General features: G+C 38.4%; 5 protein-coding genes and 1 non-coding gene across 8 annotated transcripts; 4 read left to right on the forward strand and 2 right to left on the reverse strand.

The window, feature by feature from the left end:
- Positions 1 to 461: 461 nt before the first annotated feature.
- On the reverse strand, positions 462 to 28,117 carry LOC134312240 (delta-type opioid receptor-like). The gene is made up of 3 exons (XM_062994021.1): positions 28,023 to 28,117; positions 5,211 to 5,563; positions 462 to 994 (listed from the first exon to the last, which is right to left on the reverse strand). Exons 1-3 carry the CDS (start codon positions 28,115 to 28,117, stop codon positions 462 to 464), a joined length of 981 nt encoding a protein of 326 aa, XP_062850091.1.
- Positions 28,118 to 74,017: 45,900 nt separating this feature from the next.
- Positions 74,018 to 79,437, forward strand: LOC134311475 (regulator of G-protein signaling 20). 2 transcript variants are annotated; one of them, XM_062993108.1, is made up of 5 exons: positions 74,018 to 74,101; positions 74,972 to 75,150; positions 76,025 to 76,105; positions 76,540 to 76,774; positions 78,941 to 79,437. In XM_062993108.1, exons 2-5 carry the CDS (start codon positions 74,975 to 74,977, stop codon positions 79,133 to 79,135), a joined length of 687 nt encoding a protein of 228 aa, XP_062849178.1. In that variant the 5' UTR covers positions 74,018 to 74,101; positions 74,972 to 74,974; the 3' UTR covers positions 79,136 to 79,437. The 2 variants fall into 2 exon arrangements, with proteins under 2 accessions (XP_062849178.1, XP_062849177.1); XM_062993107.1 differs by lacking the exon at positions 74,018 to 74,101 and having other exon boundaries at positions 74,947 to 75,150.
- Positions 79,438 to 89,988: 10,551 nt separating this feature from the next.
- Positions 89,989 to 99,847, reverse strand: lypla1 (lysophospholipase 1). Of its 2 annotated transcripts, XM_062993109.1 has the most exons (9): positions 99,566 to 99,847; positions 97,763 to 97,794; positions 97,593 to 97,658; positions 97,434 to 97,481; positions 96,320 to 96,390; positions 96,155 to 96,228; positions 95,911 to 96,012; positions 91,699 to 91,872; positions 89,989 to 90,620 (listed from the first exon to the last, which is right to left on the reverse strand). In XM_062993109.1, the coding sequence occupies exons 1-9, from the start codon at positions 99,632 to 99,634 to the stop codon at positions 90,567 to 90,569; spliced, it is 690 nt and encodes a 229-aa protein (XP_062849179.1). In that variant the 5' UTR covers positions 99,635 to 99,847; the 3' UTR covers positions 89,989 to 90,566. The 2 variants fall into 2 exon arrangements, with proteins under 2 accessions (XP_062849179.1, XP_062849180.1); XM_062993110.1 differs by lacking the exons at positions 97,763 to 97,794; positions 99,566 to 99,847 and having other exon boundaries at positions 97,434 to 97,476; positions 97,593 to 97,616.
- A 3,324-nt stretch (positions 99,848 to 103,171) lies between these two features.
- trnaa-ugc (transfer RNA alanine (anticodon UGC)) lies at positions 103,172 to 103,243 on the forward strand. The gene has a single exon. It is a non-coding gene; the product is annotated as a tRNA-Ala (tRNA).
- A 1,685-nt stretch (positions 103,244 to 104,928) lies between these two features.
- On the forward strand, positions 104,929 to 112,339 carry mrpl15 (mitochondrial ribosomal protein L15). Its single transcript, XM_062993111.1, has 5 exons — positions 104,929 to 105,089; positions 107,975 to 108,132; positions 108,258 to 108,423; positions 111,712 to 111,835; positions 111,931 to 112,339. The coding sequence occupies exons 1-5, from the start codon at positions 104,985 to 104,987 to the stop codon at positions 112,266 to 112,268; spliced, it is 891 nt and encodes a 296-aa protein (XP_062849181.1). The 5' UTR covers positions 104,929 to 104,984; the 3' UTR covers positions 112,269 to 112,339.
- A 19,421-nt stretch (positions 112,340 to 131,760) lies between these two features.
- On the forward strand, positions 131,761 to 133,805 carry sox32 (SRY-box transcription factor 32). The gene is made up of 2 exons (XM_062993533.1): positions 131,761 to 132,052; positions 133,204 to 133,805. The coding sequence occupies exons 1-2, from the start codon at positions 131,761 to 131,763 to the stop codon at positions 133,803 to 133,805; spliced, it is 894 nt and encodes a 297-aa protein (XP_062849603.1).
- The last annotated feature ends 10,374 nt before the right edge of the window (positions 133,806 to 144,179 follow it).

Here is a 144,179-nt window from a genome sequence, read left to right on the forward strand (position 1 = left end):
TGCAGCAAGTTCTTTTAAAGCTTCATGGATTGGGCGTCTATGAACATGCATAGTGCCAATCATCAGCTAAAGTATGATACAGATACAGAACAGAACTGTGTGCTTTAAACTTTGTGCCGACAGTGTGGGTGCTCTTGCCTGTTTCAGGATATCAAAGGCCCACACACAATTAAGTACATAAAAATGTTTTACAGAACTTAGCATGGAGGAAACTGACTGGAGTGAACAGAGCCTTAACTTCAATCCTCTTCAATGCTTTTGTAATGAAGCAGAAAGTGTTCGTTTCACACAAGTCAATGCAAAAATGCAAAATACTGTCACAGTGCTCTAATCTCAAAGTCACACATTCACATCAAATGTAGGTTGCATCATGATCAGAGTGTGGATGAGATTTGTGTCAGTCCCAGGGTGTTCGAGTCCTCCTTCCCCGTCTGTGTGATGAAGGACAGTTCCACGGCTAGTCATGCTGGCTTTGCTGTCCTTGGCGGGCTCTCTGCAGCCAGAGGAATCTGTCTAGATGAAACCCTCCCTAGCCTGCTCCCTCCCTTCCCTCTATCTGTCTTCTTTCTTGCTAGCAGACAGAATTCTTTGAAGTACCTCTTAAAATTTTCATCTAGAAATGCATAGAGAACAGGGTTGAGGCTGCTGTTTGTATAACCCAATGCAACACACAGAAAGTAGGCAGCCATTAATGGTGTGGTCTCAGGAATGGCCACGATGGCTTTTAGTAAAATAAAAATATGGATAGGGGTCCAGCAGATAATAAAAGCTGCAACAACCACTAGGACCAGACGGGTGATGCGGCGAAGGTTGCGGTCTTTCTCTCGAGAACCGGAGAGTAAGCGCACACTGCGAAGTCGAAGAAGCATGAGGGAGTAGCAGATGCTAATGATAAGGACAGGAGCGACAAAACCAAAAACGAACACGCAGATCTTCATCAAGGTGTCCCAGTACTCATAAGGATCAGGGAACTGCAGGGTGCACTCTGTAGTTACTGCAAGAGGAAGGGGGAAAAAGTGTTACATGAAAAAATGAATGGAGAAACAAAACTAGTACAGATGCTTTAAGACAGTTGTACTGCATTATATACAACCCCAAATCAGAAAAAGTTGGGACAGTAGGAAAAATGCAGATAAAATAAAAATGCAGTGTTCCTTATATTTACTTTGACTGTTTTTTGATTGCAGACAGTTTAAACTCAAGATATTTCATATTTTGTCTGCTCAACTTCATTTCATTTGGTAATATACCCCCATTCCTGCATTTCAGGCCTGCAACACATTCCAAAAAAAGTTGGGACGGGGCAATTTAGGGCTAGTAATGAGGTGAAAAAACTAAATAATGATGTGATTCCGAACAGGTGATGTCAACAGGTGATTGTAATCATGGTTTGGTACAAAAGCAGCATCCAGCAAAGGCTGAGTCTTTGATGAGCAAAGATGAACAGAAGATCTCCAGTTTGTCAACAAATGTGTGAGAAAATTATTGAAATGTTAAGATAAGATAAGACTTTTTTGATCCCCTTAGGGAAATTAACTTGTTACAGCAGTATGAAGACAGAAAGAAATACAACAAAGTTAAAATATTGCACACATATTGTGTAGTAATTTACTCTAAAAATATCTAAAAAAAATAATATACAGTGTATCACAAAAGTGAGTACACCCCTCACATTTCTGCAAATATTTCATTATATCTTTTCATGGGACAACACTATAGACATGAAACTTGGATATAACTTAGAGTAGTCAGTGTACAACTTGTATAGCAGTGTAGATTTACTGTCTTCTGAAAATAACTCAACACACAGCCATTAATGTCTAAATGGCTGGCAACATAAGTGAGTACACCCCACAGTGAACATGTCCAAATTGTGCCCAAAGTGTCAATATTTTGTGTGACCACCATTATTATCCAGCACTGCCTTAACCCTCCTGGGCATGGAATTCACCAGAGCTGCACAGGTTGCTACTGGAATCCTCTTCCACTCCTCCATAATGACATCACGGAGCTGGTGGATGTTAGACACCTTGAACTCCTCCACCTTCCACTTGAGGATGCGCCACAGGTGCTCAATTGGGTTTAGTCCATCACCTTTACCTTCAGCTTCCTCAGCAAGGCAGTTGTCATCTTGGAGGTTGTGTTTGGGGTCGTTATCCTGTTGGAAAACTTCCATGAGGCCCAGTTTTCGAAGGGAGGGGATCATGCTCTGTTTCAGAATGTCACAGTACATGTTGGAATTCATGTTTCCCTCAGTGAACTGCAGCTCCCCAGTGCCAGCAACACTCATGCAGCCCAAGACCATGATGCTACCACCACCATGCTTGACTGTAGGCAAGATACAGTTGTCTTGGTACTTCTCACCAGGGCGCCGCCACACATGCTGGACACCATCTGAGCCAAACAAGTTTATCTTGGTCTCGTCAGACCACAGGGCATTCCAGTAATCCATGTTGTTGGACTGCTTGTCTTCAGCAAACTGTTTGCGGGCTTTCTTGTGCGTCAGCTTCCTTCTGAGATGACGACCATGCAGACCGAGTTGATGCAGTGTGCGGCGTATGGTCTGAGCACTGACAGGCTGACCTCCCACGTGTTCAACCTCTTCAGCAATGCTGGCAGCACTCATGTGTCTATTTTTTAAAGCCAACCTCTGGATATGACACCGAACACGTGGACTCAACTTCTTTGGTCGACCCTGGCGAAGCCTGTTCCGAGTGGAACCTGTCCTGGAAAACCGCTGTATGACCTTGGCCACCATGCTGTAGCTCAGTTTCAGGGTGTTAGCAATCTTCTTATAGCCTCACCATCTTTGTGGAGAGCAACAATTCTATTTCTCACATCCTCAGAGAGTTCTTTGCCATGAGGTGCCATGTTGAATATCCAGTGGCCAGTATGAGAAAATTGTACCCAAAACACCAAATTTAACAGCCCTGCTCCCCATTTACACCTGGGACCTTGACACATGACACCAGGGAGGGACAACGACACATTTGGGCACAATTTGGACATGTTCACTGTGGGGTGTACTCACTTATGTTGCCAGCTATTTAGACATTAATGGCTGTGTGTTGAGTTATTTTCAGAAGACAGTAAATCTACACTGCTATACAAGCTGTACACTGACTACTCTAAGTTATATCCAAGTTTCATGTCTATAGTGTTGTCCCATGAAAAGATATAATGAAATATTTGCAGAAATGTGAGGGGTGTACTCACTTTTGTGATACACTGTATACATTCAGATATGCAAAATATATTAAGTATTGCACTTATTGTTAAATAAGTTACATATTGCACCTCTTATTCTGCCATGAACATGAACATGTAAGATTAGGTATGAGTGAGATATTACATATTATTACTGTTGTAAGCCCTGATGGCTGCTGGAATGAAGGACCTGCGGTAGCGCTCCTTCTTACACATGGGGTGGAGGAGTCTGGTACTGAAGAAGCTTGTTAGGTCCCCTACAGACTCATGTAGTGAATGTGTGGTGATGTCCAGGATGGATGACAGCTTGGCTATCATCCTCCTTTCTCCCACCTCCTCTACAGGTTCGAGAGGACATTTCAGGACAGAGCTCGCTTCTTTTGATCAGCTTGTTCAGTCTTTTTCTGTCTCTCTCCGAGATTGCACCACCCCAGCACACCACTCCATAGAAGATGGCTGAAGCTACCACAGTGTCATAAAAGGATCTTATCAGTGGTCGGCACACTCCAAAGGACCTCAGTCTCCTCAGTAGGTGGAGGCGACTTTGGCCCTTTCTATATAGGGCATCCGAGTTGCTAGACCAGTCCAGTTTGTTATTGAGGTGAACACCCAGGTATTTGTACTCCTTCACCATCTCAGTGTTCAAACCCTGAATGCTCACAGGTGTGGTGTGATGAAACTTTTTTCTGAAGTCGATCACCAATTCTTTAGTTTTACTGGTGTTAATATGAAGCACATTCAGTTCACACCAGGTAACAAAGTCCTTGATGATACTCCTGTATTCCGGTTTGTTCCCGTCAGATAAACATCCAACAATGGCTGTGTCGTCCGAGAACTTTTGCAGAAAACCTCAAAGAAAGATTAGAAGGGATTTGCATGTTTCTCCCTCTGCAGTGCATAATATCATTAAACCATTCAAGGAATCGGGAGGAATTTCAGTGCGTAAAGGCCAAGGGTGCAAGCTTAAGCTGAACGCCTGTGATCTTTGATCCCTCAGACGGCACTGCATCAAGAACCTCCACTCAACAATAGCTGATATAACCACATGGGTGAGGGATTACTTTGGCAAACCTTTGTTAAGCTCTACAATAGTTGAGTTACATGCACAAATACCACTTAAAACTTTACTGTGCAAAAAAGAAGCCTTGTGTTAACCATGTCCAGAAGCGGCGTCAACTTCTCTGGGCTCGGAGGCATCTAGGATGAACCATCACACACTGGGAATGTGTATTGTGGTCAGATGAATCAGCATTCCAGGTCTATTTTGGGAAAAAAAATGGACGCCGTGTGCTCTGGACCAAAGACGAAAAGGATCATCCAGACTGTTATCAGCAACAAGTCCAAAAGTATGGGGCTGTGTCGGTGCCCTTGGCAAAGGTCATTTAAACTTCTGTGATGGCAGCATTAATGCAGAAAAGTACAATGATATTTTAGAGCAACATATGCTGCCTTCAAGATGTCATCTTTTCCAGGGACGTCCATGCATTTTTCAAGACAATGTAAAACTACATGTTGCACACATTACAAAGGCATGGCTGTGGAAGAAGAGGGTACGGGTACTGGACTGGCCTGCCTGCAGTCCCAGAGAATGTGTGGAGAATTTTGAAATGAAAAATGCGATAACGACGACCCCGTACTGTTGCACATCTTAAGACCTCAGTGCCAAAACGTCTTTTAAGTGTGGTGAAAAGGAATGGCAACATTACAAAGTGATAAATGCTTTACTGTCCCAACTTTTTTTGGAATGTGTTGCCTGAAATGCAGAAATGGATGTTTATTAAAAAATGAAATGAAGTTGAGCAGATAAAACATGAAATATCTCAGGTTCATCCTGTCTGCAATCAAATAAAAGTCAAAGTAAATGTAAGAAACTCTGTGTTTTTTTATTATTTGCATTTTCCTTGCTGTCTCAACTCTTTTTGATTTGGGGATTCTGATTTTTCATGCTCTGCGAGATGTATTAAAATGCTTTGCATGCACCCTTCAACTGTAGCAAAACTCACCATTATTGGTCTGTGTTCCCCCTAAGACCATAGCAGGCACTCCAGCAGCAGAGGACAGCAGCCATATTCCAACATTGATGCCTTTAGCCACATACGGAGTACGGAAGTCCAGCGCTTTGACAGGATGACACACGGCCACGTACCGGTCCACACTCATCATGGTTAAAGTAAAAATGCTGATAAACATGTTGTAGTAGTCAATAGAGATAAAGACCTTGCATACGACTTCACCAAATGGCCAGGTGTTTAATAAGTAGTCTGCAGTCTGAAATGGCATTGTGGTGGTAACCAGAGCATCGGCCAGCGCGAGGTTGAAGATGTAGATGTTGGTTGCTGTCTTCATTTTAGTGTATCTGAAGAAGTGCATGGCAAAAATAAGAAATATGTGTTACGTTTCAGCTGTAAATGTATGCAATGTTTAAAAGAAAAATTAAAAAGAAACCTTTTGTCTGTTTAGGGTAGAACTGGGTTTTCAGTGACTAAATTTATTATTATAAATTTGTTTATTTAATCAGCAAAGGAAAAGAGATGGCAAATTGGGCACAAATGCTACCCCAGATTTATTAATATAACACAGTGCCCATTTGGCTGAGGGACGTTTCTTAAAATGTTTCCTATTTCATCATTCTATCAGCACTCAGTGGCGCAGCGGTAAATCACGTTAGTCCACTACCGCTGGGATCCAGGGTCTGAATTCCCGCCAGTGCTAACAGTTTTTTGTGACATCTACAAATGGTTACATCTTGGTTTGGGCTTTTCTGAGGCTCCGAGATTAATTGGCATCCAGGATGTGTAACTGCATTGCACCCAGTGATTCTGGGAAAACCCAGACCCACAATGACTTTAGATGAAATCTTAATGTGCAATACCATCACACAAAATCCACCATGTGTCCAAGAACCATGAAAATTGAAATACTGAAATAACATTTATTCAAAATGAATGATATTATCCCAACAAACAAAAAAACCTGATGCTGGCTTTCAGGATAGACCGAAAGATGCCACTTTTTCTGCTGATATTACTTAAAGTGACATGTATTTTTATTGATAACAAATTATTTCAAAGGGCTACAGGACACATAAATGATCAGATTTTAATAGTTTTTTTGTTTATTAGGATTTTAATGTCATGTTTTACACTTTGGTTACATTCATGACAGGAATGATTACTCATTACACAAGATTCATCAGGTCACAAGGTTATATCGAACACAGTCATGGATAATTTAGTATCTCTAATTCACCTCATTTGCGTGTCTTTGGACTGTGAGAGGAAACCGGAGCACCCGGAGTAAACCCACGCAGACACGGAGAGAACATGCAAACTCCACACAGAAAGGACCCGGAACGCCCCACCTGGGGATCAAACCCAGGACCTTCTTGCTGTGAGGCATTAGTGCTACCCACTTTGCCACCGTGCCACCCCAGATTTTAATTAAAATATTTATTGTTAAATGGCAATATATTGAGAATAGAAATGTAGTATAAGTTTAGTAAATTCAGTATCCACATGCACTGATTTATTTATTTATTTATTTAAGTTTAAATGTTACATACACTACATGCCATTGCGTTTACTCCACAAATAGTGTAAAATACCTGTTTTTACATTTCTGTGTTTAAGTAACCCCTAAAGCACTCTAAAGTGGAAATTATGCATCAGAGGTTTTGTTTTAATGTTCATCTGCTTCTGTTAAGAACGTTAATGATGTATTTACAGTTAAGCCGGAAAGTCTGCACACCCCTTTCACCTTCCTCACGTTTTATTATGTTACAGACTCATTCTATAATAGATTGAGTTCTTTTTTTTGCCTCAAACATCTACACACAATCACCAATAATTACGAAGTGAAAACATACCACAAAATATGCAATTTTATTTTACTGACAAAAATCATTTATTTCGGGGGTTACATATCTGTACAAACCCTTAGCCTAATACTTGGTTGATGCATCTCTGGCAGCAATTACAGCTTCAAGGCATCTTGCCATGTCACACTTGTTTCTGGACATTTTTGCCCATTCCTCTTGGCATATCCTTGCAAGCTCCGTCAGGTTGGATGGGGAGCCATTTTCATCTCCTTCCACAGCCATTTTCATCTCCTTCCACAGATGTTCGATTGGATTCAGGTCTGGGCTCTGGCTGGGCCACTCAAGGACATTCACAGACTTTCTCTGAAGCCACTCCTTTGTTCTCTTGGCTGTGTGCTTCGGGTCGTTGTCATGTTGGAAGGTAAACCTTCGCCCCAGTCTGAGGTCCAGAGCGCTCTGGAGCAGGTTTTCTTCAAGGATCTCGGTGTACTTAGCTGCATTCATTTTTCCCTCTATCAGGACTAGTCACCCCAGTCCCACTGCTGAAAAACATCCCCACATCATGATGCTGCCACCGCCATGCTTCACTGTAGCAATGGCATTAGCCAGGTGATGAGAGGTGCCAGGTTTCCTCCAGACGTGATGCTTGGTATTCAGGACAAAAAGTTCCATTTTGGTTTCATCAGACCAGAGAATCTTGTTTCTCATGGTTTGAGTCCTCTAGGTGCCTTTTGACAAACTCCAGACAGGCTGTCATGTGCCTTTTACTGAGGAGTGGCTTCCATTTGGCCACTCTACCATAAAGGCGTGATTTGTGGAGTGCTGCCTGGATGGTTGATCTTCCGATAGGTTTTCCCATCTCCACAAGGAAACGCTGGAACTCTGTCAGAGTGACCCTCGGGTCCTTCTCACCTCCCTGGCCACACCCCATCTTCCCCGATCGCTCAGTTTGGCCAGGCGGCCAGGTCTAGCAAGACTCCTGGTGGTTCCAAACTTCTTCCATTTATGAATGATGGTGGCCACTGTGACCTTTAGGACGTGTAAAGCTGCAGCAATTTTTCTGTACCCTTCTCCAGATCTATGACTTGACACAATCCTGTTTCTGAGGTCTGCAGATAATTCCTTTGACCCCGTGGCTTGAAGTTTGCTCTGATATGCACTGTCAACTGTGGGACCTTATATAGGTCATCAATTGAATTTACCACAGGTGGACTCAAATTAAATTGTAGAAACATCTCAAGCATCAGTGTTATCAGTGAAAACAAAATGCACCTCAGCTCACTTTTGGGTGTCATATCAAAGGGTGTGCAAACTTGTGTACATATGATATTTTACATTTTGATTTTTAATAACTAATTAATTAAGCACAAATGTCTAAAAACCTGCTTTCACTTTGTCATTGTGGGCTATTTTGTGTCGAATTCTGTGACAAGAAATGAACTCAATCTATTTTAGAATGAGTCTGTAATGTAATAAAACGTGGAGAGGGTGAAAGGGGTGTGCAGACTTTACGGCTTAACTGTAACCTCTATATGGTCTTTTTTACACCCAGCCCCCTTTACCATTCTTCTTTTTTTGGCTTTTTTCTCACATTAGATATTTTTCCTTTATAAAAACTAAGTGCGAAGCAATTAACATTTCCAAAGGAATAAAAATATCATAAAGCTAGGGGACAGAAGGAGGGATTGAAAATGAGAAATAGATACTGAGAGAAACAAATGCCATGATTAGATCATTAAGTGAAGTCAGAGTGACACAGTGACAGATGCATCTGCTCATGACTTTTCCCTTCCCACTTATCACTTGCAAATGACTTAAGATGATAATACAAATACAATGTGTATTGCTCGGTGGATTAAATTATTTGCCAGTAAGCAGACATCTGCATGAAGTACTTCCCATAAAAGAAAAACATCAACATTTTTAAAGGATAATGTGTAGGCAGGTTTTGATAAATGTTCTCTTAAAACCTAATAAAGCAATTTAAAGCAGCTACAAATCTCCATTACATTTTGTAAGATTCAATAAAACAAGAATCTGTGATTTGGTAATCCTCATGAACCTTCATTTAACTGACAAAAGTGTAAAAACATTTCCAATGTTTTAACTAATCAACTTTATTGTATTTTGTAAATATTAACTCATTTAGAATCTGATGCCTTCAACACAATAAAAAAAAAAGGTTGAGGCAAAATCATTTTACATCACATATCTTATTAATTACACTTTTTAATCATTTAAGAACTGAGGATACAAATTTCTCTAATAATTAATAATTACTCATTTTGCCCATTCATGCTTGATACAAGATGACAGGTAAAAAAAAAACAGGTAATTGTAATCATGATTTGATACAAAAGCAGCATTCACAAAAGACTCACAAAAACGAGTGTTTTAGAAGCAAAGATGGTCAGAGGATCTACAGTTTATCAACAAAAGTGTGAGAAAATTATTGAAATATCTGAAAACAATGTTTCTCAAAGAAAGGTTGGAATGAGTTTGCATATTTCCCCCTCTACAGTGCATAATATCATTAAACAATTCAAAGAATCATTTGACTGAATCGGTTCTGTTTTAATGTCCGGTTCACCGAATTCATTTTGTTGTGGAATCACTGTTACCTATTCGAATCTTTGTGAACTCAAAAGAATCGAATCAAAGAAAGCTTAGCGATGGTTCAGCAGAACTTTGATTTAACACAATATTTTAATTTACTTGCATATGATGTTACATGTCTTGCTGTAATGTCCACTTTAGTGTAAGTTAACCTAATTTAAGCTGCAAGAGTAAAACCAAAAAACAGACTGTATTTTAAACCTTCTGTGACTGGTCTCATTTAAACCTGTTTTATCAGAAAAGTAAAGTGTTATCATGCCAGTATTCAGAGGCAAGATTTAAAAATATTCCTGTTTGAAAATTGCTGAACTATAGCCCTTTATTTTAGCGTATTTGCTTGCTTCGTGTTTACTCAGTGTTTTATTGGTTTAAAAAAATATTTAAGGTCTAAAATTAAACACACAAGCCGTACTCGATGAACAGTCGAATTTTTGGATCCAGCCCTTGTACTGTAAAATGTTTTGAGTTGCAAAAGTACTATAGTTTTGTACATCACTGTACATTCTAAACTGCATTGAAAATGGTATTATGTTTGATTATGTTTAAATAGCAAAACTACCTGCCAGTTGTAAAGTTATTTAGCTTTTGACTTTTACCTACAAGAGTAATGTAATGCCAATCGTTTTTCACCCATTTTAGACAACGATGTGGACGGAGAGACTGTGGTCCGTGAACTTACAGAAGCCATGATTGCCTATCTTTTTGACAAGTCTTTCAAAAAACAATTAAAATTTAGAGACTTTGTGTGTCAGTACAAGGAGATAACTCTTAATTTGAAAGAAGTCACAACAGAAGAAGTACACCTGATTCAGAATGAATGGTAAGCATCTTTATTAATTGATACTATTTTTCAAAAATGTACTGTATTAACCATCTGTTTGCAGTGCCTTATTTTTTTACTTCCTTATCAAGTTAAATGTGATTAAACCAGCCTCTGTTCTTCCAGTTGGCACCAGTTGTTTTTAGTTTTGAGTTTAACAATCAACCTATATCTGTAGTTGGAGACAGTTATTTCTTTCTTATTTTGCAGAAAAGAGACAGTTTGCCAATGACTGCCTGCCATCATATCCATTTCACGTTTTCCAAAAGATGTCCACAGCCGCCTGGATGCCAAAGAGCATTGTGAAAAGGTTCCAAGAGATCGGAACGCTCTATGAAATGATTGCACAGTACACAATGTAAGTTACTTGTCCACTAGTCTTGAGACAGCTTTTCACTTGATTTAAAATATTACGTTCTAATCTTGTGAGATCTTGTTACACTCCTAGAAAGGGGTGTTTAATAAATGAGTAATCCACAGCATTTTTACTGGTAACTTGTGTTTTTGTTAAAGAAATCATTGTTGGAGAGGATGCTGCATCTGTTGAGGCCCACGTTAAGGTAATGCATGACCAGTATAGGAAGACACAACCTGATTTGTTGACCGTGAAGGACCGCATGAAGAAGACCTTTGCATGGTGGCATCGAGAAATAGCAGAACGAATGGCTATTAAAAACATCTTGACCAAATACCCCTTTTTAAGAACAATTTAAGTGGTAAGTGAAATAACATAACATAATTGTATGCTGTTGGTTGGCAAATGATGGATTGACATGCTAGATTTTATATTTTAGCATTTTGCTATATGATGCATCCCTTTGTCTAATGGGCTTTTCCGATTCTAGTTTTTTATTCTTAAGTTTGTCTATTGATACATGTTGTTGCAATATTCAAATGAAGCTTGTTATCAACAAAATATTTGTATATTTTCTGCTTTTATCTTAGTTGTGTGATGAGGTTGATTCAATCCATCCTTTGACGGTGAACATACTGTATGTCGGCGCTTCAGTGAAGGATTTACAGCTGTACTCCCTAATTTGTTGAACTAGTCAAGAGGACGTTACCGTTGAAAAAACTATACATGGAAGTGAGAGAGGAAGCCCTGACTGAGGACCTCCCAGGTTGTGTTTTTGACCCAAATCCTAGTTACTTCTGTGCTTTTGAATTTAAGTTGTTTATGTGGGATTGTTATTAAAGCCCATTTTTCTTCATAATGTAGGCATTGACTTTAGGGGTGGACTTGTTCTTTTACCATCCATCTTCAGGGAGAACATTGACCACCTCATTACTTTTAGAAACTGGTGCCACAAAAACTGACATATCCACACTGGTGCCACAAAAACTGACATATCCACACTTGATAGAAAGTCTGGATGGCCTTTTATTGCATGTTACCTGATCTAATTAGTTGTCATGCATTTTAATCCATGCCCACAATGCACACACTGACTTAATTTTTTAGTAGGCTGAATAGTCTCCATAAGTGGGTGCCATTAGCTTTCAGGTGATTTGGATGCAGTATTAAGACTCCATGTTAGCTGACTCCTATAAATGCATGTGTTTTGCAGTTTGTTGCTACAGGCATCACATTATGACTTTTTAGTAATATCAGAAATGTTCACTCAGAATAACAGTAGCTTAACTAGGCTGTGGAGATGACCACAGGCAGAAAAAATTGTTCTTTGCATTAGTGGTGCACTGTCTTTGTTTCTCTATAGGGTGAACCTACAACACCATATCCAACAATTCAGCTGAAAGACTAGGACTGGAAAACCACCATTTGTAGACGAAGTCAGAGTGTGGTGAAGGTTGATGGAGTTGAGGTTTGCTCTTGTGCTCCAATAGATGAGGCCTTTATCACAACTGTCTGTATGTATTTTGCCTTCAACATTGCATACCCTGCACACCTGAACAGCACAATGATGTTTCTCCAAAGGTGCATTCTAAATGTTAAGGAGGACGGAGAAAAGCCAATGCCAGTAACTGTGACTCGAGTGATCAACCTTCTGTACTGAACCAGCCATGTGTCCAATGCACCAGTGCACAAAATGTCCACATAGAACGTTTACCCTTGTGACTGTACAAAGTCCAGGAACGGAACTGGATCATCAAGCTCTTGATACATATTCAGTTGATGATAATATTTTTGTGTCAATGAAGTATTCGGTCTAAGCACATAGGAACACAGCATTGTCAATGTTTTTAGTAAAACCTTTTTTCATTCATATTAAAACTGTTGCCATAATATCAACTTTTGTATGTGATGCCATATGTGAAGCTGTTCTAGATGTCAGCTTTTTTTATTGCAGAAGAGGGTGCAGGTTTGGTGGTTGAAATGGGTTTTTTCTGTGTACACTTTAATTCTACCATGTTTGGATGAAATACACTTTTAAAATTGCAATAATGACATTTTACTATTTTACTTTTAATTTGTTCTGTATGCTGTTGACACATTTTAAGCAAATGGTTAAAATAACAGTGAAGGTGGGCAGGTCTTTGTTTTAAATCTCACTTTCATAAACAATCTGTTAATATGAATTTGTCTTTGTAATGGTCTCGAATTGTTTATTTGCCACTAAATAAACAGCCTTGACATGTTTCTGGTACATTGTAGTCACTATAAGGTCCAAAATGGCTTGTCGCTGGGGTGGTACCTCTAAAAGAACATGTTGGTACCTTTGGAAAAGGGTACACATTTGTACCATAGTTTAAAGGTACATTTTAGCCTCTTGGGGTACCTAATAGTACCTTGAGGGGTACCAAAAACATGGGTACAAAATAGGACCAGCATTGAAGGGTACTGTATTGTACTTAAAGAGGGTACAGCCCCAGCGACAAGCCTTTGTACTCTTTTAAGTACAAATTCAGACTTCATTTTCTTAGTGTGTACAGTAAATGTAGGAATCCATGCTACTCTTTCTTAATTCTATTACACATCGTCACATCAGAATTAAATTAAATTAAATGTAGATGCTAGCATCTGTATAACAGACTGTGAATTCACACATAAACAGACTGCACATAAAGTATAGAATTATACAAAATCTGATTATTTAAAATGTATAATTTTATAACTTTACTGACCACTGGTTGCTAAGTAACTGTATCAACACTTTCCACTTCAGCAAAAATGTAACCATCAGTTTAAAAACTGAATAAAGGACAATTTAACTATATATTTAACTATATAACTTTATAACATTTGACTTGCAAAGTGTACTTTGGTCAAATTCTAAAAAAGAATGAGACATTAGTAGGGTAAATTCCAAACCTGTCATTGCTCTTAATCCAACATTTCTGCAGCCAAAGACCTGATAGACACCCAATCAATAAAGCAAGTATAGCAATGCTCATCCTACAGCACAGACTATTTAACTGCACAATGAACAGAAGCAAACCAATAAACATTTTGTTCTATTTGATTTTATGTACCTTTCATTTGTTGCACTAACTGGATAAGGCATAAACATATATCCTGCATTAGTATATATACTAGTGTCATTTTCATTTTATTACTAAGTATTTTTATTGAAAAGTAAATTGCAAAGTAAATAAATTATTTATTTATTTATACTTATTAACCCACTACAGGTGCTAGGGTGGTGCAACAGTCTGTTGTGCTAGCCCACCACAGCTGAGATTCAATCTAATAAATGTTGCTATTTCTGTGTCTGGGAAGTGGGGAAGTAGAATTGAACCAGACCTGCCATGACCCTGACCAAGGTGGTTGTGAAATAAATGAAACCCCTCTATTTTGCTGAAGGGTCTAAAGCCTAATGCAAGGCAAATACAAATTAGATGGAGCCCTAATCTATCGCAGAGCACCACACACTCATTTACTTAACCATTTGCACCAAGGGGCAATTTAGAATAGCCAATGCACCCATGGACATTAGAGAAACATGTCAAACTTCTCAGTCCATAACTGGGGGAAAGTATTAAACCTGGCTAGGTCTCCTGACCCTAAACATGCCCAAAAGCTCAGTTTAATATAACATAAAGAAGTAGGAAATTGTGAAACTACATCCACACTTCCTTGGTAAGATTTCTTATTTAAACTTAGTCAACACAACAGAATGGCTACTGAGTGCCAACTGTTATCTTCAGATTTTAAATGAATTAAAAAATGTTTGCCTCTTACATGTTTAGACATTTTTCTTTCAAGTTATGTACCATTTGACAGCTTTGCCTTTATGAAGATAACACAAAATGGTAAGTGTATGCTTCATCAAAATAGAAGTGCATGATACGTGTTACCTGGTCATGATGTAAATCAAAACACTCAGTGTAAATGTTATATTTACAAAATAATGATACACCAGTTCCACATTATGTATAAATTAGGCTTTTCCTTGTTTAGGCAGTAAATTGTTTGACATGATCTTCTGGTATTTTTATTTTTTATTTATGTGACTACAGAAAGTTTACAGAAAGTTTTACAGTTTACAGAAAGTTTTACAGTTTACAGAAAGGCAATTTACAGACACATATGTCTGAGGGAGTAAAGGTCTGAAATCACATCAATGCCACTGCAACAATGACTCCTACATTGGCATGGTATTACTTTACATAGGAGATCACCGCTTGACAATTTCACACACATCAGTGTTTTCTGTCCAATTCAGACAGCATGAATGCTGTGCACAAGACAGGGGTTGATAATGCATTAGGGGTTAGACATTGTTACGTATAAAAAAAGAAACTGATTGAAAAATCAGCTGCTGAAAATAGACTGCTGCTAACAGTAGTAAGTTGCTATACTACTGTTGGCTGTTCCTTGTTTTCTTCAATAAAAAGGTGCTCACCATTAACATACACCTCATTCAATTATCACATCTCACATTGTTGTCACAGTATTCATCAGTTTTGCTAATTATCACATTTTTAGTCTCAACTGCACAGCCCTAGTTTTACAAATAAACTATGATGCATAATTTCATCTTTAACAATAATAGAAATGTATTGTTTTCATTTATTGTTAATTAACCTGGAAATAACTGGAAACAACTTTTGGGTTGCATAGTCAACTGCTAATATTTATCCAGATGTACGGCTGTTTTCTAATCAGTTCTTAATCCAATGAAAGATCCAAGCAACCACGACAGTTGTAAAATACAGTACAGTAGACCCTTGAGTTATGAATGGTTTACCATATGAACATTTTGGGTTACGAACAATCTTTTTCAACTTAATGGACGAACAAATTTTGGACTACGAACCGAAATTCGCGAAAAACATGATGTCACGAACAAGTTGGCTCCGACCGTCTCTCTCTCTCTCTCTCTCTCTCTCTCTCTCTATATATATATATATATATATATACAGTGTATCACAAAAGTGAGTACACCCCTCACATTTCTGCAGATATTTAAGTATATCTTTTCATGGGACAACACTGACAAAATGACACTTTGACACAATGAAAAGTAGTCTGTGTGCAGCTTATATAACAGTGTAAATTTATTCTTCCCTCAAAATAACTCAAAATACAGCCATTAATGTCTAAACCACCGGCAACAAAAGTGAGTACACCCCTAAGAGACTACACCCCTAAATGTCCAAATTGAGCACTGCTTGTCATTTTCCCTCCAAAATGTCATGTGATTTGTTAGTGTTACTAGGTCTCAGGTGTGCATAGGGAGCAGGTGTGTTCAATTTAGTAGTACAGCTCTCACACTCTCTCATACTGGTCACTGAAAGTTCCAACATGGCACCTCATGGCAAAGAACTCTCTGAGGATCTTAAAAGACGAATTGTTGCGCTACATGAAGATGGCCATGGCTACAAGAAGATTGCCAACACCCTGAAACTGAGCTGCAGCACAGTGGCCAAGATCATCCAGCGTTTAAAAAGAGCAGGGTCCACTCAGAACAGACCTCACGTTGGTCGTCCAAAGAAGCTGAGTGCACGTGCTCAGCGTCACATCCAACTGCTGTCTTTGAAAGATAGGCGCAGGAGTGCTGTCAGCATTGCTGCAGAGATTGAAAAGGTGGGGGGTCAGCCTGTCAGTGCTCAGACCATACGCCGCACACTACATCAAATTGGTCTGCATGGCTGTCACCCCAGAAGGAAGCCTCTTCTGAAGTCTCTACACAAGAAAGCCCGCAAACAGTTTGCTGAAGACATGTCAACAAAGGACATGGATTACTGGAACCATGTCCTATGGTCTGATGAGACCAAGATTAATTTGTTTGGTTCAGATGGTCTCAAGCATGTGTGGTGGCAATCAGGTGAGGAGTACAAAGATAAGTGTGTCATGCCTACAGTCAAGCATGGTGGTGGGAATGCCATGGTCTGGGGCTGCATGAGTGCAGCAGGTGTTGGGGAGTTACATTTCATTGAGGGACACATGAACTCCAATATGTACTGTGAAATACTGAAGCAGAGCATGATCCCCTCCCTCCGGAAACTGGGTCGCAGGGCAGTGTTCCAGCATGATAATGACCCCAAACACACCTCTAAGACGACCACTGCTTTATTGAAGAGGCTGAAGGTAAAGGTGATGGACTGGCCAAGCATGTCTCCAGACCTAAACCCAATAGAACATCTTTGGGGCATCCTCAAGCGGAAGGTGGAGGAGCGCAAAGTCTCGAATATCCGCCAGCTCCGTGATGTCGTCATGGAGGAGTGGAAAAGCATTCCAGTGGCAACCTGTGAAGCTCTGGTAAACTCCATTCCCAGGAGAGTTAAGGCAGTTCTGGGAAATAATGGTGGCCACACAAAATATTGACACTTCAGGAACTTTCACTAAGGGGTGTACTCACTTTTGTTGCCGGTGGTTTAGACATTAATGGCTGTATATTGAGTTATTTTGAGGGAAGAATAAATTTACACTGTTATATAAGCTGCACACAGACTACTTTTCATTGTGTCAAAGTGTCATTTTGTCAGTGTTGTCCCATGAAAAGATATACTTAAATTTCTGCAGAAATGTGAGGGGTGTACTCACTTTTGTGATACACTGTATATATATATATATATATATACAGTGAGCGAACATTTGGAGAGTGGACGATGTTTTTCCTATGTTTTTTTTTATATTTTGTACAATTCTATATTAAAATGTCCCCAGAGAAGGTGCAGAGAAAGTGCAGTTCTTTGTTGCTGTATATTACTCCTGCCAGTAGCTGTCACTGTGTATCAGACAGAGGGGACATTGATTAAGAGAGAAGAAGAAAGTTATTCTTTCATGAAATTACACCTACAAAATACAACGCTGTTGAAATAAAGAAAATAATAGAGAAATATGAGAGTTATTGTTGTTTCTGGTAGATACAATGTATTATGGTGTATGGTACAGCACACGTACTGTACTGAAATGTGGTGTATGTTTATGTACAGTACTACTACTGTGTATTGTTGTTTATTATTGTTTATTACAGGAATGTCTATTCTATAATTTAAGATTTAAAGGCAAATATACTTGTATTTATATCAAAACAGATCATTTAAGACATTAGATAGGTTAGGTAAGGGGGTTTGGGAGGTCTGGCACGGATTAATTCTATTTACATTATTTCTTATGGGAAAAATAGGTTTAACTAAAGAACATTTTGACTTAAGAACAGCCCTTCGGAACCAATTAAATTCGTACACTGTGTGTATAAATACAGGTAGAAATGTATGTATCTTTACACTGTCTATTGGACAACTTTTTAACAATTTTCTAGACTTAAGTGATCCAACAATTGCCTGCTTTCACTGTTCGGCAGTTATGTCTTTATGTAACGGCTTAAAAATGGCTCACTGGCAAGTTTGGAAATTAAAGTTGCTACCACAGAGCTCTCAGCAAATGAGCTAACAGAATTTAGTGATGTATTGCAGAACTCCACATGGATGCCTGCAATTGAGCATCCACTTTAAAAGATAGGATTAATTTTAAAGATGAACCGGCAGTAAATAAAGCCATTCATCCCATGTGATGAATCAGTAAATGGTTGGCAGATGGTTTGGGACTTTTATATTGACAAATGAGATAGGGTCTATAAATTGCTGCACAAAAAACCCACAGGGAACCCATAGGAAATCTGCAGACTATCTCACTTACTCTCTTTTTTTTTTTATCTGAGTTTTGATTTATCCCTGAATTGCCTCATAAATAGGAGTCTGGCTTCAGGCTTTTACAGCGGTGCTATTAAAAACTCCAATCTCAGCATTCTGAAAATTACTGAGCAGAACCACAGCTTTAAATCTTCTTAAACACCATAAACACATATACTCACATGCACCCACACACTTCCTCACATATACACCAAAAGCATTGGAATCTACACCAATCAGACACAACATTATGACCACTGACAGGTGAAGTGAATAACACTGATTATCTCTTCATCACGGCACGTGTTAGTGGGTGGGATATATTAGGCAGCAAGTGAACATTTTATCCTCAAAGTTGATGTGTTAGAAGTATAAAAAATAGGTAAGCGTAAGGATTTGAGCGAGTTTGACAAGGGCCAAATTGTGATGGCCCATATGGTCCAATCCAACAGACGAGCTACTGTAGCTCAAATTGCTAAAGAAGTTAATACTGGTTTTGATAGAAGTCAGATAATGTCAGACTCCATGCCTCCACGGGTCAGGGCTGTTTTGGCAGCAAAAGAGGGACCAACACAATATTAGAAAGGTGGTCATAATGTTATGCCTCATCGGTGTAAATCAAATAAACAAAATAGGCTTAGTCATTTTAGTCATCAACACAAACTATAACCATCCAAATTTTTAAGCTGCCTTATGTAATGTACATCGTGTGTAGGATGGCAGAGTGGCACAGTCCAGGGAGTCCATGGAGTTTAATCTTTACATCTGGTCACTCTCTGTGAGATCTTTGTCAGGTTCTGCTTAGTGTTAGTGTTGCTTCTTTTAAGTACTCTGGTTTTCTTTCACCTCCCAAAACATGGCTATGATAATTTGGTTCAGCTAAATAAGCCCAGGGTGAAAGTGAGTTGCCCTGTGATGGATAATTGCCCTGTCCTAGTTGTATTCCTGCCTTGTACCCTGACCAAAATAAAGTGGTAAAATTAAGAGTAAGACCAGGTTTGAGTCCTGTAGTGTGGCATAACCACATACATGCTCATTTAATGTATTATGTGTCATATGTCCTACAATGAATATGCTTGGACCAGTAAGCTTATAAGATTTGAAATATGTAAAATTGTCTCATTTCCAAATGATAATAGACCATCCAGATGTTTTAAAATCTACTTTTCACCCAAATTGATTAATGATACATTCCAGCTGGCTTCTAATATGAATTTTTAGCCAGCAGCCAACAATGTAATATTTACAGGTTAGGAAACTTCACATATTGATAAATGGTCAGTTATGTGTTTTGTAGTTATTCCTGCATATACATTATTTGGCCAAAGGTATAGACAGAAAGTTGCCCTCTCCTTGGTAATAAAAGTAATAAATGCTTCCTTTGTGACATGTGAAGCTGGTCACTGCCTGTGCATGGACTGAATCTTATGCAGTCTCAGAGGAAAGCTAAAGCACTTGGAGGGGACACTAACTGACCATTGCATATATTTGAGCTTTCAGCTACTCGTTAAAAATATAAAATAGTATGGCCATTCTTCCTTTCTTCCTTCCAAAGAGCAGGACCAGTTATGAAGATGGCACAGGATTTAAACTTGCAACCTCGTAATGATAAGACACTGTGATATTGCTCCACTTAATAAGTATTTTTATAAGTTTTTTTTTAATATAACATTGTTTGCTCAATGTTCACATTTCTGTATTTATTATTAAAATTGACAGGGCCCCTTAACCACCTTGTTTCTACACACACTGTCCATTTTATTAGCTCCACTTACCATATAGAAGCACTTTGTAGTTCTACAATTACTGACTGTAGTCCATCTATTTCTCTACATACTGTTTTAGCCTGCTTTCACCCTGTTCTTCAATGGTCAGAACCCCCACAGGACCACTACAGAGTAGGTATTATTTAGGTGGAGGATGATTCTCAACACTGCAATGACACTGACATGGTGGTGGTGTGTTAGTGTGTGTTGTGCTGGTATGAGTGGATCAGACACAGCAGCGCTGCTGGAGTTTTTAAATACCGTGTCCTCTTACTGTCCACTCTATTAGACACTCCTACCTAGTTGGTCCACCTTGTAGATGTAAAGTCAGAGACGATCTCTCATCTCTTGCTGCTGTTTGAGTTGGTCATCTTCTAGACCTTCATCAGTGCCACAGGACGCTGCCCACGGGGTGCTGTTGGCTGGATATTTTTGGTTGGTGGACTATTCTCAGTCCAGCAGGGACAGTGAGGTGTTTAAAAACTCCATCAGCACTGCTGTGTCTTATCCACTCATACCAGCACAACACACACTAACACCCTGCAGTGCCACCACCCAAATAATACCTGCTCTGTAGTGGTCCTGGGAGAGTTCTGACCATTGAAGAACAGCATGAAAGGGAGCTAACAAAGCATGCAGAGAAAGAGATGGACTACAGTCAGTAATTGTAGAACTACAAACACTTGTGGGTGTATGTATTTCGAGCTGCTGATAACAAAGATCACCTCAAAATTTTCCTATCATGTACCGTTTTATTGATTCATGATTGTTAAGCCTCAGGGCTGTCTTGTTATAGTGACAATGTCTATCCTTCAGTACCTGTTGGTATGCTGCACACATGAAGAAAACATACCAAAACATGGAACTGTTGTTAAAACACATCAAATACAGCTGAAACATCTAGAGATTTAGAGTGACACTGCTTCTTGGACTGGCCAATTTGTTAGAACTTAACCCCAGGGCAGTGGAAATGTGGCACATAAACCACTTGTGGACCCAAAAAAATATATTTTTGCCTCCACTTCACATAAAAATGAATGAAAATGTTCATGAAAGCAATAAACAAAAAGGGAAAAGGTTTTCGTTATTTGAGACAAGTGTTCCCAAGAATAACTGATGCCAACATTAGTGAAGGCATTTCTTCCTTTTTTTAATGTTTTATTTTGCCCCTTTTTCTCCCACTTTAGCACATCCAATTTCTACCCATCAATCATCCTCTCACAAATGCTGGTCCCTGCTCCTGATTTGGGGAGGACGAGGCTGCTCCACGCCCCCTCCGAAACATGTACAGCAATCGAACATCTTATCACCTACACTTGACGAGCGCAGTGCGGTACAGCGCTGTGTACGGAAAGCCACACCCTCTACCACACTCCTTCCCCATCTCCGTGCAGGCGCCACCAACCAGCCAGCAAAGGTCGTAATCGCACTAGTCTGAGAGAGAGTCCCCATCCGGCTTAATCCCGCACTTATCTGAACAACAGGCCAATCGCTGCTCATGTAGCCGCTCAGCCTCAGCCGGCAGGGCAGTGCCGAGATTCGATATGATGTATTCGAGATCTCAGCTCTGGTGAACAGCGTGTGTTTTTACCGCTGCGCCACCTGAGCGCCTGTGAAGGCATTTCTGTTGGTCCACAAATTGGACACATCATGAATGATCAGTTCAAAGTGCTGGTGGTAGGACCTGAGAAAATCAGTTGGAAATCATTCAAAGACTATCGAGCATCAAACTACACCAAATGGTTCTTCAAGCTAACAAAGTGATGAAGTGCAACATGTCATTGAATATCTATTACCTGCATTGACACTTGGATTTCTTCCCTGCTCATCTTAGTGCAGTAAGTGATAAACATGGCGAACGCTTTCACCAAGACATTGCCACAATGAAAAAATTTTACCAAGGCCACTAGAATCCGTCAATGCTGGCTGACTATTGCTGGACACTAATACGAGATGCACCAGATGTTGAGCAGAAATGAAAATCAGCAACAAAACACTTTTATCTCAGTTGAACTAACACGTGTAAGATTTGAATTTGTTATAATCAGTAAAATGTAATCTCGTGATACAGACAATCAGAAACTACATTTGTGTTCAGCTTGAATGGGTCTGTCAAGGAGACACAACTTTTGCAAAAAATTGCTATCCAGTGTTATCACAAAAGTATTCAGACCCTTTATTTAATACTTTGTCGAGTCAACTGTGGTAGCAGTCATAGTTGCAAGGCTTCTTGGATATGTCTCTACAAGCTTTGTACATCTACATTTCAAAAGTTTATCCTATTCCTCAAAGCCTTTCCTTTCAAGCTTCATTAGATTGCATGATGAGTGTCTGTCAACTGCCATCTCCAGGTCTCTCCACAGAAAATCAATATGGTTTGAGTTTTAGCTGGCCACTCAGGGACATTCAGAGATTTGCCCTGAAGCTATTCTAGTGTTGTTTTAGCTTAGTCTAAACCCAGTCTAAGTTTGAATGTGCACATAAGGAGCAGGTTTTTATCAGGGATGTTCCTGTATTTGGCTGCAGTCATCAATTATTTATATTTTAACAAGACATAGTGCTTGCTGTTCTGCTAAAATAGTTTAACAAAATTTATTTTTGTCTCATCATACTGGGTTACCAAAATTCTTTGTATGATATACACTGATCAGCCATAACATTAAAACCACCTCCTTGTTTCTACACTCACTGTCCATTTTATCAACTCCACTTACCATATAGAAGCACTTTGTAGTCCATCAATTTCTCTACATACTTTTGTGCTTGCTTTTACCCTGTTCTTCAGTGGTCAGAACCCCCACAGGACCACTACAGAGTAGGTATTATTTAGGTGGAGGATGATTCTCAACACTGCAATGACACTGACATGGTGGTGGTGTGTTAGTGTGTGTTGTGCTGGTATGAGTGGATCAGACACAGCAGCGCTGCTGGAGTTTTTAAATACCGTGTCCTCTTACTGTCCACTCTATTAGACACTCCTACCTAGTTGGTCCACCTTGTAGATGTAAAGTCAGAGACGATCTCTCATCTCTTGCTGCTGTTTGAGTTGGTCATCTTCTAGACCTTCATCAGTGCCACAGGACGCTGCCCACGGGGTGCTGTTGGCTGGATATTTTTGGTTGGTGGACTATTCTCAGTCCAGCAGGGACAGTGAGGTGTTTAAAAACTCCATCAGCACTGCTGTGTCTTATCCACTCATACCAGCACAACACACACTAACACCCTGCAGTGCCACCACCCAAATAATACCTGCTCTGTAGTGGTCCTGGGAGAGTTCTGACCATTGAAGAACAGCATGAAAGGGAGCTAACAAAGCATGCAGAGAAAGAGATGGACTACAGTCAGTAATTGTAGAACTACAAATACTTGTGGGTGTATGTATTTCGAGCTGCTGATAACAAAGATCACCTCAAAATTTTCCTATCATGTACCGTTTTATTGATTCATGATTGTTAAGCCTCAGGGCTGTCTTGTTATAGTGACAATGTCTATCCTTCAGTACCTGTTGGTATGCTGCACACATGAAGAAAACATACCAAAACATGGAACTGTTGTTAAAACACATCAAATACAGCTGAAACATCTAGAGATTTAGAGTGACACTGCTTCTTGGACTGGCCAATTTGTTAGAACTTAACCCCAGGGCAGTGGAAATGTGGCACATAAACCACTTGTGGACCCAAAAAAATATATTTTTGCCTCCACTTCACATAAAAATGAATGAAAATGTTCATGAAAGCAATAAACAAAAAGGGAAAAGGTTTTCGTTATTTGAGACAAGTGTTCCCAAGAATAACTGATGCCAACATTAGTGAAGGCATTTCTTCCTTTTTTTAATGTTTTATTTTGCCCCTTTTTCTCCCACTTTAGCACATCCAATTTCTACCCATCAATCATCCTCTCACAAATGCTGGTCCCTGCTCCTGATTTGGGGAGGACGAGGCTGCTCCACGCCCCCTCCGAAACATGTACAGCAATCGAACATCTTATCACCTACACTTGACGAGCGCAGTGCGGTACAGCGCTGTGTACGGAAAGCCACACCCTCTACCACACTCCTTCCCCATCTCCGTGCAGGCGCCACCAACCAGCCAGCAAAGGTCGTAATCGCACTAGTCTGAGAGAGAGTCCCCATCCGGCTTAATCCCGCACTTATCTGAACAACAGGCCAATCGCTGCTCATGTAGCCGCTCAGCCTCAGCCGGCAGGGCAGTGCCGAGATTCGATATGATGTATTCGAGATCTCAGCTCTGGTGAACAGCGTGTGTTTTTACCGCTGCGCCACCTGAGCGCCTGTGAAGGCATTTCTGTTGGTCCACAAATTGGACACATCATGAATGATCAGTTCAAAGTGCTGGTGGTAGGACCTGAGAAAATCAGTTGGAAATCATTCAAAGACTATCGAGCATCAAACTACACCAAATGGTTCTTCAAGCTAACAAAGTGATGAAGTGCAACATGTCATTGAATATCTATTACCTGCATTGACACTTGGATTTCTTCCCTGCTCATCTTAGTGCAGTAAGTGATAAACATGGCGAACGCTTTCACCAAGACATTGCCACAATGAAAAAATTTTACCAAGGCCACTAGAATCCGTCAATGCTGGCTGACTATTGCTGGACACTAATACGAGATGCACCAGATGTTGAGCAGAAATGAAAATCAGCAACAAAACACTTTTATCTCAGTTGAACTAACACGTGTAAGATTTGAATTTGTTATAATCAGTAAAATGTAATCTCGTGATACAGACAATCAGAAACTACATTTGTGTTCAGCTTGAATGGGTCTGTCAAGGAGACACAACTTTTGCAAAAAATTGCTATCCAGTGTTATCACAAAAGTATTCAGACCCTTTATTTAATACTTTGTCGAGTCAACTGTGGTAGCAGTCATAGTTGCAAGGCTTCTTGGATATGTCTCTACAAGCTTTGTACATCTACATTTCAAAAGTTTATCCTATTCCTCAAAGCCTTTCCTTTCAAGCTTCATTAGATTGCATGATGAGTGTCTGTCAACTGCCATCTCCAGGTCTCTCCACAGAAAATCAATATGGTTTGAGTTTTAGCTGGCCACTCAGGGACATTCAGAGATTTGCCCTGAAGCTATTCTAGTGTTGTTTTAGCTTAGTCTAAACCCAGTCTAAGTTTGAATGTGCACATAAGGAGCAGGTTTTTATCAGGGATGTTCCTGTATTTGGCTGCAGTCATCAATTATTTATATTTTAACAAGACATAGTGCTTGCTGTTCTGCTAAAATAGTTAAACAAAATTTATTTTTGTCTCATCATACTGGGTTACCAAAATTCTTTGTATGATATACACTGATCAGCCATAACATTAAAACCACCTCCTTGTTTCTACACTCACTGTCCATTTTATCAACTCCACTTACCATATAGAAGCACTTTGTAGTCCATCAATTTCTCTACATACTTTTGTGCTTGCTTTTACCCTGTTCTTCAGTGGTCAGAACCCCCACAGGACCACGACAGAGCAGGTATTATTTAGGTGGTGGATGATTCTCAGCACTGCAGTGACACTGACATGGTGGTGGTGTGTTAGTGTGTGTTGTGCTGGTATGAGTGGATCAGACACAGCAGCGCTGCTGGAGTTTTTAAATACCGTGTCCACTCACTGTCCCCACTACCTTGTAGATGTAAAGTCAGAGACGATCACTCATCTATTGCTGCTGTTTAAATTGGTCATCTTCTAGACCTTCATCAGTGGTCACAGGACGCTGCCCACAGGGCGCTGTTTGGTGGATATTTTAGGTTGGTGGACTATTCTCAGTCCAGCAGTGACAGTGAGGTGTTTAAAAACTCCAGCAGCACTGCTGTGTCTGATCCACTCATACCAGCACAACACACACTAACACACCACCACCATGTCAGTGTCACTGCAGTGCTAAGAATGATCCACCACCCAAATAATACCTACTCTGTAGTGGTCCTGTGAGAGTCCTGACCATTAAAGAACAGCATGAAAGGGGGCTAACAAAGCATTGTAGAACTACAAAGTTCTTTTATATGGTAAGTGGAGGTGGTTATAATGTTATGGCTGATCGGTGTATGTACAGTGTATCACGAAAGTGAGTACACCCCTCACATTTCTGCAAATATTTCATTATATCTTTTCATGGGACAACACTATAGACATGAAACTTGGATATAACTAAGAGTAGTCAGTGTACAGCTTGTATAGCAGTGTAGATTTACTGTCTTCTGAAAATAACTCAACACACAGCCATTAATGTCTAAATAGCTGGCAACATAAGTGAGTACACCCCACAGTGAACATGTCCAAATTGAGCCTAAAGTGTCAATATTTTGTGTGACCACCATTATTATCACTGCCTTAACCCTCCTGGGCATGGAATTCACCAGAGCTGCACAGGTTGCTACTGGAATCCTCTTCCACTCCTCCGTGATGACATCACGGAGCTGGTGGATGTTAGACACCTTAAACTCCTCCACCTTCCACTTGAGGATGCGCCACAGGTGCTCAATTGGGTTTAGTCCATCACCTTTACCTTCAGCTTCCTCAGCAAGGCAGTTGTCATCTTGGAGGTTGTGTTTGGGGTCGTTATCCTGTTGGAAAACTGCCATGAGGCCCAGTTTTCGAAGGGAGGGGATCATGCTCTGTTTCAGAATGTCACAGTACATGTTGGAATTCATGTTTCCCTCAATGAACTGCAGCTCCCCAGTGCCAGCAACACTCATGCAGCCCAAGACCATGATGCTACCACCACCATGCTTGACTGTAGGCAAGATACAGTTGTCTTGGTACTTCTCACCAGGGCGCCGCCACACATGCTGGACACCATCTGAGCCAAACAAGTTTATCTTGGTCTCGTCAGACCACAGGGCAGTCCAGTAATCCATGTTCTTGGACTGCTTGTCTTCAGCAAACTGTTTGCTGGCTTTCTTGTGCGTCAGCTTCCTTCTGGGATGACGACCATGCAGACCGAGTTGATGCAGTGTGCGGCGTATGGTCTGAGCACTGACAGGCTGACCTCCCACGTCTTCAACCTCTGCAGCAATGCTGGCAGCACTCATGTGTCTATTTTTTAAAGCCAACCTCTGGATATGACGCCGAACACGTGGACTCAACTTCTTTGGTCGACCCTGGCGAAGCCTGTTCCGAGTGGAACCTGTCCTGGAAAACCGCTGTATGACCTTGGCCACCATGCTGTAGCTCAGTTTCAGGGTGTTAGCAATCTTCTTATAGCCCAGGCCATCTTTGTGGAGAGCAACAATTCTATTTCTCACATCCTCAGAGAGTTCTTTGCCATGAGGTGCCATGTTGAATATCCAGTGGCCAGTATGAGAGAATTGTACCCAAAACACCAAATTTAACAGCCCTGCTCCCCATTTACACCTGGGACCTTGACACATGACACCAGGGAGGGACAACGACACATTTGGGCACAATTTGGACATGTTCACTGTGGGGTGTACTCACTTATGTTGCCAGCTATTTAGACATTAATGGCTGTGTGTTGAGTTATTTTCAGAAGACAGTAAATCTACACTGCTATACAAGCTGTACACTGACTATTCTAAGTTATATCCAAGTTTCATGTCTATAGTGTTGTCCCATGAAAAGATATAATGAAATATTTGCAGAAATGTGAGGGGTGTACTCACTTTTGTGATACACTGTATGTCTATGGTTAGTTGGTGCATAATGGGAAGAGATTTGAATGCTCCATGCAGTGGAATCACAGTGAACTCCAAAAATGAATGTCATACCTGATAATGACGTACATGACGAGGCAGTTCCCCATAAGTCCTACCACAAACACTATGGAATAAACAGCAGTGATGGCTGGGATGAGAGGAGACATGTGCTCAGGTGGAACAGTCAGACCATCTTCTTCACTGCTTAATGATATGTTCAGCTCACACTCATCCACACTGCTGTCCTCTCTCAGTATGTCCATCAATTCTGAGTCCATTTCTGCACACTGTTAGAAATGAGAGACAAAGTGATAAAAGAGTACTGAGGAAAAGAGGAGTATTCACCTTAGAACTCCTGATGCATTTTAATGCATTTACAAATTAATTAGTAGCTATTGGTTGTATTGTACAGTACATTTACATTTTCGTTATTAAGCAGACACTTTTATCTACAGCGACTTACAGAAGTGCTTCCACAGTTTTTATTAGAGTTAAAACTGATTCAGCTTTTAGCTACATACTATATTTTCTACAGAGACATTTCCACAGTTCTCAATTAAGCAAGCCAGAAATAGGCAGTGCGCCCAGTGATTTCCTTTGTGATTTACATTTATTATGTGCAATTTTAAAAAGTGAAAATAAATAAGCACAGACTTTTAGTTACCCGTAACATCTGCACAAAGTACAGACAGAGTTTGCACATGCAAATTAACACTCCTAATTTGGGTTTTTAGAAGATCAGAAAAGCATTTGCTGGTCCCAAGAGTTAAACTGACTAAATTTAATATTAAAAAGTATTCTTAAAAATAAATAGTACTACTACTACTACAACCAATACTAATAATAAAAACAAGATAAGATAAGGATAAGATATGACTTTATTGACCCCCTTGGGGAAATTAACACTCCTAATTTGGGTTTTTAGAAGATTAGAAAAGCATTTGCTGGTCCCAAGAGGTAAACTGACCACATTTAATATTAAAAAGTATTCTTAAAAATAAATAGTACTACTACTACTACTACTACAACCAATACTAAAAATAATAGCAAGATAAGATAAGGATAAGATATGACTTTATTGACCCCCTTGGGGAAATTAACTACAAAAGAAGCAGTACAAAAGAAGGGTGGTAAAAAACAAAAAGGAAAAGACAACTTAGTGGAAAACCTTGACATCAAACTGCAATATTGTTGATAACATTCCCACTGAGTGTCACAACATTTTTAATTAAGAGGACTATTGATCTGAAGGTTTAGGGTTTAAGCCCTCATCCTGCCAAACTGCTTTGTATATATATACTAGTGTAATATGTATGTATTTACATATCAGCAGCATTATTCTAATTCACCAGCTGTTCTAAATGCTGACCTAACAAGTTGTTTTGCACATTTTTACAGACTCTGCACACTTTCTAACCAACAGCACTTAGGTGCAACAACATATCAACCTAACGTTTATAAGGTAATGTCCAAGCTTCACTTTGACCTGTCAAATTATAATCATACAGCATCTCTCTCTCTCTCTCTCTCTCTCTCTCTCTCTAATCATTAACATTTAATTTAATTATAATCGTCAATTGAATGGAACATACAGAATACTGTGACTTGCATATATTTGTGAAAGTATTCGCATTAAGTTTTAAAGCAGAGCTTACCTGAGAGTTTGATAAAATCAAACAGAAAATGCAGGCACACAGAAAAATGCTCCTGATGCTCAGTATACTTTGTATTGAGCGGAGGAGAGAGAGAGAAGCGCTGAGCGCTGATACCTGTATCCTCCTCCTCTATTCGACGCGCTTTTTTTCTATGAGGGGTAAACAGATCCAAAAATCTGCTTATCACTTCAATGGTTTTTATGCATTCGATGTGTTCCCCCAGATGAGCGACGCTCACCCGGCCATCCACGTGATGTAAAAGAAAACGTAATTCATCAGACCAGGCCACCTTCTTCCATTGCTCCGTGGTCCAGTTGTGATGCTCACGTGCCCACTGTTGGCGCTTTCGGTGGTGGACAGGGGTCAGCATGGGCACCCTGACTGGTCTGCGTCTATGCAGCCCCATACGCAACAAACTGTGATGCACTGTGTATTCTGACACCTTTCTATCAGAACCAGCATTAACTTCTTCAGCAATTTGAGCTACAGTAGCTCGTCTGTTGGATCATAACACACGGGCCAGCGTTCACTCCCCACGTGCATCAATGAGCCTCGGCCGCCCATGACCCTGTCACCCACTGTTCCTTCCTTGGACCACTTTTGACAGATACTGACCACTGCAGACCGGAAACACCGCACAAGAGCTGCAGTTTTGGAGATGCTCTGACCCAGTCGTCTAGCCATCACAATTTGGCCCTTATCAAACTCACTTAAATCCTTACGCTTGTCCATTTTTCCTGCTTCTAACATCAACTTTGAGGATAAAATGTTCACTTGCTGCCTAATATATCCCACCCACTAACAGGTGCCGTGATGAAGAGATAATCAGTGTTATTCACTTCACCTGTCAGTGCTCATAATGTTATGCCTGGTTGGTGTAATATGTTGTGGATCTACATACAAACATGATTGGCTGTCTTGTGAGTGACTGAGACCCGGAAATGTCCTGGATATTTTACTGCAATGCACCCAGTCATTCTGGGGTAACAGGACCCACAGTGACCCTGACCAGAATAAAGCAGAAGTAAAACATGACAATGAATGAATGAATGTTGCAGTGAAGTCTGTCAAACCTTTTCAATATCTTTTAGATGACAGTGTCATTCAGACGCGTCTTTACAATATGGGCCGGTGCGTCTCTACATTTGTATTCATTCACATTTCATAACACATCTGTACATAAAGAGTCTTTAATCAATACCTGTACATATTGAACAAATGGTGCTAGTTTTATGTAAGTTTTATGTAAGTTAATGTGTATATTTTTTGTATTTAATGTGTATTGCAACTGTGAGGGACCATGCACCCAAGATTTTCACTCACCTTTCACACCTGTGTTAATGTGACGTGACAATAAAGTTATTTGATTTGATTTTGATTTGATTTGGCGTCTTCTACAACAGAAAAAAAAATTCTCCACACATTCTCTGTTGGGGACAGGTCAGGACTGCACACAGGCCAGTCCAGTACCCGTACCCTCTTCTTACTCAGCCATGCCTTTGTAATGTGTGCAGCATGTGGTTTTGCATTGTCTTGTTGAAAAATGCATGAACGTCCTTGGAAAAGATGACGTCTTGAAGGCAGCGAAGTGTAAATTACCTATGCCAAGGGCACTGACACAACCCCATGCCATGACAGACCCTGGCTTTTGGACTTTTGTCTGGATGGTCTTTTTTGTCTTTGGTCTGGAGCACACGGCGAACAAACATTTTTTTTTTAAATGTAATGGTCCATCCTAGATGCCTCCGAGCCTAGAGAAGTCGATGCTGCTTCTGGACATGGTTAACATAAGGCTTCTTTTTGACAGCATTTGAAGTTTTAAGCGGCATTTGTGCATGGCAAAGGTTTGCCAAAGTAATCCCTTGCCCATGTGGTTATATCAGCTATTGTTAAGTGGCGGTTCTTGATGCAGTGTCGTCTGAGGGATCGAAGATCACGGGCGTTCAGCTTAACCTTGCGCCTTTGCCCTTTACTCACTGAAATTCCTTTAATTATTCGTTTAATGATATTATGCACTGTAGAGGAAGAAATATGCAAATCCCTTCCAATCTTTCTTTGAGGTACATTGTTTTGCAATGAACTGCATGTTCTTCCTGTGCAGAAAATAGATTGTCATAGTCAGATTTTTGGACCGTTCCACCCCTCATAATATTCTTTCAGCGTGTGACTATCTCTATTGCACTGTTGTATTATTTAGACATGTGTTTACTCTGTCCCCTTCTTACCTCCCTCCTTTTTCTCCAAATCTAAAACTTAGAGATCATGAGAGTTAGTGCAAATACTAGCTTCAGGCACCATCTTTCCTTGCCCCTTTACATAACCAGGTGAGAAAGCAAAGAATGAAAGCACTGAAGCTCCACAGCATTATAACCACTGAACATACCTGTAGGCTAATGTTTACTTGTATGCTGCTTTTTATATGTTCTATTTGTTTAGATATTAGTTTGGTTTAATCATATATTGCTATACTACAGTATATCATATTTTATTTAAATTTTCTCACATTTCATATTGTAGTTAAATTTAATTTTTATATTGCAAACAATTAAGTGAAATATATTTTAGATAAGCAAAGGCTCATAATTGTTTCCAGCTAATTTTAATTAACAGGCAGTTAGTGTTTGCTGGTGAAAAACAAAAACAGCCTTGATTATTTTAATTACTTGTGACTCAAGGGTTTCTTATGCTGATTTTCATTTGCTTGTCGTGTGGTCTTAATACACACTACACTTACTGAATACTTAATAAGGAAAACTATACTACTGGACGACCATTTGCTCTCAAAGCATTTAAATTATTTTTAGATTTTGGTGCTGAAATGATTCTGTAACTGCTGCAGATCTTACAGCTGTACATTAATGCTTTGGATCTCCCATTCTATTACATCTGAAAGGTTCTCTACATTAGATTCAAATCTGGTGGCTGGGAGAGTCATTAAAGTACACAAAATTCACTGTCATGTACATGGAACCAGTTCAAGATGATTCGTAACATGGCACATTATCATGTTGGAAAGAGACATTATAAGAGATGCTACAATATTTTGGAGACTTTGGAATTTATACAGTTATTAATTGGCATTAGAGGGCCAAGAAAGATTTATGAGACTCATGAATGTTTTCTTTCTATGCAGTTTTGATCAGCCATAACATTAAAACCACCTCCTTGTTTCTACACTCACTGTCCATTTTGTCAGCCCCACTTACCATTTAGAAGCACTTTGTAGTTCTACAATTACTGACTGTACTGACTGACCATCTATTTCACAGCATGCTTTGTTAGCCCCCTTTTATGGTGTTCTTCAATGGTCAGGACCCCCACAGGGCCACCACATAGCAGGTATTATTTGGGTGGTGGATCATTCTCAGCACTGCAGTGACACTGACATGTTGGTGGTGTGTTAGTGTGTGTTGTGCTGGTATGTGTGGATCAGACACAGCAGCTATGCTGGAGTTTTTAAATACTGTGTCCACTCACTGTCCACTCTATTAGACACTCCTTCCTAGTTGGTTCACCCTGTAGATGTAAAGTCAGAGACGATCACTCATCTATTGCTGCTGTTTGAGTTGGTCATCTTCTAGACCTTCATCACTGGTCACAGGACGCTGCCCACGGGGCGCTGTTGGCTGGATATTTTTGGTTGGTGGACTATTCTCAGTCCAGCAGTGACAGTGAGGTGTTTAAAAACTCCATCAGTGCTGCTGTGTCTTATCCACTCATACCAGCACAACACACACTAACACACCACCACCATGTCAGTGTTACTGCAGTGCTGAGAATGATCGACTACCCAAATAATACCTCTGTATTGGTCCTGGGAGAGTCCTGATCATTGAAGAACAGCATGAAAGGGGGCTAACAAAGCATGCAGAGAAACAGATGGACTACTGTCAGTAATTGTAGAACAAAGTGCTTCTATATGGTAAGTGGAGCTGATAAAATGGACAGTGAGTATAGAAACAAGGAGGTGGTTTTAATGTTATGGCTGATTGGTATGTATATATATATATATATATATATATATATATATATATATATATATACATATATATATATATATATATATAAAATGAAACAATAATAAAATAAAAATATAAATCTATTTTCTGAATTTATAAAACATAAGTAATTTTCACATAAGATTTTCATTATAACACAAATTTATAAGTAATATAAAAACAACTTGACTACTGTTTTCATCATAAAACAGTAATAACAAATAAACCAAGGACCCCAATTTTATTATTTAAGTCTTTATACCAGTGGTTCCCGAACATTTTTTCTTTGGAGCCTTTGCACGTGTATTGGCTGTGGTTGGCCAGGTTGGAAACCATAACAATACTTTACCGTATAGGCTCAGTGAAATTCCACATTTAAAGTGGGATTTAAAATAAGGTTCTTCAGCATTTAAAGCATTTAAAGCCACCAAATGAATGAGGTTACATAAGGCAAATAGTGAAGCATACTCGAACAGACTTGAATGCTCAATAAATTACACAGTGGGTGTGTTCGAAAAGCTAGGGAGCTCTCTACATAGACAGCATTTTACGTCATCCTGTGTGCGCTCCCGAGAAGGAGGCTGGTCGAAATCCTAGATGCCTTAATATCCTCTCTTCTGAGGCATCTTAACATTTCAATGTTATTTTGGCTCAAGAACGAGTGAGCATCCGACGCTGCCTTAGTGATCAAGGCAATCCCAGAATTCATTGCGGGTCGGGAGCTCTTCTCTCACAGAAAAATAAACATGGCTGACAGGGCGAAGAAACGAATGGAGTTATTTTCAAACGTAAATAAAATATTACTGATTTTTAACTTGTATAAACTTGTACCGAGTGTTTTTATTTGCAAGTTCGGGCTTGTCAGGAAATTTAACCGTTATCGGTACATGAAGGGAGATGCTATATTGACATGTTAGCGTGCAGCGCTACCTCAGTTTATTGGTTTCAATGGCAAGCTGCTAAATGCTAAACGCGAAATGCGAAACCCGATGGAATCGCTATCTAAGTAGCGCGTTCGAATAACCTGCCTTATAAGTCATTGACTTATTAGAATCCTCTCTACTAAGGCAGCTGCCTATGTAGACAGTAAGACAGCAAGGCAGCTCCCTAGGTTTTCAAACACACCCAATGTCTGTAAAATGAGTTTGCAGTGAGAGTATCCTGTGGTTTGTATCCTGTAGTAGAAATTTCCCAAATGCATATTTAATCAAAATGCAAAATGAAACTAGCAAAGTAATGTGTGTTTGTGTGTTGCACATCATTCATGCTGCCTGGAGCATTATATTTTCAACATTTTTCTTAAATCTCTTTAATTAAATGTGTGGCAGTGTTCCTTGAGAATTCTCCCTAAAAAATGCAGTCTGTGTAACAAAGGAGAGGCTTTGCTGGTCTATGCAGTGGACACATTCCTGAACAGACACGACAGATTACCATCATATTAAGCACATCAGTCTCAAACATTGCAGGCTTCAGCCTCAGGTGGGTAAACAGGTTCCCGTCAGAATCACTTCGAAATAAAAAACAGAGATTGCAGTTTTTATGGTGCTTCAAGAAATTAGGACACCTCTGTTTTAAGTGTGAGAAGACCCATAAATGCAATAAATAGATGAGAACCAATATTTTACCTCTATTGGTGAATAAAAAAATGTGCTCTACATATCAGTGCAACTTCTTTCAGCTCTTTTAGATTTTGGTACAGTTGGTAACACTCTGAACCTTGTCTTATTCTAGCAGCTCAACCTCTGGTAACTTGTTTTACCTGTATACACCGATCAGCCATAACATTAAAACCACCTTCTTGTTTCTACACTCACTGTCCATTTTATTATCTCCACTTACCATACAGAAGCACTTTGTAGTTCTACAATTACTGACAGTAGTCCATCTGTTTCTCTGCATGCTTTGTTAGCCCCCTTTCATGCTATTCTTCAATGGTCAGGACTCTCCCAGGACCACTACAGAGTAGGTATTATTTGGGTGGTGGATCATTCTCAGCACTGCAGTGACAATGACATGGTGGTGGTGTGTTAGTGTGTGTTGTGCTGGTATGATTGATAAGACACAGCCATGCTGATGAAGTTTTTAAACACCTCACTGTCACTGCTGGACTGAGAATAGTCCACCAACCTAAAATATCCAGCCAACAGCACCCCGTAGGCAGCGTCTTGTGACCACTGATGAAGGTCTAGAAGATGACCAACTCAAACAGCAGCAATAGATGAGCGATCGTCTCTGACTGTACATCTACAAGGTGGACCAACTAGGTAGGAGTGTCTAATAGAGTGGACAGTGAGTGGACACGGTATTTAAAAACTCCAGCAGTGCTGCTGTGTCTGATCCACTCATACCAGCATAACACACACTAACACACCACCACCATGTCATTGTAACTGCAGTGCTGAGAATCATCCACCACCTAAATAATATGTGCTCTGTGGTGATCCTGTGGGGGTCCTGACCACTGAAGAACAGGGTGAAAGCAGGCTAAAAAAGATATGTAGAGAAACAGATGGACTGCATTCAGTAATTGTAAAACTACAAAGTGCTTCTATTGGCCGTGCCTGCAGCAGTCACGTTTCTGCTAGGGAGGGATGTCCGGACTATGTGAGAGGGGTCTTCAAACGCTGTGTAAGAACCCTGATTAGCAGATAAAGAGGCACCTGTGCAAAATGCATGGGTGAAAAAAGGACTGCACGGAGGAGGCGTGAGCAGCTATATACCCACCTCGACTGCAATCAAAGATCCCCCAGCAGTGGAAGACAAATCGATTACGCTAAATTGGGGGAAAATGGGAGAAAACGCATAAATAAAATTGAATTTTCCAATTTTCTCTTTTTTATGTCTATTATTTTTTCCTTTTTTTTTTTTCCTTCTTGAGGTGCTAGATCACAGGATGTCATAAACTTTATTAATTTATTTTATGTTTTTAGTTTTTTATGTCTCTGTGAAGCACTCTTTGTGATGCACTCTCTGTGAAGGTGCAAAACAAATAAACTTACCTTGTCTTTTGGAGAAAAAGGAGTGTTCCCATGCCCTAAATTAACTGCCAAAAACCTTTGCCTTTGGATGAACCTTTCCTATGGTTCCTGCTGAATTTGAACAGATCACTGGTCCCAATTTATCATTCCTTTACCAATTTAGACCTGAGGGGCCCTTACAATCTTATTTGTACAGGTGAAGGGCAGAATGGTAAACAGCAATCATTACTACCACAGCATGCTATCAATAACTGATTATGGTGTATGGTCTGGTCAGTGTCCCCTCTGTTGTTTTGTCTTTTATAAAGGAAGTACTACAAGAAAAGTTTAACAAATATTTATTGATGACATGCAGCAATTCAGTTTCCATGAACTTGTATCTCACATGCACCTGGTCCTGAAAAAAACTGGCTAGCTTTAGAAAAGAGTTTCAAAAATCCACTCTGAGTTACCTTGCTTACATATTAAGCCATAATTGTGGTGTGGCGATACACCTGGAGAAAGACAATGCCCCAATTAATGTCTCAAACCCAGAAAGGTCAAAGATCTCCAATGATTTCTTGCTTTTGCCAATTATTACAGAGGATTTTATTCTTTTTTCCCCTATTTTATTTATGCATTTTCTCCCAATCTTAGTGTAGTAAATTTGTCTTCCGCTGCTGCGACATCCCTGATTGCAGGAGAGGTGGGTATATTGCTGCTCATGCCTTTTCTGACCTGAGCGCAGCACTTAGCGAAACCCTTTTTCACCTATTCACTCTGCCCAGGCGCCTCTCTATCTGCCAATCATGGTCCTTACACAGCGTTTAAAGACCCCTAAAGCTAGATTGGGGGCAGATGATCCAGAATTGGGCATTGAGGCATTCTAGTCCCAAAGACATAGGACTCCAAGCAAGTGTAATCCGTGTGCTTTCTAGTTTCAAAAGCTTAGTTCTGCACAGCAAAATTATGATCAGGAATTCCAACCATAAAAGCAGCCCTAGAAGCATGGAGACACTGGCATGAGGGTCCCAAATATTATTTCCTAATCCTCACTGACTATCGCTTGAATATGTCAAGTCTGTCAAAGCCTCAATCTCGCTGGACACTGTAATTTACACAACTCCAGTTTACACTCCAGGTTTAAAGAACAGCGATGCAAATGTGCTCTCAGCAATTTAACAAGCCTCATCCTCTTGCTGAGTTTTCTGTGCTACTATGTGGTCACTATTTATTTATTAGGATTTTAACTTCATGTTTTACACACTTTGGTTACAGCCCTGGTAATTAATGGTTAAACAAGATTCATCAGTTCAAGTCTTAAATGTCACAATCATGACAATTTTGTATCTCCACTAAAAGTCTCAGTAAACAGCAACTTATTGATATACGAGCCATTTAAATAACATAAGTTGATATCATTTTGAGTAAAAACAAACCAAACAAACTAAGTTCTTTGGTCAAATGCTCATGTGTACTGTTAATCAAACCCCAGTTTCAGTAATTGCTGGAGCATCATTTTGCCTTGACAACCTCTAATAATTAATTTATGTGTCATAAAAAGCTTCTGACACATCTATTGTGGAATATTCACCCATTCTTTTTGTACAAAAGCTTTCAGCTCATTGAGGTTTAATGGCTTTCATGCTGCAACTGCTTTCTTTAAATCCTACCAAAGATTTTGTAAGGGACGTAAATGGAGTCAAAACACTGTGTCTTCTTTTAAAAACTCCAGCAGCGCTGCTGTGTCTGATTCACTCATACCAGCACAACACACACTAACACACCACCACCATGTGCATAACACACACTATCACACCACCACCACCTGACCATTGAAGAACAGCGTTAAAGGGTGCTAACAAAGCATGCAGAGAAACAGATGGACCTACAGTCAGTAATTGTAGAACTACAAAGTGCTTCTATATGGTAAGTGGAGCTGATAAAATGGACAGTGAGTGTAGAAACAAGGAGGTGGTTTTAATGTTATGGTTGATCGGTGTAATGTTTTTATCATGTTAAAACTTTTACATGGCCAAAAAACTGTTCAAACATATGTAAAGTTTTTTTATCATGCACTTGATATGTCCAGAGCTATATGTTTACAATACATGAAACCAGTTTCAGACCTAAATGTATCTAAAAGCTAAGAAATCAGTATCCACAAAATTAAACCCTATTTTCAAAAAAGTTGGGACATTTAGTAAAATGCAATAAAGAGAAAGAATCTGTGATTTGTTTATTCTACATAATCCTTATTTAACGTACAAAAATTGAAATAAACATTTTTACAGTGTTTTCACTGATAAACACTAACTTTTCACTGATTGTATTTTGTAAATATAAATATATTTAGAATTTAGACTAAATAATAGAAAGCTCAAATATTAAATGGTGACCATACTCGATTGAATGATTTATGAAGCTGCTGCTGAGGCTGAGAGTGCAGGCATAATTTATTTTAAAGAAGAATGCAGGTAACAGCAAGGCTTAGTACACAGAGCAAAGTTTGCCAACACTACAGCTCTCCACACTTTTCCACAAACATACCAAACCACACATGTGTATGCACAGAAGCCATGCTTTATTAATGGTCTTTGGAGAAGTGGCTCATAACTTTCAATTCTTGTTGCACTGTCAAACTTTCATGCTAGCCAAGAAGGACCACATACTAGAACGCGTGTAAAGTCATTTGGCTCTTTTTACTAACTAGTAAACGACTACTGTATAGAGCCATAACACAATAAGGGAATGTGCTATATTCCATTTATTCCTCTGCTGCCCAAGCCAGCACCTTGTCCAGGCAGTATGAGTTGCTGTTGTAGCAATTGTGTCTGTAGAGTGCCTGGCCAGACTAGTGACAAGGTGATTGGACATGTTTTACACTATTCATTGTCACTCACTGCTTTAATATGGTCAAATCCCATTTCTGTTGCAGGGCATAATATTGATCTAGAGCACCATGGACCGGTTTCATATAAGATATAATTTCACGGACCGGCAGGGATGGGAGGATTTAAAATAGAACTATAGAATGGAAAATCAGTGTAAATCTGCAATGAGATGCTGCTCCCACCTAGTGGTGATTGGGGACAATAACACCCAAAGAGTTTTAGAAATGTAATTGCTCTCGTAGCAATCTTTAATTATTTATTCTTTCTGTGCGGCCCGGTAATAAATGGACCGGTACCGGTCTGTGGCCGGGTGGTTGGGGACCACTGATCTAGAGGATTATGTAAAGTTTACCTTTGCATGATTTTGTAGATGGGAAAATACTGAAACCCCTTATCAGCAGCGTGAATAAAATTCAGATCCTCAGGATTGATATTACAGTGCATAACCACTCTACCATGCATTTTAATTGTGACAATAAAAATACGATATTAGATATAAGGATATTAGAATAAGTAAACATTTACAGCTGCAATCATTTGCCTCTGTCTGGTTTCTTAGCCACACCACAAATTTAGTAGATGATTGCAATTAGACAGTGATTACTTTTTTTTTCATTGTGGCACGAATACTGCACTGCTTGCACTTGCACACTGTGTTTTGTTTAAATCACCACAAAGTGAAATGCAAGTGATTGCATTTTTTGCTGATTTGTATTAAGTTCAGCATTTCATTTTGTTAAATGTAAACCTACATGTATGATTTCAGTATGAGGTCAGTGATGTTAAATCAATGCAACTGATCTGCTGCTTCTGAGCAGACTGGTACTGGCACGAATACTCCTGTATCTCCACCCAGAAGGCAGGGGTTTTACAATGTGACTGGGATGGGAGGAGTCACTTATGATGCTGTGTACACAGCACTTGTACTAAAGGTCTCATACAACGTCAGTAGGCGTAATGTGAATGTAAATGTCTCCAAAGCCACTAAGCTGTGTGCCAGTAATGCGCTAAGCTTCATAGTGCCTTGTCGTGCCTTCCTTTGAGCCAAGTGGAGCTCCAGTACCACACTGTCACACAGTTGGTCAGTACACTCTTGATGGTGCATTGGTAAACTATTCCTCAATATGTAAAGATGCTGCTGTGCCTTCCTAACCAAACAAAATGTATTAAAGGATCCTCAGAGATGTGGCTTCCAAAGAACCTGAAGGCGGAGAGACACATTTTACTTCAGCTCTGTTGATCTAGACTGGAGTGTGTGTGCAGCCTTTAATTTTCTGGCAGTCACCCATTAGCTTCTTGGTCTTTTTGGTGTTGAGGGAGAGAGTTTTAATGCAACACCATGCTGCTAGGTGCTGGATCTCATCCCTGTATGCCAATTCCTTACAATTCCTTATGGCCACATATGTGGCCAACTACTAAGGTGTCATCTGCAAACTTGAAGTAAACACAGAGAAAAGCATGGGACTCAATACACAGCCTTACACAGAGTGAGGCTGGAGGACATGTGACTGCTCCACCTCACAGACTGGGGTCTTTTAGTTAGTAAGTCCAAGACCCAAAACTACTTTAAACTAGTAGCTTTAGACTTCACTGGATGCACGTTTAACACAGCAATCTGATAAATCACTTGACATGTATGTTACTTATCTTCCAGAAATGTTATGTCTATATGTCATAAGACCTAATAATTTCATGGTGGTAGTGGTATTTATTGTCAACAGTCCAGTATTTCCTTTTCATTTTTTTTTTTATTCTGGTCAGAGTTGTGGGGTTCCAGTTGCCCTAGAAACACTGGTGAACAAAGAACTTGAAGGATGGGGAGACGTTCTACTTCAGCTCTGTTGATGTGGAGTATGTGTGCAGCATTCCGGATGGTATGATTTTAATGTGCAGGTAATTTAAATGCATTTTTGTTCCATTTCTTTAATTTGCTTTACAGTGGATTGAGAAAGCATTTAGACCCTTTGACTTTGTGTGCACATGACGGTGTTGGGAATTAGATTTTAATTGTGTAATGTGTTTTTAAAAATGTATTTCATTTTAGTTAATGTAGCATTTTGAAATGTATTTAGTTTCAGTTAATGCGTTTTTTTTTTTTTAATGCTGCATGCTGGTAATGTTCTCCTTTAATGCTGTTCTATTCTCAGCTTTTGTTTGCAGCACCTTTTGAAAAAAATGTATTTCATTTCAGTTAATGAAGCATTTTTTAAATATTTTTCATTTCAGTTAATGCAGCGTTTTTATGCTGCATTGTTTGTAATGTATTTGTGTTCTCTAATAATGCTGTTGTGTTCTGAGTTTTTGTTTTCTTTGTAAATGTTGTGACGTGACTCACTGGGCCACAGTAATAGTTGCCCTTTTACCATTCTGTCTAAATGCTCCAAAAGTCCTGTGCAGAAAAGGAAGAACTTTTTGGATGGACAGCTATCACTGTAATTAGGTATTTATGGCAGAGTGGCAAGCCACAAGAGTTTTCTTTCTTTTAGGGACAGGAAATCTGGTGTGAGTGCACACAAACTCAGACTCGGCTGGTAGTTCACATACAGCTATAAGTCTCTGAATGTCCTTGAGTGGTTGAGCCAAAACCCAGAATTAAACCCTATCAAACGTGTGTAGAGACCTGAAGATGGCAGTTGACGGATGCTTCATATCCAAGCTGACAAAGTTTGAGAGGATTTACCATGAATAATGAGATAAATTGCTTAGCTTGTAGAAATGTATCCAAGAAGACGTGTAGCTGGCTCAAAAAGGCTTTTAAAACTGACACACGCTCCCTCCGACACGTGTGCAGTAGCCGACTGCATTTTTTCACCTGCATGAGGCGAGTTCATATGTGGATCAGCTTTGTGTACGGAGAGCCACGCCCTGATGACATTATTCCTTCACTCTGTGCTGCGCCATCAACCAGCCAGCAGAGGTCGTAATTGTATCAGTTATGAGGTCCCTATCCGGCTCCCCACCCTGTATGAACAACAAGCCAATTATTGTTCATGTAGCCCTGAGCGGCCGAATATTTTTTAATATAAGATTTCAGTTTGTTTTTTTTAATTTCTTAAAAACGTGCTTTTACTTTGTCATTATTGGTAATTGTAGATGGAAAAAATGGCAATTATATCAACATGAAGTCCTTAAAATTCAGTGTGTGAATACTTTCTGAATCCACTGTATTATGGCACAATTACATTATTAAAAGATTATGTTAATTAAATCATGAACCTAAATGCAATGCCTATTTTTACAGTAAAATACTAATCAGGGTAACTGCATGGTAGTTTTTCTGGTGTCCGAATTTCCTTTTCTTGGTGTTCATGACAAGCATCAGAGCTTACTCACAGTGGGAAGTCACAATCATTACTCGTTGTTTCTAAATTTACTGTAGCAGATGGCAATCTGACATTTAAATTCATTTATAAACCTTCAAAACATGCAGAACAGCAGAGCTTCTTTGACTCATCATCTTTCTGTCACTGTGTGTGTAAACATTTTATGTTCTCTTACACATATGTATTAGACTTACTAAGGGTTATTGCCTGTACATACATCTAAAGCCATCCATAATGTAATGTTTCTCTCCATATTGTATGAAAAAGCTATAGGCCTCACTCTTAAAGAAATCAGTCTCTAAACAACATGTAGTGTTGTTTTGTTGGTTCTAGCCCTAAAACTGAAGATTTAGAAAGAACTATTTTAGATGTAAATGGAATCCTTTAGAACTGTGGTATCAGCACAAAGCAGTGGTTTTATTGTCTGAAGTAGGAGGTATACAATGACTCATGCAGCCCTAGCCAGACATACTGTCCTCCACTGAGACTGTTTTGTGCTGGCTATACCATTGTTTTCCCATGACACTTACCTTGAGCTTCACGCTCCATTTGGGTTCGTCACTTTGCCGCTAGCCTTGTTTTTTTGTCATGCCTCTGTGTTCAGTTCAGTCTGATTAAATCTGACCCAGTTTGCAGCTAATTTTTAAATAGATGGCTAATCAGACAAACTGTGAACTGGTTAAAATTGAATTGCTGTTTCACTGGGTTATAATAATGGAATCAGATAGGAGGCAGTGGGAGCAGGTTTTCAGCTATTAAAAGGCTGAAGCTTTGTTCAGTAACACTCTGCCATTGTTAGTGGTATTATGACCCAAAATGGCTAGTTTATTCATTTATGGTTTAAAAGCATCTTATCCTTAACAAAATTTATATTGCATTGTGATAACTAATTTCTGGCTGCTAGCATAAGTATAAAAATAACAAGATTATATAGAACATACAACCCTTAACAATATGCATTAAATAATATGAATATTTAAAAATTTAACAATGTAAGTACAAATACTTTGCCATGTATGATGATGTAAAAATAACTGTCAACTAAGTACAAAATAAATGTAATTGTCACAAATCAAGCCGCTATGCCCCTGGAGTTTATTTGCCATGCCCCTCTCTCCAGGAGCACATGGTTGAGGAGGCTTTTGTTTGTCTACGCCTCCTTATTTTGATTGGTGTCCTGCTCATTAATCCATGGATCATCCAGCAGAGGCTATTTTGACTTGTCATGATTATGGTTTGGTTTGTCTAGTCCATGCTTATGTTTGTTTGCTCCTGTTCATGCTCAGAAGCTTAGGATTTGTGTTTATCTTTAGCTAGTGTTTAGATTAGTGTTAGCATTTAGTATTAGCTTAGGTCATGTGTTGGTGTGTCTCGTCTTGTAAATCCGTGTAAACCTGTGTCTCTTCTTTGTGATTATTAAGTATCTTAAACTGTTCAGTCAAGTAAGCTGCACATCACCATGGACCCAGAGACTTCTATGCATAAAAGAAGCTCCTGTTTTGTCTGGTCTGTAATCAACAACAAACTTATCTTAGCTTAGCCATGAAAACCCAATCAGATAAACTTTTTGAGCTGAAGTTTTTTTATAAGTAATGTGAAACAAGTCAAAGGCAGATCATTTTAATGTTATACACACATTTAGCAGAGCTGCAGCGCTTGTTTGGCTGTAGAGAATACAAAGCTTTTGACTTGATTATGCACCCGTTAGCAATCGACAATTAGCAATAAACTTTTGTCCATATACTGTTGACAATGTAGCCGGTATAAAGATTTAGAGACCGAGACTGGTGTTTCTTGTTTTGGCCTTCATTTAAAGTCTATAGTTTTCCTCTTCTGCACAGTGCATTCAGTTCTTTGGTTACAGGTCAAACCCCTTACAGCAGGCATTTGTCATCTTAATAAGAATTGTCAGATAAAAAGACACACTCACACATTTTGCAGATTGCAGTGCATCCTAGAGTAAAACAGCCTGTTTCACTGATAAATAGGGGTCACCCTAGGTGTTAGCTGGTGGAGAACCTTTGCTTTGTTTACACCTTCTGAAGTACTCATACATACCAACTATAATATGTTTATAATAATATAATATTATAATTGTTAATAGTAATTAAGTGTCACTAATTAGCTTTTAACATAAGTCTAAATGTGATTGGTTAGTTCTGAACACAGCCACATCCCCGATTATAAAAGGATGTGCACACTTACGCAACCACATTATTTTCTTTAATTTCTTTAATATTTTCTTCAATGATTTCAGTTTGTTTTACATTTGAATTGCACAGATTACTGGTCACATTAAAGGTGAAAACAAATCTGAATTAATTTATCTTGGTCTCATTTTTTAACATCCCAAAGTGGTGGAGTTTGACCCATCAACCTTCTGCTTACTAGTCCAGTGCCTTAACCACTAGACTACAACTGCCTTACAACAAGGGTGTGTAGACTTTCTATATCCACTGTATGCCTGGGTTGTTATTGGCCCAAATCACTGGATCAGATATCAGAAGGAAAAAAACGTGTAATCCTATCCGATACTGTTGCTTAATGTAAATAACACTCAATGTAAATAAGGCCATTGTTTGTGTGTAAAGCAAATAACACACCAAGATACGTTCCAACAGAGTGCCGTTTATTGCCAGCTCAATTTGCAACTGCTGTAACCAGGTGCATCTTGATGACATCATTAACATGTGCCACTGATCTACAACTCATCTGCAACAGCCATTCAGAAATTAAAACACACTGATCTAAACACTGTTTTAACACAATAAAAATCGCTTTATAAATGATAAATCGTTCACCTGAGATAACGAAAACCTATCTTGTCCTGGCTTGGAGATCTCTCACATCCTCAACGATTAATCCGTTAGTGTTATGAAATAAAACAAACTACACCGTTTCCCATTTAGCCATGGATGTCCTCTTCAAAATCCAGCAGGGTTTAATAATCCAAAAAATGTGACAGAACTTTAATGGAAAATTTCAACTTCAATTTTCAACATCGCGTTTGATTGACATCCACATCTTCCAATTGTAGACACTTGGACGACACGCCGTAAAACGAGATGTGTCATGTGAACAACAACTCGAATGTAAGTGAAACCAAAAATGCTGCTAAATGTTCTGTGTGTAAACGTTGAAATAATAACGGCAGTTTTGCAGAAGTGTGATGTTGTAGGTTCTGTATTTATTCCTTTAGAATATTTGTTTCACAGTCTGAGCATTGTTATTTAGACAGCTAGTTTTATCATGGTGTATTGAGACATGTATTATTACTGCTTAGTTGTTTGAGAGGAGAAACGAGTATCGGCAGATACTCAATTTGCAGTATCGGTATTGGTATCGGACATAAAAAAGTGGTATAGAGCCATCCCTAGTTGTTATGTGTGCTCAGCAGACAGCAGTGACGAAGGACTAATAGGATGTATGGATCAAAAGGATAATTTCATTTCCTTACACAGAATGAGGCACTATTATCAGTCTCTTTGGTTTCTCATCTTCTTTTCTTTTTTCTTTGTGACATTTAATAAGGGATATCTCCAAAATAGCAATAATTATAGGAAATACCTTATATTCATTAACACATACCTAACAAAATGTGATTTATTTTAATTATTAGCTCCTCTTGAATGGTTTATTTAACAAATACAGATCAGCTATTCCGATTCAGTTTTATACATTTTTGGCATTTAGCAGATGCTTTTCTCCAAAGCAACTTACAGTACTATGACAGTATACAGTCTGAGCAATTAAGGGCCTTGCTCAAGGGCACAACAGTCAAGTCAAGTCAAGTCAACTTTATTTATATAGCGCTTTTTACAATATACATTGTCTCAAAGCAACTTTACAAAATCCAGGACCAACAGATACAAAAACCCCAATAGTGACAATCTTGCAGTGGTGGGGCTCAAACCAGCAACTTTTTGATTACTTGTCCAGTACCTTAACCACTAGGCTACAACTGGCCAGTAGTTGATGCAGATCCTGGTAAAGTAGACCAAGGTGAGGAAGCTCCCACCACCAGATCACCAGAGGTAAACCCACTACATCAATCAAAACCAGAGTACCAAGACAATATACCTTCATCATGGATTTATCGAATTTCCCATGAGCAAGAAAACTCACTTTTGTCATCCTTACTGAAAGTGTAAGAATAATTTTAGAATTTGTAATCCTCTTGAATGGTTTATTCAACAAATACAGATCAACTTATAATGAATTATAAAAATCATCACAGTAATCATCACAGTAAAACTGAAACTTGCTGCATATTTGCTGAAAAAAAATACTAAAGGGCACAACTTTTCTCTCTAGTGTCACCTAAGGATTCAAAATGTTCATTCTTTAGCAAATACATTGTCTTGACCTTATCACAGTGGTCCCAGAGCTTATCCTGGAAGCAGTGGCTGCAAGTCAGAAATATACCCTTGACAAGTTACCAATCCACTGTGGGCAAATCATACCCACTATTTAAATAATTAGAGGATAGCAAGGTTCTGTGAAGCTTAAAACTTTGATATTATATTGGCAGTCTGTAGTCCTAAGTTAACTACATAAAATCAAGATTATTAGGTCATATTTTGAGGTCAAGCTGCTATTTAAAATTCAGACAATTCCTGTTGCACACCCTTTGGCTATCATACTTACTCACTCACTCACTTTTTTAACCGCTTATCCAATTAGGGTCACGGGAGGGTGCTAAAGCCTATGCCAGCTTTTCAATGGGCGCAAGGCACACAGTAACACCCTGGATTCACATACACACACCCATTTACCTATAGGGCAATTCAGAGACTCCAATTAACCTGACTGCATGTTTTTGGACTGTGGGAGGAAACCAGAGCTACCCAAAAAAAAAACACGCAGACAAAATGCAAACTCCACACAGAAAGGACCCGGACCGCCCCGCCTGGGGATCAAACCCAGGACCTTCTTGCTGTGAGGTGCTACCCAACGAGCCACCGTGCCGCCCCAATCTGGCATTTAAATTCATGTGTAATGTAATGTTTCTTTCCTTATTGTATGAAACAGCTAAAGGCCTCACTCTTATAGAAATGATTCTCCAAACAACATTTAGTGTTGTTTTGTTGGTTTCTAAAAGTTCTAACTGTAAAACTGAAGTTTTAGAAATAACTATTTTAGATATAAATGGAATCCTTCAAAACTGTGGCCTGGCTGTAATACACTGCTCAAAAAAGGGCACAATTAAATTGGATCTCAATGAACGAAAGGTTCAAGTTGAAAATCTTTACTGATATAAATTGTGTAATTAGTTAAGAACAAAATGACATAACAACAGTCAATAGAAAGCAAAATCATCAACTCATGGAGGGCTGGACTCAAATTCATACAAAAAATGAAAGTAAATATTGAAATCATAGGCTCATCCAATTTCCGTGAATTTCATCACGGCACTTCATAATGTTACTCGGTAATGTGCCCCTACATGCCTGTATGCACTCCCAGCAACGTCTGGGCATGTCCTAGAGCAGGGGTCGGCAACCTAAGGCAACCTTGGCACGCGATACACGTTTGCCTGGCACGCTCACTGGTAACAGTAAAAAAGTGTATTTTATGTGCAGGGCTGAGAGTTATTAGTTGGATCCATCCCTACACTTTATGCCTCATTCCCTACCCCTTGATTAACCTTAACAAGCATAAATTAACTTTAACCAGCAAAAATTACTCCACCTTAACTCCATTCGCCACCTTCTCCTATGGCCAATTAAGGTGGAGTGATTTATGCTTGTTAAAGGTAATCAAGGTGTCGGAGTGAGTCGGCTTTCAATGCGAACTTTAGTATAATATGGCTGCTAAACGCGCAAAAGTGGATGTTCGTTCATTTCAACAAGACTGGACAGATTTGTATGGATTTATTCAACAAAAAGACCGGGCTGTATGTGCCATATGCTGTGAAAGCGTCATTTGTCGCACATCAAGTGTGTGCCGTCATTTTGAGACAAAGCACCAAAGCTCATTTAGGGATGATGCTGAAAAAAACGAATCAATGAAACGAGCAATTTCAAGGTACTATAAACAGACGAGTGTTCCTTAAAATTTAAGCCATGGTAAATGTTATGCCACACTTGCAAGTTACAAGATAGCTCAGTGCATTGCTAAACGTGGAAAGCCATTTACTGATGGAGAATACATTAAAGAAGCCTTTTGTGCAGCAAGTGATTTGTTTGACGGTTTGACGAAAAAAAAACACTATCATTGCTAGGATTAAAGACGTGCCTGTTTCAGCAAGAACAGTTGAGCGTCGTATCACAGATATGGCGGGTAATATCAGGGAGCAGCAGGTGACCGGACTGAAGGACTGCGCTGTGCTTAGCGTTGCGCTTGATGAAAGCATGGATATTAATGATTTGCCTCGTTTGGCAGTCGTGGCCAGATTCTGTGTCTCTGTTGCACTCTAAAAAATGATTCAGCACATTAGTAAATTAAACGTAATATAATAAGTCAGTTCAACATAAAAAAAATAAGTTTGTTACATTTGTTCAAAATTTTGAGTTTGAGCAACTTAAAAAGACATTATTTTAGACAAACTCAAAATTGTAACCTTTTTCAACGCATTATTTTGCTTTAGTACAACATCTCAGATATTTTAGTTGGCTCAACTCAAAATTGGTATGTTGTCTGAACGAAGCAAAGAAGAGAAGAGCATCAGAAGCTCTGAGTACGTTCTGTCACCGCGCATGCGCACTTCTCCGAGTTGAGTTGTAACTGACGACGACGACCCTGAGGACGACGCTGAGAACGCGCTGAAGTTTTGGATTTTGCCCTGACCTGCCCTGAGGTAGGTATTCAGCTATTCAACATAATACAAGTTATGTTTAAAACTTAACAAATGCATAAACTATAAATTGACTGAATAACGAGGGGAATTACTAGCATTTAGTTTCACGTATTTTCTCAACCAAAGATTTCAAATATTGTATGGCAGACGAGTGCGAGTTCTTTTCAAAAGTAAATAAATTCTCATTGATTTTTAATTTATATAAAGGTGTACGAGTGTAATCTATTTGCAGATTTGGGCTTGTTGGTGACAATTTAACCATTTTCGGTACACAGAGAGCAATGTTAGCTGACATGCTAGCGGGTTATGATGCCCATTGGTTTAAATGGCCTGGGGCTAACTGTGTTAGCTTAGTAAGCAAAACTTGTCTGTGGTACACTACACCACAATAAAGTCTGTTACACTTAATTATGATGCAGTATGATTGTAAATAAGTGGCTCATTTAATGTGATTTTCATGGCCGTGAATTAGGTAGGCCCTTATCCATGGTACATGGTGTATGTTCTTAAAACATTTCAGTCCATCCAGTGTGTGTTTGTAGTAGCAAATTTACCCTGATTTATTCATACTAGGATGATTTATTCACACAGTGAATTATGCACACATGACTCCCAAACTAACTATAGGCAGAATTAGAGTACATGGACAGTTAGATATAGTTGCAAACTTTTAAACATTAATATGCTTATTGTCAATTTATTGGAATTTTGCTAATTTCATACAGTTCAACATCTTTCTTTGTTGGGAGAACATAAAAAAATGAGTTGGTACAACTTGAATTTGTAGTCCTTAATTTTTACTTTATTTAGTTGTATTTATTACAAAACCTGAGTAGATTCAACTTAACCCCCCCCCCCCCCCCCCCCCCCCAACTCAAAATATTTAAGTTGACTCAACATAGTGATTTTAGTTATACTGTGATAATTTATTTAAGTATGTTTTAAGTGGCTTAGATAGGTTCCATTTACTTAATAGAACAGAAAGTTAATTCAACTCAAAAAGATCCATGCAAACTATTGCCTTAATTTTTTTTAAGTAATTTTAACACATCATTGTTTACAGTGTGGAGTACAAGAGGAGTTATGCTGTTTAAAACCCATGTACGGCACCACAAAAGGTGAGGACTTGGCTAAAACCTTTGTTGAATATTTTGAAAGAATTGCCGTTGATATTGGAAAAATCTTTGCAATCACCACTGATGGCGCCCCCGCAATGGTGGGAAAGCAAAAAGGATTCGTCAAAATAATTGAAGACAAAATTGGGCACCCTGTTCTTAAATTTCACTGCATAATACACCAGGAAAATCTGTGTGCAAAGATATCGAGTTCTGATCTTAACACAGTGATGGCAACGGTTGTGAAAATTTTGAATTTTCTGCGAGCTCGCTCTGCCTTAACTCACAGGCAGTTCCAAGTATTGCATGATGAAATGGATTGTGCATACAAAGACATCCCGCTTCACTCCAGTGTCCGGTGGCTGAGTAGTGGAAAAGTGCTTGAGAGTTTTGTGAACTGCATTGATGCAATCAAAGCATTTCTTGTTGACAAGGACCAGAATTACCCAGAGCTGGAAGATGTCCGATGGCTTGAGAAACTTATGTTTTTGACTGATATTACATCACACTTGAATGAACTCAATGTTTGCATGCAGGGAGCTGGACAAACAGTCATGGGGCTGTTTGAGACATGGAAGTCATTCACATCCAAGCTTAAAGTTTTTGCAGAAGATATACTGTAGAAAAGGGGACATTTCGCTATTTCAAACACTTGAGAGAGATCTCCACTCGAAATTCAGTCAGAACAGCCAACATTTCCATGTACATGAGAGAACTTGAGTTGGAATTTGCCAGGAGATTCCAAGATGTCCAGACACATGGACCAATGTTTTCCCTTCTCATTCATCCGGACAAACTTAGTGTGAAAGACATGGACTTGTCAATTTTCTAATGGATAGGCATTGATGATTTTGAAATGCAGCTGATTGACTTTCAGAGCTCATCTCTGTGGACAATGAAGTTCTGTGAACTGTGGACTTCACTTGAAACATCTAAAGAAAATGCACAGTCCCTGTTCATGTGTTGGACATCACTGCCAGAAAAATATGACTGTTTGAAGAAGGTTGCATTGGCGATGCTGTCAGTCTTTGGATCAACATATCTGTGTGAGCAGATCTTCTCACGCATGAATTCCATCCTCAACCCCTCACGAAGCAGGCTTACTGCAGACCACTCTGAGAACTGTGTTCAGCTCAGTCACCTCATTTACATTTACATTTAGCCGACGCTTTTGTCCAAAGCGACTTACAATAAATGGAGTACATCTCTAAAAACAGCATAAATAATATAAAAATAAGAAAAGAAAAAATAAATAAACGAAATGATTTGCTAGATTACCAGGCCAGAAAGGTGGCATAGACAAAGAGGAAGAAGAACTAGAGGAGGAAGAGTGGAGGAGAGGGAATGAAAATGAGGTTAGAGGTGTTAGTATGTTAGAGGTGTTAGGAGAGAAGGTGTTCCTTGAAGAGCTCGGTCTTCAGGAGTTTCTTTACCGTAGCGAGGGACGCCCCTGCTCTGGTAGTGGCTGGAAGCTTGTTCCACCATCGGGGGACTATGTATGAGAACAGCCTGGATTGCTTTGTGTGTACTTTCGGCAAAGCTAGACGGCGTTCTGTGGAGGAGCGCAGCGGACGGAGGGTAACGTAAGCCTTTAGCAGTGAGTTCATGTAAGTGGGTGCCTGTCCCGTTATCACCTTGTAGGCGATTGTAAGAGCTTTGAACTGGATGCGAGCAACAACCGGAAGCCAGTGGAGCTCAATGAGTAGTGGAGTAACATGTGCTCGTTTTGGTTGGTTGAATACCAAGCGAGCTGCTGCATTTTGTACCATCTGTAGTGGCTTTATGGTACAGGCCGGGAGGCCCGTTAGCAGCGCATTGCAGTAGTCAAGGCGGGAGATGACCACAGCTTGGACCAAGAGCTGGGTGGCATACTGCGTTAGGAACGGACGGATCTTTCTGATATTGTATAGTGCAAAGCGGCAGGACCGAGTCACTGAGGCAACATGGTTTGTACCTCATATACACCACAGATAGATCATCTTTGCAGAGAAAGTCAGGGACAAGGATCACACTGACATGTAAGTTTAATTAGCTGATTAATTGGTTTATGTCACATACACATCAACTGTTTGTGTTATATGACTGATGTATTCCATGGCACACTGAGTACTTCATTTTCAATTTTTTTTTTTTATTGGCACAGAGTACAAAAAAGGTTGCCGACCCCTGTCCTAGGGGATGTCCTCCCAGACCCGGATCAGTGTGTGTGTACAAATCAGTCTGTGGCACAACTTGCGGCGTCGGATGCATTGATACATAAAGTCCCAGAGGTTCTCGATTGGATTCAGGTCTGGGGAATGTGAGGGCCAGTCAATGGCATCGATGCCTTTATCGTCCAGGAACTGCCTACACACTCTGGCCACATGAGGATGGGCATTGTCCTGCACCAGGAGGAACCCAGGGCCCACTGCACTAGTGTAAGGTCTGACAATGGCTCTGTCACATGTGCTCAGTGTGAACCTGCTCTCATCTGTGAAGCAGACTGAGGCGCCAATGGTGGTCTGTGGCCACCACCTGCAAAACCGTTCCTGTTTTGGGAGTTGTCTTGCTGTTGCCTCTCTGGTTCACCTGTTGTCACTTTCATTTGCACTGAAGCAGGTGAACTTGATTCACAATCGCTTATGCTTCCTAACTGGGCAGATTGATATCCCTGAAGTATAACTGACTTTGTGTTATACTGTGATGATTAAGTGTTCCCTTAATTTGTTGAGCAGTGTATTTCGACTTTTATCATCAAATATATGGACTTTATTCTTGAAGTTCTCTCAAAAATTAGGACGACAGTTCAGCCTTAGAAATGCAAATAGCAAACAACAGTGAGAGTTATCATATAAACAAAAAGCAAATTTCTTTGCCATCTTTTTAATGGCTTTATTACACAAGGTCCGTGTAGACACTTCACACTTTGTTAAATTGTTTTTTATTACTGTTAAATAAACAGAACAGACAGCTAAATCAATTGTCTTTGCTTACCCTATATTTATTCATTAAAGTACAGCTTAACTGTTTGTAACTACACTATACTCAAACTTGTGTTACTCTTAAATATACCTGTGTATTAACAATTCTTTATTACACTTATGTTTCCACACTGGGTGGAACTTGTCATAAAGTTAGTGATAACAAAGCTTATCCATTTAGAGGGAAGATATGATTGATCAATTTTACTGTCATTTGAAATTGATCTTTCATTGAATTGCTATTGCTCGGCCCCCTGAGAATTTATAGCTGGCCCACCATTGTCAAGTTATGAGTAGATCACGTATTATAATAAAATTATATATATATAGCTGATAAAGAGCTGATAAAATGGACAGTGAGTGTAGAAACAAGCAGGTGGTTTTTAATGTTATGGCTGATCAGTGTATATACGTAAATACAGTGGTACCTTGTAACTCGACGTCCCCTAAACTCAAAATCTTTGAAACTCGATGCCCTTTGTAGAGAAATTTGTACCATTTTGTACGCTTCTCTTAAATTCGATGTGTTCAACCATTAAAAATAAAATCATTTAATTTCAAATTAACAATGAACAGCAGCTTTGTTCAGCACTCTGCTTGAGCAGTGCAGTAATGTGTCATGTATGGAACAGTATCAAGTCTGCCTGGCTATGAAAGAAAGCCCTTACCAGGTCTCTAAATCCCATAGAAAATCTTTGGTGGGAATAAAAGAAAGCAGTAGCAGCACAAAAGCCATCAAATCATTATGAGCTGAAAGCTTTTGCTTGAGAACAATGGGCGAAGATTCTACAAAAGTGGTGTCAACGTTAACCAGTAAATTTTGTCTATTAATGCCAGCGACTCCCATTATGCTTAATAATCTAACTGATACTTTTATACTAAACAAGGAGGATAAATACTTATACTTGATGCCTCCTTATGTATAAAAAAGGAAGCTTTTTTAAGGATTTGTTTTTTAACTGAACACTAGAATAAGCAAAGCAAGGGTCCTTATTATGTGGTAATAAGTGTTTATGGATGTGTTCAGAGGCAGTGTTTCCATTTGCAGAAGTTTAGTAAATAGCAATGGTACAAAAACAGAGCTAGATTCAAAAATAGAAAGAGCAAGAAGCGTAAGTAAATAGTGCTGCTTCCAATGTTTTGGGAAATTCTGCAAAACCCTATATCAGCACAAAGTTGTTACTGAACCTGAACAGATGATCAGAGGAGTCACAGGTGATTGTTGTAAATTGTGCCAGCAAACAAATATTACTAGGCATAAAGTAATCTAAGATGGCACCGTTTATCAGACTGGGAAACAACAGACAAAAACATACAGAACGCTGCAAATGACATGGAAACTAAAAACAGCTGCCTGTTCAGACCCATTTGGCTCAAATTGCAGCAGGCTGCTAGAAAGATTAGAATTTGCCAAAAGCAACATAAGACCATAAAATCATGAAGTTTGCAATGTTACGGAATGGTGATGGCAGATTGATGTTTTTCTGACACACATTATCCATAATACCTTCTAAAGAACATCTGAACAGCATGCAATGCCTGAACAATTTTAACTGACCAGGTCCATTTCTTCAAAACTAACATTTTTTATCACTCAAAGAGGCATTTCCAGCATAATTATGTACCATGCTATATATCACATTGTCATCAAATGATTCCAGGAACATGTCTGTACATCTTTATTGCTTCTGTGACCTGCTCAGTTCCCAGGTCAGAAGCCTATCAAGCATCTATGAGATGAGGTGGAAAAAAAGCTCTTACAGGAAAGACTGTAATTTGCTATCCAATTTTCAGCAACGGTGCAATGCAATAGTTCCGCATGGCATGACATTTCTGCCCAACACATCCTACATCTTCTAGAATCTATTTCCAGATGAATAAATGTCATTCTAAATGCTGAAGACACACAATATACATAACTGACTTGATCATTACTTATAATATATGAGCAAATATGTGGACAATTATTATAAAATAAATCAAATTAAATAAATTATATGCCTGTGACAGTTTGATAAAGGTAATGTCCAGTTCCCACATGACTGTACCTCTGTGTAAAAAGTGAGGTCTATAAAGACAAAGTGTGATGAGGAACTGTACAGAACCCTGACCTCAACCTTACTAAAGACTTTTGACATAAATGGGAGTCAGGCCTCATCAGTGCTTCCTGCTGAATGGCCACACATTTTTACAGACACACTCAAATGTTTTGTGGAAAGCCAGATGTGTGGAATATGTTATAGCTGCAAAGGCAGTTCAATACCTTTGCAGCTCAATAATAACATTAATAGTTTAGAAATTACATATCTAACTGCTTCATGGGCGGGTGTGCACATACGTTTGGCCATGGGATGTATATAAAAGACAGAACCGTATGGATAGACCTGGGATACGTCTTTTTTAACCATTTTAAAACTAAATTATTAAATCCTAAAGCAATTCTGATAATGTTACTAATCTGTTACTAAAAACTAACTAATTTAATTATGGAAGGATTTTTTACTATTTGTTTTCGTAGTACAATTAAAGTACAATATTTTATTTAAAAATAAAAAAAGATTTACTAAAGGTTTTAAACTCCTAATAAGGTAAAATTTTCGCCAGCCAAATAGCAGCATGTGAGAGGCTTGTGAATAACCTCTTGTAAGACAGTCAGATTTCCATATAACACAGTATGTCTTGCAGACGTTAAAGGTGGATGTATAGACAAAACTGTTAGTAATTGTTTAAAAGTCATTTACCTTTTCAAGAAAAATGTAATTTGTTATTAGTGCTTTCAAGTCTTATCTTCATAATTTTAATCCCATTTTTAAATTGATTATACTGTAGGAAATAAAACACCACACATTTAAAAAGTATTAACTCCATCACACCTAGGACAGTTTAAGTAGAAAATTCAATGTTCTCAATGTATCTAAAAGATACCCCACAGATAAAAGGAGAACATGTCAAACCCTCACAAACAGTGACCAGAAGCAGGTCCCAAAGACCCACGTGGCTTTGCATCATCCAAGAGAACAATTATTGCCACTATAACAATTATTGCCACTGTTATTCAAAATAATATTTCTTAATCGTTATGCTATTTATAGATCATAACGCATAATAAATGTTACATATACGTTATTGTTCACAAATTTTTGACTGCAGGACTGCTGGCTGGACATTATACTTGCCTGACTGTGCCTGATACATTTGCACCACACGCAAAGGAGTTATCTTATATATATATATATATATACACTGATCAGCCGTAACATTAAAACCACCTCCTTGTTTCTACACTCACTGTCCATTGTATCAGCTCCACTTACCATATAGGAGCACTTTGTAATTCTACAATTACTGGCTGTAGTCCATCTATTTTTCTACGTAATTTTTTAACCTGCTTTAACCTGTTTTTCAATGGTCAGGACCCCCACAGGACCACCACAGAGCAGGTTATATTTAGGTGGTGGATCATTCTCAGTACTGAGAATTGTACTAAAAATGTTTGATTAAATATAAAGTCCGGGCTAACAGTGTATAACTAAACAAATAAAATGTTAAAAAAATTACTTTTAAACACAAGCTGTAAAATGTAATGAACAAAAATGGAAATTTATTGTGAGGAAAAAGTTAGGACACCCCCACATTTATTACTACTTAAAATGTCTAAAATTAGAATCCGGTGCACCACATCAGCTGCAATGATTAGGCCATCGTTAGAGGACATTGGAGTTTTATTTAAACCTCAGACATTAGTTTGGTTTGCTCTTGATTGTTGAAGTAAGTGATATCACCAAAGGTTGTAAATGCATATGAGTCTGGGAAGGGATTTAAAAAGATCTTAAAACAATTAGAAATCAGCCATTCCACTGTCCGGAAAATCATTTACATGTGGTGAACATTTAAAACAACCGCCAACATGGTCAGGTCAGGCCGTCCTAGCATGTTCAGCCCAAGAGCAGATCGCAAGATGCATAAAGAAGTCTCCAATAATTCTACAATGTCATCACGGGACCTACAGCTAGCTCTTTCCACAGTTGATGTCAAGGTACGTGCATCTACCATCAGAAAGAGACTGCACAAGTTTGATTTTCATGGGAGGTGTGCAAGGAGGAAACCCTTGCTGTGAAAAAACATCAGGGCAAGACTAAAGTTTACCAGAGAACACCTAGACAAAGACCAGCACTTCTGGAACAATGTGCTTTGGACAGATGAATCCAAAGTTGAATTATTTGGGCACAATAACAGAAGACATGTTTGGCACAAACCAAACACAGCTTTGGGAACAAGAACCTCATACCAACTGTGAAGCATGGAGGTGGAAATGTCATGGTTTGGGGCTGCTTTGCAGCAGCACGGCCTGGCAAGCTCTCCATTATAGAATCCACAGTGAATTCTTCACTGTATCAGAGGGTGCTTGAGAAAAATGTAAGACCATCTGTCCAAAAACTGAAGCTGAAGCAGAGGTGGATCATGCAACATGCCAACAACCCAAAACATCCCAGTAAATCCACCAAGGAATGGCTCAAAAGAAAGAAATGGAGAGTTCTGGAATGGCCAAGTCAAAGCCCGGATCCTTATCCTATTGAGATGCTGTGGGGTGATTTGAAACGGGCTGTGCATGCAAGAAACCCATCAAACCTCACACAGCTGAAAAAATTCTGCATGGAGGAGTGTGGAAAACTTTCTTCCAGTCGATGTCAGAGACGGTAGATGGTTATAGGAAATGTCTAATTGAGGTTATTTCTGCCAAAGGGGGAAACACCAGCTATTAGGGCATAGGGTGTCCTAACTTTTTCCTCACAATAAATATATATATACAGTATATATATATATATATATATATATATATTGATTGGTGTGGTCTGTGGTATGACAATGTTGTTTTAGTTAAGGTGCTTTATACTATACAAGTAGACAAAGTCTGAGTCTGATTTTCTGAAAAAGAAAGGTTATACAACTATACATTTGAAATATGCTTGCATTTGAGGAAGAACAAGTAAGATAAAAACATTTTATATAAAATGCAATTTAAATGAATCAATAATGTGACCTAATTACTGCTCTGCTTCCTGTTCTTTTCTGACACCGTCATGACTGTAGGCTAAAGAGCTTGACACTCATACACATGTACTTATAATAACCACTTACACGCTTCTAACAGGATTCAATTATAAATGACGTCAATCAACTGTTAAATAACCAGTAGCAGTATTTTTTCTGCTGAAAAGGGCAGAAGCGTTTTTTTATTACATTTTAGCCTAGAAAATTAACAATAGCCCTTAAAAATTAAATGGCTCTTTACCTATAAACACTGCCATGTAGTATGTATAGTATGGGCACAGATCCGTTTATCCTGACTGATAAAAGCAATTGTACAAAATAGACACAGCAGCATCTTCAATGCTCAGCTTTACTAAGGTTCAGATGCATAAATGTTTGAGGGTGTTTGTATATTAAAGACTGAAGTCATGTATTGTCAGCAGAGACCATTGATGTTTAATTTGGTCTGATTATATGGTAGAATTTAATTAACAATAAAACAACAATAAAATTTGATATTTGCAATGATACAGTAGATGTGATTTTCAGTCTTTATGCAAATGTATCTGTAACTTACACGCATTAATAATATTTTGGAAAGTGAAAATTACAAACTTTAATTGAAAATGAAAATTACAGTATTTGGATACACAGATCAGCCATAACATTAAAACCACCTTCTTGTTTCTACACTCACTGTCCATTTTATCAGCTCCACTTACCATATAGAAGCACTTTGTAGTTCTACAATTACTGCCTGTAGTCCATCTATTTCTCTACATACCTTTTTAGCCTACTTTAACCCTGTTCTTCAATGGTCAGGACCCCCACAGGACCACCACAGAGCAGGTATTATTTAGGTGGTGGATCAATCTCAGCACTGCAGTGACAATGACGTGGTGGTAGTGTGTTAGTGTGTGTTGTGCTGGTATGAGCGGATCAGACACCGTGTCCACTCACTGTCCACTCAATCAGACACTCCTACCTAGTTGGTTCACCTTGTAGATGTAAAGTCAGAGACGATCGCTCATCTATTGCTGCTGTTTGAGTTGGTCATCTTCTAGACCTTCATCAGTGGTCACAGGATGCTGCCCACAGGGCGCTGTTGGCTGGATGTTTTTAGTTGGTGGACTATTCTCAGCCCAGCAGGGACAGTGAGGTGTTTAAAAACTACATCAGCATACCTACTCTGTAGTGGTCCTGGGAGAGTCGTGACCACTGAAGAACAGCATGAAAGGGGGCCAACAAATCATGCAGAGAAACAGATGGACTACAGTCAGTAATTGTAGAACTACAAAGTGATCCTATATGGTAAGTGGAGCTGATAACATGGACAGTGTGTGTAGAAACAAGGAGTTTTAATGTGGTTTTAATGTTATGGCTGATCAGTGTATATTCATTAAAATAAATGGCCTAGGCAGAATAGTCTATGCTTGTTAAGTGAAAAAAATCAGATAACTAACTTAGGTGACCTAAGTGACATACAGTATGTCTCTTATGCTGTAGTAAAAAAAACTTGTATGTGCCAGTTTGTCATTTCAGTGTTATACAGTAAAAACCCCATTTCTAATTTGTTAATCTTAAGCCTTTTTTAACTGACAAAGTAAAAATGTTCCAGTGTTCTCACTGGCGTACTTAATTGTACTTTGTAATTTGTACTTTGTAGAATTTTATGTCACTAAAAAGTTTATAGGCGTATATACCACTGTGTTCTATCACATTTCCTGTTAATTACACTTTTAATGGTTTGGAAATTGAGGACACTAATTGTAAGCGTTTTGCAAGTGGAATTTTGCTCATTCTTGCTTAATAAAAGACTTTAGATACACAGAATAGTCACCTATTGTCAGATTCTCCTCTTTATGTGCCATACATTTTAAATAAGACATAGACAGAGCTGGATAGCATAATAACTGTGGACAAAAGACATTGCCTTAATAAGAGCATGTGTCTGTCTAAAATCCCAATATACGCTTCTGCATCAATGGTTCAGTCACACATATGAAATCACCCATCCCTTGGGCACTAATGCAGCCCCATAAAATGACAGATGTCGGCTTTTACAGAATCTTCTAATTTTTTATTCAAAAATAGGGTTTGTAACTTGAAATTTGTAAATGCTATCCTTAACCAAGAATTTCTACAATACATTTATGCAGAATTACATTTTATCTAGCTACGTTTAAAACATTAAAAAACTAAAACTATTACTGAGACTGCATAAACAAAATATGATGTATTCATGGGTTTCAAAACATCTGCATAAAACTGCATGTACAAAGGTTTCTACCAACTAGGACTCACAACAGCTCTTAATCTCTATGGAAATGTTTTTGTTCTTTTTTAGAATTGTAGCAGTTAGCAATTAACAGAAATGACAACATATCAACAACAACTCTCTGCATGAGTACACTGAATCTCTAATACTGTTTCTCTGGAGAGCCGCATTTCTTCTGCCTGCAACCAGAAAACCTGGATCTGACTCCCTATTACTCTCTGCTTATCTGGCAAAAAGAGCACAAAGAAAAAAACACAATGGAGAAATCTGACAGGTCATTAGATCAGTTTTAGTTCTTGCTCGGTGGTCATTTCACTCCATACATGTTTCTGTCTGGAGAGCACAGAGGACTTTCTATGCCCCCTCATAACCGGTGGGGAAAAGGGCCGGCTAATGAGCTTTCACAGCTTTGAAGTACTTGTCACAGTACAAGACTGAGGATCTATAAGACAGTCTCTCCATGATCTCACACCCAATTTTTGTGATTTTTTTTTTATTAAAATACTTAACCTTGCAGCACTATCCATTGAAGTCATTTATTTGATTATTGATATTGACGATGCTTCTTAAGTGTTGCAATATCAATCAGGAGACACCAGTCAATACTGGACATCAATTAGCTCACGTGTATAAAAGAAGGCAGTTGCAAACTGATCTGCCCAATGGCGGTAATTAAATAATGAGAGATATTTCTTAAATTCTACTTTTGTTTTTGAGTCCTAGCAATGTTATATTGCATACAAACTATTTTCCCAATTTAAAAAAAAAAATGTCTAGAAAATGCTTTGCAATACTACAAGCTTACAATACCTTTGAAATAATTTAATTGCATTTTTTCCAAACCTTGCAAATATTGCAATAATTAGTCGCATATATTGGTCTTGCATCACTTTCAATTATTATACATTTGTGGTCATGCATTCTGATTTCTGCTTTGGTTTGTTGCTGTAATAGTAAATAGTACTACTAAATTACAATATAGTGCATTTAATAACAGCTTTCCTTTCCCACTTGGTGTCTGGTAGTTAGCTAGCAAAAATGTATTACTTATTTGTTATTTAGTTGATTGGTGCTGTAATGATAGGCTGTGTGGGCATGTGATAGGCATGTGCTGACGTTATCAAGATATTTAATTTATTGAGAAAAATTATAGACTTAAAAACAACACTTGGGCGCTCAGGTGCGCAGCAGTAAAACACGCTGGCACACCAAAGCTGACATTTCTAACTTGTCGGTTCGAATCTCAGCTCTGCCATCCGGCAGGCTGGGCACCTACATGAACAACAATTGGCTGTTGTTCAAGGGGGTGCCGGACAGAACCTCATAACTGATGCAGTTACAACTTCTGCTGGCTGATTGATGGCGCCTGCACAGAGATGAGGGATAATGCGTTGATCATGGTGTGGCTCTCCGTACACAAAGCTGATTCGCATGAAAAGATGACGTGTCACAGGGGGCATGTGTCAGTCTTGGCTCTTCTCAACCAGGGTGGAGATCAACATCAGTAGAGAGGAAGCATAATGCAATCGGGTAATTGGATACGACTAGATTGGGAGGAAAATTGAGAAAAAATGCAAAAGAAAACCCAAAACCACTAAATACTACAGGTAAATGCAGACAGGAAAACTAAGAACATTAAAAACATAATGTAACTGTCATTCATTCCTTTACTGTCTGTTTTACCACCGCTTTATCATGGTCAGGGTGGCAGGAAGAATCGGAGTGTAACAAATAAACGAATTCTTATAGTAAGCTATGCTAATCGCTAAATCCTAAACAAGAAAAACTATAAAACCGATCAAACAATAGAACATACGGGAGTCTGAACAAAAGCATGAAAGTAATAGATTTATAATATTAGTAATACAAATGTATTTGTATAGTAATAGTTCTAATAGACAACCAGTTAGGACAGACAGAGAGGGAACAGCTAAATATGATAAACATAAGATCAAATCAGAGGGAGGGGGAGTGTGCATAAAATAAAAAAGAACATTGAGTCCATGTGTAGCATTGCCTCAGAATCGCAAGTGTGACAAGCGTGCGTTTCAAGAGAGGAGGTCCTGGGCCCTGGGGAAGAAATTCTGGACTGCTCGAGAGGCTGGATTAGCAGTGGAAAAGGGAAGGGGTTTGGAGAGTAGGTTGGGGGTGACCACGGAAATGGAGAGCAGACTGGGAATAGCTACATGTCTGGAGAGCAGGAAAGGGACGACCATGGGTCTGGAGAGCAGATTAGGAATAGCTACATGTATGGAGAGCAGACTGGGAATAGCTATATGTCTGGAGAGCAGACTGGGAATAGCTACATGTCTGGAGAGCAGGCAAGGGACGCTCATGGGGCTAAAGAGCAGGTAAAGAGCTGGACTTCTCGAGAGGATGGATTAGCAGTGGAAAAGGGAAGAAGTTTGGAGAGTAGGCAGGGGATGATCACGGGTCTGGAGAGCAGAGTGGGAATAGCTACATGTCTGGAGAGCAGGCAAGGGACGACCATGGGTCTAAAGAGCAGGTTGGGACTGGCAAATTATCTGGGAACGAGTCAAGGGAGCCAACTGGGATTGGCATGCTTTTGTCAGACTGAAGGAACACACTGGAAAATAGTTCCAAGTTAAATGCTCACATGCTACATACACCATACTGTGTGACCAAAAGCATGTAGATACCTGGCTGTAATAATGTTGGACATCCCATTTCAAAACCTTGAACATTAATATGGAGTTGCCACACCCCCTACTCAAAAATGATGTATGTTTCTGGCCACATATTAACAGCATGTAAATATTGTAACCCCTCCTGATACGAAAACATGGTGTAAAATGGTTAATTGTTTTTTGATGAGTAAAATTTGAGTAAAATATCATTTAAAAAGTCACATTTCTTAATTTAAAACAAAGAAAAAATGTGTCATCTAATATTACATTTATAGAGAATGTTGAGATTCCTGAAAACTTAAGTTTATTAGAATTTAGTTGACCAGCCTGTTAGCTGTAGTTATGTACTTGAGTTACTTTATCATCATCATTATATTTTGCTTACCCGATAATCATTAACAAATGTTTTACATTTAACTATTATTTGTAAAATGTGCAGGAATATTATAATTTAAATTAACGTTCAGGATGCTAAAAACCTCGTTTCTACTCCTGACAGCTGCTTGTTTAATAACAGTCAGTAGACCTGCTGGTAATAAACAAAAGTCCCTGCCCCAAATCTTATACTATGTACTACATAATGGGGTGGAATACTAGAGCATAGTTAGCAGTGCACTAATTTGACATATGATTAGGTGCATTTGGACGTTCTAGTACAGTGGTCCCCAACCATGGGGCCACGGACTGGTCATTTTGTACCGGGCCGCACAGAAAGAATTACTAATTAGAGATCCCTACAAAAGCAATGAAAACACTGCCTCCATTTCCAACATCTTATCTTTGTGAGGCGAGATTTTCTGCAGTAATGGCAACCAAAACAAAGTTACAGAGTAGACTGGGCATATAGAACACGCTTCAGGTGTTATTGTCTCCTATCACCACTAGGTGGGAGTGTCTCGTTGCAGCAATAAAAAAAAAGCTCAGGGTTCCCACTGATTTTCGGTCATTGGTGAGTAGTATTGTTATGCACTTTGTGTTTTTTTTATGCTTGTTGTATAATTTTATTTTAAATCCTCCCGCCCCTGCCGGTCCGTGAAATTATATTTTATATGAAACCGGTGCATGGTGCAAAAAAGGTTGGGGAGTGCTGTTCTAGTAGATGAATATTTGGTTTATTTTAAATGTTTTTGTTAGTAGCTACAAATAAGTGGTTATGCCAAATACTGTAAATGTACACTATATGGACAAAAGTATTTGGACACCTGACCATGAGCTTGTTGGACATGCCACTTCAAAATCTGAAGTATTAAAATAGAGTGACCTCTGTGTGATCTTTTCAGCTATAGCAACTGCCACCCTTCTAGCTCTCCGGAAAACGCTTCTCACAAGACTTTGAAGTATGTCTGTTGAAATTTGTGCTCATTTAGTAAAAAAAAGCATTCATATAGCTGGGCATTTATGTTGGTCAGGAAAGCCTCAACTGATGTTCCAGTTAATTTCAAAGCTGTCAGGACTCAGTGCAGACCACTGGAGTTTCTTTAAACCAAGCTTTTCTTCATGTCTTACCTGTAGAAATGTATCTTACAGTAAGATTAGACTAGTTCTTTATCTCTCAGACTATGAAAAAGATATTTGTATTTTGTTTTTTTTAGAACCACTACCTACCTGCAGGTGTGCTGGCTATTTCAAGCCTCATCTGTGTGTCAGTGCCCTGCCTTGAGTATGGAGTGACTTATGAAACACAGCAAGGTTGGTGTGTCCTTTGGGCGTGAGGGTGAGACTTTGAGTCTGTGCTGCTCTGTTATAATTTCCTTTTTATTACTGATTAATTACACCAGTAAGCAACTGTTGTGACTAAAACACATAAATTCAAAAATTAGAAAGGGGGTCCAAATTCTTTAGTCCTTATAGTGTAAGTCTGTGGAGTAAAGATGCAGTTTTTTTCATCTAGATTTTTCAATTCAAACTATTAAAACAAGGTTAAATAGGTTTAAAATTGTTTGTATATTGGCAAAATATCTAACGGCATAACTAGTTCCCTCACCCCATCAGTTGAAACGTTGTATTATAATGTCACAAGTTAACAAGATCTAAAAGATTCTGAGATAGCATAGTCCAAAACCAGAAATCCCAGTGTACGAGACAGTATAGATGGTATTACTTTCTATACTTCTGCATTCGTGTATCTTTCTACTGCCTTTTGTAAAATCTTTCCCTGGAATCCCATGCATTTTTAAAGAATGCAACAAATCATTTTTGGGTTGTGTGCCATCTGGAGTGTCTTAATAGCCCTAAAGCTTATTATGTTCCTTCTTGCCTGTTATGTTTTTTTTTCTTGGATTTGTTCACTTGCTTTAATTAACAGCAAGAAATGCAAGAACTTACTGTAACAGGCTGGCCTGCCCTGCTGTGTTGCCAAATTTGGCTGGCAGAGGGGGGTAAACAGTCACAGTGTGACTAACAGTGTGAATCACCTGTGATTCTTAAGCATTGATGTGCTCCAAGTGGGAGGTTTTCTATTTATGTTGTGGCTTTTCCTGTCCTCTCTGTTAATGCATTCTGTAACAGGAAGGGACATGACTCGCTAGAGAGAGAGCGAGGCGAATCCTTAAACACCTAGTAGAAAAGAAATTGGAATCCAGATTTTTAATTAAAGGTAGAATAATACTGTGGCTAAAAAAACATGAAATAAATAGGGGGAAATTCTAATAATAAAGCACCCAATTATAGAATAGAATGCCTTTATTTGTCATTTATACATATACAGGTGTACAGTACAACGAAATTCTTTCTTTGCATATCCCAGCTTGTTTGGAAGCTGGGGTCAGAGCGCAGTGTCAGCCAGTGTCAGCCAGTGTCAGCCCTGGAGCAGAGAGGGTTAAGGACCTTGCTCAAGGGTTCAACAGTGGCTGCATGGCAGAGCTAGGATTCAAACTCTCAACCTTTCAGTTGATAGCCCAAAGCTCTACCCACTAGGCTACCACTGTCCCAATTAATAAATACAAAGCAACAAAGATATAATGGAAACAAAATACTATGTCCGTAACCCACTACAGAGAAAAATAGACAATAAAGAGGGATAGTGCAGATTGAAAGGTTCACAGAAAGAATAATTAGGAACATTTCTGTGCTGCCTGGTGCTAGCCCCTAACAGCGGTGAACCCCAACCTCACTCCTAATCAGAAATCTGGAGTGCATCAGCTCTCACAAGTCACAGGTGAACTGAATTTATTTATTATTAATTTATTAATTAGGCCACACACCAAGGCACAGAAGTTTAACTGCTCTCTGAAAAACTGGTTGTGCCACCTGCAGGACAACTGAATGCTTTAGATAACAGAAGATCAGTCTTTCACACAGCTGTGGTTGTCCTGGCCCACTTTTCTTTGCAAATTTGTTGTTCTGTATGCAGTTTCATAGTGACAAATTATTTGCTTGTGATTCTCCTCATACTTTTGATTTATTTTATATTCCAGCTCTCATTTTTTATTCTACTCACTCTCTCTCTTTGCTAAATTTTTTGACAGCAGAACTGACAGTTTCTCACTTTCTGCAGTTATAGGTGGAATCATTATTTTAGGTGATATATGAGACAAGCTTTTTTTAACATTCCACATGGCACAGTAATGCAGTCAGATTTAAGTGGTCATGTGTTGACAAATGATTGAAAGGCACCTGTTGAGTTAATATGTTAATATACATCCATTTTTGCATGTCGAATCTGCAGCACAGGCCTGGATTTGCAGAGTTCCTGTTCTACAGTGCATTATATCATTAAAAAACTTGTAAAATGTGGAGAAATTTCAGTGTGAAATGGGCAAAGGCACAAGCCTAATGCGTAGTTCACACTACACTATTTTTGCCCTGATTTTCACTCGCCAGCTGGTCGAGCTCGGCGATCAAAACTTGGCTCTCGATCGTTATGTGTGAACTGCTCAACGACTCGATCTGACACAAACAACTTTAATCGCTCGCTTATTGTTGACGTGCATTTTTGGACGTAGTATAGTTAAACCACTCGTCCCTTCTCGCATGTGTTTTCGTGACAAAACGTGGTTTGGGAGACCAGACAGAATCTGTGTTTCCTCCTGATGGTAAATCGTGTAGTATGAAACCCCCGACTGAAAACACTCAGGACTGCAAGAGATCCAGTTGTGTAGTGTGAACTGTACAGCGATCTGAACAACTTGAAAGGCGTGTAGTGTGAACTTGGCATAAGCTGAACACCCGTGATCTCCGATAACTCAGACGGCACTGCATCAAAAATCATTCATCAACAGCTGATATAACCACAAATACCACAAAAACCTTTATCAAGCACTACAATACAGAGTTACTTTCACAAATGACACTTAAATCTGTACTGTCCCTTTTGTGTACTGTGTCCACAAGTGGCATTAGATAAAAGGACCATACAGACTGTTATTAGCAACAAGTCCAAAAGCCAGGGTCTGTCATGGTATGGGGCTGTGTCAGTGCCCTTGGCAAAGGTAATTTACACTTCTTTGAAGGCAACATTTATGAAGAAACATACATTGAGATTTTAAAGCAACATCTGCTGCCTTCAAGACGACATCTTTTCCAGGGACGTCCATGCATTTTTCTACAAGACAATGCAAAACCACATGCTGCACACATTACAAAGGCATGGATACAGAGGAAGAAGGTACAGGTACTAGACTGGCCTGCCAGATAATGTTGAAATTTGAAATTACTGTTGTACTCCTTACTGTTGCACTCCTTTGCTGGAATAATGGGACAAAATTACACCTGAAACACTAAATCGATTGGTATCCTCAGTGCCAAAAAAATTTTCATTTTCCATATTTGTTCCATGTTTCTGATTTGGATTTGTATACGTACATCCAAAACTCTTACAGAATATCATAGATATTCTAAACTTTTACAGAAGATTGATGCTAAAACATTTTACCTATAGAAAAAGACATATTCTTTTTAATCAACCACAGTATGGTGATCTGATGAAGAACTGAGAGTAAAATGAAAAAGAAAAAAAGAAAAAAAAAAAAAACAGTATGACCTAAAATAGCAAAAAATTACAATAATTCTTTTTGTATACTAAATCTAACCAAAGAGTGTATACCAATCAGCCATAACATTAAAACCACCTCCTTGTTTATACACTCAATGTCCATTTTATCAGCTCCACTTACCATATATAGAAGCACCATCAGCATTGCTGTGTCTTATCCACTCATACCAGCACAACACACACTAACACACCACCACCATGTCAGTGTCACTGCAGTGCTGAGAATGATCCACCACCCAAATAATACCTACTCTGTTGTGGTCCTGTGGAGGTCCTGACCATTGAAGAACAGGGTGAAAGCAGGCTTAAAAAGCATCCAGAGAAACAGATAGACTACAGTCAGTAATTGTAGAACTACAAAGTGCTTCTATATGCTAAGTGGAGCTGATAAAATAGACAGTGAGTGTAGAAACAAGGAGGTGGTCAAAATGTTATGGTTGATCGGTGTATATGTTATTCAAGGACTTTCGTATACATTTTGCGATCAGTGTAAATAAGGATAGTAATAAGAACAGAGTTTTTATTAGTCAAAAATATTTGGTTAACGGCTAGCAGTAAAAGGTTTCTAGTTCTAGTTCATTACAGGGCATCATGCAATTATTTACACCTAAGCATACTTTAGGTTAGCCATTGGAATGTTTTTGGAAAGTGAAACTGAAGTACCTCTGCAGTCAGAGAACGGCGTAAACTAAGAATCAGACTCAAGATTATACATTTACAGGTTTACTAATTGCCATAAATTACCCCTATACCACGGTCAGGAATTTTTTATTGGGTATCTTTAGAAATGGTGCTAGTGCCACCTGGTGTTACTTATTAGAAACATGCAAAACAAAGCACCTCACTCGTGATTAATAATTCATCACAGTCTCTGACTCAGCTTTTCTTTATGAATATCCACGCTTTGTTAAATAGACAAGTTAAATGCTTTCATTAACACAGTTTATTATTATATGCCTACACAGATAATTGTTTAGATAACTGGATTACGTTCAAGGCCGTAATCAAAATAGATTGTGGCATTGACAAAGACAAGGCCGAGACTGTATGAAATGTTTTGCTCATTTTATTACGAAAAAAAATTGCTCTTGATGTGGGTGTGCCAAAGCAGAGGTCTATTTTTGACTGACATGAGCGAAAGAAAGGAAATGAGCGTAACCACAATCACTACAATACATCAGGATGGTGACGCAACATGCACACATTACAAAAGGGTATTAATCATTATATAGCATCACACAGATACACTGTTCAGCCATTACATTAAAACCACCTCCTTGTTTCTACACTCACTGTCCATTTGATCAGCTCCACTTACCATATACAGTAGAAGCACTTTGTAGTTCTACAGCTACTGACTGTAGTTCTCTAGTTTCTCTGCATGCTTTGTTAGCCCCCTTTCATGCTGTTCTTCAATGGTCAGGACTCTCCCAGGACCACTACAGAGTAGGTATTATTTGGGTGGTGGGTCGTTCTCAGCACTGCAGTGACACTGACATGGTGGTGGTGTGTTAGTGTGTGTTGTGCTGGTATAAGTAGTATAAATAGCTCAGACACAGCAATGCTGCTGGAGTTTTTAAACACCTCACTGTCACTGCTGGACTGAGAATAGTCCACCAACCTAAAATATCCAGCCAACAGCGCCCTGTGGGCAGTGTCCTGTGACCACTGATGAAGGTCTAGAAGAAGACCAACTCAAACAGTAGCAATAGATGAGTGATCGTCTCTGACTTTACAAGGTGGACCAACTAGGTAGGAGTGTCTAATAGAGTGGACAGTGAGTGGACACGGCATTTTAAAACTCCAGCAGCGCTGCTGTGTCTGATCCACTCATACCAGCACAACACACACTAACACACCACCACCATGTCAGTGTCACTGCAGTGCTGAGAATGATCCACCACCTAAATAATACCTACTCTGTGGTGGTCCTGTGGGGGTCCTGACCATTGAAGAACAGGGTGAAAGCAAGCTAAAAAGGTATGCAGAGAAACAGATGAACTACAGTCAGTAATTGTAGAACTACAAAGTGCTTCTTTATGGTAAGTGGAGCTGATAAAATGGACAGTGAGTGTAGAAACAAGGAGGTGGTTTTAATGTTATGGCTGATCGGTGTACATACCTAAAGTATGGCGTGAAGCATCCTGGAAGAGCCAGGATAACCTCTACTAACCCCAGTGAGTTAGCAATGCTCTTCACATAAAACACTCTTTAAGGGCCAACCGTCCCTGTGGTCCACCTACTGCTCAGACGTTTCAGATGCTTCAGCAGTCAGTTCCAGGTCAGGCTTTCCCAACTTGGGCCGGTATATTGTGGTGTACCACTACCATCTTGTGCCACACTTACACCCGATACCCCACCTTGGAAAGCCACTCTACCACTTTACAGAGTCTCTCCCAAGCCTTCTGGAGCTTTGGGTTAAGTCCCTTTTGCCGCTGTGGGTTTCACAGCCAAACCTTACCTTACGTTGTAGACTCCTGGCACATGCTGGCCCTATGTTGTTGCTGCTGGCACTGTGTCAATCCTGTCACATAAAGCACAAACATAGTCCGCATGACAGTCCAGCGGTTCTCCGAAGCCCGGTGGGAAACCAAACACCAAGTCTATAGGAATACAGAGCTCACAAGCAAACATAAACATTGACCGTGTCTGTTGATAGACTCTGGAATAGCGGAGCAGCAGGTGAGCAAAACTAGCAGCAGGTCCCAGTTCTGCTGGTGCCTCTTGGTGAACCAGCTGGTCATTGTCTATTAGAGCTGGCCATTAAAGCTTTTAACCAGGCCGTTGCTTTACGAGTGGAGTGGTGTGGTGCATGCACAGCTTACTCATGAGCTGGGACTCAGAGTTTACCCCTGATCACTGTGCAGCTCCTCCGGGATTCCAAACCAGCAGAAAAAGTTGCTGAGCAGACAATCTACACTGTTCTGGGTACACTTTGTTTGTAAACCATCTACGCTTCAGGATACTTGGTAAAATAGTCCATAATGACTAATAAATAGCTTTTCCATCTTTCCATTTCTTGAAGAGGCCCAAGGATGTCTAGACCACTGTCTCCATGACTACACCTATCTTACTGGAGTAACTGGAGTGGAACATGGGACTTCTCACTGGGGCACTTCGTCATGGTGCAGGTGTTGCAGCTTGACATTGTTGTGGTACCTGAGCCAGTAGAAATACAGGCAAAAGAGTTATGGCCACCCCGAAATGGCTCACACACTCAGGACAATGTATAGGGTGCAGCGCTCTGCTTCTCAGGCTCTGAGGCATCAACAGCTGCCCAACTTCTGCGCCTGGGACTGGACTTGCCCAGCAAGAGTACCTGTTCCACTTGGCAGTCATGCTGGGGCCAGTACTCTTTACAGTCATGGTTGCGCTTAAGAGCACATCAGCAATACTATATTGGATGTCAAACTGGTCCTCTTGCAGGGTAGCCAGCCAGTGTGCAACCTGCTCTTTGGCTCCTGGGAGCGCAGCAGCCATGTCAGCAATGTGTGACTTCAATGTAAATGGTATTCCATACAAGTGGGTCTTAAATTGTTTCCATCATGCCACAACTGCCAATAATTTCCACCTGGTGATGAAGTAATTTCTCTCCATTTTGGAGAGCCAGCTAAAGCAAGCAATAACTCACTCCACTTCGACAGCACAGCACCAATTCCCCAGTTGCTGGCGTCAGTGCTGACAATGAAAATGGCCATCATGCCGCTGAAGTGATGGGGCAGTGATGAGGGTCAAGTGGAGATGCTGGAATGTTTCCTTCTTCTACCATGATCAAGGAAGCGCATTTCACTGTAAGTGCAGGGCAGCAATTTCTGCAAACCCCTTTACAAACCAACGGTAATATGACATGGGTAGGCACAGGCCAGTGTTGTATAGCATCCACCTTCACTAGATCTGTGCCCACTACTCCTCTGCTCATGATATGTCCTAGGAATGGGACCTTGCACTGCAACAAGTTGCACTTTTTGGGATTCAGCTTGAGACAGACAGAGCAGTTGGCGCTGAATACTTGCTGCAATGTGCTCAGGGCTTTGTCAAAGCCATGCCTGTGTACCAGCAGGTCATCCAGGTACACAATGCACCAGTTCTGAGGGAAGCTCACAAATAGGCTGAGGCAGTGAGCAGCATGTTACCAGCATCTGTACACGCTTGCCCTCCTCAACCGTGCATACCGGCCACAGACCCTTTTGCTGGCATGTAGGAGTCACCACTGCACTGTTGTTGCCTAAATCTGGCCAAAGTGCAGCCGCAATTCCATCTTCAGGGCATTGAGACTTCTGTGATCTGCAGCACAGGGAGCGCCTTACCATCTAGCTCCAGGCCGAGTTGCATGCGTCAGCCGCAGTGCCACATTACCAGCTAAAGCTGCGCCTCATAGGACTTGAGAGTATGTTAAAAAACTCACATCAAATCTCATTAAAGTGTCAATCATTGTAGCGATGCATGTGTAACATAGCAGATGGTAGGTATTTTCATTTGTTGCATGTTCATATAGTATCCTTTATATTATAGTTGTACTTGCTTATTAAAAATAGCAATATAAGTGTTGCTAGATTTAAGTTGTATTTTTACTGCAGTCAGCTTTCATTCACAGTCAGTCATTATGAGCAAAAAAAGGTTGCAGTGACATTCACCAGTTCATTACAGCCTCAGAAAAAAGTAAGTTGAGAACGATAGGAAAGTATTTGACAGATAATAAAAATATACAGTAGTGAGTCAGTGTTTCTTGATATAGTAACTGCCAGTCAGATCAGATATACCTGAACATCATGGTAAGAAATACCATAACAATACACTATTAGCCATAATTGTAAATTGTAAAATAAATAAATAGTAATTTCATATCACGGTTAGTGAATTTTCAAATATTTTAGAATGGTTGCTTTGCTTCCTCTGGCACTGGAAACCTGCAGTGTGTGGAGGGCAAGATATCATGTGTATTCCTTCAAGATTTACACTGTACACTTAAGAAAAGGAGCTAAATCTTTGTAGATGATGCATCTTTTGATGGTTGGTTTCCAAAAATGCTAAAGCCATGAGTAAAACAGTTTAACAGTTAAAACAGTTTATTTTCATATTTTCCCAAGGCATACAGAAATCCATCATGTCCATCATGAACAACTGCAGGAAGACACACTAATACATTTTACACTTCTACACCTAGGAGCAATTTATGGAAGGCAACCCACCTACATGCATATTTTTGGAAAGTGTGGGGAAGTTAGTAAGAAACCCAAACTGACACAGTAAGAAAAAAACCCTACTGTTGTTAAACAGTATTGCAAAGTCCCTACAGTATCATGCGGTTATGAACGCCGCCCCCCGTCACGCATGTTTTGGGTAAAGCCATCAGATGCGTGCACGTCCAAGACAGAGCCTCAAACGCGCATGCGCACTTTTATAAAAGCGCAGGCTGGAGCTCAGCTCAGAGAAGATAATAATGATGGGCGTGTGAGTAGCGCACCGCGATTTATCCACACCGGGTACCGATAGTAATGCGGTAAGTAATCTTTGTCAAATTAACGTATTTTCTATACATTTAACAATGTGTTTAACGTGTGAAATTGTTTGGTGAGGTAACGCGCTCGCGCTTAAACAGATTCCTCAGGCTGCGCGCGGGGGGATGCGCTCGTGAGAAGCACCCATAATTAAAAGCACGTTTATATAAAACTATAATGTTTATTTAGGTTTATTTTTCTGCATTAGACTGGCAGAAAACCTCAAAATTAAAGTGAAAATGCAATGTGGTCTTTATTTTAACACTCTTCAAAGACTCAGCTTTTTATTGAAAGGTTTATGTAATGCTGTAACAGGTTTATGGCCTGTGGAACCTATTATATGAATTAGAATATTAGAATATTACAGTATTTTCCTGTTCTAATATTGATTAAGGAACATTTTTATTTTACAAAAAATCAAGGCTTTGCTTCATCTGTCTTTGTAAAAGAAATTGCACACTGGGTGATAACATTGATTTAATACCCACTGTGCTGTGTTGTGGTGGTGAGCTCAGGTGCTGTGCTGTAATTGATCTCAATGGATTTTCGTTATTGCTAAATGCCTGCTGTGTATTCTGGCATGCTGGTCTTTTTCCGGGCTATTCCCAGTGGAAGGCAGCTTAAATGAATTATGAGTGTTACAGCTTTCAGTGGACCTGCACAAAATTAGGATTAAACTATGGTACATGCACACAGTGCATGTAGACGGTGTGCTCTATTATACTAACCCAAGTGAGACTTGACATTACAACCATATTACAAAGGTAATCACCTGTGTTGGCTTGTAAATTCATATTGTATTGTCCAGAACTGAGTGAACTTACAGCATTTTGTAACGTTTTTGTGATATCATGTCTGATATTGTGTTGCAGCACATGGGGTCGAAGCAGGTGGAGATAGGGAAATGTCCAGAACAGGACAATGGAAACGGCATCCAGACGAAAATCACACCTTCAGAAACTGAAAATGTCAACAAATATACACTTGGTTGGCTGAATGCACCTCCAAATGCTTGCTGCTTTTGCTGGTGTTGTTGTTGCAGCTGCTCCTGGTAAGAATCCATTTGTTGTTGTTGGATACAGTTTTCTGTGCATTTTGTGAAATGCATGATATCATAAGGTGGAATGGGTGGAGGGGACTAGGCGAGGATGCTAAATTTGCATGAATTATGTAGAAATCATTTGAATGTGTTTTCACATATAGCCTTAGATCAAGATGTTTATAAGGCCAGTAATTTAAACCAGTTGGAGGGATTCAAACCAGCTTTAAGATTTTGGGAAAGCGTGGTAACACAAACGGTAGTGTATAGGTACCACAAAGCACCAGGGTCCTGGGAATCCGGGCACAACCTGATCTCTTGTAAGTGTCTGTGTTGAGTTTAGAATGTTATCCCCGTGTCTTGTGGATTTCACTGGGTTCACTAGTCTCCTTGGACTTCCAGAAAACATCCAACATATACATTGACTGCGTTTAATTATCTGTAGTTGTGAGTGAGTAAATCTGTAAGTAGGTAATATACTGTCTGCCTGTCCAGGGTGTATATCTGCCTTACAGCTAGGGATTTTCGGTGGTGCTGGACCCACCACAACTGTAGTCAGGATGAAGGAGTGTTTCAGATGGTTCAATTTAATGCCAATAACAGTAGTATGTCTGACCAGATTGTGCCAGATTATAGGCTGCACATGTATATTGTGTTGTTGTGTGTTGCTGTTTGATAAGTGTTATAGAGAGTGAGTCAGAATTAGGTGCAGGTGGCTGGCTTCATTAAGCTTGAGGAAAACACTGTACTGTACATTAACAACATAATCCCAACAGAGCCATACACAAAGATCTGTATACACAGTGGAATACTGCATATACTAATAAAGTTGTACAGTGTACAAAAAAGGAACAAACATGTTGTTGCAAAATATCCATGTTTATAGTCTTACAGTACGCCCTTCTGAGGAGAACAAGAATCAAGAACAAATCCCTGAGAAGCAAAATGAGTCTGCTGTAAAGGAACCGTAAGTACAATATTTGTACTCATTACACATTCCGTGGTTTTGTGAAAACTTTGAATCTAATTCTTCTAATGTGCTAGCCCACCACCACTGTGCTATTGACCGACCAGGTGCCTACACACAATTGTAGGCGTTGGCAGGGATGCTCAAAAGGGAAAAATGCTTCTCCTGCTGGTTCTGATTGACTTGATTTAATGACAGAGATCTAAGCTAGGTTTAATTTTGATGTAACTAAGCATGTTAGCTGTAACTTTACAGTTTTGCTATTGCTAACATAAAATTTTGCCTGTGTAATTTATTTGCAATGTACATTTGCGATGCAAACCTTTAATCAAATTATATTGAGCTGAATCTTTTAAATCACATGCAGAACTTGTAAGTGTCACTTACATTTAATTTTGAGAATGGTTATTGTAGTGTTTTCTCTGCCTGTACAGACCTGGTGTCACTCTAGAAGAGGCATGTTCATGGGCACAGTCATTCGAGCACATGATTAAAAGTCCTCATGGTCGTGAACAGTTCCTACAGTTTCTAAAAAGCGAGTTCAGTGAGGAGAATATGCTGTTTTGGCTGGAGTGTGAGAACCTGAAGAAAGAGACCAACAGAACTGTGGTGGAACAGACTGTTAAGCAAATATATGAGGACTATGTCTCTGTGCTGTCACCTAGAGAGGTACATGTACACCAGCTCATAGACCTAGACCCCTTCTACACACACACACACACACACACACACATGCACAAAGTCCTGTAAAATGTTGTGGAAAGAACAATTACTCATATGTTTGTGCCACCTTCTATGAGGTGAATGCAAAATATTTTTGCTAGATAATCAGTAAAACTACAAAGCTCATATGTTTAATGTCTAATAAATCTACATACAACTCACTCACTCACTCACTTTCTTAACCGCTTATCCAATTGGGGGGGGGGGGGATCCCAGCTTTTCAATGGGTGCAAGGCACACAGTAACACCCTTTCTTAACCGCTTATCCAATTAGGGTCACAGGGGGGTTACTGGAACCTATCCCAGCTTTTCAACGGGCGCAAGGCACACAGTAACACCCTGCACAGGGCGTCATTCCATCGCAGGGCAGACACACACACACACCCATTCACTCCCTCACTCACTTTCTTAACCTCTTATCCAATTAGGGTCGCGGGGGGGTGCTGGAGCTTTTCAATGGGGGCAAGGCACACAGTAACACCCTGGACGGGGTGCCAGTCCATTGCAGGGCAGACACACACACACACACACACACATACATACACCCATTCACCTATAGGACAATTTAGTGCCTCCAATTAAGCTGACTGCATGTTTTTGGACTGTGGGGTGAAACTGGAGCTCCCAGAGAAAACCCACGCAGACACGGGGAGAACATGCAAACTTCGCACAGAACCCAGGACCTTTAGCCAGGAATTTATAAGAACTAATTTGTCCCTGCTGATGTGCAGTCATGCATTGTGGACATTTTCTGGCTCATGTATACAGAATGATGGCCTCCTTACAGAATGCTTAGCTGCCCAATAACATTACATAAAATGGTGTTTAAAAAAATGTCAGATAAGGGTTTCACATGTGATAAAAATGTAATTTTACAGTTATTACAAAGTTTTAACTTTGTCTAGCCTAGCATTAAAACAATCTGCAATGAGGTGGAACAATCTAAAGAAGGATAGTGAATAAGGGTTTGTTGTCAGTAATAATGGACAGTAGAAAAAAGCCATAAAGAACTGTGGAAGAGCTTTATTTAGACTCCCACAGCTAGGGCAATTTTAGTAGCTCAAATTAGCCTGAAAGCATGTCTTAGGACTTGTGGGAGGAAACCAGATTACCCCTCTTGCTGTGAGACGACAGTGCTACCCACTGCGCCACCATGCCTCTATGGTATGTGAGATGCTTACCACAAAAGACATTGTTTGGCTGAGTAATATTTTACAAAAAAGGGTTTTATTATGGATGTATTAAGGGTTTTAGTATGTAGTCAAAACAAGCCATACAAATCAGTTAAAGCCATGCATAAAAGTGGAATTTCCAAAGGAATTGTGGGTCCCAAGGCAATATATTGCTGGATTTAGGTGGATTGTGTGCAGTTGGCCAGTGTTGGTTGTAATGATATGTGGGAAAAATCACTTGCAATTACTTTTTAATTGCAATAAAAAAATGTCGTTGTTGGCCTCCAATTAACTTAGATTCACTCACAGGCAGTCAGTGTGTACTTGCTAGCACATGCATTATATTCTTCCAATGTGTTTTAAACCAGTAGGATTGGACCAAATGCAGTACAGTTAACTTGCAAGAGATTGCACTCTGCATCCAGTAAAGGGCAGGAATAAGGATAAATACAGCATACATAAAGCTGTAATAATGTGTGGACCATTCAGCCACTGGTTTTTAAAATAAGTTTAAGACAGTTCATTAATATCCATGCCATGCTACCTTTAGGTCCATCCATTTTGCTAAGTCTAATATTGCACTTAAACCCAACAAGTTCTTGTAAAAAAGTATTGTGGCATTAAGATGCTGCAGCTACTTATTTAGCTATATCACGTTCTATATCACATTTAGTAATTGTATTGAAAAGTGTCTCATGCAGTGTCAGAAACATTTGTAGTCGTAAGCTTTCCTGACTTAGATACATTAGGCTTATAGTTTTAGTGCAAAATTAAAATGTTTGGACACCATACATCCTGGTTAACAGACTACATTTGGAAAAAGGTGAAACATGTTTTTACTAACACCCAAAATATCACTTTAAATGATAATACAAATGTTATAAAAATAACAAATATGTTTGTTTTTTGTTGCACGTCCTGTCTTTTTGTGTTTAATTAGGTAAGTCTGGACTCACGTGCACGGGATGTGATTAGCAAGAACATGATGGAACCGTCTTCACAAACCTTCGAAGAGGCACAGATGCAGATATACACACTCATGCAGCGAGATTCCTATCCTCGATACATGAGCTCCAGCCTGTATGCAGACCTTCTCACTAGCTTGGAGACAGCTAAAACACCCACAGAGTCTTAACAGGCACATATTGGCTTCCACACACACACACACACACACAATCTATAATCCAGTTTCACACACAGATACCTCTGCATCGAGCCAAACAGCTAGTTTTTACCACGGCGCCTTGACTTATCGAAAATGTACTGTTATCAGGTTCTTGGTTATTCTAATTTTTTTCTCAAAATTAGTGTTTTTTAAGATGTATTGCTGGCTGTACACAAAGCAGATGGTATGCTAGATGATAGTGTAAAATTTGCTGTGTGCACTGAAACAGTAAGAAGGAATAACATTGAAATCTAGATAATTACACAAGAAAGCTCCCCTTACCTTAAAAACTGATTTTTGTTAATAAACCAGTTATAAACTACTGTGTAGGATTTACAGACAGATTATTTTACTACAGCTGTACAATCACACCCTATAGACTTATTTGTCCAACGCCTACTACTTTAACCCAAAAGAAAAAAATAAACTGGAAAAAAATATATTAATATTATGATGACTAATGGCAGCATTGAGAATTACAAGGAATATATATTGGCTTTGCGTCTGGGTGATGCAGCAGTCTACTGCTCCAACCCACTACCGCTGAGATCTGTGTTTAAATCACAGTGGTGCTATTGGCCATCCAGGCAACTACACATACATGATTGGCTATGTTTGTGGTGGGGGGATGGCTGAAGTCATGTGATGGATTGGCATCCTGTCCAGGGTATTCCTGCATTGAGCCCAATTTTCCAAAGTGAACCAGATCCACCACGACCCCAACCAGAATGAAGTGGTTAATAAAAATGAATTAAATATATTAGCTCCACACTAAGTACCATCTTGTTCCCCCGGTTGATGGCCAAGGATGGCTTGATGCAGTCACATGCCCTCTCTGACAAGTTGCAAGGTGAAAAGGCTGCTGAATCTTTTCACCTGCTATTGGTGGAGACTTACAGTGAACCATCCCACTGCATAGTGCCAGCAAAATCTGTTCCAACTCTCTCCCTCAGGCACAGGAATATTTTAAAAAGACAGATTTGTAAAATTAAAGATTTTTTGTTTAGCAGGCACATATCTCTTTTTCTCTGTTTCTTCAACTTTCCATCTGACTTCTTCACTGTTCTTCCTAAACAATATAATAATTGTAATTTTAATATAACAATAGTTTTAATAGTACATTAACTATAATTGTTAAAACATTTTAGGTGCCAAATTGGACAAAAGATGATTAACAATAGAGAATGAAGAGTAACATAAAGTGAATGAGGGGATTATTAATAGGCTTAGGTCATGGGGAATCAACTGATTCATTACAAAAAAGCTGAAAAAAGCTTAATTTATTGTAACAGCAACAATGTTTGTTTTATCACTTTACCTAGCAAATATAGTTACTGATAATATTATATGATATTCTATCATAATGGCCTATAATACTGGCCCCCCTTTTCTAAGATTCACAGTTAGGAGAGAAAAAACAATGTGAGAAGACGATCAAATGGATAAAACAAGCAGCCCTTTCTGTTGGCCAAAATAATAATAATAAAAAAAACGCTTCCGCGGTTGAGTTTGAAAACACAGCAAAACATCAGGGACATTTCTGGTAAAAGCACAAAACTGTAGTGCATAACCGATTTACAACACTCAATAAAACTGCAACAAAGTGCAAATATCTGTGGTGTGCTCTCCTGTAACATGACTTATAGGTGGTATCAGTCTGAATCAAGGGTGGTACTTTGCCTAAGATGTTTGAGAACCATTGCACTAGTGTTCTGCTTTGATCCTAGGATTTCACAAATGACAAAATGACTATGTCTGCATGACATAATAACTGCGCCAGTTGAAAGGGCATTGAAATGACAAATGCGTACTTGTGCATTTCCACACATACAGCCACTCTAGATTTAAATACGATATATAACTGTTTTAATGCAAACTACAATCCAGGTGATTTCAATTATATCACAACAAAGGAGGTAATGACTTAAACTGATCTTCAACTCTAATAAACTTATACTTACAAATGCATACACACACATTAGAACAACTACAATAGTATGTGGACCAATAAAACTAAGGTTTGTGATATTATATTTATTACTAAGTGCATGTTTTAAAGTTCAGATAATTTATTTGATATATTTGCTTGTGTATACTGGGATAAACTGTACAGAGAGATATCAATAATAAAGCACAAATTATTTGACAATGAGTCTGTGTCCTGGTGTTTCAGTGATCCAGATTTTTCCTTTACATAACAATGTTCATATTCTAAATACTGTATTGTAATTATAAATACCTGATTTAAAATGTGCATTACTGATTTAATTATATCAATAAAAAACAACTTTAACTGACCATTATCTGGATGGTACAGTGAGACAGCAGATATGTCTGTGGGTGGGTTGGTCAAATGCAGTGACAGAATTAATCATAGTATTCTGTATTATTTTGTGCAATGTTCATGCTCTGTTGTACTGTACTGTAATGCAAAAATAAATGTTTGGTTGTACAACCCTAAATCAAAAGAAGACAGTATGGAAAATGCAAATTTAAACAATGCAGAGTTTCTTTCACTCACATTGACTTTTATTTCATTGCAGACAGGATGAACCTGAGATATTTCATGTTTTGTCTGGTTATTAAACACTCATTCCTGCATTTCATGCCTGCAACACATTCCAGAAAAATGATTTTCCACTTTGCAGTGTTGCACTTCCCTCTCACAACACTTAAAAGACGTTTTGGCATTGAGGATAGCAGTGTTTCTGGTGTTATTTTGTCCCATTCTTCCTGCAAACACGTTTTAGGGTAAGCAAGAAGTGTTGTTGTTTCAAAATTCTCAACTTATCCTCTATTGGCGACAGATCTCATAAAAGTGCCCTCTTCTTCTACAGCTATGTCTTTGTGATTTGGACAGCATGTGGTTTTGCAACGTTTTAGAAAAATGTGTGGACTGCTCTAAAAAAGATGTTGCCTTAAAGGCATCATATGTTGCTTTGAAATCTCAACATATTTTTCTGCATTAATGCTGCCAACAAAGAATATTACCAACACCAAATCATAATTAATATTTGTTTGAAATCACATAATTTATTTTTAATATATATTTTTTACCATATTACTAGCCTTAAATTGCCCCCCATATTAATGTTTTTGGAATGTGCTGCAGGCCTGAAATGCAGGAAGGAATGTAAATTAACAAATGAAATATTGTTGATCAGATAATCATGACACATGAAATAACTTTGGCTCAAACTGCCTGCAGTGAGATGTGCTTGCTACGGCAGCACATACACTAAAATTGGAACGATACAGATTAGCATGGCCTGCAGTGAGATAAGTCAATGTAAAGAAACACTGTGAGGATTTTTTTTATTGCATTTTCCATACTGACCCAATTTTTTGCTATTTGGAATTGTACTTTCATTTGCCTAATTTAATAAAGGTTTTTTTTATTCATTTAGTTATTTGCTAACTTTATCTTAAATTGTGTATTTATATGATTATGAAAATCATCCTGCATGTAACTTTTAGCAGCCACAGTGTACAAAACAAGCAAGTATACTGTAATGTAATTTAAAATACATGCAAGTACACTGTAATTATACATTATCCAAAACAATAGAAATGTATTATACAGTATGTAAGTATATCTGTTATAAACACATATACGTAAGTATATTAAAATGTATGCTGCAATTTTTATACTGTACGTTAGACTACAATGATAGTATCGCAGTAATTTCACTGCTGTACTGGATACTGGAACGTATTTACATTGCCTAGTTAAAAACTGCCAGTCAGACATTCTTTGCCAATGGCAAGAAAAAAAAATCATTAAAAATACTAAAATGAAGTAAATCAGTACAGAATATCGTAATCTCAAATAATAAAGATAAATTGAATGTACTTTATTTGTGTACATCAGTTTCAGATTAATTCCATAGTAACAGTACCAGGGTTTTTATCTGGGTTTAAACCTTACCTGTTTGTTTGTGCATGTCAAGTCAAGTCAACTTTATTTATATAGCGCTTTTTACAATATACATTGTCTCAAAGCAACTTTACAAAATCCAGGACCAACAGATACAAAAACCCCTGTTGAGCAAGCCGAGGGCGACTGTGGCAAGGAAAAACTCCCTGAAAATTACAGGAAGAAACCTTGAGAGGAACCAGACTCAGCAGGGCCCATCCTTCTTGGGTGGCCTGGAGGATACTTTAAATAAATACACGATTTACACAAATCATACAAACACAGAATTAAATGATCTAAAAGTCATAACTGGTAATAAATAGATAAATAAACAATTAAATAATAATAGAGTTGTTATCCGCTCTAGTCTTCAATAAAGTCTGTAGTGATTTCTTGTCGTTGCAATTACTCCAGACCCGTCACATCTGACAGGAGCAGCATCGTTGTCCCGGCAGTCTCGACTTTAATCCTTAACCTCGGTGGGTAAAGAGGTTTCCATCAGAATGCCCTCGGGGTAAAACAACAGAGAATGTAGTTAATAATGTACAATGCTAGTTGACAAACAGTTTTACAGAGAGTTTTAGACTCCGGCAGCCCTAATTATTACAGCATAACTAAAAGGGAGAGCGAGCAGGTAACAAGGTCATGAAGGCTTTCACAGGACATCAGCGCCCATCTCCCCACCGTCATCAAACCTGAGTGATCGGACAAGAGAGGCAGGACGACAGCAACCCAACATCCCTGATCACCACAAGTTTCTATGACCAAGAACCCCCAAGCTCTGCGCCTTTGTCTATACTAATCAAAAGCCTGAGAAAATAAATATGTTTTCAGTCTAGACTTAAACATTGAGACTGTGTCCGAATCCCGAACAGAGGCAGGAAGATTATTCCAAAGTTGTGGAGCTTTGTAAGAAAACGCTCTTCCACCAGCCGTGATCTTTTTAATTCTAGGAACTATAAGTAACCCTGCATCTTGTGAACGAAGTGGACGTGCTGGGTTGTAGTAATTAATAAACTCACTCAGATACTGTGGAGCCAGACCATGTAGCGCTTTATAAGTTAGTAAAAGTATTTTGTAATCAATGCGAAATTTAACTGGCAGCCAGTGTAGAGATGATAGTCAAATTTTTTAGTTCTAGTTAGCACTCGAGCTGCTGCATTTTGAACTAACTGGAGTTTGTTTAAGGATCTACCAGAGCATCCTGTTAGAAGAGCATTACAATAATCTAACCGAGAAGTTATAAACGCATGGATCAGTTTTTCGGCGTCATTAACAGATAGTATATTTCTTATTTTAGAAATGTTACGCAAATGATAGAAAGCAACTCTAGTAATATTATTAACGTGTGTATCAAATGAGAGATCTGAATCTATTGTGACACCTAAGTTTTTTACATCTGGGCTGGGAGTAACAGAGAACGTGTTTAAGTTTAGCACCAGGTTAGACAACTTGTCTCTTGCAGCTTTAGAGCCAACAAGTAAAACCTCAGTTTTATCTGAATTAAGTAAAAGAAAATTACACGACATCCAGTTTTTTATGTCGTTGACACAATCTTCTATATTACTGATTGTGTCAGTATCATTTGGTTTGGCTGATATATACAGTCAAGTCAAGTCAAGTCAACTTTATTTATATAGCGCTTTTTACAATATACATTGTCTCAAAGCAACTTTACAAAATCCAGGACCAACAGATACAAAAACCCCTGTTGAGCAAGCCGAGGGCGACTGTGGCAAGGAAAAACTCCCTGAAAATTACAGGAAGAAACCTTGAGAGGAACCAGACTCAACAGGGCCCATCCTTCTTGGGTGGTCTGGAGGATACTTTAAATAAATACACGATTTACACAAATCATACAAACACAGAATTGAATGATCTAAAAGTCATACAGTGGTAATAAATAGATAAATAAACAATTAAATAATAATAGAGTTGTTATCCACTCTAGTCTTCAATAAAGTCTGTAGTGATTTCTTGTCGTTGCAATTACTCCAGACCCGTCACATCTGACAGGAGCAGCATCGTTGTCCCGGCAGTCTCGACTTTAATCCTTAACCTCGGCGGGTAAACAGGTTTCCATCAGAATGCCCTCGGGGTAAAACAACAGAGAATGTAGTTAATAATGTACAATGCTAGTTGACAAACAGTTTTACAGAGAGTTTTAGACTCCGGCAGCCCTAATTATTACAGCATAACTAAAAGGGAGAGCGAGCAGGTAACAAGGTCATGAAGGCTTTCACAGGACATCAGCGCCCACCTCTCCTACCCAAACCAGAGTGATTGGACAAGAGAGGCAGAACGACAGCGACCCAACATCCCTGATCACCACAAGTTTCTATGACCAAGAACCCCCAAGCTCTGCTCCTTTGTCTATATTAATCAAAAGCCTGAGAAAATAAATATGTTTTCAGTTTAGACTTAAACATTGAGACTGTGTCCGAATACCGAACAGAGGCAGGAAGATTATTCCAAAGTTGTGGAGCTTTGTAAGAAAATGCTCTTCCACCAGCTTTGGTCTTTTTAATTTTAGGAACTATAAGTAACCCTGCATCTTGTGAACGAAGTGGACGTGCTGGGTTGTAGTAATTAATAAGCTCACTCAGATACTGTGGAGCCAGACCATGTAGCGCTTTATAGGTTAGTAAAAGTATTTTGTAATCAATGCGGAATTTAACTGGCAGCCAGTGTAGAGATGATAGAACAGGAGTGATATGATCAAATTTTTTAGTTCTAGTTAGCACTCGAGCTGCTGCATTTTGAACTAACTGGAGTTTGTTTAAGGATCTACCAGAGCATCCAGTTAGAAGAGCATTACAATAATCTAACCGAGAAGTTATAAACGCATGGATCAGTTTTTCGGCGTCATTAACAGATAGTATATTTCTTATTTTAGAGATATTACGCAAATGATAGAAAGCAACTCTAGTAATATTATTAATGTGTGTATCAAAGGAGAGATCTGAATCTATTGTGACACCTAAGTTTTTTACATCTGGGCTGGGAGTAACAGAGAACGTGTTTAAGTTTAGCACCAGGTTAGACAACTTGTCTCTTGCAGCTTTAGAGCCAACAAGTAAAACCTCAGTTTTATCTGAATTAAGTAAAAGAAAATTACACGACATCCAGTTTTTTATGTCGTTTACACAATCTTCTATCTTACTGATTGTGTCAGTATCATTTGGTTTGGCTGATATATACAGCTGTGTGTCATCTGCATAGCAGTGAAAGTTTATGCCATGTTTATGAATAATTTCACCTAGTGGAAGCATATAGAGTGTAAATAATAGCGGTCCAAGTACCGACCCCTGTGGAACACCACACTTTACTTTTGTAGTTTCTGAGCATTTATTATTTACATAAACGAATTGAGAGCGGTCAGTCAAATATGATTGAAACCAAGAGAGTGCGAGTCCTTTAACACCTACTGTATTTTCTAGCCTCTCCAGTAAAATGTTATGATCGACCGTATCAAACGCTGCACTAAGATCTAATAGAACAAGAAAAGAGACACATCCATTATCAGTAGACATTAACAACTCGTTAACTACTCTAATTAATGCGGTTTCGGTACTATGGTTGGGTCTAAATCCTGATTGAAATTTTTCATGAATACAATTTTCATTCAAATAAGAACATAGCTGTTTGGAAACGACTTTTTCTAATATCTTTGAGACAAAAGGAAGGTTTGAAATTGGCCTATAATTAGATAAAACATGTGGATCAAGATTAGGTTTTTTAATCAGGGGTTTAATAACAGCACTTTTAAACAATTTAGGTACATACCCAAGGCTAAGGGATGCATTGATTAATGTAAGCAGGGGCTCTACAATAGCTGGGAGTAAATCTTTAAGTAAACGAGTTGGAACAGGATCGAGTATACACGATGATGACTTCGATGATTTAATCAACACAGTTAGTTCATTTTGGGAGATTGGATTAAAGGAATTTAGTTGGATTAACTCGTTACTATTATCACCAATGCTGCTCGGAGTGAGTCCATACTTAACATTGGCAAGTGACACACTCTGACTCTGAAGTCGTATTTTTTCTATCTTGTCATTAAAGAATTTTAAAAAATCATCACTGGTACAGTCAGGCGGTATATTAGATTCAGTTTCATTAACGTTTTTAGTTAATTTGGACACTGTCTCAAAAAGGAATCTAGGATTGTTTTTATTTTTCTCTATTAGGGATGAATAATATACAGATTTAGCTTTTATAAGTGCATGTTTATACTCAGTTAGAGCATCTTTCCAAGCAATCTTATACACCTCCAGTGTAGTGTGACGCCACTTGCGTTCTAATTTCCGTGCTGCTTGTTTAAGTGCGCATGTGTGGTCATTGTACCATGGAGCAAGTTTTTTCTCCCTAATCAGTTTAGTTTTGAGTGGGGCTACGTTATCTAAGGTTGTGCGCAGTACGGTTTCTAGGTTTTGAGTTGCCTGATCTAGTTCTGATATACAGCTGTGTGTCATCTGCATAGCAGTGAAAGTTTATGCCATGTTTATGAATAATTTCACCTAGTGGAAGCATATAGAGTGTAAATAATAGCGGTCCCAGTACCGACCCCTGTGGAACACCATACTTTACTTTTGTAGTTTCCGAGCATTTATTTACATAAACGAATTGAGAGCGGTCAGTCAAATATGATTTGAACCAAGAGACTGCGAGTCCTTTAACACCTACTGTATTTTCTAGCCTATCCAGTAAAATGTTATGATCGACCGTATCAAACGCTGCACTAAGATCTAATAGAACAAGAAAAGAGACACATCCATTATCAGAAGACATGCGGTTTCGGTTCTATGGTTGGGTCTAAATCCTGATTGAAATTTTTCATGAATACAATTTTCATTCAAATAAGAACATAGCTGTTTGGAAACTACTTTTTCTAATATATTTGAGACAAAAGGAAGATTTGAAATTGGCCTATAATTAGATAAAACATGTGGATCAAGATTAGGTTTTTTAATCAGGGGTTTAATAACAGCGCTTTTAAACAATTTAGGTACATATCCAAGGCTAAGGGATGCATTGATTAAAGCAGGGGCTCTACAATAGCTGGGAGTAAATCTTTAAGTAAACGAGTTGGAACAGGATCGAGTATACACGATGATGACTTTGATGATTTAATCAACACAGTTAGTTCATTTTGGGAGATTGGATTAAAGGAATTTAGTTGGATTAACTCGTTACTGTTATCATCACTGTTCTCACCAATGCTGCTCAGAGTGAGTCCATACTTAACATTGGCAGGTGACACACTCTGACTCTGAAGTCGTATTTTTTCTATCTTGTCATTAAATAATTTTAAAAAATCATCGCTGGTACAGTCGGGTGGTATATTAGATTCAGTTTCATTGGCGTTTTTAGTTAATTTGGACACTGTCTCAAAAAGGAATCTGGGATTGTTTTTATTTTTCTCTATTAGGCACGAATAATATAAAGATTTAGCTTTTATAAGTGCATGTTTATACTCAGTTAGAGCATCTTTCCAAGCAATCTTATACACTTCCAGTGTAGTGTGACGCCACTTGCGTCACACTACACGCTACGTTATCTAAGGTTGCGCGCAATACAGTCTCTAGGTTTTGAGTTGCCTGATCTAGTTCTTTAGGTTCCGAAGCATGTGTGCTTTTTTTGAGTAGTCTGGTTTCATCTCAGTAAGTACTGCTCTAAATTGCCCTTAGATGTCAGTTTAAGTTTGAATGGATGGGCCAGTGAGTAATGCCTAGCCTATATTTCTTATGTCTCATTAGACCAGGTGTCTTTTTACTCAAAATTGGCTTTCATCTTGCCAATTTGCCACAAAGTCCTGATTACCTGACAAGGCCCTTGCCCTGATCTGAGCTTTGCCACAATGTGATTGCCAAGATTCACAGGCAGTTCTTTGAACTTCTTGGCTTTGTTTTTTTTTCTAACATTGCCCAGGTGTGTACCTTTCCAAACTATGTCCCATCAGTTTAAATTGCTACAAGTACACAACCTGCAGTGCCTCAGCACCTTGTGAATATGAGATTTCAGTTTTTGTACAATTTTCCAAAATCCTCTCTTTAAAAAACACCCACTTTTTCATTATGGGTGATTAAGTGAGGTTTGATAAGTACAAATTTATTTACAAGTACAAGTGTATTTATTTAAAATCAAATCAACCACACAAAGTGGCAAGGGGTCTTAATACTTTACGAATCCACTGTATTATTATGGTGATTTGATTTACTGGGTAACCACTTCTAATAATATAAACTTAATTACTGACTATGACATGATTAAAATCACCAGAATGATTCAAATATGTTCATAATCATCATAAAAAAAAGCCCAGTAAGAGAAAGCACCTGTGCAGTGGTTTCTCCAAAATGTACTGTGTGATAGGGAAAAATCAAATCGGTTTACATGTATAATGAATTGATATTCATTTTAAACAGCAGAGGGCACTGGCGCTATTCACCTCACCTGGTTGACGCCACTACAAGGTTGCCAGGTTCGGAATTTTCCAGCCAAATTTATTATTGTGAGGATACTTTCTTTATTTGTATTACTCATTTATTTATTTAAATGTGAGATTTATTTCATTTCAGTTTTTTTTACACAAAAAGGGAAATGTGCAGCAATGTTTTGCATAGTTTGTACCTACCTCAAAAATAAAAGGACATGCATTATTTAGATAAATAAAAGATAAGCACAAATACAGTATTTTATTTTATTTTAAAGAAAAATAATAAAACAAAACTTTGTTATAATTTGTCTTTTTAATTTAGTTTAAAAAAATCGGGAAAAAATCGTATCGTGAACCCAAGATCGTGAATCGCATAGTGTATCGTTACATCCCTAGTAATTATGCAACATTGTGCATTTCCTAACCATCAGTTTCCCTTCTTAAAGTAAAAACTGGCACAAAAGCATCATTCAAGTCTTTTATTTATAACAGACATTATAAGCCCTTTATTGTTAACTAAACATGTATAATCAGATGACTTGTAGAATAAGTTAGTGTAAAGCCCTAGTCAATTATCAAAACTTTGGCATGTGATGAGTTTGTGAGACCAAACCTCAGCTTTAGTAAAAAGTCAAAGGTTACTATGACAACATTATCCTTGGCTAAATTCATGGTTTTAAGGTCACAAAGCATGGTCCTGGAGTATCGCTGCTATTGTTGCGTTTATGAAAACTAGGAACTCGATCTTCAAATCCCCAACCTCAGAGTGTTCACACATGCCTACTAGAAACTGTTTTAGGGTAGAAAATAAATTAGACGAGTGCCATAACTGTACAGGGTTGCAGTACTCCAAAACCAGAGCTAGAAGCCACTGCAGTATGGTTCCAGGCATTAAAACAATACAATATTGGTAATATTAGGGTTAGTCCCAAATTTGAAATCCAATCAGTTTAGGCACCTTCTGTTTAGTGGGATGAATAAACAGCAGCTAGAGAAGGTTTGTGCCTATTAATCAGTACAAATCAGAACTCGGGAATAACCGATTAGTTGATTGGAGGAAGCTGCTTCTCAATAAATTGTTTTATATCCATCATTTCCTGGAAGGGAAAAAGAAAAAAAAAGGTTATAAAACAACAATTCATGAGGTTATTCTGTCTTAGCTGGCATGTCAATAGAAATAAAGTAAAACACTCAGATGCAGAATTAAGGTGGTGCAAGATGAGGTAGGTAACAGGTTTTATACTATATGGTCAAAATGATGTGGACACCCATATCATGCACATCCATTGCTAGGACATGCCTAAACTCAAACGTACAGCCTTTCAAACTTCCTACACAAAAACTGGCTGTAAAATGGGTGGTACTGAAAAGATCAGTGACAACATTGAATATAATGTCATAAAATGCCATGTTTCCAACAAGTCAATTTGTCAAATTTCTGCCGCTGCCAGAACTGCCTGGTCAAAATAAAAACAGCTTGAGGCTCAGTTTTCTTAAATTGTGTGGCAACGGTCTGGAGAAGTCACATGTTAACCCAAATGGCACTAAACACAGAGTAAAGTCATTAAAAAAATGGCTTGCTTACCAGCCTGCACAGAGCACCAACCCCAATATGGTCAAAAAACTTTGGGATAAATTGAAAGACAATAAAGACCCAGGACTTTTAATCCAAACTTGCCCTTGAGGCTTAATGTAAGTGAAGAGCTAAATAAGAAAACCAACTACATAATAATGGCCATTGGTGTTAAGGTGGTTTATGTTTAGGTGTAGGATGCTAGGGTGGGTCTATTACACTAGCTTTGATCCAGATTTGAATCAGCCAGCCAGGTGTCTAAACATAAATGACTGGCTTTATTTGAGAGAGGATGCAATGGCAATGAATTGGTGCTTTGTACAGGCATTCCTGCTTTGTGCCCAGTGTTTCCCCATGAAAAATGGCTATTGTGACTAATAAAAATAAAATTAAAATGTTAAAGAGTTCACAAACTTTTGGCCATAATAGGTTCAAATGTGATTATTTTAAACCACAGTTATCATTAGAGTTATAACTTTATTACTTACCATAACAAGTGAGTATATCAGTATTTTTTGTCTCCCCATTTTATTTTATATGCCATATTGTCTGCATTTAGTTTTAAAAAGGTTAACATGTAAAAATCATATTTGGGCACAAACCTCTGGGCAGGCACTGTGGGGCATCCTGGGATATGTTTTAAATGTGATGTTGTTGGGATTTAGCATGGTCTTGAGTTTCTCCACTGTGAGACACCCGAAAATCAGTGGAACCAGAGGATCTGCCTCACCATGACACTGTAGAACTGGAACTTCCTTATTAGCACGGACGACTGACTACAGACACAGACAGAGAAATTGAAAGAGGAAAGATTCTTAACTATAGCGCTTTAGAATACATAAAAGATGAAGACTATTTATTCCACTCAGCAGGGAGAGACAAGAAACATAACCACACATGTACTGGAATATACACACCCATACTCATTATTGACAGTATTAATGACTAAAACATCAAACAAATAAATATATATATATTTCAAAGCACTGTTGCAAGTTCAGAACGCTGCCTTGTGGCAATGTGCTCAAGATTGTAAGGGCGGCACGGCTGATTGGGGCGGCACGGCTTGCTGGCTTTCTGTGTGGAGCTTGCATGTTCTCCCCGTGTCTGCGTGAATTTTCTCTGGGAGCTCCGGTTTCCTCCCACAGTCCAAAGACATGCAAGTGAGGTGAATTGGAGATATGGAAACTCAACGTCTGTTGGTTCTGGGAGTGGCATTGAGTTTTAAAGGTGTTGAGTTTCAAGGTATTTTTTCCCATAAATATGTATGGGAAACCTGTTAATCAGAATCAGAATCAGAATCAGAATCGGGCTTTATTGGCCAAGTATGCTTACACATACAAGGAATTTGTTTTTGGTTACACAGATGCTTGCAGTGCACGAAAAATACAATACAGACAATCTTATTCACACAGCTCACTCTCTCTCTAACACACACATTCATACCTGTAAACATAGAAAACATTGTAAACATTTAGCATGTGCAATTTACATTGTAATTTTAAAAAGGTGCAGTTTTGTGCAATATAAAAACTATAGAAAATATAAAAATATATAAATATGAAATGGAAGTAAAGGTGAAAATCCTGTGTATGCCATTACATAAATGAAATAGGTAGTTTTTGATGTGCAAGTGTCCCGAGTATTAACAGTACAGTAGTGTTCAATTGTTCATGAGCGTAATGGAGTTTGGATAAAAGCTTCTCTGTAGCCTGGTCGTTCGGGTCTTCATGTGGCTGAAGCGTCGGCCTGATGGAAGGCACCGAAACAGGTGATGACCAGGGTGAGACGGGTCAGTGATGATTTTCTCTGCATGCTTCCTGGTTCTGGAGGCATGCAGGTCCAGCAGTGTGGGCAGCTTTACACCGATGGTCCTCTCTGCAGACTTGATGATGCGCTGCAGTCTCTTGGTGTCATGTTTTGTGATAGCGCTGCCCCACACTGTGATGGATGTGGTGACGATGGACTCTATGATGGCTGTGTAGAACTGCACCATCAGCTCTTGGGGTAGGTTGAACTTCCTCAGCTGGTACAGAAAGTACATCCTCTGTTGAGCCCTCTTGATGATGGAGTTGATGTTGCTGTCCCACTTCAGGTCCTTGGAGATCGTTGTGCCCAGGAACTTGTAGGACTCCACAGCCATCACAGTCCTGTCTAGGATGGTGAGTGCTGGCAGGGTTGGGGGTCTCCTCCTGAAGTCCACGGTCATCTCCACTGTTTTTGCTGTGTTCAGCTCCAGATTGTTCTGACTGCTCCAGAGGACAACCTGATCAACCACCCGTCTATAAGCAGACTCATTACTGTCACTGATGAGACCAATGACTGTAGTGTCATCTGCAAACTTCAGGATTTTAACAGAGGAGTCCATGGAGGTACAGTCATTTGTGTACAGCGAGAAGAGCAGTGGGGAGAGTACACAACCCTGTGGGGCACCTGTGCTGATGGTTCTGGTCCCTGAAGTACACTTTCCCAGCCTCACCTGCTGTTTTCTGCCAGTAAGAAAGTCAGTTATCCACTGGCAGGTGGAGGCTGGTACGCTGAGTTTAGCCAGTTTGCTGTGTAATTGTCCTGGAATAATTGTGTTGAAGGCTGAGCTGAAGTCCAGGAACAGAATTCTTGCATAAGTTCCCGGGTGATCAAGGTGTTGAAGGATGAAGTGGAGACCCATGTTCACTGCATCGTCCACCGACCGGTTGGCCCGATAGGCAAATTGCAGGGGGTCTAGCAGGGGGTCCGTGATTTCCTTAATGTGGTTGAGAACCAGTCTTTCAAAGGACTTCATGACCACAGAGGTCAGGGCAACAGGTCTGTAGTCATTTAGTCCTGTGGTAGTTGCCTTTTTGGGAATGGGTATTATTGTGGAGCATTTAAAACAGGATGGAACAACACACAGCTCCAGTGATCTGTTGAAGATCTTAGTGAAGACAGGTGCAAGCTGGTCTGCACAGGTCCTCAGGCAGGAGGGAGAGATTCCATCAGGACCTGGGGCCTTCTTGACTTTCTGTTTTTTAAAAAGTCTCAGCACGTCTTCCTCGCAGATCTTCAGGGCAGGCTGGATGGGTGGCTGATAGTCAGATGGGTGTGAAGTGGTGTTGGATAGGAGCTCATTGCTGGGCTGTTCAAACCTGCAGTAGAATCTGTTAAGGTCGTCGGCCAGTTGACGATCTCCCATTGTCTGTGTAGGTGGCCTTTTGTAGCTGGTGATGTTCTGCAGACACCTCCAGGCGGTTGATGGCTCATTTGTGGACATCATGCTGCTTAGCTTGTTAGAGTAGTTCTTCTTTGCAGCCTTGATCTCTTTGGTTAGGGTGTTCCTTGCCTGGTTGTACAGCGCCCGATCCCCACTTCTATATGCTACCTCCTTAGACCGGCGCAGCTGTTTCAATTTGGCATTAAACCAGGGCTTGTCATTATTATATTTATTGCGAGTCCTGGTGGGAACACAGATGTCTTCACAAAAGCTGATGTAAGATGTCACAGTGTCCGTGTGTTCATCCAGGCTGCTTGTGGCATCATCAAACACACACCAGTCTGTTAATTCCATGCAGTCCTGAAGCCTTTCTTTAGCCTCATTAGTCCATTTCTTCACCGTGCTGACCACAGGTTTGGCACACTTGAGCTTCTGTCTGTAGGTCGGGAGAAGATGAACTAAGCAGTGGTCAGATAGTCCCAGTGCTGCACGAGGGACAGAGCGGTACGCACCTTTAAATACAGTATAGCAGTGATCTAAAATGTTGCTCTCCCTGGTGGGGCAGGTAACATGCTGTCTGTATTTAGGTAGTTCGTTGTTAAGTTTTGCTCTGTTAAAGTCCCCTAAGATGATGAAAACAGAGTCTGTGTGTTTGTGCTCCACGCTGAGGATCTGATCAGCGAGTGCGCTCAGTGCCTCGCGCGTGCACGCTTGAGGTGGAACGTAAACAGCAACAAGCACAACTGATGAAAACTCCCGCGGACAATAAAACGGTCTACAGTTCAAGAAAAGTGATTCCAGATTAGGGCTGCATGTTCTCATTAACACTGTGACATCTGTACACCAGCCTTGGTTGATATAAAAGCAAATTCCGCCGCCTTTTTTCTTGCCGGAAAGCTCCGTGTTGCGGTCCGCTCGGTGGAGATGAAAGCCGTGCAGGTGGAGCGCGCTGTCCGGGACGGAATCAGTGAGCCAGGTCTCAGTGAAGCACAGTACAGCAGAACCCTGTGGGTTCTGTTAATGCGTTCCATGGTCCTGTGAAACTGCATAGATTTTAGGCTAATGTAAAATAATGAGGTTGATAAAGCTACTGTATGCATTATTTTTAAATATAAAATTGTATAAGCCAGTAATATCAGTTTGTTGGCCAAAAATCTATTAGGGATGAACAACAAGAAACACATGATAAAGTGGTTTTAACTTTGCATAAAAAGAATTTTGAAGGCATTTTTATTTTAAATTAAATAAACATAAATAAAATAAACATTCTTTAAATATTTGCTGTGCCATAATTATGCATGGTCACCACATGTTAAATAGCCAGTTCCTATTTTGATTTTACTTTTTTTAATTTTCTAAAATGAAATCAAATGCCAATCTGGGCCAGCAACAAACTGATAATTATTAATGTTGCAACTAATAAAAAGTACTGGAAATGTGCTGGTGTTTTTACTGTGTTTATTTTTTTCTGCAAAAAATGCTTATCGATGTCCAAAAGCAACTAATTGTGATTTCTGCAACACTAGTATCCACATTATCTATTTTATATTTCCTTAAAACTGGTACTAATTATACATTTCATATAGGCTAGGTCATAAGTCTGAGTAAATGAAATACTGGTTACCTTTGAAAGAGTATTTCTGAGAGGCAGCCAGCTGCTTAGAGCAACAACACCTGCAAGTTTTTGTTGAGTTGTTAAAGCTGTATAAAGAGAAAGTGCACCACCCTAAACACACACAACACAAACCATTACAAACGTCACATCAATAATTAAAACTACATTTTTGTAATGTATAAGAACGAGTTTAATTCTAGCAGGCAACTCAGTTCTTCCACAACAGGGACACAATGAAATTTTAGCTTCTCACCTGTGAAAAACCACCCAGTATGATCCGATTAGACGGAATTCCATTCTTCACCTCCTGTTCGATGAGGGCTTTGACTGCAGTAATAAACAGCAAACAATTATAAGACATTTTACACATTACTAAACATGATTTTTACTTTTGACTAAATACTGAAGATTTACACACTGCTCTCTGCAGCTTTTTTGATTCCGGTCTCGTCCTCCTCTGCATCCTGACTCAATCCAATGATATCAAACCTGCAATTAAAGACACAAAGAGATACAATCAACAAAAATAAAACATCCTATTAATATATAACACTAATATTAAAGCTCGGATTATTAAATTCTGACTCCAATGCTTATCCTCATCATAAAAAAGCCAATAGATTATTTATCACAGGCATAGTGATGTACTTATAATGTGTTTTACAAACTCTGGTCCAGAAAAAAGTTGTGTAAATAAAAACATACAGCAATGTTTTGCAAATCCTCTTTTACCTCAATTTAAATGAAAACAGTAAAATGCCAGATTTCTAATGCCAGCCTATGAAATGTTTTTTTTTTTATTATATTATTATAAATATATATTATTATTATTATAAAAACAGTTTGGAACTCGTCAGACCACAGCTGATGTCAATCTATTTCAGATGAGTTTGATATACAGTATGGCTAAGTGTATTAGTGTCTTAACTTGCACAGTTATTTCTCTGTACACTCTAAATCTTCTAATAATGTTATGGCTAATAGATTGCAAACTTCCTAGATTTTTTGCAACTGTTCATTTAGAAACATTGTAGTTAAACTGTTGGACTATTTCCTTAATCAGTTTTTTTTTTGTTGCAAAGTGGTAAGCGTTGACCCATACCTGCTTGTAAACAAAATTACCTTCGAGTAAAAAAAAGAGTAACGCTCCAGTTGTTTACATGCGGAAAGTGTTGAAACTTCCCAATCTTACAAAGTGACTATCCTAACTTTTTCAGGACACTGAAGGTATCAAATAAATAAATATTTTTTTGCACTGTTTTCAATTGAATTCAATTAAACAGTAAAACAGTTTGCAAGTGTTTATGCACATTTTATTAACTGCCCTAACTTTTTTGGAATCGAGCTTTATTTAAGTAAACATAACAGTGGATCAAATCTAAAATAATACCAACATAGATTTTTGATTGATATCAGTCGATGCTAATAGATATTAGATATCAATAACCAAATACATTACCTAAAAAACAACAATAGGTCTATGATATTAAAATTATTATGGGGAATGTATGAAAACCATCAGACATACTCACCATGAAGGCATTGCCATGTTCATGTTAAGGGTCACTGGCATTACTGGTCTGGCATAGTACATATAAGACAGGAAGAAGTAAAATAAATCACAGAAACAAGCTTATTTATCTAATAAAGACAGTTTGTGTTTTTGCAGGCATAAAGTGCATTGTACTTACGCATGAGGGCAAATGTACTTCACATGAGGTGTCTTAATCCCAGCCATAGCTTCAGCCCAGCTATGCCTGATTTAATTAAAAGTAAAACTATGTTTCTTTTAAGATAAACAAATAAATTTAATTTAATTTCTTGCACATCATATGTTATATTAGATATGTTCACTGCTTACCCTGTATCTCCAAGCCCATGGAGGAAAATCACCTTTAAAAAAAACCCATTAATGTCACATTATGACAAAACAACTTGGGTTATATTCATTGTAAACTTAAAGTTACAGATATTTACATCTTAGTTTTACTATCAAATTTCAATTATGTATTTGTTTAGTAAAAAATTTAGGTCAGTGACTAATTGTTAACTACACTCTTTTGGACCCCTTTTTCAGCATTTTGCAGACGCTTTTATCCAAAGCGACTTACAGTACTGTGACAGTATACACTGATCAGCCATAACATTAAAACCACCTCCTTGTTTCTACAATCACTGTTCATTTCATCATCAGCTCCACTTACCATATAGAAGCACTTTGTAGTTTTACAATTACTGACTTTAGTCCATCTGTTTCTCTACATATCTTTTTAGCCTGCTTTCACGCTGTTCTTCAATGGTCAGGACCCCGACAGAGTAGGTATTATTTAGGTGGTGGATCATTCTCAGCACTGCAGTGACACTGACATGGTGGTGGTGTGTTAGTGTGTGTTGTGCTGGTATGAGTGGATCAGACACAGCAGCGCTGCTGGAGTTTTTTTAAATAGTGTCCACTCACTGTCCACTCTATTAGACACTCCTACCTAGTTGGTCCATTTTGTAGATGTAAAGTCAGAGACGATCGCTCATATATTGCTGCTGTTTGAGTTGGTCATCTTCTAGACCTTTATCAGTGGTCACAGGACGCTGCCCACGGGGCGCTGTTGGCTGGATATATTTTTGGTTGGTGAACTATTCTCAGTCCAGCAGTGACAGTGAGGTGTTTAAAAACTCCAGCGGCCCTGCTGTGTCTTATCCACCCATTCCAGCACAACACACACTAACACCACCACTATGTCAGTGTGAATGCAATGCTGAGAATGACCCACCACCCAAATAATACCTACTCTGTAGTGGTCCTGGGAGAGTCCTGACCATTGAAGAACAGCATGAAAGGGGGCTAACAAAGCATGCAGAGAAACGGACTACAGTCAGTAATTGTAGAACTACAAAGTGCTTCTATATGCTAAGTGAAGCCGATAAAATGGACAGTGAGTGTAGAAACAAGGAGGTGGTTTTAATGTTATGGCTGATCAGTGTATATTGTCTAAGCAAGTGAGGGTTAAGGGCCTTGCTCAAGGGCCCAACAGTGGCAACCTGGCAGTGGTGGGGCTTGATCCAGTGACATGTCGATTACTAGTCCAGTGTTTTACCTGCTAGGCTACAACTGCCTTTTACCTCTTAAAAATGTATTCAGGTGAGAATGAGTGAGTCCTTCCCAAGGACGTATTCCTGCCTTAAGCTTAGATTTAGCAGGTAAGCCTGGCAACAATGATCAGGATAAAGCAGTTGGGGGAAAAATGAATGAATGACAATGGATGGTAAAACCAATCATTGTAATGGCATACCCATGTCATTTTGACCACTAGTAGCATCATTGTAGCTAATTCCAATTCTTGGCCAAAGTACCATTACTGTGTCTGCTACTGCTTCACTGTTTTAAAGTGAAATAATACCAAAATGTTGATGTTTTGTGGTGCCAAGGGAAGCACCCGTCATATAAAAACAACTCCAACCACCTACTTGAATCAGAAGCAGCATTAATTCAACTGAGTCGACTCTCGACTAACAATGTCTGGATTCTAAAATCGTGGATTCAACTCATTGGGAATCGTTTTGAAGTCGACTCTCAGCAGTAATCATTAAGGATGGATGTGTGTCAGGACTGCACTATGGTGTGTATGTGGGGTGTGTATGTGTGTGTGTGTGTGTATCAGGCACTTACCGCCGCGGTGGCTTTGCGGGCGGCCGGTACAATAGCGGGTAGCGGAGCGGACATGTTATTACCGCACATACACTGAACTGAATGATTTCATTCACTATGAGAAAAATGAATCAACCCGCAAACTACCCACAAAAGCCAAGCTGTATTAACGACACTTAAATCAAACATTTAATATAATCAAATACTGTAATATAACGCAAAAGTGTCAAATGCAAATGCCGTCAAATTTATCCAATAAATCCAAAGGCGCGCAATGAACAACAGTTCAGCTTCTATTCTACCATTACCCTTCACACCACTGTCTTGTACTGACAGTATAGCAGCTCTAGGTTCAGTTTGGTGTTCAAACTCGGTGAGTTTAAGATAAAGACTGCGCTATAGTAGCTGATCCTGAATCAGTTCTGAGGGACAAATTTACACACACTACGGAAACTATCAGAGGAAGTCCCGCCTTTTGTGTCACTTTTACACATTTCCTGATCTGTGCATTTGTCAGCAAAATGAATAAATCGCATCTGCCATTGGCTTATTAAGGGACACGCTTTATTTATTTATAATTATTATTATTACCATATTAGTATTTTGAACGCTATTATAATAGTTATTATTGGTTTACCTTATTAGCTTATTTATACTTATGGCAAACATATAGGACATGTGAATTTAGGCTCTTTTTAAATGAGTCAATTGCATTGACTCAGCTCACCAAGAGTCGGCTCATTATTTAATAGCTTTCCAGAAAACACAATCTCTGTCCAACGTTGTATTTAAGTTATGAACAGGATTGTATCATTTATAATATTTTTGATTTTATTATATTAAAAACTTCAATGCTATTTATTTGTCTATATTTGACGGCAGTAAAGACGTTTAAATATTAAAGCCACAACTCGTGACTTAAACGTTTACCTAAAAGAGTCGATTCAAAGAACCGATTAGTTCTCGAACACAGACGTGCACCCGGTGAACCTCGTTAACAGACTGGTTAACTGTATTTTAATGTTTTATTTATTTGTCGGCAATGAAGTAAAAAAAAGCATGTACCTGAAAAAAGGAAATTTCGTTTTTTTTTGTTAAATCTGACTCTATTTGCTAAATCCCCAACTGGTCCGTCTGTTTAGAACGTCAACGTAATGTTTACATCAGTGTTCCATAAAGTTGAACTTTAATTTTAATTTAAGTTTAATTTATTTAGTACAACAAACAAAATACCACTGTACATTGTTTATCAGTTATATCTATTACGTATCAGAAGTATTGTAACCTAAAGGGATTCATGTGGAATCCATGTGGCCATACATTATATTGGTCAATAAAACTACCCAGCTAACACAGAACGTTCCCGTAACGTTAGATTTTGGTTCCCCTGTGGTTATTTTTAGGGAACCATCCCATAACGTTATGGGAACGTTCTATTTTTGTTAAAAAAAATCAGCGCTGTTCCCGGAACGTTCCGGGAACTATGAAACCTAACGTTCTCTCATGGTTTTATGAAAACTAACAGAGAACGTTATCTAAAAGTTGCCTTAAGGTTTTCTTTCTTATGTGTTTAAAGTAACGTTCCAGTAACGTTCCCGGAAGGTTTTCTCATGATCCAGTGAGAGAAATTAGCTCTATACGTATATACAGGTCCTTCTCAAAAAATTAGCATATTGTGATAAAGTTCATTATTTTCCATAATGTAATGATAAAAATTAAACTTTCATATATTTTAGATTCATTGCACACCAACTGAAATATTTCAGGTCTTTTATTGTTTTAATACTGATGATTTTGGCATACAGCTCATGAAAACCCAAAATTCCTATCTCAAAAAATTAGCATATCATGAAAAGGTTCTCTAAACGAGCTATTAACCTAATCATCTGAATCAACGAATTAACTCTAAACACCTGCAAAAGATTCCTGAGGCTTTTAAAAACTCCCAGCCTGGTTCATTACTCAAAACTGCAATCATGGGTAAGACTGCCGACCTGACTGCTGTCCAGAAGGCCATCATTGACACCCTCAAGCAAGAGGGTAAGACACAGAAAGAAATTTCTGAACGAATAGGCTGTTCCCAGAGTGCTGTATCAAGGCACCTCAGTGGGAAGTCTGTGGGAAGGAAAAAGTGTGGCAGAAAACGCTGCACAACGAGAAGAGGTGACCGGACCCTGAGGAAGATTGTGGAGAAGGGCCGATTCCAGACCTTGGGGGACCTGCGGAAGCAGTGGACTGAGTCTGGAGTAGAAACATCCAGAGCCACCGTGCACAGGCGTGTGCAGGAAATGGGCTACAGGTGCCGCATTCCCCAGGTCAAGCCACTTTTGAACCAGAAACAGCAGCACTGGACTGTTGCTCAGTGGTCCAAAGTACTGTTTTCGGATGAAAGCAAATTTTGCATGTCATTCGGAAATCAAGGTGCCAGAGTCTGGAGGAAGACTGGGGAGAAGGAAATGCCAAAATGCCTGAAGTCCAGTGTCAAGTACCCACAGTCAGTGATGGTCTTGGGTGCCATGTCAGCTGCTGGTGTTGGTCCACTGTGTTTTATCAAGGGCAGGGTCAATGCAGCTAGCTATCAGGAGATTTTGGAGCACTTCATGCTTCCATCTGCTGAAAAGCTTTATGGAGATGAAGATTTCATTTTTCAGCACGACCTGGCACCTGCTCACAGTGCCAAAACCACTGGTGAATGGTTTACTGACCATGGTATTACTGTGCTCAATTGGCCTGCCAACTCTCCTGACCTGAACCCCATAGAGAATCTGTGGGATATTGTGAAGAGAAAGTTGAGAGACACAAGACCCAACACTCTGGATGAGCTTAAGGCCGCTATCGAAGCATCCTGGGCCTCCATAACACCTCAGCAGTGCCACAGGCTGATTGCCTCCATGCCACGCCGCATTGAAGCAGTCATTTCTGCAAAAGGATTCCCGACCAAGTATTGAGTGCATAACTGAACATAATTATTTGAAGGTTGACTTTTTTTGTATTAAAAACACTTTTCTTTTATTGGTCGGATGAAATATGCTAATTTTTTGAGATAGGAATTTTGGGTTTTCATGAGCTGTATGCCAAAATCATCAGTATTAAAACAATAAAAGACCTGAAATATTTCAGTTGGTGTGCAATGAATCTAAAATATATGAAAGTTAAATTTTTATCATTACATTATGGAAAATAATGAACTTTATCACAATATGCTAATTTTTTGAGAAGGACCTGTAGCAAGCAGAACTCTCCATTAGCACAACTAGAAAGTGAGGTTTTCTTGTCTACAGTTTTCAATAATTTAAAGGTTAGTACAAGGTTCCCTTAAAGGTTTCAATAATTTTAAGGTTACGGGAACGTTAGGGGAACGTTCCCACAACTATAATGCACAACCAAACGGGAACGTTCTATTTCCGTAAAGAAAACTTTCCTGGGGAACCAAAGGGCAACCAAAATGATCCGTTCCCAGAACGTTCTGGGAACCAAAAATTAACGTTCCTAGAACGTTCTGGGAACCAAAAATTGTTAGCTGGGTATAATCCGTTTAAAAAAAAATTAACTTCTGCGCAAAACATAATTGTAACATGTGATGCTTTATATAATTAAAGGCATCCATTTACTTATTGCGAATATCACGGGGATGTAGCTCAGTGGTAGAGCGCATGCTTTGCATGTATGAGGCCCCGGGTTCAATCCCCGGCATCTCCAGTGAATGTGTTTTTAAATGTAACACGCAAAACTAATAGTATTTTACTGATGACTACCTACTAGGTAAAAAAAAGATATTTTATATACAAAATAATATCACATTTTATAAATTAAATACAATATAGTAAAACGGTAAAGATAGAGATTAGAAAAGGCAATTTTGCAAATTTATTTTAAACAAACCGACAAGCAAATATAGTTCTATCAAAATATACACAAAATAGTTCAGCATTTATAATATAGATTTTAAACTGTAGTTGTGGCAAAATAAGTTAACTGCAATCGCTGACAAAACATTTTTATTTCATTTTTCAGTAACATCTTTATCCCGACAGGGGTCGCTGCAGGTCCTGTTTCACCTGGACACAAAGAGCATAAAACAGTGTGTCTGCTTATATTGTTACAATAGTTTATACTGTATAATATTTTACATAGCCTAAAAACATATAGACTTACTTTAGAATTGGACTGGCCATGTTTTTACAATGGCTTAAATATTGTTTTTCTACTTTGTTGCATTTATTTTTATTCGTTTTTGTTTTATTCTTAAAGTGACTCATGGAAAGTATCCACATATTTTGTTATTTTTATTATTTATCTGTTTTAATTGATACAGTTGATACAATGGTTTAAATGATGTATCTTTTTTAGAATGTGTCTTGTTATTATGTTAATGGTTTATACACCGATCAGCCATAACATTAAAACCACCTTCTTGTTTCTACACACATTGTCCATGTTATCAGCTCCACTAACCTTATAGAAGCACTTTGTAGTTCTACAGTTACTGACTGTAGTCCATCTGTTTTTCTGCATGCTTTGTAAGCCCCCTTTCATGCTGGTGGTGGTGTGTTAGTGTGTGTGAGTGGATCAGACACAGCAGCGCTAATGGAGTTTTTAAACACCTCACTGTCACTGCTGGACTGAGAATATTCCACCAACAAAAAATATCCAGCCAACAGCGCCCCATAGGCAGCGTCCTGTGACCACTGATGAAGGTCTAGAAGATGACCAACTCAAACAGCATCAACAGATGAGAGATCGTCTCTGACTTTACATCTACAAGGTGGACCAACTAGGTAGGAGTGTCTGTGGACAGTGAGTGGACACGGTATTTAAAAAGTCCAGCAGCGCTGCTGTTTCTTATCCACTCATAGAAGCACAACACACACTAACACACCACCACCATGTCAGTGTCACTGCCACTGCAGTGCTGAGAATCATCCACCACCTGAATAATACCTGCTCTGTGGGGGTCCTGACCATTGAAGAACAGGGTGAAAGCAGGCTAAAAAGATATGTAGAGAAACAGATGGACTACAGTCAGTAATTGTAGAACTACAAAGTGCTTCTATATGGTAAGTGGAGCTGATGAAATGGACGGCTGATCAGTTAGACAGTGTATATATAAATTAATTGTAGTTAATGATTTCTGTTATTGGTCTGGTTCTATTGTTACAGTGATTTATAGAAAGTATCTAATAATGCAGTGATAGTATTTTATTAGAAACGTGTCTACTCATTATTTTCTTTTAATTTATATTATATATTTATCTTGTTAAGTTATTTATTGTGTTATATTGATATATGGCTGAAATAACTTTGGAATTGTGAACGCTGTTATTAGTACACAAGACTACTGCTGAACTTCCTGGCGGTGCTTGATGTTTTTCCGGTGCGCTGTACCACGTGCTGTACCAACATGACACTGATCTTTGAAGGTTAATGAACACTAACAAATATGTCTGTGTCTAAAACCACCGGCGGAAAATCTCTGGACATTGTGAGGAATTTACCGCGGATTACTCTAGCTAACCTTCGACCAAATCCTGGTGCAAGGAAAAATGTAAGTCATGATTTTGTGTAAATAAGCTCATCTAGCTGAGAGGAGCAGGTTAGCCTGCGAGCTCTTACCAGCAGCTCCAGATTCAGTTCAGGCTTTAAGAAGCTGTAGAATCTGGATGGTGGGAAATAATTACTGTGTTTAGTTACGTGCAAAGCTTTAATTATCAACATTATTGCCTAACGTGCTTGTTAGTGACTTTACAGAGAGTTTCTGTAAGTTAAAGCTAGTTTGCTGTTTGTATGGGTCATTTACTAAATCACTGAATTACCAAATAAGCAGTATCAAACATGATCAGTAATGCATTTTCCATATTTTTTGTGACAGTTAATATTATTTGTATATTAATCTTAATTTATTCATCATCTGTAACTGCACTGTATACACTAAAGGGGAAAGAGTATAAGTACTAGGTACCACTGAGTATTGCAATGTCTGCTATCAATATGTATTTTAATTGAAGATTAATTTGCTGCATATAATTTTATAGAACTATTTAATTGTTTTTCCTTTTATAACTTCCTTTAATAATAAGTTATTTTAATTTTAAATTAATTTAAACAGTGGACTAATACATAATGCACTTATGAGCAGAGTTGCAATAAAAAATGTTGCACCCCCCAACATAATAGTTATAGTGACATATGATTATTCATTTTTTGTTTAGTAGGATAAATCTGCATATACACTGATCAGCGATAACATTAAAACCATCTCCTTGTGCTAGAAGCACTTGGTAGTTCTACAATAACTGACTGTAGTCCATCTATTTCTCTACATACTTTTTAACCTGCTTTTACTCTGTTCTTCAATGGTCAGGACTCAGGACCCCCACAGGACCACCACTGAGCAGGTATTATTTAGGTGGTGGATCATTCTCAGCTTTGCAGTGACACTGACATGGGGGTGGTGTGTTAGTGTGCATTGTGCTGGTATGAGTGGATCAGACACAGCAGTGCTGCTGGAGTTTTTATATACTATGTCCACTTACTGTCAACTTTATTAAACACTCCTACCTAGTTGTTCCACCTTGTAGGTGTAAAGTCAGAGACGATCGCTCATCTGTTGCTGCTGTTTGAGTTGGTCATCTTCTAGACCTTCATCAGTGGTCACAGAACGCTACCCATGGGGTGCTTTTGTCTGCATATATTTTTGGTCAGTGGACTATTCTCAGTCCAGCAGTGACAGTGAGGTGTTTAAAAACTCCATCAGCGCTGCTGTGTCTGATTCACATATACCAGCACAACACACACTAACACACCACCACCATGTCAGTGTCACACCAGTGTCAGACCCACCACCTAAATAATACCTACTCTGTAGTGGTCCTGGGAGAGTCCTGACCATTGAAGAACAGCATGAAAGGGGGTTAAAAAAGCATGCAGAGAAACAGATGGTCTACAGTCAGTAATTGTAGAACTACAAAGTGCTTCTATATGGTAAGTGGAGCTGATAAAATGAACAGTGTGTGTAGAAACAAGGAGGTGGTTTTAATGTTATGGCTGATCGGTGTACAATGAACAGTGATCATTAATATATAGATCTATCTAATTCCTCTTTTGAAAGATCTGTTCAGGTTTTATACATAAATGTCCAGAAAAGTTGGGGCATTTTCTAAGATGCAATAAAAAAAAAAAATCTGGGATTTGTTAGTTCTCTTGAATCTTGACTTATTAAAAAAGAAAGAAAAGATTAAACACATTTTAAATGTGATGCCTGCAACACACACTAAAAAAGTTGGTACAGAGACACATCAGGTGTGTTTCATCACACTATTAATAAGACTTGGGATCTGAGGACACAAATTGTTGCAGTTTGCAATTGGATTTTCGTCCATTCCTCAACAGTCTGTGGTCTAACAGTCATAGTCTAATTCTCCTTTTCATGCTGCATGATACATTTTTAATAGGAGACAGATCTGGACAGGCCAGTCAAGCACACACATTCTGTGTCTGAAGTCTTGCTAACATAATCATGGACTTTGCAGCAAAATATCTCACTTTGATGGCAGCATGTGTCTCTAAAATTCCAATAAATTTCAGCATCAGTGGTACCGTCATACGTATGCAGGTCACTTGGTGCAATGGGCACTGATGCACCCCCCATATTACGACATAGTGGATTTTGCACCTTTCACTGATTACAGTCTGGATGGTCCTTTTTATATTTGGCACAGATTACTCAACATTTGTTTGTCTCAAAAACAAGCTGAACCTTGGACATCTGCAGTGTGCTTGGGCTTGGGAAACTTGGGATCATTTTTGCACAGTAATAATGTGCTTTCTCATTGTGTATAGCAGTTGCACTTATAGCATTGACAGTTCCTCATGCAATGCTGTCTGAGGGATTAAAGGTCACGCACATTTAACTGTGGTTTCCACAAATGCCCTTCTTAGACCAAGATCTTCCCAGATTCCCTACATCTTTTTACAATGTTATACCATATGCACTATTACATTGTTCTTTTTGAATTGATTGACAATTCTCTCATTAAGTTTGGCACAAAGCGGTGAGCCATGAGTCGTCATTATTTGTACAGACTGCTGCTATGGTGGATCTTCCTTTTTATAACCAATCATGATTCCCTCGCATGTTACCAGTTCACCTGCTTTTCCCTCTTATTCTGCCTCAACTTTTTTGGAGTTTGTAACAGGCATCAAAGTCTAAATACGTTTATTTTTACAAAATACAATGAAGTTGATCAATAAAAAAATCTTTTCTTTTAATTAGTTAAATAAAGATTGAAGAGAATGAACATATGACAGATTTTAATTGCATTTTACAGAACATTCAACCGTTCTGGAAATAAAGTTTGTATTTTAGTATTTTATGCTTATACACAAACAAACTTGTGCGTAACAAACTTGTTGAATGTCTGTGACCTACAGGAAAAGCGGCGGGGCCGTGGCTTGCATGGAGGGAATAAGAGCGGACGGGGTCACAAAGGTGAACGGCAGCGTGGAAACCGCCCCCGCCTTGGCTTTGAGGGAGGACAGACCCCGTTCTACCTGCTAATTCCTAAATATGGCTACAATGAGGGACACAGGTGGGAAAGCTATCTACACTACTTACTGCCTGCGCCTAGGGTTTATCAAAAACTGTGTATAGTCCTCTTGCTATCCCACTGTCTTTCTCGCTTTAAAAGTAAACCGGTTGTGTGTTTGTGTTTAGCCGTCGGCCGCAGTACCCACCACTAACTCTACGGAGGTTGCAGTATTTAATAGATCTCGGTCGTGTGGACCCTTCCCAGCCGATAGACCTCACACAGCTGGTTAACGGCAGAGGAATTACCATTCAGCCACTCAAACGGGACTATGGTGTACAACTCGTAGAGGAGGTATGTACAAAAAGTGTGCTTGTAACGTTTAAAAGGGGATGGTACTGAAAAGCATTAGTTGAGTTTGTGTACTTTTATTTTGCTAGTGTTCATGTGAACAAAATACAACAATACACTGACTAGGGCTGGGTATCGCCACCAATTTCCTGGATCGATTCGATTCCGATTCACCAGGTCCCGATTCGATTCGATCTTCGATTTTCGATTCGATTTTCGATCCAATTTCGATTCAACACATTTAGGCATATTTGAGTTACATTAACAGGTTTTGTTTACATATGTACAAATGTTCAGAGAACGAATGTGATAATTGTACAAAGAAAACTCATTATTAAAAATATTTGTGTATTTTGTTTACATAAATAATTAATCCAAAACAGAAAACAGTAACATTCAACAGCCAGGTGTATGTTTACATTACATTTACAATGTTGTAGCATGTCAGACAAATGAAATAATAATAAAAAATTAATGTTACTGTTTTCTTCCATTTGTCTGACATGCTACAACATTGTAAATGTAATGTAAACATACACCTGGCTGTTGTACAGCTTATGCCAAGTTTACACTACACGACACTCTGATTAACACGTGGTCACTGTAATGTTCACACTACACGACTGATCGGCGATGGGGAGTTTTACACTACACCATCTATCACCAGGGGGAATCACAGGCGAGCTTCTCTGGTCTCCAAAACTACGTTTTGTCACGAAAACACACGTGAGAAGTGATGAAAGGTTTAATGATACCACGTCCAAACATGCACATCAACAAGTAGCGAGCAATCAAAGTTTGTGCGCTGATGAAATAAATGAATCTGAGTGGATTTGGCAACACGAGCAGCATGGATCGTTCTGTAGTGAGTTGGAGGTTAATAAATATTTTGTTTTGTAGAGAACGATCTCGCGTGTGCTGATGTATTCTGATAGAAACTATATTGCGCTCCACCACCTGTTTCCAACCTCTCCCCTGTGTTTCCCCTCGCTGTTTCTCACATTGATTGAGAGCCGAGTTTTGATCGCAGAGCGAACACAGAGTTCCTCCCGAATCCAGCACCGACCCATCGCCGAGCGAAAATCAGTGCAAAAAGTTGTGTAGTGGTCATAACTTGAGCTTCTGCCATGCTAAACTGATGTGCAGGTCAGATCTCGTTGCATGAAAAAACAGTGGCTGGTCACGCGAAATTAAAGGGGGTAACAATAGTAATAGATTTCCGTGTGCACCGTAAAAAGGGGCGTATTTAAAAAAATCGATCTCGCATTTATATGAATCGATATCGGATCGTTCAAATAAAGATCGATTAAAATCGAAAAATCGATTTTATAAACCCACCCCTAACACCGACCAGGTATAACATTATAACCACTGACAGGTGAAGTGAATAACACTGATTATCTCTTCATCACGGCACCTGTTAGTGGGTGGGATATATTAGGCAGCAAGTGAACATTTATCCTCAAAGTTGATGTGTTAGAAGCAGGAAAAATGTACAAGTGTAAGGATTTGAGTGAGTTTGACAAGGGCCAAATTCCGATGGCTAGACGACTGGGTCAGAGCATCTCCAAAACTGCAGTTCTTGTGGGGTGATCCTGGTTTGCTGTGGTCAGTATCTATCAAAAGAGGTTTAAGCAAGGAACAGTGGTAAACCGGTGACCAGGGCTCATTGATGCACGTGAGGAGCGAAGGCTGGCCCATATGGTCTGATCCAACACACAAGCTACTGTAGCTCAAATTGCTGAAGAAGTTAATGCTGGTTCTGATAGAAAGGTGTCAGAATACACAGTGCATCACAGTTTGTTGCGTATGGAGCTTCTTAGCCACAGACCAGTCAGGGTGCCCATGCACCAAAAATGCTTTATTACTATGTTAAAAAGAATCAGCTGAGGTAAACCTGCATTAAAACATCAATGGAACATGTACCTCACTGAGGTTAGGGCTCTGTGCAGGCCACTTTGTGCACAAGGACCCATTCATACTGGAACAGGAAAGGACCTTCCCTAAACTGTTGCTGCAAAATTGGATTTATTACAATTCAATATTAATTTAACAATTAGGAGTGTCCCAATACTTTTGTCCATATAGTGTATGTTTATACATGAACTAAATAAGTGCCTGTATCAGTTTTTGTAGTCTGCATCCCTCGGACTGCTAACACACAAAAACACTACAGGGAAGAGACGTACTGTGGTTGTATTGCATTAAGTTTCAGAAAAATTATCTCTTGTGCAGAGATGAGCCTGTGTTTGTTTCTGCTTTAAAACATATGCGCCATGAATTAATCAGATTTAACATCATTAAACAAGTTTATAGTTTATTTCTCAATTATTTGTCATTATACCACTAGCACTGCTCATTGTCTGCATGTTTTTTCTGTAGCTCGGTTACAGCTCTCAAACTTAAACTCAAAAAAATCTTTATAGGCATGACAAATAAGGACATTCGTATTGCCAAAGCAAGTTAGAGAGAAATAATACAAATAACAATAAAAAAAATATATATATACAAAACAGATACATGTGCAAAAATATAAAATAGAATAAAATATTAATAAAAACAGTGCAAAATAACAATAAAAATGATAATATTTACATTAATTAGGTAATTACCTCTCTCTCTCTCTGTGTCTCTCTGTGTGTGTGTGTGTGTGTGTGTGTGTGTGTGTGTGTGTGTGTGTGTGTGTGTGTGTGTGTGTGTGTGTGTGTGTCGCTTGCTCTCCCCGCGATACTGAAAGTGATTTGAATTTTGATAATACACAGCTCTTATTATGACTGATTAATTCCCTCTACTGATGGAAGCAGAATGGTTGAATTACAGCCGATAAGAACAGCACAGAAATATGTATTATAACGGCTCCCAGAGGCGCGACTCGGTTCCTTTTGTTCATTTTAAAGAGCCGTTCAAAAGAATCGGATCGTTCGCGAACGACTCATCACTATAGGCAACGCACGCAACCCGCGTTAACGTTGTAGCATGGGGAAAAGGGCGTGTGAGACAAGTTTTGATGTTCGAGGCGGCTAATGGTCTACATTTTCATGATAAGTTGACTTTTTTGTATTTTAAATTTATTTCATTTTCAATATCAGTAACGTCAGAATATTTTTGACGGCACCCCTGACGAAGCCAGACACCCCGGTTGAGAAAGGCTGGTCTAAATTACAGTAGTAGTAGTTAGTATTCCTAACCAAGTTAAATGAGTCAGATAGTCCAGCAGAGGGAGGCAGTCAATAACTTTTCATGTTCTTGTTGCACACTGCTTTCTGAGTTAACCTTGTGTGTCTTTTTAAGGGAGCTGATATATTCTGTGCTAAAGTAAATTTGGAGGTTCAGATTGCTTCTGAAGCTGTCATTGCTGCTGTGGAATGCAACGGTGGTGTAATCACAACCAGCTACTATGACCCTCGCAGCTTACGTGAGTACACATGTTTTCGTAATTCACTGTGAAACATGTTAAAAGGTTTTTATTTTGTCTGTTAATCACACTAAACATTTGCATGTCTGCTGCAGAAATCCTTGTCAAGCCAGTACCGTTCTTCATGTCCGGCCAGCCCATTCCCAAGCGAATGCTTCCTGGTGAAGATATTCTTCCCTACTACACAAACGCTAATAACCGCGGTTATCTTGCTGATCCTGAGGACATCAAGGCAGCACGACTTGCACTGGCAAAGAAATACGGCTACACGTTACCAGACATCTCGGTGGAAACAGCGTGCAAAATGTTAGCAGAACGGAAGGACCCAAGACAGATCTTTTTTGGTTTGTCACCAGGCTGGGTGGTCAATTTAGCTGAAAAGAAAATCCTCAAACCCACTGATGAGGATGTATTGAGATATTATGGTTCCTAAAATTCAATGTTTTTTTGTGTACATATGTATTATTGTTTCGTACATAATAAATAAATCATGACTTAATGGTTTATGGTTTGACTGGTGTGATGATTATGACCAGAAACAACTTAATGACACAATGAAGTCTGTAATGAAAGTATGATGACTGTAATGAAAGTATGATGGTGGCTTCTCCATTATGTCAAGGTTGCAAATTTGCAAGTGCACTTGTATAAAATGTTTAAAAAACAAAAAAAACAAGCAGAGGTTACCTGAGGCATTGCTTTACTGTTCCATTAAGGACAAACAGACCTGCTTAATTCATGCTCATTGCATTTACACAAATGAGGCTTCCACTGACCGTTCTTTAACTTGTTGGATTGGCTCATTGCATGTGACCACCAGCTTTTGTTTTGTACCAGTTTTATTTTTATTTGTAATAATTTTTTTCCTTGGCAAGTTTAAAATCCCTAAAGGCACCAACATTCATGGATCACATGCGTTACAACTAAATAGGTTAAGCTGGGTTTTTTTTGTTGTGTGTTTTTATGAGTAAGTTTTTACATTTTAGGTCTAAGATGTGTCCATTGAGTGGTTTGAACTAAAGTGATAAATATAACAGCATGTGTTTTATGTGTATAAACCATATCAAGATAAGATCCTGATATGTGTGTAAATAGGTCCTAGATTTTGCTGCCAACTGTTATTAATGTGTTAAAGTTTTCATTGAAAATTTTACATGATCCATGTGAAAACTAATAAATAATTAAGGTCAGGGACATTGTTAGCCTTTGTTGCATTTCTTTTTTTTTTTTTTGTAAATAAATCATTAGGAAGCTTACGTGGCAAACCTTAGCCTAGTGGATAAGGTACCGGACTTGTAATCGGAGGGTCGCTGGTTTAAGCCCCACCACTGCCAGGTTGCTGCTGTTGGGCCTTTGAGCAAGGTCCTTAATTGCTCAGACTGTATACTGTAACTGTAATGTAAGTCGCTTTGGATAAAGGCGTCTGCTAAATGCCGAAAGTGTAAATGTAGCTTAGCAATTTAGCAAAATTACAAACAATGTGAAACAATGTGTTTCCCCCATTACCTGCTCTACCCAATGCTGACAGTTTGTATGTCATGTTGTTTTGGTTATGTAGGGTGGTTAGAGGCATGTCTATAACGTTGCAAAGCAGAAATAATGTAAACAACGAGTCCAACCAGAACAATGTAATGTGCAGCATCATTTTCTCAGCCTATGATGCAATTGCTTTGATCAAATTGTTTTAATGGTTCTTGTTTGTTGTTTTCTAGCAATCACCATGCTATTTTAGTAGTTGGAACAATGTACAATACTGGCCAGTGCACCTTTAATTTAGTAGATAGATGTTTCTGTTTAAGCTAGTGCTCTTTAAATTAAGGGTCATTCCTACAATTCGGTGCCTTTTGTGTCCTCAGTACTGATTTGTATTTATTAAGTACATTTTAAACAATACCATTTTAATCTTACTGAAATAATTAACACTTTCAAATACTAAACACAATGTTTTCTACCCCCCAAAACAAAATGACTGTATACATACTGTTTTAATCTCTTATATAGCAGAGGTTTTCCCATGTCCCCAGTGATGTACATTCTGATTTAGTGATGGATATATGAGGTTTAATCATGAAAATATCTGTCTTTCAATACTGTTTAAAAGGTTTTGCTTAAGTCCCTCTAAACCTTGTATTTTTTTTTCTTTATGAGTTTGATTTTATTGCTGATTATAAGGGTTTTTCACACGTCCCTCAAGTTCCTGTCCACCCTGTTATTTCTTACTATTGTCTCTTAAAATGAAGAACTGTTTTACATACTGACATCATTTCCTGGAGTTCACATGATCTTTTGCAGGGAAAACAACGGTGGAAGATGAGTGGCTTATTAAACTCCTCATATTAATGTTGTTTTCTCCACATTTTATCCTAAAAGTCTTATACGGTCAACCATAACATGTCCACCTTGTTATTTAAAAATAATCACACTAAAAAGCAGAGAATCTTTGTCTGAACTCACTTTTATGCTAGCATGGTTTTGCTCACTCGCTAGCTAATGGCTAATTTTATGTCAGAATGTCCACGCTGTTATGGTCCACCCTGTTACAATCTAATACGTAACAGGGTGGACATCACAGTGTATATGATGTGCATATTATAATTGTAATTTATATAGCTTTATTATTCAGTTTGGTTATAATAATAAAACAAATATTGTTATGTGTGCATCCTTTACAGAATGGCCTTAAGTGCAGCTGAAACACAACAGTTATGCATTTGTCCGTAACAGGGTGGACATTCTGGGTCAGAGACTGCATAAAAATAAAACCTACAGTTTGTGTACTTGAGCTTAACTAATATTAGTTTGGAAAAGTATAACATGTCCTTTTTATAATAAAACATGAAAAACAAATAAAAACAGTGTTTCATTTTCAAAACGTTTTAAGGTTCAAAAGGCACCCAATCTCAGGAATGACCCTTAAACTGCATCACTCGCTTATAAGAATTCCTACATGTTTTCCTTTGTGGAACTTAAGGTGGCATGGTAGCTGGTGTAGAGACTATTAGAAGAAATGTGTATCAAGTAAAGCAGGTGAGCGGGAAACAGGAGGAAAAATGGGAGCTTTAGGGTCTGAAAACAGGAACCAGCTGCGTTTTTCTTGCCTCTGTTCTGCGTCTATGTTAAAAGCAAGCAGTCAAAGCGCCCGTGAACCAAGCATAAGTCACCTACAGCTGTATCCGGGCAGCAGCGCCACTTCTCCATGAGCTGCTACAGGAAAAAAATAATAGTGCGGCAAAGAGTAAAGACTAATAAAACACATAGTGATTCTTTTCTAATGTTCAGCTTATTCCATCACATCAAAGTTACTGCGACCAGACATTTCCTGAATATTTTCCTACAGACAGCTATGATCGCTTATAAACATCCCCATGCATTCTTAACATTTTATTTGAATGTCAGGGGGAAGTTAGACAATAAGCAGCTATTTTTTATATTTTATTTTAACAAATTATTGGATCAGGCTAATTATTTTATCAGTTGTCTATTCATATCTTTTCACTTCGATGAGAATCAGACATCAAATGTGCCTTTGTCCATGGAGTAAGAAATAAAGTTACTATCATATTTAATACTTCAATAACACGTTTAAAATGGACAAGGGGGGTGGCACGGTGGCTCAGTGGGTAGCACTGTCACCTCACAGCAAGAAGGTCCTGGGTTCGATCCTTAGGTGGGAGTCCTGGGTCCTTTCTGTGTGGAGTTTGCATGTTCTCCCAGTGTCTGCCTGGCTTTCCTCCAAGAGCTCCGGTTTCTGCCCACAGTCCAAATATGTGCAAGTGAGGTGAATTGGAGACACTAAATTGCCCATGACTGTGTTTGACATGAAACTTGTGAACTGATGAATCTTGTGTAACCACTAACTACCTGTCCTGTCGTGAATGTAACCACAGTCTGTAAAACATGATGTTAAAATCCTAAATAAATAAAATAGACAATGAGTTCAAAATGATTTACAATGATTTTTTTTCTATTTAATTTTTATAAACCTGATCAGGCTCGTTGTGGGTCCCATTCTACCAGGAAACACTTGGTGAGGGCAGAAATACCATGGTCAGGGTGGCCATTCAGCACACGGCGTCGGCTGTCCACCCCTTCATACACAATACACAATACACACACAGTCATGTCTGTGTAGACGTCCGGCCGGCCATTAGCACCGCTAAGATTTGAACTTGACTGCCAGTGGTGGTGGGCTAGGCCGCTGCGCCTTTCAAGCCTCAGATTCCTTATATACATAATGTAAAAGAAAGTCCATTTAAAAATATTCTAGATAGAAATCGCAGCATTTTGTACTGATTGTGATCCTTTTAGTCCTATTTATGATGTTAATTAATTGATGTTTAGATTGATTAGGACAGGCAGTAAATAAACCTGGGTGTCAAGTCTAATTGGTAGTAATGAATGAGGCAATTCTTCACACAGGGCCAGGTTTTGAATAACGTTTGTCCTTCAATAAACGTGATCATTCAAAAACTGTATTTTATGCTTATTCTGGTAGTTTGGTGTTAATACATTTTGTCTGTAAAGCAATCACATAGCTCACACAATTTTCTACCCAACTATGCAGTCTATATATAGCATAGGCTCACAGATATTGTAGCAAGTGACACAGCCTCCGTCTGTGCTGACTTTATCAAAGGAAGCACATGTTTTTGTGTGTGTGTGTGTGTATGTGTGTGTGTGTGTGCGTGTGTGTGTGTGTGTGTGTGGCTGCAAGTATGTGAACTAGAGGAGAAATGTTCTTAACTTTTCCATCATAGATTAATAAAAAAAATCCTATAGTGATTTTATGTTGTCATGCATTGTGTCTAAAGAAAGCTTATTAATTCAAATAATCACTAAAGCTCATTTTAAAGTGCACTGGTCTGAAAACATCTGGTCATGCAGAGAAGTGCCTCAAAGAGCACTACACTGGGTTAAATTACTAATAATTAAGTGTATGATTTCCTAAAAGGTTAGCATTTATGATATATTGCAATAAAATTTCAGCCAAGACACTGAACGTTTACAGTTATTTAAACTTTTACCCGAATCAACATACAAATGAGACAGGACAAAACAACTAGGGGTTAAAGGCCTTGTAGTGGGCCAACTACCCAGTAGTGGCGGTTTAAACCTCAACCTTCTAATCCACGGTTCACTTTCTTAATCCCTGAATGTCTACTGCCCTATGTCTTAACATTAAGATCGTACATTCGTAGCTCATTGTGCTATATTTAGATTCTTTTTTTTCTCTATAGTTTTACTATACAATAGCTTTTTATAACTTGCAGGTGGGACCCTTAGAGGTTTGTGATTTACACTGTCATATATGCACTGAATGGCACAGTGACTTGGTGGATAGCACTGTAACCTGACAGCAAAGAGGCCCTGGGTTTAATTCCCAGGTGGAGTGGCCCAGGTTTTTTTCTGTGTGGAGTTTGCGTGTTCTCCACGTGCAACTTGCGTGGGTTTGCTTTTGATACTATTACATTCAAGATTCATCAGTTTACAAGTTTAATGTCAAACACAGCCATGTAATTTAGTATCTCCAATTCAGTTTTTGGACTGTGGGAGGAAACCAGAGCTCCCATGCAGAAACAGGGAGAACATGCAAACTCCACACAGAAAGACTCAGACCGCCCAACCTGGGCATTGAACCCAGGACCTTCTTGCTGTGTTGACAGTGCTCCTCACCGAGCCACTGTGCAGCGATACTAAAGTCCACCAAGGTAAAAGTGTGTGTGAATCTTACCCGCCGCAACTAAATTGGATAAAGCTATGGTAGAACAGACAATGAATGAATAAATTAATATATGCATTTTTTTTTCGCTCATGGAACAAACATTTTTAATTCGCCCAGATTAACAGATGTTCTGAAAAACAAAGCATGTAGCAAAACATCTGATCTTCGTTTGGAGTAACAAACCTTTACATCTGAAGATCCAATTCCTTTACTGTTATTCCTGTTATTATGTGCCACTCTGTCCTCACTGCTGGATCCTTTGGGAGCAGAACATTTGCTCTGTTGCTGTGTTTCTGAGTTGCCCTGATCGAGGCGAAGTGGTTTCTGATAAATTATTTCATGAATATGTGTAATTAGTTATCTAGTTATTGTTGGTAAAAGCCAATTTCTTCAATTTCAGTGAATCTAAATATGTCAGAAAGTACACTTAAAAATGTTTAATTAAGTTTCTGTTTTGTATATTTATTTGTAAGTAAACTATTAAATAAATAAACCATAGAAAGTCGGTCAAAAAGTCCCAATCTTTGTAGATATGTGACTAACATTAATAAACTGAGGCATAACTTCCTTTTAGCCAGCACCTTTGTTTTTGATAGCACCATTTCCTTTACCCATGTTTATTAATAAATAACCTACAATTTTTACTATTAAAAAAACCACAAGGCGCCCAGGTGGTGCAGCAGGATATTCCGCTAGCACATCAGCGCAGAGATGCTGAACTCCTCAATATACAGCAATATACCCTCCTCAACTGCAAAAAATCAGGGATCCCCAGCAGCAGAAGACAAACTGACTATGCTAAATTGGGAGAAAAATGCTTAAAATATACATTTAAAAAATAATGTTATAATAAATTTTACTGTAATGTGTGTAAATCTGAAAAAATTAAGCGTTACGCTTCATTTTGTTGTTGGAATTAATGTTTTATTCTGACTTAATCAATAAAATGCTGTTTTATATTTGTCACTTGAAGTTAAGCCAATAAAGAATTTAGTCTGTAATACCAGTTGCAATTACTGAATTAATGAAGAGATGTTTTTATGTTTTTATAATAAAATGTTTAACAAAGTGTTATTAAACACTGAAACATATTTTACTGAATAAATGAATATTTTGAGGGTTTGTGAATGTTGTTTACACTGAAGGGGTCTTTGGTACAAATAAGTGTAAGATTCTCACTATTAGGCATTTTCTGTTGACAAAGTTGCACAATAATCTTAAGTGCATGACATTTAGTCTTACTGTAAATGTGCACACACAGAGAGGAAGACAATAAAATCGACTTAAATGATGGAACGTTTTGATATCTCTTTCCATCAAAAAGCCCCCAGGGCATTCTGCTGCGCCAATCTGTCCACACTGGGCCTTGAGGTGAACTAAGGGTGCCGTATGTGCATGAACGAGTTTTTCCGGCCACCAATAATAAAGCGACAGTTACATGGCCAGAAAAGGGCAGGAAGAGAGGCCCGACCGCTCTCAGCGCAACTCTCTAAATAAATCAAAATCTCAGGAAAGCAAGGCCACAATCAGTGTTTATGAGTGAACACCAGCTCTTATCTTCAAAGCTGCAGAAAGTCAGTCTGAACGTGCTAACATCAGACTGCACACTGAATCCACATTGTGTGTGTGTGTAGGAGTAAAAGTTCACCTGTGTATTTGTGTAGCTTTTAGTTTTAAAACCTTATTAAATGACATGACTGATAGATTGTATATACAGTGAAATTTGCAGAAAATTTTCTGTCATAAAAACAAAGAGTACTGAATGTTTTGGTGACAGAAAACTGTGCTTTGGTACTGTGCTTTTCCTATATGCCCATAGTTCCCTAACAACATTTCCAATTCCAAAGATACTAGTCATGTTTTGGCATCATTAGGAACACCTATTGTGCCCTATTAGACCAATCATTGTAGGTGGGGTTCCACTGCCAGGTCCATCTAAAAATAGTTTGGTATTTTTTATATTTCTTTGATGATTGTAAATAAATTAAATATTTTTTAGGCATGGGGCTCAGTCAGTAGCACTGTCGCCTTACAACAACAAAGTTCTGGGTTCAATTCTCAGGTAGAGGGGTCTAAGTCCCTTCAGAGTTTGCATGCTCTACTTGTGTCTGCGTGGGCTTCCTCCAAAACATGCAGTCAGGTTTATTGGAGCTACTAAAATTTCCATGAGTGTGTGTGTGTGTGTGTGTGTCTGTGTGTGTGTGTGTGTGTGTGTGTGTGTGTGTGTGTGTTTTCCCTGTGATGGACTAGTGGCCTGTTCTGGTGTTTCCTATTGCTCAGTGAATCAAACCCACCACGAAACAGACTGAATAAATACATTTTTAATACTACACTCGGTTAATAACTAATTATTTCATACATTTTAATACACTGATTAATGTAATTGTTAAATGGTGCTATGGGTGCGGTATCTCAGTCTGGGAGCCTGTAGCTGTAAATGTGCACACGTCTTTAGTTCTATTCAGTAAAATGTACATTTTAGCAAAGAATTGTTTTCCTTCCAACCACAATATCACAGTATGATAGCCATTTAGCAGTACATTTTATCATGTTTTTATTTGTAAATAGTAAATACTCTGTTAAAGTGAAGGGGTAATGTGGCCATGCCAATGACTAATTAGATATTTAAGAAGTTCAACCAGCTTTGTATGTTTAGATGCTGTTTTTTATTACAATTTTAAACTACTCTATTTTGTTATTTTTCTATTTCTATTTTTCCACTGTATTTACAGTACAATAGTAAGAACAATCACATATTGGCAAGTACTAATTAATAAATGTAAAATAGTTTTGCTTTTCAACTTTTGCACTACACTCTAACAGTTCAAAAATTATTAGAAAAATTTAACTACACTAATGTAGTACAGCGCTGATGTACAGGGTGGGCCATTTATATGGATACACCTAAATAAAATGGGAATGGTTGGTGATATTAACTTCCTGTTTGTGGCACATTAGTATATGGGAGGGGGAAAACTTTTCAAGATGGGTGGTGACCATGGCGGCCATTTTGAAGTCGGCCATTTTTGATCCAACTTTAGTTTTTTCAATGGGAAGAGGGTCATGTGACACATCAAACTTATTGAGAATTTCACAAGAAAAACAATGGTGTGCTTGGTTTTAACGTAACTTTATTCTTTCATGAGTTATTTACAAGTTTCTGACCACTTATAAAATGTGTTCAAAGTGCTGCCCATTGTGTTGGATTGTCAATGCAACCCTCTTCTCCCACTCTTCACACACTGATAGCAACACCACAGAAGAAATGCTAGCACAGGCTTCCAGTATCCGTAGTTTCAGGTGCTGCACATCTCGTATCTTCACAGCATAGACAATTGCCTTCAGATGACCCCAAAGATAAAAGTCTAAGGGGGTCAGATCAGGAGACCTTGGGGGCCATTCAACTGGCCCACGACAACCAATCCACTTTCCAGGAAACTGTTCATCTAGGAATGCTCGGACCTGACACCCATAATGTGGTGGTGCACCATCTTGCTGGAAAAACTCAGGGAACGTGCCAGCTTCAGTGCATAAAGAGGGAAACACATCATCATGTAGCAATTTCAAATATCCAGTGGCCTTGAGGTTTCCATTGATGAAGAATGGCCCCACTATCTTTGTACCCCATATACCACACCATACCATCAATTTTTGTGTTCCAACAGTCTTGGAGGGATCTATCCAATGTGGGTTAGTGTCAGACCAATAGCGGTGGTTTTGTTTGTTAACTTCACCATTCACATAAAAGTTTGCCTCATCACTGAACAAAATGTTCTGTGTAAACTGAGGGTCCTGTTCCAATTTTTGTTTTGCCCATTCTGCAAATTCAGTGCGCCGATCTGGGTCATCCTCGTTGAGATGCTGCAGCAGCTGGAGTTTGTAAGGGTGCCATTTGTGAGTGGCTAATATCCGCCGAAGGGATGTTCGACTGATGCCACTCTCCAGTGACATGCGGCGAGTGCTACGCTGTGGGCTCTTGCTGAATGAAGCTAGGACAGCCACTGATGTTTCTTCATTAGTGACAGTTTTCATGCGTCCACATTTTGGCAAATCCAACACTGAACCAGTTTCACGAAACTTGGCAAGCAGTTTGCTAACTGTAGCATGGGAGATAGGTGGTCTCGTAGGGTGTCTTGCATTAAAATCTGCTGCAATGACCCGGGTACTGCGTTCACCAGACATCAACACAATTTCTATCCGCTCCTCACGTGTTAACCTTTGCGACATGTCAATGGCTGTAAACAAAGAGAAGCTTGTAAATAACTCATGAAATAATAAAGTTACGTTAAAACCAAGCACACCATTGTTTTTCTTGTGAAATTCTCAATAAGTTTGATGTGTCACATGACCCTCTTCCCATTGAAAAAACTAAAGTTGGATCCAAAATGGCCGACTTCTAAATGGCCGCCATGGTCACCACCCATCTTGAAAAGTTTTCCCCCTCCCATATACTAATGTGCCACAAACAGGAAGTTAATATCACCAACCATTCCCATTTTATTTAGGTGTATCCATATAAATGGCCCACCCATATTACCATGACTTTACAGTAGTTCACTCATTTATTTATTATTTGTTAATTAGTGCTGTAATAAAACTGCATATTAAATCAATACACTCAGATTTCTCTTTTATATTCAAAATAACACTAATAAGTCAGTCCACGCAGTGAAATCTAAATGCCTGGTCGAAGATTTGGTTTGCACGACAGATCTAAGCTTAACAGGTAGAACCCCACAACAAAGGTTTAAAGTAAAGAAAGTCATTTATTAGTGCAAAAAGCAAAAAAACCTTTATACATTATCTGTACAAATGAGAGGTATAAATGATCTGTACAAATGAGAGGGTTCTTACACTAAAGTAATCCAAAAACCAAACAAGTGATTCATGACTGTTACTCATAGCAGGCAGAAATAGTTTATTAATTCATTATATTAATTTAGCTTACATTAGGTTCCAGTGAGAAGCTTAGACACTGATTCATTGTTTGATGGTATCATTTATGTTGACTTTAAGTAATGTAACCTAATTTAATATGAAAGCAGGAGCTAGACCCAAACTCATGTCTGACAAATGTCAGCTGTGTGCTAGTCTGCAGAAAAAGGTTTTTTTTGTTTACTCTCTTGCTGTTTCTCTCTGATATTTAGCCTTGCAGCCTATGAAATGAAAATCTTAATTTTAAGGTTTGGTTAAAGTTTAATTAATGCACAGTGGTGTAAAAATAGTGTCACTTTCAGATTACCTGTGTTATTGTATATTTGTCACACAGATGTATTTAGGATCAGTAAATAAATCACAAAGAAAAGTAAAGACACGTTTTGTGTAAGGCATCATTTTATTTATTTTAACCCATATGATCCATAATGCACCACCTTTAGCATAAATGTTTCAATTTAATTAGTCTTTTGCATTACTGAGGTGGAATTGTGTCCCATTTTGATTTGCAGAAGTATTTTAAATCTGGGACACTGCTTGGTTTTTAAGATGGAAGAACACATTTAAGGATTAACCGCATCTAATAATTTGCTTTATTTTAGTAGCTTTGATTCAAAAAGTTCAGAGTTATGTTTAATACATGCCTAGCAGGATACAAAGTTCAGTGGAAACCCCCTGTGTGTGTATGTGTGTGTGTTACTTAGACCCAGAGCTGAATACAGTGCAGTATCCTGCTGTGACATACAGTAGTTGATCACAGCTGCTTGAGAGGTGAACAATAGTCACAGGAGGACCAGAGGCTGATAATGCTGTCTTATCACATACTTCACCTAGAATACAATTCAGCATTAGCACTGAATGCTAGGGAGTTATAAATCCTCACAGACCGCAATCTTCAAAAGCTTATGTGTTCCAAGTCTGCACCTTCGGCTGAGACAGCAAGAGTATGCTAAATTGTTGGTTCAACAGGGCGTCTTTCTCGAGTTTAAGTAGGAATGACTTTTGAAAGAGATATTCTTAAATAAGGTGTTTTCCATATATGCTTTTGTACTTCACAATAACTGCTTTTAATACTGAAGATCACTTGATATTATTGTTTTAAAATTTAACACTGAACGTAGCACCTTATCCAAAAAAATTTCAGAAATGAATTTAGTTATTGTAAATATGTACAAGTGTGCGTGTTTGTGTTTGTGTATTAGCTAGTGTAAACGATGGGTGTCATTGTGTTTCACTAATGAAGACTGTGTAAGCACAATGCCCTGGGGATCTTGTAATCCTCTGTGGGTGTGTGTGTTGTCTTACAGGCCAGACCTCTGTTTGAGGAGGGGGCGTGGGGCAATTCACTCAGACTGTGTTCATACTCACCTGCTTATCTGGTGCGATGGAAGAAACAGAGGGAGAGAGGACAAGGTCTGTATACCTATCTAATTCCACTGGCTGCTCGCACGGTATAATGGTGACACGCACACAATGCTCATTTAATGCAGCACTGTGGAAGGGTGGTAAAATCTCTTCACACACACACGTTCATGCATACAGACTCTGTGTAATTAAGCTCTGCATGGAAATGCAGTGAAGCACTCTTTGCAAATGTTGAGGCTGTTAGTGGAAATGTAACCAATGCATAGTGTCATTAAATCCCAGTTGTTTCACACACTCTGATGGCAGACCTTAACTGTTAAATGTCAGACCTGTAATAATGCACAACATACCAAAAAATAAAACGCCTTTATGGGCATAAATTCATTACACATCTTGCTGCTACACATTACAAATAAACACAATATCCTACAACGATTTTAAGTCTCCATCAACAAGCCCCAGACTAGGTTTGCACACACATCCTGCCACAGAATATGTCCAAGCATCCTCTCCTGGAATCTGCCCAGTCATATTCAGCAGTTTAGTCCAGCATAGCCACCAAGACCAAGTATTTCCAAATAGTATATCCAAGTAAAAATCTTAAAATTGGGGGAAAAAGATGTACTGTCAGCAGCTCCTCACTCTTTCAGGGTTTCTCCTGGTCTGTCACTGTTCAGCTCAGTCTCATATATGACTGCTGTCCAATACAATGGAACATTGTGTTAAAGACAATCCCCATTCATACAGCACAGAGGCCATTCAATCGTACACAATCTTGGTCTGGATTACCACATTCCAAATGACCTGAGTCAACAGTCAATCTGTGTGGGTGTGTGTTAAAAAAACTAAGAAAAAGTATTAAATAATTTGTCGTTGGTAAAATGGTGAATTGTAACAGGGTTTATGTATGAAGATTTGGTCAGCAATTACTCCAGTTGTATTTAAATACACTAGCATTTGTACTAATTAACATATTATTATTGTTATTATTAGTGTTATTATTATTATTATAAGTAGTAGTAGTAGTAGTGTTTTTATTATTAAGTTCACTAAATAATATGTTAATGTATGTTTCATCAAGTGTGTTGATGTATTTTGCTTGCCAACCGTAATATTAAAAAAAGACAAATTGGCTTTGAGTAATCCTAATTTCATTAGTAGTGATTTTTCACTTTTAGTTACAGTGCTGATTAAGAGTTATGCAACAGAACTGTGTTTTTACTGCAATTTACGAACTGAATAACATTTTTTAAGACAAAATTCGAAAATGTAACATTTTTTCTACTATAATTGATTTCAGTTCATTCATTCATTCATTCATCCACCACTTTTCCTGGTTAGGTTTGTGGTGGGTCTGGTTCTTTGTGCAAAAAGTCCAGTTGATCACAGGGACTGACTGCCTCACAGGTAGGACCCTGGCCGCCCAGCAGGTAAATCAAATCCAGTTCCTTCTTGCTGGAGGCGACAGCGCAACCCCCTGTGCCACCATGGTGTCCCTTGGATTCAGTTTATAGCAAAAACATAGATTTTACATAATAGCAAAACATTATTGCATTAAAAAGTGGGAAAAAAGTTTGACATTGTTAGAACATATTTTATAAAATCTTTTTAATAAATGTTTCAAATTACTAAAATGATATTTTTGATGATAACTACATTTTTCAATGTAATTATTGAAATGATGTTTGCAAGATAACTGTTTTTTGCTTTTGTTGTTTTATATATTTTTCACATGTTATATGTATACATTAATAAAAATAATAAATGAAATTGACTTATTATTTGGCAAGAATTGCATTTTTCCAAAGTAAACTTTTAATGTAAATTTTAAGTAGAATCTACTAAAAACCAACTCTTCTAGTGCTCTATACATCAGCTACATGTGGTACTAAACTAATAGCATTAATCACAATTAGATTGTTTTTATTCTAATTTATTTTTAAAGGTATTTTTTGTATAGTGTGGGGTATTCATTTTGTATTGCAAAAGATCCTTATGTGATGTTTTACTTTGTTGCCCATTATTTCAGTAGAATTTCAATAAACTCTCCACTAGTGAAATGCTGACAAACTGGTGAATGTCAACCATAAAATAGCAACTATTGCTGCCTATTACAATTACTAAATGCAATATTTATTAATACAATATATATGGTAAATAATCATCCAAGAAAAAATAACAACTGGAAATCTATGAAGATCAGCAAACTGCAATGGTTCTCAAAACTGGGCTGGAGCAGTGACTAAAAGTCAGTCACATGCATCAATGTAATAGATTAACTGGTTTGTTGCAAAGAAGGCTAATTTAAAAGGAAATCATCCAAATTTCTAAATTTTAATAGCAAAAAGGCTATAAACAACGTCAGAATTTTGACAAAAAAGTTCTTTTTTAAAAAAAAGAAACATTTATGAACAAAATGACGTAAGCCTGCATCAAGCATATGGAAAAGTGCATTTTTATTTTACACTGGTAAATCATGCAGCTCCAAGTTTATATGCCACTGTGTTGAATCTTGGCAGCTGAATCTTATTCATGCATGACACATACAAGTCAAAGGTCCAGTTTAAACTGGGTTTAAACATAGATTTAGAAAAAAACTAAAAGCTTTATATAAATGCGCAAACCTTTTCAAAATTAAACTGCACACGTGATTGTTCCCTTAGTATAAAAAAAATAAAAGCAGTCACGTGGTTCTGGTACATATGTAAATCAAAACACAGGTTTGTTTCTTTTATTGAACTCAGACATGTTGTTTATATGCATTAGCAAGAGAGATGAGCAATCAGCCCTGTGTAATTTCTGGATATCTGTCGGAATGAAGAAATAGTAACCGAAACTAACATTATTGTATTCACGCTGCGCCGCTCGCACTCATTAACTAAACCCATTAGCGGGGCTAACGGCAGCGCGCGCCTGTGCTCGCGTTCACGCGCACATGTGGATTCCGCTCTGCAGCTCAAATGCGCACATTGTTCACATGAAACACAAATCACTTATTAGTGTAAACACACATTAAGAGAACACTGCAGGAATGTGTATTGGTGTGCTGTCATTTCACTCCTTTCTTATGCTAATCGCTACATCATAAGAAGTGTATTCCCATTTGGGAAGTGTACACGATCAGTGGTATGTAGCTAAATATTTTTGTCGTTGTTGATGTCCATTTTTTTAAATGGCTTGATTGGATTATTATTGCAACAATTAATTAATTAATCTAAATCTAAATTAACAATCCACCAGGTTTTAACAAGGATGCACGTTATGTATGAAATTATCTTAGGGCTTATGCTGTTAATGTTGTCCAGTATTTTCGCATTAAGCTGTTGATTGCTGTTGATTATGATTGTTTAAAGTGTTATATGTGTTTTTATTTCTAGTTGAAAGATCTGAAGATCTCTATTTTGATCAGATCTTCCCTAGAATTACATCTTTGCTTTAAGCCCTTTTAATTTAATTTAATTAGATCTTGTAGGCTTATAGGTTTGTAGGGTTATCCTGAATTTTAAAATTCTAATGTGTACATAATATAAGAAAAAGTAAATATAAAAACACATATTAAAACATAAATAAAAGAACAATTTGTGATCTTACTTAATTTTTGACAACAAATGCAAATGTGTTGATATATTTTATATATGTGAAATAAAGTCTATACTTATTATACTTATAGTTATTAAAATATTTAAACTACATGCATAAATAAAACAGGTAGTAAAATGTGTTTTATTTATTTAAAACGTCTTTACTATTGTTTCTTATTAACCAGTCTATTTAATATCAACAATCACTTTTAAAAGAACCATGCAGTCAACTTTCCAGCATAACGCATCCATTAAAAATCTATATTCTGTTAGTTTATGCATGTGATTTGAGCCTTTGATCAAATGTTTCCTCTTGTGATTGTATCTAATGTAGTAATGGGAACTTTCATCAAAGCTTCTCAATCATTTCATCATCTCTTGCGCAAGATCAAATTAGTCTCCAATTAACAAATACTCAATCATCTGGGTCTCGTGTGCTTAATGATAAAAAACAAGACGCTCCCGCTTCAATTCGATTACCAGCAGTATCATTAGACAGTCTAACATGTATTATTTCTAAATCGTATCGATTAACGAAGGCTCGTCTCTGCATTGTGAGGAGGGGCAAACAGGTTTCACTGCGCCGGCCGCCGGGCAGACATGAGCCACACAGCTAAAGATAAAATCTAAACCTTGATCATTGGCCTCATTGAATTAACTGAGAGGCCAGTTCTAAATGGACGACTCTGTGTTTGATCAAGGTGTCAACGCGATTCTGTCCATGATTCTATTATGGCTGCTGAAGCTCGGCAATATTATTAACAGGGAACAGAACAGGAGTCTGTCAGACACGCAGTGACAGGTGCACCTTAATCAAACCTGAGAAGGAACTTCCCTCTTTCTGCCCTCTGATGTGTGTATTAGAGCTGCACCAACAAACTGCCCATATTCACTCACCTCACTATGCATTGTATTACTATCTGGTACATACATTCATTTTATAAGCAACACTTAGCATACAGATGAACTTTGTAGATATTAATGTAATTGAGTATAGCCCATCTGTTTTTGTTTCTATTTATCAATCGAATGGGACCCTCATATGACCCTACTTCATCAGATAATATTTGGGTGGTGAAATATTCTCAGCAATGCAGTGACACTAACATGACATGATAGTATATTATGTAATGGGGTGCAGCAGGTGCAGCAATGTTGTTGGGATGTTTAAACATTTTATTGTTAGTGTTGAAAACAGCCAACAGTACTATGTAATCAGAACATGTACACTCATAAAAGACTGCACAAAAGTTAACGCACATTGGACATGAAAAAAGAAAATGGGGTTACAGTCTCTACCTGTATACCTTTAGCGAGTGCAAACAATATGCTGGGGCCAGGAAATGTAAACAGTATTCAACAATGCTGATACACCTTATACAATGGTAATATAAGTGATTACATTTCGACTTGCATTATTTTATTGCCTGTTATAGTTAAAACTGTTACATAATGTGAATGTTTTGAGGCATCAAACTTCCACAAAGGCCTAGCAGTCTGCGCTAATAATTATTAATTACACAACATTATTAGAAGTCTTACTTAAAGCTGCATTACTGTTTCCAGAACAGCACTAAGTTGTATATTTGTCACTGATGATTTTGGGGCTTGTAAGTGATAGTCTATCAAAGACTTTACTGTTACAGAAACTTGGATTGTCAGATTAATCTGCACTGATTAACTGATGTTAAAAATACTTTATATCATCAGTTTCTGGTAACACCATATTTTTGCAAGAGAGGCCTTTACATTCTTCAATGGCCAAAAGTCCCATACAGTAGATTTCAGACGTTATAGGCAAATGATAGGCAAAGTAATAATAATAATATAGCCTAATAATAATAATAATAATAATATCACCAACAACAATAAGACAAAAAAGAAACAGATGAAGGAAGAAGGCTAAAAACAACATTATTGTAGCCTATACTTGGTGCTTAAGGTGGCCTATAACACTGTAAAATATATCTGAGAGAAATAACTGCAAACAATACATTTTACACTGCAAATGACATACATGACTGGAATAAGCATATTGGAAGTAAATATGGTTTGCACCTCCTTTGCTAAAAACAAATCATGCAAATTTCTTGCAACTAAGTGAACCTATGTATCTTATACTCAAAGATCAAAGTACTCAAAACATACAATAACATTTTGCTCCCCATTGTCAGAAAATGGAAAGGCTTTAATGAGTTTTTAAAGTATCGACCTACATCCTAAGGTACAGAATACTTCTGTAATGTATTCTTCAGGGAGCATATTGAGCCACTCAGCACATACACAGAAGGTTTTGATGGCTGGGAGTTTTCCGAAGGGAGAAGTGTGTTTGCGTGAATAACCTCTAGTTCTCATTTTGCCTGCTACCTCTCCAATGCCAAGTTTCCTTCCTCGTCGTTTCAGGTTTCCGTGCGCAAATCTTATCGTTCCCGAAAACCTGAGGCTTAGCAAAATATCATTTACACATTCCCTTTCATCTTTTAATCCAGCCTACATCTCATATAGGTCAGTCATCACATAATAACATGTACACATGTCATCATCTGACTCACTGTCATTATAATGTAAGTCATACTGGGACTGTGTAATGAGGAGTGAACTGGAACTGTAAAAGCAGGCGGCGATGGTGGAATTGTGAGAATTGCGAGCTTCCAATATGAAGGCTTCTCTGCAAGGCTGTCATCTATTGATAAGATGATGTGATCTGTACTTTTTATCCTAATTGTATAATTGTATTGTATTTCTTAGTTTTTTTGAAGTGGTTTAGTTATACCACTGCTAGATTGCTTTTTAATTAAATAACAATTAAAAAATAGAACCAATTGAGAATAAAAAAATGAAGATTACAGAAACGTCTAACTAAATGCAGAAATACAGTTTTACATTTCAAAAGCATAAAATATGATAATAGAAATAATAAGTAAAATGATGTAAAATAAAACAAGTCAAGTCAAAACAATAAAACGTAGTAAATGATATCATTTATAATTGCCAATTCAATTTAAACATGTTATTTTACTGTACAATAAAGATTAATTTAAAGATTAATAATTGAAATAATTTATAATTGTCAATTCAATATAATCATGTTATTTTACTGTAAAAGAAAGATTAATTTAAAGATTAATAATTGAAATCATTTATAATTGTCAATTCAATTTAATCATGTTATTTTACTGTAAAAAAAGATTCATTTAAAGGTTAATTTTAACTTTTTCAGTAACGTTAGTTAAAATAGACAGATAAATTAATTCAGAAAAACGCGTTTTATTAATGGTCTGCTTAACCATTTGGTTTAGCTTACTTTGACTTTAAATAATTGGATAAAAATAAGCTGTAGTTAAATAATCTTAAACATAAACTCAAAAATATTGGTAGATGATTTTAAGAAAACAGCCTTTCTAACCTATATGTCAAATTTAAGCTAGCAGATGAAAAATCATCAATGAAAGTTGCTTAATCTCAACTGTTTGGTAGAGACTTATTAAAAAAAATACTGTGTACACTAGTAAAAAAAAAAAGTAATTGTTTGTTGTTGGTATAGTCCCAAGAAACTAAGAAATGCAAAGAAATAATTCTTTAAACATTAATTTTTTGGTGAGGCCATTAAAAGGGTTAACATTGTGACCATTCTTTCTTATATGTTATCTAAATTACACAAGTATTAAACTTAATCACAATAATAATTAAAACTTATCTGACAAAATGTATACACTTTACGCAATCAGGCCATATTTTTTAAAGAGTGTTAATTTTTTTTAAAATATTTAACTTCAGTATGTTTAGTATTGGATTTTTTTTATGTTTTTGCAAAGTAGTTGAGTTTCAACTGAGTTTTAACATAAACATTCCAAGTCGACTCCTCTCTTGACGCACTGACAAAGCATCCTTTTGTAAAACGTTCCCGTACGTTTAAATGTAGGCTAAATATCATCATATTTTTAAAATAGAACTAACAAATATTTTAATAATGATTCAAATGACATATACAATTCGTAGTTATTTCTTTATATGTATTATTGGTGCCAACTCTATGCGAACTTTTTTCCTGATTGGGATAATGTTATATAATCAGCAACACATAGGCACACTAATTTATACATAATTTTAGACTTATAAAAGTTTTTATTTGTAAAACAGATTGTTGTTGTTGTTAAATTTACCTTTGGGTCAGGTCTGACTTTGGGAGTTGACACTTAGGTGGGAAACCTAAATGGCTCGCACCTTTAATCCACTCCTCTGTGCTGCTATTGGTCCACGCCCTGTTTAAAGTCCCTCGGGACTCTGAGATGGACACGGACACCACAAGTCTTAAGACAGACATGTACTTTGACAGAATGATTCCCTCTGTGGACATGGGCAGCATGAAGATGTTACAGACTGAGGAGCGCTGTTTCGCTTCTCCAGAGCAGCCCGAGGTTTCTGGATCAGGCCCCTGCAGCCCGACATCAGTCGAGTCTGAAGTGAGCTGCTCCAGTCCGGAAAGTAAAGCGACTACAGAGACTCGGGTGAGAAGACCTCTCAATGCTTTTATCATCTGGACCAAAGAGGAGCGCAGACGCCTGGCACAGCTCAACCCTGACCTGGAAAACACCGACCTGAGTAAAATACTGGGTAGGTACCAAAATAGACAACTTTATTTAAAACTGAATGCTGATTAAACATATTGCTTATTTAATTACACATATTAAAGCTATCCACATGTTGGTTTTTGTAACACATGTAAAAGTCATACAACCAATAGGCTATATTTATATAAAAATCAGATAAGCAGCGTATGAGGGTTTGTGTAAGGCTTAAAAAGTTGTAGTTCTTACTATGGTTGGATTAATAAGGCTACATTTGTATACTGGGATGCCTGACTGATTCCTCTTTATTGAATTAAACATGGTGTTCAGTAACACACCACTATTAAAGACAGGAATGTTTTACAGATATTAGTAACTGTAGACTGAGTCATTCATTTAACTGACATTACAAAGTAAGCATTCTTCATGATAGTTTCAGAAACACACCACTATTAAAGACAGGAATCTTTTACAGATATTGGTAATTAAATTGGGAATTAAAGCATGATCACAGGTTTAGAGCATTGCAATCCTCTACTTGGCTGGCAGATAGACTTCATAAATATGTGAAGATGTTAAAGGGATGCATTAGTGTTTCTTAACAGTTTCTTAGGGCAGTTGTAGCCTAGTGGTTAAGGCACTGGACTAGTAAGCAGAAGGTTGCCGGTTCAAACCCCACCACTGCCAGGTTGCCACTGTTGGGCTCTTGAGCAAGGCCCCTAACCCTCAATTGCTTAAACTGTGTACTGTAAGTCACTTTGGATAAAAGCGTCTGCTAAATGCCGAAAATGTAATGAAAATTAACAGTGCTATAAATACAAAAAGAGGTCTTGTATTTGTCTGGAGGTCTACAACAATGAAGTAAACATGCGCATATATTAAATAAGTAAAGTTGTAGAATGTCATACCAAATACCTAAAATATGTAAAATAAGAGGAGGCCTCAATTTCAAAGTTTAACCTTTTATGTGATTGAGTTTTTAAACTTTCCAGTTTTTCAGTATCGCTTAATGTATTTTCGAGAAAAACAAATGTTTAACACTACGTTCGAAACCATTAGAACACCTAGGCCTAGGTAATTTGCAGGCCCTTAAAATGTTTGCAGTCTAGGTGGAGTCACACTCCTCCCTGATTTAAGGTAGAAAGCTGATATTCAACTTATAGAAATAACCATATTTATTTTTCCCTCTCTGTTTAGGTAAAACTTGGAAAGCCATGTCTCTGGCTGAAAAACGTCCATACATGCAGGAGGCAGAAAGATTGAGGGTCCAACATACTATTGACCACCCCAACTACAAGTACCGTCCCCGTCGGCGCAAGACCAACAAGCGCAATGCCAAGATGCCCCCAAGCGAGACCAATCCTTCACCCAACTTCCACCTCAATTGCATGCTCCAGAACCAAGCTCTTCAATATCCATACACACACTCGAACGCACTCTCCACCTCATACACACATCTTCACAATCCAGCTTTCCAGACTGGAGCAACGTTTACAAACGGAGGGGTGACATTCTCAGACAGAGCGGCATTCCTGCACTCTTCTTTCGCCTACCCACAGCAGCCTACATACTCGACAGAAACCCAGCTGTACTACAGTCCCCCGCATGCAGCACAACAGAGATCAGAGTACTGTGATTGGCAACGAGCGGAGGCGTGTGCATGTGTGCTGTGCTCAGGTGGACCATCGCTAGAGTTTTACCTGGAACAGGTCAGAGTAGACATGCTGGACCAGCTGGACCGCAGTGAATTCGATCAGTATCTCAATCCTGTGCAACCTAAAGACCAGCACTGTCCGTGAATGTACCAATAACTGTTACAGTGCTGGCAACTAAAGAGACTTTGCAATGGCCAAATTTTGGTACTACAGAACTGTTGCTGCTAAATGTGACTGTGAAAATGTTATTTTAGTATTTGTAATTATTTATTATACAGTACTTTCTGGTGCCAAAACCTAATAGATTAGAGGTTCTTGACTGAAGGCCTAAAGCATGAGAATGCTGCCCACAGTTTTTTCAGGGCTGGTACTATTTTTGGTCAAAGTTGTGGCTAATCTAACAAAAAGGTTGAGAACTTGTAACTGTAATTGTAAAACATGTATTTATTACTTGTTTGTGAAGGGAAAAGTGCAATTTGAGCTGCTATAAATAAAAGTTTTAAATATACTACTGGGTTTTTTTTTATTGCTGAATGTTCTTGAATGATGTTAGAATCGTTTATTTTACTTCCCTTGGTTCCAGAAATGTCCAAAGGTCATGTGAGGTCAGGAGACAGAGGTCCTGTTATTCTTTCATTGTTCTTCATTTAGACCTAGCTGGCTGAATAGTTGATCATGTCAGGACCAGAGTATTGATTGGGTAAAGGAGGTCACTGGGAATCTCTTCATTGCTAATTTTATATTTGTCACAGTAGAATTTCTTAATATTATTTACACCTTTAATACTATTTGTGTTTGATTCAGGTTTTGTACAAATAGTAAACTTATAATGTTAAAATACAGGTAGAATAGGTATTATCTTATAGCAGTATAAACTTGTAACACGTAAAGACATTTTATGTGATGTCACTCTTAAATTATGGTTTATTACATAATTACTTGTGGCAGTAAAAAAAGAATGATTTAACATAAACATCACAGTAAAATAATGTATTGTACCATGACAGCACAAAAAAGCACACAAGCATATTACAACAGTGTCAACTAAGGCAAAATAACACAAAATAATATAAAATACACCAAAGGATTCCTGTAAACAGTAGCAATTGGTGTCATTATAAAAAATAGGTGCATAACTCAGCATCATAAGTCCTGGGTGTGATCCACCTTTTCTGGCCTTGTCTGTAAGGAGTTTTGCATGTACTTCTTGTGTTTGGGTTTGTACTAGGTATTCTTGTTTTCTTTTACCTCTCAAAGCAGACAGAAGGTAATTTAGTTACTCAAAAGTGCTTCTAGGTGAATTTAAGTAAGTGAGTGTATTTATGTACTACCTCATTATTGTAAATATTATAATTGTCATTGTTATTATTTTGCACTGTTTTTATTAATATTTTGTTCTATTTTATATTTTTTTGCACATGTAACTGTTCTGTATATATTTGTTCTTTCTTATTTTTATTTTTATTATTTCTCTGTAACTTGCTTTGGCAATATGAATGTCCTTATTTGTCATGCCAATAAAGCTTCTTTTGAGTTTGAGTTGAGTATTTATACCCTATCCAGGGTGTATTCCTGCTTTGCAATCCAGGTTGATGCAAAATAAATTAATTAATAAATATGAGTTACTTACAGTAAACGTATTAAAAATAAAATTATAGTATGTTACTGGAAACCAGTTTACAGTTTTTACTGTGTTAATTGCTAATTTAATTGTTAATTTTGTGGAATCTAAACAGTACTATTAAAAAGATATATTTTGATCTTCTAACCATCCTTTTAAAGCATGTAGGGTCACAATACACTTGCAGACTGGTTCCTAACAGCTTCAGCCATCCAGTTCAAATACATTGTTGATACATGAAAGCTTTCCTGTTATGCGTTTCACTATTTTAAGCTATATGTACTGTTGATGAAATCTAAGGCATATGGCAGTTGGCATGCAAAATATGTAGTGGTTCAAACATACACATTTAGCAATAAGATGAAAAATTATTTTAGGAGCAATATCATTTAATATGATCGCCTCACAGCAAGAAGGTCCTGGGTTCGATCCCAAGGTGGGGTGGTCTGGGTCCTTTCTGTGTGGAGTTTGCATGTTCTCCCCATGTCTGCGTGGGTTTTCTCCGGGAGCTCCGGCTTCCTCCCACAGTCCACAGGGTGTTACTGTGTGCCTTGTGCCCATTTAACCCCCCCCCCCCCCGACCCTAATTGGATAAGCGGATAAGAAAATGAATGAATGGATGAATGAATGATTTAAATATGTTTTTTCTTATTTTTGGTGGACAGTAATACTCAGTATTTTCCACCAATAAGCTTAGTGTGCTGCATTCATTGATGTGAGGGATAATGTTTATACCCAAACTCGTCAGTCCACCAAAGGCACCAAAAGTAATTTGAACAATGTTTGGCTAACACATAAAGGATGCAGTGCATGCAGAGAAAAGTAGGTAAAACATCTGGAATATACTAAATGATTATAAAGCATGTTGTAAAACAATCTGAATCGGGTAGGTAAGTGAAGCAGCAAAGTGAAGCAGCAAAGATGTGAAGTGACTGTACATAATCAAAATTACCCTCTGAATATCTAATGCAAAAATTAAAATAAAAGAAAGTGGTGCCCAGGTGGCGCAGCAGGATATTCCACTGGCATGCCAGCGTCGTGATTCTGAACTCCTCAGTTTGAAACTTGGCGCTGCCACTGGTTGGCTGGACACCATCTAGCGGGCATAATTGGCAGTGCCTGCAGGAATGGATGACGGGCGGGGTCTTCAAACGCTGTGTAAGGACTCTGCTTGGCGGATAGAGGTGCCTGTGCCGAGTGCATGGGTGAAAATGGGTTCCGTTAAGGGCTGCGCGCGGGTCGGAGGAGGCATGAGCAGCAATATACCCATCTCAACTGCAAAAAACCGGGGATCCCCAGCAGCAGAAGACAAATTGACTATGCTAAATTGGGAGAAAATGGGAGAATAAATATTTAAAAATAAATAAATAAAAGAAAGTTTGCCACCCAATAAATAGGTAAGAACATAAATCCCCCATTTTTGCAAAATGTCTTTGGAATTGTGGAGTCATGTACACTGAAGCCAGTCACACTTCTGCTGGAGCCCTAGAGCTTTAGAAATTACTTTGTAACCCTTTTTATTGATAAATTTAATATCTTTTTGTAGAAAGTTGCATGGCGTTTAAGTAGAATAGTGAGTTCACTCAAAATGCTTTAACTGGTTGCCTGTGTAACCAGCGTTTGTTTAAAAAGAGGTTATATAGAGTTTCTGCTATATAGCTTCTTAATTACTTGTTTATTGTTCCTTTAATTGTATCCCTCCATCCTGTTGCTGGCCATCCTCTTCCTCTTTCACCTTCAACTCTTTCAAGCAACTGCCTTTTCCAATTAAGTGGTTCTTCTCATTAAGTGTCCAGAATAAGAAAACTTCAGTTTGAATATCTGTGCTTCGAGTAAGAAATTTAATTAAATTTTTTTTCTATTACATTTAATTTATTAATTTACATTAGATTTAATTTTTAGCTTTAATTTGATCTATCAGCATTACTTTCCATGTTATTCTAAGTTTTTGTAAGCACTAAAGTTAAAAAGCATCAATATTTTTACTTTCCCACTTTTTTAGTGTCCATGCTTTCAGATCCATAAAGAACCACACAGAAGACCAAATTCTGGAATGTTCTGATCTTTCAATCGTTACATCTGATTTTCTTCTTGTACCATTAATTGTGTTCTACCAAGTGCTAGTCTGGGTAATATTTTCTGACTGCTGGATCATTTGCTGTTAAAAATTGATCCAAGTAGGTAAATTCTATCCATCAGTTTAATACCATCTTCTTGGTCTTGGTTCTTGGTCTTTTCTGTTGTCATGACAGTGGTCTTCCTTATATGAAGTCCTTTCTTTTCACTCTGTTCTTTAGCTTTCCTTATAAAGGCCTTTTTGGTATGAATGTGAGTGTTGTGTTACTTACATATTGAAGGTTAGTGATGTTTCTTCCACCAATGTTGAATCTTCAATCATCTTCATCCAGTCCTGCTTCTCTCATTATGTTTAATGTGGGTTTTGAGTAACTAAGAAAATCAAAGGGTTCAATTGACTTTCCACACACACATAAATCAGCCATTTTGCATGAGTGATGTGAACTGAAATATGTTTGAAGAAAAAAGAAGCAGTTTATGAAAAGAAAACATACACTGTAGCCATTTTTACAGTGCTGTGATTGCAAGAAGAACTTAGATATGTCTGCAAGAGTAAGTAAAATAAAAAAGAACAGACAAATGTACATGTATAGTTTTATTAAGAATAAATACATTATGTAATAATTCATAATGTTGGAGGAAATAGGTTTCTAACCCCTTATTACCTTTCAACTAAAAGTTTACTTGATCATGAACCAGTGTTCTTGTATTGATTGAACTTTATTAGACAGCGTTAATAAGTGATTTGAATGAAGTAGTCCCTTCAGGGAATTGATCAGTGCACGTTTACTTTACCTCTGACATTGATCGTGTGAGTTTGTGCCAAGCCTTAGATTTTGTGCATTTTTATTCCATGAAGAAACCACAGACATAAGTTAAACCTATATTTCCTGGGTCAGCAAACAGACTTTCAAACAGACGTTCTTGTGTCAGTTTCTATGGATAACATAGATGCTGAGGAAAAAGACATAAATAATTATTAAATACAAAATAAATAAATAAGCAAAAAATAGAATTAATATAAAAAGCAACAGAACCACTACAGGACCACCACACAGCAGGTATTATTTAGGTGGTGGATGATTTTTAGCACTGCAGTGACAATGACATGGTGGTGGTGTGTTAGTTTGTGTTGTGCTGGTATGAGTGGATCAGACACAGCAGTGCTGCTGAAGTTTTTAAATACAGTGTCCACTCACTGTCCACTCTATTAGACACTCCTACCTAGTTGGTCCAGCTTGTAGATGTAAAGTCAGAGACGATCACTCATCTATTGCTGCTGTTTGAGTTGGTGATCTTCTAGACCTTCATCAGTGGTCACAGGACACTGCCCACGGGGCGCTGTTGGCTGGATGTTTGTGCTTGGTGGACTATTCTCAGTCCAGCAGTGACAGTGAGGTGTTTAAAAACTCCATCAGTGCTGCTGTGTCTGATCCATTCATATCAGCACAACACACACTTACACACCACCACCATGTCAGTGTCACTGCAGTGCTGAGAATCATCCTCCACCTACATAATACCTGCTCTGTGGTGGTCATGTGGGGGTATGTATGACCATTGAAGAACGGGGTGAAAGGTTTACAAAGGGTTAACAAAGCATGCAGAGAAACAGATGGACTACAGTCAGTAATTATAGAACTACAAAGTGCTTCTATATGGTAAGTGGAGCTGATAAATTTGACAGTGAGTGTAGAAACAATAAGGTGGTTTTAATGTTATGGCTGATCGGTGTAATCTTCTGATGGAAAGTTCATGGATATTATCTGCAATTAGACAGACACACACACAAGTCACATGACAGAGAATATCCTTTAAGTCATTAAGTCAGGACTTATTGGTGTTAAAAAAAAAGCACAAATGGATCACACTTGCTTTTTTACCCTATTCAGATCTTTGGTTCTTCCTTGGCTTCACTGGGCCAAAGGATGATAATGATTTGTTTGCATATAGGCCTTGGCAAGAGAAACAAAGTATGAACTCCTTTGATGTTTTTGTTTGGCTTGGCCGATGACAAGCAACCATCGTCTCAGACTGAATTGTAGCACTGTATTGTGTGCAAAGTTACCTCACTTTCAGAGCAGATCTAACAGCAATCACACACACACACACACACACACACACACACACACACACACTGGAAATATTTGATCTTCTAAGCTCACAACACTGATCACTTAACTCGTTTGCATTTGAGATAAACAGGACCCTCGGGGCGTGTCTAGAATCTGACTGACAGGAGGGATGTAAAAAAATAGCAATGTAATTAGTTGAGACCTTTATTTTGGAAAAAGTTTTTGCTGTGGCTTACCTTTAATTTAATTGTTTTATTATTTTAGTTTCTTCAGTTCATTTGGAATAATAAATACAATCACAATATAGACTATTGCACCTTGTGTGTGTTTGTATTTGTGTGAGAAAGTCCACTGTCCTATCTAGTCATGTTCTGTGAATCACCATGTGAGGGAGCTATCATGTCCAGTATTAATGACCAGAGTAAGGATGGGAAAATCACCAGGGCTGGTGTGGTTGCACAGTTTTTATTCTAATAAAGAAGTGTAACATCTCATTCAACTACTCAAAGCAATTAAGAACAAGGACCAACTGATTAAACTGGCAAAATACTGAAAAGCTCCTTGATTAAAATGACAAACTTGCAGCAACATTTGCCCTTTGTAGTTAAGTTTATTTACTCTTTCACTAGAGAACAGACAATTAAAAAAAACTGCAGATAATTTTTCCAGATAGGTCAAGCACGAAGGCTTAGTTCAAGTAATTTAGCAAAGGTAAACATCTGGGCTGCAGTTGTGAGAAGTGTTGATTAAGTGACTTTAAAATGTAATTTTGTGACCTGTCATTTTCTGTACAAAATGTCACATTAGAGCTGGATGGACGGATGGATGGATGGATGGATGGATGGATAGATGGATAGATAGATAGATAGATAGATACTTTGTTGATCCCGAAGGAAATTAAAGCCCCAGTAGCATAATACAACAAATAATTAACAGTACAAAGCAAAACAAAAGCAAACAGAAGAACTAGAATTGAGTATTTCTTGTATTTTACATCAAATGAATAACTAGTAACTGTAATGACTATGCATGAGGTATAGTTTAGATTGAATAGTAATTAAATTATTAAATAGTAAAGTGACATGTGACAATATTGCACAATGAGGCCAATATAGCCATATATATATATATACATACACATATATACACATATACATACTGTACATATACACATATGCAAATACATACACATACAGTATATATACATTTGCAAATAGCTTGTTACACCACAACTACTTAAAGGATCCATCTAATTTTGGATAGATTTTTATTTTCCTGCAGTATACCTCACTAGGTAACCATTGCATATAGTCTCAGTGTTGTCCTCTGCATAGTCAGGTGCTCAGCAGACAAGAGATGAAAGGCTGAATGGGTATTTCCCTTCTTTTTGCTACAACAGTCAGTTCTAATGTCTGCTTGAGGTACCAACACAAGCAGCTTTAACTGTGTCAGAGGTGACATGCAAGCCATATTGTGAAAATTGCAGGGGTTGCACAGGGACATTAAGAGGAAAAGAGGAAAAAACACAAAATAATAGATTCATTCTTGTATTATTATTATTATTATTATTATTATTATTATTAAGAATGTTTGGCTTCCATAGTATTATGTCATCATTGCATTAAGTGGTGAGTACCCAGTTAATCCACCCATTAAAGCACACCTACAGGTTGTCACACATGAGTTATTATTAAAACTACTCATACCAGATGATAGAGAAACCAAAATATTAGTCCTAGATTTTAATGGTTTACTTATATTGTGTGGTTAAATGCAATTATACACCAATCAGCCATGACATTAAAACCACCTCCTTGTTTCTACACTCACTGTTCATTTTATCAGATCCACTTACCATATAGGAGCACTTTGTAGTTCTACAATTACTGACTGTAGTCCATCTGTTTCTCTACATGCTTTGTTAGCCCTGCAGCACTGCAGTGACACTGACATGGTGGTGGTGTATTAGTGTGTGTTGTGCTGGTATGAGGGGATCAGACACAGCAGCGCTGATGGAGTTTTTAAACACCTCACTGTCACTGCTGGACTGAGAATAGTCTGCCAACCAAAAATATATCCAGCCAACAGCGCCCCATGGGCAGCGTTCTGTGACCACTGATGAAGATCTAGAAGATGACCAACTCAAACAGCAGCAATAGATGATCGTCTCTGACTTTGGATCTACAAGGCGAACCAACTAGGTAGGAGTGTGTAATAGAGTGGACAGTGAGTGGACACAATATTTAAAAACTCCAGCAGCGCTGCTGTGTCTGATCCACTCATACCAGCACAACACACACTAACACACCACCACCATGTCAGTGTCACTGCAGTGCTGAGAATGATCTACCACCTAAATAATACCTGCTCTGTGGTGTTCCTGTGGGGGTCCTGACCATTGAAGAACAGGGTGAAAGCAGGGTAAAAAGGTATGCAGAGAAACAGATGGACTACAGTCAGTAATTGTTGAACTACAAATTGCTTTTGTACAGGCGGCACGGTGGCTAAGTGGGTAGCACTGTCGCCTCACAGCAAGAAGGTCCTGGGTTCGATACCCAGGTGGGGTGGTCCGGGTCCTTTCTGTGTGGAGTTTGCATGTTCTATCCGTGTCCACGTGGGTGTGCTCCGGTTTCCTCCCACAGTCCAAAGACATGCACGTGAGGTGAATTGAAGATACTAAATTGTCCAGGACTGCATTCGATATAACCTTGTGAACTGATGAACTGAGTACTGAATTGTGTAATGAGTAACTACTGTTCCTGTCATGAATGTAACCAAAGTGTAAAACATGATGTTAAAATCCTAATAAACAAACAAACAAGCTTTTGTACAAATTCTGTATGGTTAGTGGAGCTGATAAAATGGACAATGTGTGTAGAAACAAGGAGGTAGTTTTAATGTTATGGCTGATCAGTGTATATTGTAGATATAGTACAGTGCAGTGTTTCCATTACAAAAAAATAAAAGTGGGTTTAATGTTAGTTATAAATGTTTAGTTAAAGTAAATTTTATGAGCCAATCACTACCATTTCTATAAAAGGGCAACGAGGCACATTACTTCAAATTCACAATGTATCCACAATATTTGGCTGTATCCGTATTTAGGGATAGTCACAGTAGATCTGGTTTGCATACCAGATTTTATATAGTTTTTATGTGGAGTGCCCTTCCTTACATAACCCTTCTATTTTTATCTGGGCTTAGGACCAGCAAGGAGAGTGCACCTCCCAGTACTGTTTTGGTCTCACCTCAAACATCAGCCAATCATGTATGTGCAGACGCCCAGATGACCTCTAGTGGCGCTGAAATTTGAACCCTGGCTATTAGAGGTAGTGGAATTGCACACCTTACCGATCTGCCACACATGTAATATTTCAAAGAGTTCTAAAGAGGTTACATAATGGGTAGCAGAATTACGTGTCCATTAGTTACAAAACTGAAAAATTATTTAATTTTTCAGGGAAATAAAGTCTTAAAAGTCATGACATTGCATGCCAAACATGGACAAACAGCTTTAGTAAAGAGGAACAATGCTTTCAGGTTGAAGCTTACTGGCAAGGATAAATGGAATTTTACAGTTTATAGCCATAAAAATAACCACAAAATTGAATCAGTTCCCATATGAACTAGTCGAAAACCTGTACAAAGTAAACTTTACAAAACTAGAATTCATGGCCCTTGGGCATTAAAAAGTAATATTGTCTAAGGAGCCAATGTTCACCATATTCTTTACATTTAGCTACATTAGTATTTAGATAAGCTTTAAACCCTCAAAATCTAAATACAGTGGGAGGATTCATGATGGTACGGGCAGCCATCTGGTGGAAATCAGTAGGTTTAGCATTTGATTTGGCCTTGATGGTTGCCTAACAGCCAACATATATGAGGCATTTTTAAACAACCAAGTGCACTTTACAGTGTAAATACTTAACCCTTAAAAGCACCTCTCCAGTCAACAGATTTGAACATCGTATTTTCACAAGGTCAGGATCTCAAACTGCAAAGTAGATTAATTATCAATTATCATTTTCTAATAGATAGCATTACAAACATTACTGTACTATTATTACATACTTATTACATTTTTATTTTTCAAATTACAAAATTTATATAACTTGTGTGTGAATTGTAATGCAGCAAAATAGATCTGCTTTATCTTTAAACATGTTTGTTACTTAAAATATTATTATTATTAATTATGATTTTAATGTCATGTTTTAAACACTTTGATTACATTCATGACAGAAACAATAGTTACTTGTTACACAAGGTTCATCAGTTCATAAGTTTAATGTCAAACACAGTCATGGCCAATTTTGTATCTCCAATTCAGGAGGTATTATTTGGGTGGTGGATCATTCTCAGCACTGCAGTGACAATGACATGGTGGTGGTGTGTTAGTGTGTGTTGTGCTGGTATGAGTGGATAAGACACAGCAGATGAAGTTTTTAAACACCTCACTGTCACTGCTGGACTGGGAATAGTCCACCAACCAAAAATATATCCAGCCAATAGCGCCCCGTGGGCAGCGTCCTGTGACCACTGATGAAGGTCTAGAAGATGACCAACTCAAACAGCAGCAATAGATGAGCGATCGTCTCTGACTTTACATCTACAAGGTGGACCAACCAGGTAGGAGTGTCTGATAGAGTGGACAGTGAGTGGACACAATATTTAAAAACTCCAGCAGCACTGCTGTGTCTGATCCACTCATACCAGCACAACACACACTAACACACCACCACC

Source organism: Trichomycterus rosablanca, chromosome 4 (genome assembly GCF_030014385.1).
Source record: "Trichomycterus rosablanca isolate fTriRos1 chromosome 4, fTriRos1.hap1, whole genome shotgun sequence".
Classification (NCBI taxonomy): domain Eukaryota; kingdom Metazoa; phylum Chordata; class Actinopteri; order Siluriformes; family Trichomycteridae; genus Trichomycterus; species Trichomycterus rosablanca.

Bases quoted from the DNA above. Each gene is read 5' to 3' on its own strand.
- LOC134311475 (XM_062993107.1), top strand. From the start codon at position 74,951: ATGTCTGATATTGTGTTGCAGCACATGGGGTCGAAGCAGGTGGAGATA. The intron at 76,106-76,539 runs GTAAGTACAATA...CTGCCTGTACAG, and splicing joins GAGTCTGCTGTAAAGGAACC to ACCTGGTGTCACTCTAGAAG. The intron at 76,775-78,940 runs GTACATGTACAC...GTGTTTAATTAG, and splicing joins CTGTGCTGTCACCTAGAGAG to GTAAGTCTGGACTCACGTGC.
- sox32 (XM_062993533.1), top strand. From the start codon at position 131,761: ATGTACTTTGACAGAATGATTCCCTCTGTGGACATGGGCAGCATGAAG. The intron at 132,053-133,203 runs GTAGGTACCAAA...CTCTCTGTTTAG, and splicing joins CGACCTGAGTAAAATACTGG to GTAAAACTTGGAAAGCCATG.
- LOC134312240 (XM_062994021.1), bottom strand. From the start codon at position 28,117: ATGTCTCCTCTCATCCCAGCCATCACTGCTGTTTATTCCATAGTGTTT. The intron at 5,564-28,022 runs GTATGACATTCA...GCACTTCTTCAG, and splicing joins GTCATGTACGTCATTATCAG to ATACACTAAAATGAAGACAG. The intron at 995-5,210 runs GTGAGTTTTGCT...TTCCTCTTGCAG, and splicing joins GGGAACACAGACCAATAATG to TAACTACAGAGTGCACCCTG.
- mrpl15 (XM_062993111.1), top strand. From the start codon at position 104,985: ATGTCTGTGTCTAAAACCACCGGCGGAAAATCTCTGGACATTGTGAGG. The intron at 108,133-108,257 runs GTGGGAAAGCTA...GTTTGTGTTTAG, and splicing joins GGCTACAATGAGGGACACAG to CCGTCGGCCGCAGTACCCAC. The intron at 108,424-111,711 runs GTATGTACAAAA...TGTCTTTTTAAG, and splicing joins GTGTACAACTCGTAGAGGAG to GGAGCTGATATATTCTGTGC.
- lypla1 (XM_062993109.1), bottom strand. From the start codon at position 99,634: ATGTGCGGTAATAACATGTCCGCTCCGCTACCCGCTATTGTACCGGCC. The intron at 96,391-97,433 runs GTGAGTATGTCT...CTTTAATTGCAG, and splicing joins AACATGGCAATGCCTTCATG to GTTTGATATCATTGGATTGA. The intron at 90,621-91,698 runs GTTTGTGCCCAA...TTTCCCTTCCAG, and splicing joins CCCACAGTGCCTGCCCAGAG to GAAATGATGGATATAAAACA.